The sequence below is a fragment of the Lytechinus variegatus genome, chromosome 2 (genome assembly GCF_018143015.1).
Source record: "Lytechinus variegatus isolate NC3 chromosome 2, Lvar_3.0, whole genome shotgun sequence".
Classification (NCBI taxonomy): domain Eukaryota; kingdom Metazoa; phylum Echinodermata; class Echinoidea; order Temnopleuroida; family Toxopneustidae; genus Lytechinus; species Lytechinus variegatus.
Genome location: NC_054741.1, coordinates 38,038,144 through 38,182,322, shown reverse-complemented (window position 1 = coordinate 38,182,322; position 144,179 = coordinate 38,038,144). Strand labels below are relative to the sequence as shown.

Below are 144,179 nucleotides of genomic sequence, written 5' to 3'. Positions count from 1 at the left end.
CATATTTTAATAAAGAGACTATACTGTAAAAAATATTGGGCAAAATTTCAACCAGCACGAGGGTAAGTATGTATCCAACCAATTTGGGGCAGTATTTTACCCAATGCGGGAAACATATTGTCCAGTAAGGTTAAAAAATAAGCAGAAATTACTTTAGAATGAGCAAATTTTCATCACACTGGATAAATAATAATGCCCAAAAGAAATGCCCAATGTTGGTTGGATACATAATTACCATCATGGAGCATTTTTACCCAATATTTTTAAGAGTGTATACATCAATTGTATCGAAGATTAGATATTAATGATGATAATGCTGCCCGATTTGCGACATAGTGATTATAAATGTAGAATTAAATATATTCATGAAAAGAGAAGCATTACACAATGGGGAAAGCATATATATTGACAAAATTTAAGTTACGCTTTAAGTTCCTCGATAGGTGAACGATTTTCAACATTCATTTGATGTATAATTATCCATTTGACATTAATGCCACTGAATATCCTTTATCAAATCAAGTATTTTAGCAATATATACAATAATCTAAATTCGCCCGGATCCGGCGCGGACTATAATAATTATTTGAATAAAGACAAAAACACAGTTTAAAAGGGACCTGTTGCATACAACTTTTGCCATAAAATAAAAGGCAAACAAATATATACCATTGACAATAACAAACTGAAAACCTTTGGCAAAAAAAAATTGCCAGGGCTTTTTTTATGCAACAGGCCGAAGGTTGTTCAAAATGCAATCATTACAAAATATAATTACAACTGCTGCTAGATAAACAACGTTAAATAAAATTACAACCTTGATCGAAGGCACTCAAAGGCCATTAAAAAGTTGCCTTCATGAAAAATAAGAATAATAATAACATCAACAACAAGAACAATAATAATAATGATAAATAAAAACAATAATAATAATGATACATTGCCATAATTAACGATTTTAAGAAGGCATTTTATGTACTAGAAAAACAATTTTAACATAATGATATGGTTCTATGAGATTTCACTCATCCAGTCTTTTCACATTTCAAAACAATTCTTTATACATCAGGCACATAATAATTATGTTTGTCATAAAATTGAAAATAGATCATGTGGATTAAAGTGAAAAAAAGGCACGAAACCCAATCATCGGCACAAAATTAATGCAGTGAGCGGTGTTTCAAAGATCAATCATCAAACAGGCAACTCTGTGCTATCATGGCTGAAATCCTTATCCATCATTTATGTTTGGCGTTTCGTTAAGCTATTCTTTGATTTATGACTGACTTTACGAATGATTGAAACAAGCCATTCCAAATCTGATTCTCATTTTTATTTCATTATATCAGATAAAGCTGAAATATCAGCCCTTTTCATATAATTTATCATAAAGAATTTGAAATAAACCGAATATATCCTCGAGACTTTCTTGCATAACATCGTAGACTCTGCATGTTTTAATAAGTGTAATGGCAATTATTTTTTGTTCACATGGATTTTGACTCCTAAATATTTCATAAATTTCGGATATGTTTAATCGTATGCACAGTTTAAAGGCGTACATTTTCAAATACTACATGTATAATAATGTATCGAAAGGATAGAGCCAGTATGTTGGTCTAATATGGACTCGTGTGTGTTCATGCCATATGTTCACACTGAATTACAAGGATTTATAACCAATCCAGGTGGACTGTATTTAGGAACCCATCGAATTTGGGATTCAATATTAATCCTAAAAATTCTTCAGAACTGATGAATTATTATCCATTTTATGGTGTTTTGTAAGCATAAGTATGCCCACGAACTTGGATCCCCTCCTAGGAATTGGCATTAACTTATCAAAACTTCATTATTATCATTATTATAAAAAAAATCTCAAAGGATTCAAATTAAAATCCCTTGAGATTTAAAAATAGATTTTAGATTTGAAAACTAAATCCCGAATGCTATTTTTCCTTAACTGCAATCAACCTGGATTGATTTAAAATCCCTGCAATAGCGTGTTGACATCGAATAAGCATCTGAGTCAGACCCCCCCCCCCCGGTACGATTAATTAGTGCCCTTACCATGCTTACTGCAAGTACCTAGATGAATTATCCATTTAAAAAGGTGTTTTTGCAAGCATGAGTATAGTTGGATCCCTCCTAGGTATAGCCATTAACTTTACAAAACTTCAAGATATAGAAACATATTTATATAATGGGAAACGTACAAATCTGCAGTGACGTTAGAGTCGATTAAGGTTGCCAAGACAACTAAAAATGTCAACACTTTAGCTTATTGAGAATAAAGTAAAACACAAGTTACAATTTATTATGGATGACAGCAAACTGTAATATGAAACTCTTCATCAAGTATTTAGCGTGATCTGCATGGCACGTTTTTTTAGAATAAAACCGTCATCAATACATTTTTATCCAACAGTCCCCTCGGGTATTTAGGTATTGTACTTACTTAATCAAAACCCGTATCAATAATTGTCGGTAATAATTCTTTGAAGCTGCTTTCGCTTCGGCGGCACACTGGACTCTCAAAGAACCACTTTACTTCGTAAGCTGAATAATAGATCAAGCTTTTCACATTCATAGGTCACATCAATCATTTCGGTAGAATCACAAGATGTGTCTGTAAGTTATTGAATACATGAACGATTAACTAAATAACGTTATTTCTATTTTCAAGTTTATGTTCTCGCTTAATATTTTTCAGCGTACTTTATATTTGACTGTCGTCAGTAACAAAGCCTTGCAGTAAACTTACTCTTTGTCTTGGAAGACTCATATTTTTCAGGTCGGTATATTGTACCTCAAAAATATCGCCATTTGACATGCTTCAGTGGTTTCGGAAGGGGGAGGGGGAGGCAAGGGGGCTTCAGCGCATAAACGTATCTTGTATGGTATTAATAATTGTATTCAGCTCCCCCACTTTTTTTTTTTTTACAAACGTATACAAAATTTTACGATGGCTTTCTATACGGGGAATTCTTTTGCATGGTCAGCTTACACCTCCCACCCCCCCCCCACACACACATACATACACTCTCCAAACAGTTTCGCGGTCATCGTGTTTGAATTAAATTTGGTTGAATTCAGGAAGTGGTGACGCGGAATTGTGCATAGTTCATTGCGATAGTTTCAAGTATCTAATAAAAGAAATTTTAAAAATGATTTTTTTTCAAATTAAAAAAAAAGTCAAATTCAGAGTCTGGAAAGAGAGAAAGAGTTGTACAGAGATATGTGCTCAATTAAACCAAAAAAAATAAGGGCCATGGGGCATGAACGGAATTCAGTAATTAACATTGATCGATGGAAACCAATAAAACCATTGTCTCTGCCAATTTCAATGAATGAAAAAAAAACAGGCGCTGGTTCCCATCTACCGTGTGTCTGTATAGGGAAATCTTTATGAATGTTGGAATTGAATTTATGAAGTGACATGCAAGAAATGGAATTAATTGTGATTGATTTTCGAGTTCAATTCACATTCCATGCCAGTGGCGTTACGAGCCGAAAATTGTGAGGGGGCAAATAGGACGAATGTAGCAATTCTTTTGACCAATTGGATACTAAAATATTTTTCATTTGATAGATTTTGACATTATATCCAGAAAATACTAATTTGTCACTTCACTCTTTCCTTTTCCTTTTCTTTTATTTTCTTGGTCGTGAAACTTTTGGGAGGAGAGACGTGCCCCAAAGCCCCCCCCCCCCCCTCTGTACACAGGTGGTTTAAGCAGAAGATGAACGAGGCACATGGAGAAAATAACGGCCTACAGATTGGTTGTTCATAATGGAGCCATTACACTAACATAACACCCTATGTGATGAAAATAAAAATCAATCACGGTCGTAAAATACATTGAAAATTATAACTTAAAAAAGTAAATAGATAGAGGATTGTGGTACTATATGCTCTAACGCTGGATAAATGTAAAAAAATGAAACCAAAATTATCTCGCTATTAGGTATATTATTCGGAATATTTTCATTTGTGAAAAAAATAATGATCATCATTGCTTAGAATCTTGTCCATACCAGGGCAAGCCTATTCCGCCAAACTGGCCTAGCTCGAAGACTTCACTGCCGAAACCCAAGGACAAGTTCAATATATGAAACCAAAACGGACGGCAAACCTGCGTTTACATATTATATATAGAGTGGCATGTATATCAATTTCATCGCTGATTAATGTTTGTGAGGATGATAACGCTGATGATTATGATAAAGGTATAATGATGATGATGATGACGAAGATGATGGAGATGACAAAAGTGATGATGATGACGATGATTACGATGATGATGATGATGATGATGATGATGATGATGATGATGACGAAAATGATGATTTTGATGGTGATACTGATGAATAATATCAATGGCAGTATTTATTATGGCTGAGTGTTAAAAACCAAGATAAGGTGCAAAAGGCTGGTAATCAATTTCAGCACTGACTGTGACACTCAATCATTGGAAGGTGCTTCGGTACATAAGATTACAGGGTTATACTTTAACACTCTACTTGGAGTGACTGGATTACTCGGTGTCTTGCGAGATTTCTTGGGTGTAACGGGATAGGATCTTGACTTCCCAAGGCTAGATGACAGTGGATGCGACGTTCCATCTTGTAGAGGAGAAGTGAGAGCATTTTTAATGATGATGGGTAAATCCGTGATGGGTGTTTCACAGGACCTACCTTGGGTGCTAGCTGGTTGGTGTATGGGTGTTGTTGGTGTACTTCGTCCAGATGGGGTAATAGAACGACCATTATAAGACGGTGAGGTGCCATGTTCCCATCCTACGTGTGCTCTACGTGGTGTGAATGGAGGGATGCGATCCACTAGCCAGAATGTCTTCATCGATCCTTTACCCTGGAAGAAGCAAATAAAAATACAAAGTAGTTTCTTCGGTCACTATTGACGCACTTCATCATTCTTGTATCAACATTCAAATCTGAAGGCAAAACTAACACAGATCAGCTAATCAATGCGTGTATCGATACGTATATAAACATCGAGGATTCACTCCTTAACATATATACTAACAGCTGCTCAGAGATGTTTACAAAGGGGAAATATAATACGTGTGTCACTGACACTCATCGATTGTTTGGTCAAGTCGTGTTGTAATCTGGAAACAAAATTCGTCATTCAAACACGCCGTACGAATATTAGATTAAGAAGATGGATTTACGTGATACACGCAAAAACGTACAGATAAAGGAATGAAAATACTCGGTGAAAACTCGGTATGGCAATAGTGACAAAATTTAGCCTACCCTGATTCTAATTAGAAATAAAAACATGATGCCACAAAAATAAAATAAAAAACTATATTAACCACCCGAGTGTGTGTGGGTGTGGGTGGGTGCGTGCGTGCGTATATATATGTAGAGGTGTCGTGGCCGAGTGGTCTAAGGCGCCTGGCTATACATGGAAAGTCCGGGGTTCGAGCCCCGGCCGCGGCACTTATGCCCGTGAGCAAAGCATGTAATCTACAATGCTCTTTTATCTTGCTTTCAAATAAATGGAAATGCTATATGCATTATTGGTAACTAGGTGTGCACTTGTTTAAAAAAAATACTCCGTTCATTTACATAAAACTGTTCCTTCTTGACTTGATTTGAATTGGATTTTGATTAATAATTTTTTTTTCCCAATCTTGTTTTCTTTATAATTCAGAATAAAGATATAATAATCATGATTAACAAAGAATGAATGAAAAATTGAAGATGTCAAGAAAACTGAAACAAAAAGGTACTCAAGTATAGCAGTAAGTCGGAAAAGGTTTTTGTGAAAACAAACGTGGTGGAACCTTAATTATTACGATACCAAACGCTACACTACGCTTACGCAGATGCAATGATCTGAAAGCCGAAACTGCCGAAATAGCGACGTTTCGCAGTTCGCGTATATGCTTCGACTGCTGTTCGAAGATCTTGGCAGGTTGGCTCCGCCTCCTGCTGTGTGAAATGACGTCAGCAGATGTAAATAGACATCATACATCAGTGCCCATTCGCGCTCGATAATAATAAAACATGTATAACTCATTAACAAAATATTATTAATCTCAAAAGTTAGATTTCATGAGTTGCAAAAGAACAGTATTCGGACAATGAGAATATGAGAACTTTGATAACCTCTCTGACAATGGTATAATCGAAAATCACTTTGACTCTTAAAAAAGAGGCATTGATTTATTCCTGAGATTAAACGGCGCTGTACAGTCAAAAAGGAGACAGTGGGTGATTTCAAGTTCGGTGTTCAGTGTAGGTGTTGGTGAAAGACCGCTGAACCGAGCTCCAACACCGAGCTGGGTTCAGAGGAACCGATACTGATTGCGTTGTTGATAGCACATGACGTCACGCCTCTGCGCTGCGCTGCCAAATCATCTCAAATTCACGAGAGAAGTCTCGACGACGAAAATGAAATCGGAGAGAAATGCATTAAATTCTCATCGTACAGAATACAAATGCTTTAATTAATTCAAGAATTCGAAAGATTGAACATTATTCTTCATGAAAATATGTAAAGCTCAAATGATTTTTACTAATCTTAACTGTAAAAGCTAATTCTACGAGGATGCTTCATCGTGTTCGCCGCCTGTTCACGAGCTTCAGATTGCCAACACCAACACCGAACTTAAAATCATGATTTTCCCAATCCCGGGGGATGGTGTTGGAGAATGGGGAAATTGCACGTAGATCGTCAACACCAGCCGCAGTGCTGGGTTCAGCAGACGACATTCAACACCATCCTTCAACACGAACTGCCGAAAATACGTCATATTTTCCGAGGTCAAGCCCAGCACCAGCCTGATTTCAAGTACGGTGTTGTGGCTGGTGTTGGTGTTGTCACAACACCAACACCAGATTTCAACACCGTACTTGAAATCACCCAGTAAGGATATTGTAGTTTTTGCGAATCTCTAAATGAATTCATCGAGATTCATACAAACTATTTGATTAAATCCTTACAGTAACGCGATTTTTCATGACAAACGCAATATAAGTCTAAAATTACGGTGTTTAAAAAAACATGTTTATTCAGACAACAACCTTCATCTAATAACAATTCCGTGGCCTCCTCCGATTCCCTATGAAATCTTAATTATCATTTTTTCTGGATGTATTTCATAATACATATATTTGGAATGTCGTATAATTATGATATTTTGCTCGTAATATGTCACTTCAAGACACATACCATGACTCAACATGCTCAATTAGTCAAGGCCTGTACTCAGAAGTCTCTCGAAAACGTCATTATGATAATTACTGCTTTGTATCATTTCATTGTGAACCAGAAGCGTGATTGGTATAATGTAAATTAAGTTGCTATATCTCCTTAAGAAATAAAGAGAGAGAGAGAAAGTAGAGAAGAATAATAGAACAACACATTTTATTACCTTTATTGATATGTTTCCTCTTTCATCAACCTTGAATGTCCCTTTAAAGTGTTCCTCAAGTTGTACAGCGGTCGATTCGCTGATATGTATCTTCAGTGCTGCGAAACAACGAAAACACAAGCGCATATAATAAGAGCTCGTTCATTAATCTATTTTAGTTCAGGTAAGATGGTCGATGATAACAAACTGTATAAATAATAGCACATAGATAGAAATTAATCACAGGCCAAAGCATGATTAGTGCATGAATAGAAAAATAAGAATTTCAAAATTTCAAACCTTAATTACAAGATTATATTAGAAGAAATCTTATACACATACACACTTTTTTGTTTTGAATAATGCTTTTTATTCTGATTTTATGAACAAAAAGTTACATAACATTTCAAATCACATATAATACTTTACATTTCATATTTTCACTTTTTTTCACTATCTTAATAGAATCATGAATCATATATATCTTATAGAAAACAATGAAATCAGTTATCATAAAAATGCTTAAAGACCAGACTTCCCCCTCCCCCTCCCTCACCCAACATACACACACACACACACACACAACACACCACTGTCCAGAAGATCTGCTCACACTCATCATAAATAAATCATGTTTGAAAGTACAAAACAATTCGATAAACAATTTTGAATATAACAAGCTCACGGGAGAAGCAGTACATACATTGAAAGTAAATAAAGACTTACAACTTAACCTTGTCATAATTTTACTGTTTCCCATTTTTGCAAGTGCCGCCCTAATTTCCCCATTTTTATAGCTATTTTCTTTCCCTCCAAAAATAAAATTAAATGATAATTTCTCGATTTCTATATACACCCATGAGGGGACAACAAGGATGGATGAAACCTAATTTAACTTTGTCAATGCATGTTTTCAATAAATGTATTCTTCCCATAACAGTCAAGTCTCGTTGTTTGCTCCAACCTAAAAGCTTTTTTATTTTACTTAATATTTCTTTATAGTTCAGATCATATTTTAATCTAAAATCAACTGAAAATATTACTCCTCAAATTTTAACTTCCCTAACATATTTGCCAAATACATATACAGGGTCATTTGTTTTTCCATTTTCCTCACCCATGTACATAAAATGTTTGTTGTCCATATTTACCTTTAAGCCACTGACTTTTTCAAATTCTTCAAAAATATAATGCAACTTTTTTACTGAATCCATGTCTTTAAAAAAAATTGTCATATCATCGGCATACAATACCTGTCTTATTTCATGCTCCCCCAAACTTATCCCTTTATTAATTTTGTCTCTTCTTATTTCATGCGCCAGTAATTCTATTGCAATAAAAAACAAATAGGGCGACAGTGGGTGACCTTGTCTGACCCCCCTTTCTTTAAATTAACCGGTGGAATACCCTCCATTCATAACACAACTACTTATATCCTTATATAGTATTTTCACCCAAGAACAGAATGACTCCCCAAAACCAAAAAAATTGAGTGCTTTCAATAAGTATTGATGAGAAACAGAGTCAAAAGCTTTTTCAAAATCTACCGCAATCAAAAATCCTTGTCCTTGCTCCAAGTAATGACTAGAGTAAAATAATATATCCTCTATTAGTCGAACTGCTTCCCCAATATTTCTGTCTGTTATGTATCCCACCTGATCATAATGAATTATTTCGTTTAAAACCTGTTTGATCCTTGCTGCCAAAACCTTAGATAATATTTTGTAATCTACATTTAATAACGCAATGGGTCTGTAATTTCTAATATATAAAGCATCTTTTCCTTCCTTCTCTATCAATGTGATAGTCCCTTGTTTTTGAGAAATTGTTAATTCCCCTCTTATATATGTTTCGTTTAATACTTCTACCAACAATAACACTGGCCAAAGTGTATCATAAAATTCTACGGTAAAACCGTCATTTCCAGGTGACTGATTCCATTTCATTTCTTTTAATACCTTCAAACATTCTTCTTTCGTTATTTTACCTTCACATAATTCTCTGTTCTGTTCGCTTATCTTTTAGACGTCGTTAAAAAGTAAACTGTTAAGGGACTGTAACAACTTTCATTTTTCAAAGAATATAATTTTTCATAGAAAATCTTTATTTCTTTTAAAATATTATTTTTTCCCTAATGATTTCTTCATTTTGATTGACTAATTCTTTAATAACACTTTTCCTCTTATTTATTTTTAACAGTGGTTCGAAGTACTTCATATTATTTTCCCCCTCCTCAAAACAATCTGCTCTATAGAGCGAACTTTAATGCCTTGTCTAGAACAATTATATAATTCATTTAACTTATCTTTTTTCAATTTAATTCTATCAATCACAGATCTCGATGAACCTTCGAGTATCTGCTTTTCTAAAGTCTTGATTTCAGCCTCTACTGTTTCTATTTCGCGTTTTCGTAATTTTGCTTTTTCCCTAGAGTATTTCATAGCAAATTCCCTCATTTTCATTTTTGAGAAATCCCAAAAGACGAATTTATTCGAAAACCTAGGTACCCATTCATTTTTCAATTCAGATATCATATCAGAGATGTCTTTAATAAAATCTGTATCCATACAAAGACTATTATTAAATTTCCAGTACAAATTTCCGTAAACATAATTTTCTTTCAAATTGTAGAATAATGCCCGAATGATCTGGTGTCACTGATACTAAGATTTCACACTTATTCACTAATTTTTCTAAACTGCATGATATAAACCAACAATCTAAACGACTTTGGACTAAAGGCGACCTTTGTCTAAAAGCAAATTGTCGAGCATTAGGATTCCCTTTTCTCCATATATCTTCTAAATCATACTTATTCAAACATTCTTTCAAAACTGCACTAAACCTATAGAGTTTGATATGTTTGGCCCTTCATAATCCATACTTCCGTCCATTAGTGTTAAAATCTCCTAATATTATCGAATAATCCGAATCAAGAACTTTATGAATAATTTTATCTAGCTTATTTAAAAGATCACCTTGCAGTGCTACTTTGTCTCTTGTAGGAAAATACACATTTCAAAAAAAAAATTCAAACAAAAATCTAACCCCTTGGATTTCTGCTTTAAGTACAATGTATCTTCCTTCTTTACCTGTAACAACAACATCCCTTTTAAAATTTAAGTTAGGGGAGAGCAATACAAGAAAGGAGACATAAAGGATATTAAAAACTATAGGCCAATTAGCTTACTTTCAAACACCTACAAATTATTTACAAAAGTTCCAACAAACAGAATCACTGGAACTCTAGATTTTAATCAACCGAGGGAACAAGCCGGATTCAGAAGTGGTTTCTCTACTACAGACCATCTCCACACACTAAACCAATTATTAGAGAAGACTTGCGAATACAGACAACCCTTGTGTGTGGCATTTGTAGACTTTGCACAAGCTTTTGATAGTGTAGAATTTCAGGCAGTAGTAACAGCTTTACAGGTACAAGGTGTGCACCATAGCTACATTAAACTAATTCAGGAAATGTATAGCCAAGCAACTGCAACCATTCACCTGCACAAAGACAGTGATGAATTCCCCATTAACAGAGGAGTGCGACAGGGAGATACCATTTCACCCAAACTGTTCAACGCTGCACTGGAGGAAATAATACGTAAAATAGACTGGGAAAGTACAGGGCTAAACATTGATGGCGAGTGTCTCCATCACCTAAGGTTTGCCGATGATATCATTCTAATCACTGATGATGGCCTCAAGCTAGAAAATATGCTTAACGATCTCAACACTGAAAGTAACAAAGTAGGGCTGAAGATCAACATGAAAAAGACAAAAGTAATGTTCAACAAATTTGCTACAGAGCAAAGAATCATAATGGATAATTCTGAAATCGAGAGAGTAGATCATTATATCTACCTTGGGCAACATGTCAGAATGGATCATGAACAACTGGAAGAAGTTAAAAGGAGGACAAGAGCTGGATGGATCGCTTTTGGGAATTTCAATGAAATTATGAAGAGCAATATGCCAATTTGCCTTAAAAGAAAAGTCTTTAATCAATGTGTTATACCGGCAATGACCTATGGTTCCGAAACCTGGTCTGTAACAAAGAAAATGGAACAGAAATTAAAAACCACTCAACACAGTATGGAACGTATAATGCTAGGGATATCAAAACGTGATAGGAAAACCATACAATGGATTAGGAACCAGACTAAAGTAATAGACATAATCAAAGCAATTAAATCAATGAAATGGAGATGGGCTGGTCACCTTGCAAGATCACATGATAATAGGTGGACCAAACGCATCACAGAATGGAGACCATGGCTAGGATCACGAAATCGGGGTAGACAGAAATTGAGATGGAGTGACGAGCTCACAAAATTCATTGGTATAAATTGGATTGCGTCAGCACAAGACAAGCACCTTTGGCACCAACTTGAGGAGGCCTTCGCCCTGCAGTGGGCTGAACATGGCTGATATGATGATGATGATGAATATAAGAACACCCCTACTGTGGTTTGACCCATGACAAAAGAACATTGGCCCACCCCCATTCTTTTGTCCACTGTTCTTCTACTTCTATAGTACTATATGATTCCTGTAAAAACGTTACATCACTCCCTTTTCTTTTACACCACTCCCAAATGCGTGTTCTTTTAACTTTATCCTTTAACCCTCTAACATTTAAAGTAATCCAGGAAGAATTGGCATTATAAACCCCTGTAAGTAACTAAACGTCTTATATTGTACTAAACAAAATTTAATGAAACCAAGTAATACATTCGTGTCTCCCGTGAGCTCGTGGGCTCACAGGCCTAATTCATTCCCCCATAGACTCGTGTGTTAAAGTGGCACTTAAAAAGAATTCATAAAAAATAAGGAGGAAATTCGAGGGTTGAATGTTAAGTGGATAGGATAAATGTCTGACATTCCATATCTGACCAGAAAGGGTACCCCGACCGGCTCATTTTAAAAATAAATCAGCATTTACGAAGACTACACCTGACGGGACCAAATTCATCAGTTGAGAGAGTAAAATGACCCTAATTCTTCCGCCAGTAAAAATATAGTTCCATAGTGGTGAAATATCTTTCCAATTTGGAAAAAGGTAAGTTCAGTAGGTACCCTCCCTAGAATCAGTGTTGGATTGTCAGTCATATTCATACATTTTTTGTCAATCAGCAATATCAAATTCAAAAATTGAGCAATGGGTTGACTCGAAAGAATATCTTTGGCCTGCCAGTTGTGATTAGGCCCATGCAGCCTCGTATACCATATATCCATTTTATCACCAACGATAAGACGACCTGAAATAAATACCTCTTCCAGACTGCGAGCAGACCCCCAACACACACATACTCACCCTCACACACACACACCCACACACACCCGTGTGAGTAAAAAAAAAAACAAAAAACCTTAACACCTGAAAAATCCCAAATTTAAAGAAAAAATATGTCATGAATGCATAATCATTATTATATGGCTGGAAAGAATACATTCCTCCAAATTATTGATACCATATTGATGTAGTATGTGTTAACGCTTGGGTAATCAGAAGGAATTCTTTGCAGTGATGTAAATTTGATTTGCGCCCAAAAATAAGGCATGATTGCAATAAATGAATCCAGATGCCAATGATGTCATAATCCTACATGAGTTATTAAACACATTTGCAAAATTCATTTTTTTTTTCTCAATGAAATTAACTTGAAAATTAATACTAAAAAAGAGTTTTACTTTGGCACAAATCAAAATTTACATCTGTGTAAAAAAAAATACCTCCTGATCATCCAAGCGTTAACACATACCGCAAAAATATGGTATCAAATTATTTGATAGGACACACTCTTTCATGTGTACATGACATATTTCTTCCTTACATTGGGGATTTGTGATGTGTTTATTTTTTGTCACTCACCCGGTATAGGATAAGATTTCCATCGTGATATGTAAGTATGTATAAATGTGTGAAGTTATACGTGTACTACAGCTTTGGCTACTCTTTTATTTAAATATTGTGTGAAAGAAATGGATGAAGAGAACAATGGTAGGCGTAGCTTAAATCAAGGTTCCCCAGAGCTATCTACCCTTTGGAAAAATTGGTGATGCCGAAAAATGTCTCTGCCTGGAATCGAACCCGGGCCCGCAGCTTTGAACGCTGGTGTCTTAACCACTAGACCACAGAGACGGGTTAGTGGTTAGGGCGACCCCGATCCGATTGACCGTCAGATAGACAGATTTTCGACACTGTACCAATTATAATTTTCTTTGTCGGGTGAAGGTGGGTTTTGAACAATGACAAGCCGCCATGCCTCAAAGCTATTGCTTTGATACACTGCACGTATGGGAGAAAGTATACAAATGCGTGAAGTTATTCATGTACAACAGCTTTGGCAACTCTTTTATTTAAATGTTGTGTGAAAGAAATGGATGAAGAGAACAATGATAGGCGTAGCTTAAATCAAGGTTCCCCAGAGCTATCTACCCTTTGGAAAAATTGGTGATGCCGAAAAATGTCTCTGCCTGGAATCGAACCCGGGCCCCCAGCTTTGAACGCTGGTGCCTTAACCACTTGACCACAGAGACGGGTTAGTTGCTAGGGCAACCCCGATCCGATTGACCGATACATATACATATATATATATATATATATATATATATATATATATATATATATATATATATATATATATATATATATATATATATATATACATATACATACATATTCAGGCTTCCCTATAGAAGCGTTCAAATTAAAGAACATCTGCACTTGCGTTGTTCTGTGTAATACTCTTATAAATCCACCGATCATCATGCTCTGATACCCAATTCATGTCAATCTACCGCTAATTATCTGAACTGTATACATTATCTTCGGTTCAATGACATTTACTTCAGCGACAATTACTCCGCTGTAAATTCATCACACTGAAGGCCCGGTCACACCGCCCGAGCGTTGTTGCTGGAGCGGTCGTGGAGCGGTATAGGGCGAGAGGGTCGAATTTCGCTCACAAAATTCGGGAAAAAATCGAAAACACAAAAAAAAACAATCGAAATCGAAAATGGTGAACGGTAGCGAGCGGTGATGATTTTTTTTCTTTCCGCGACTGCTCTAACAATGCTCGGGCGGTGTGACCAGGCCATAATGGAATGACCAACTTCAACCCTGCACTTAACACTAGACCCTGTTCTAAACCTCACTCTAAACATACACATAAAACCCCCATCATGCCCATTGCAACCCCTATAACATATGCCTAATCTAACCCTATAATATAATAATAATAATATAATACTCAATATTTATAACGTGCTTTTCCCAAATGGCCCAAAGCGCTCACAATTTCAATTAACATATAAAAGATACAAACAAAAATCAGAATGACATATTAAATGAAGGCAATTGCCTAGAACAAGAGAGTTTTAAGTGACTTCTTAAAAGACTTGATTATTGGGGATTGTCTTATTGCAAGAGGGAGCTTGTTCCATTCCATAGAGGATGCAACAGTGAATGTTCTATCTCCAGTCTGTTTTCTTTTTGTTGGATATGTATCTATAAAACCCGGAGAAATTGTCGCTGGAGCAAATGCCGGAGCAAATGTCGTGTCACCATTTCGGTTGCTGTCAATCGATGTCTCGACTGTTCAATTAGCTATGTTTTTCAATAACTTTCGAAGGCAAATATATTCATCAATTAGCTCTTTTAGCGCTTGTCAATATTTGGCGCTCTCGTGGTAATGCCTACATGTAAGCATTAATGTATGCCACACATTATGATTTGAGATCACTTTTTCATAATGACATGTGATAAGTATTATTCTTGCTTAGTTATTTCACAATCCCCCCTCTCCCTCTCCTTCTCTCGCTATCCTTTTCCGTCTCTTTATCTCTTCGGCTCTCTCCCTTCCTTTATCTCTCTTATTCTATGTTCCCCTCTCTCACTCCCTCTCCACCTTTGTCTTTATCTTCGCCTCTCTCTCACTCTCCATTTCCCCTACCCTGTAAGTCTAAATTTTGTATCCATTATCCCTCGATTGTCAAGGTCAAGAGAAAAGTCAAAGCCGTTTATCACGATGGAAATCTTTTCCTTATTCAATATACCAGTCAATACATGGGCACGTTACTGTCAGAATTGTTAAGTAAAAGGGGTTAAATTATCAACAACAACAAAAAACCTCACTGGCAATTTAGGTTAATGTAAGGTTGATTAGCGGTGATCTGACCATGAAAGTAGAATAAAAGCTAGATGGTTCTCAAAATTCGTATCACCAAGACGAAATCTAATAATATATTCTGAGATGATATGCCACAAGGCAGGAAATGAGGAAACCAAAATTGTTTTTGTTTCCTCTTTTTCAACTCTCGTATTAATCACGATTTGGTCAGATTCCCTCTGTTTTTTCTACAGGCGAATACAAGCCTTAACGTGAATTGTATTACAGGAAATGAAGATTGATGAGCTCTCGACATAATTTATTAATGTAAATTAATAATTGACTTTCAATATTTGACAGAAAAAAAGAACTCTCTGCGTTGAATTATGGATCAAACTTTAGTATAGGACAACATTAAAACATTCTACAATTCATAGAATGAAACATACAAAATGTTTGTTTTATTTCCACTCATGGGTGGAATACCCTTTTCAGCTAAAAATTGTTCTTCTAAGAGGTCCACAATACAAATACGTATTAAAAACCACAATTAAAATACATATAAATATTATAAACAAAGTTACATTCAAACTAAAAGCAGTGTAGGATGGGGAGGGGGTATATGATAATTGTGATATCTTATTGAGCTCACACACCGTCCAGAGACGCTCATGGTGCTAGCCCAGCAACAGTTCCTTTGTACATAATTTCAAAAAGAACAGTTTTCCATCATCCACCGAATTTCCTAGCTAGATCCTGGTGGGGGCTGCTGCCCTCCTACTTGCTGCTCCGTTCACCGACAATTACTGATCCAAAACCAGAAGTAATAGACTGGGGATAGTCCTGAGTTAAGCGTTTAAACGATTTGATACTTTTTGCAGACTGAAGAACAGTGATGATTTACCGTAATTTGTTGTGGGTTGATTAAGTTTACGTGAGCCAGATCTCGTATTGTATCTTGATTATGTTGATTGATAGAAAGAGAAAATATTACTGAGATAATTAGGGCATAGTTTATGTATGGATCTATACATGACACACGATAGGAGTTTCGACCAAAGAGTATTCAGACGATCTAGGTTCAGTGATTTGTAATCCATGTAATCATTAAATTTTGAAGGAGAACAAATGGTTCACATTCATTCAATACATTACGTAGTGCGCGGTTTTCTCAAACTTGCATTTTACCAAGATAATTTTTATAGGTATTCGTTCAATGTCAAAATAGCGACACCGTGACAGCATCAGTCTTTCATTTGCACAATATCATCTGTGTTGTGTGTGATATTTTTTTGTGTAAAAATAAGGCCCAACTTAAACTGTCCACGATCATCGTACGATGGATTAGTCTACGATTTTAAGGGCATCGGTATTTATGTTGATATTATTTACAGCAATCATGCAAATTAATAGGATAATCCGGGCTGAAAATTTTTATATCTAAATAAATAGAGTAAAATTTAAAAAGCAAAATGCTAAAAATTTCATTAAAATTGGATAAAAAATAACGAAGTTGTTGAATTTTCCGGGTGAATTCTAAAGTTTATCAATATTGTGATAACAGTTATATGCACATCGTCATGAATATTCAATAGGTGGGCCGATGATATCACATCCCTACTTTCCTTTTTCTTATGTTATTACATGAAATAATAAATGTTTAATTTTTTCATAAATGTGTAAATGGCATGTCTCCAATATGATGAAATAAGCTGGGGCAGTAGATAACTAATGCACTTAATCAGTTGTCCATTCAATTGTTTTAGTTCTTGGTAGAATTTTTTTGAATAAACCTAATTTCATATAATAAAATACAAAAGAACAAGTGGGGATATTACATTGGCCCACCTAATGAATGTTCCTAAGACATGCCCAGAACTGTTTTACCGGAATAATGCATATCTTATATTCAATATCTTCGTTTTTTATCCGATTTTGATCAAATTTTCAGCATTTTGCTTTATGAATTTACTCTATTTATGAATATTTCCATCCTGAACCATCCCTTTAAAGTGCTGGGCATTGCAAAGGGACAATAGAGATATCGTTCTAAGCCCCTAGTGCTAAATGATACGATTCCCCTACGCTGATCGTAAGACGAACCTGCGCTGATCGCACGATGTTCCTAAGATGTGCTTATGGGATACGTTCTTTGGTGTATAAATCTATGATTCTGGATGACTTTGTTTTATCGATCGGCCAATTTCCTTTGGGGGAGGGGTAAACTATTCGGTTATTAAAGACCATTTGAAAGTTAATTTCACAACAGCATATTCGGTGACAAAATATGGTAAAAGTTTAAGGCCACGGTATTTCATGAGTGTCTATTTCTGGTAGTTTCCTCTCGAGGATTAAGTGCAGAATAAGGTGTTTAAATAAAACTCAATCCAGAAAAAGAGATGTGCAGTACATTAGTGGGGAAGACTATTCATTAAGAGATCCACCAGGGAATTATACCGCAGAAGGCGATTTTTTCTCATGTTCACCGTACGACGTAACGTCAATGGTGTCGCAAACAAAACGAGCTTTTGAAAGAACACTTCTGGCTTGATGCACCGATATCAAGTAAAGAAGAAAAAATATCTTATATTTCGTTTGACTTCTCCAGAAAAGTCATGAACAATATCACTTACATTCAAAGCCTGACCTTTCCCTTTCATTTCCTGTGATTAATTTGTTCGAGAAGATGCATGGTTCTTTTTTTTTTAAATTTGGGAGTAATATAAGAAGAATCAAATATCCGTTGTCCCCTCGCATTTCTAAACCACTATTTCTGAGTAACGCGGTATTTTTATGGGGTTTTCATGCAGCCACTTCAGTTATACGTTTGGCATATTCACACAAAAATATATCACATCCATTGATCAAGTTCTCCTAGGCTCAAGATGAAATCGTCGTCTCATATCATCAACTTGAGCGACGCCACGGACGTGGGGAATGGGGGCAAGGGGCGACCGCTCCTTATGATTTTTTTTAAATTTATTTTCTAATATTTATACAGAGTAGCCTGATCAGCATACACACAATAAATAAAAACGAAAACAGATCACTGAAACAAATATCTGAAAACATAGTAACAGGACATAAAGGAAAAGATATATAATCATACTGAAGAAAAAAGAGGAGAGGGGGGAAAAAAGAAAAGAAAGAGGGAGGAAACGAAGAAAGAAAAAGGTAGACTATAAAACTTCGAGGTTAAATTGTAACTCTATCTATACTACCCTATACTTTAATTGAGATTTTAAATGGCACCACCCCTGATCGATAAAAGCCACAAGACACTGTCAGGTATTGATCTAGAAAGCTGTCAAATTGTCAGCGATTTATTGCGCAGTATACCGACAATGTTGAAATTATTGTAGCTATTTTCTAATCATCATTTAGAATTTTGCTTGTCCTCATATATTTTATTTAGGTGAATAGAAACTACGAAGTTTAAGATGTGAGACAGTTACAATCAGAAGCGTCTGCAGGATTTTTGAAAGGGGGGATTCATACTGAATGAAATGTTGACAAGGAAAAAAGGTCTTCACCACCAAATCTTAGGGGGGGTTGGTATAAACAAAAATTAAAAGGGCTGAACACCTGTACCCCCCCGCGCGTACGCCACGTGGTTACAATGTTTCCTCACTATATGACAACAATCGTGACATTGTTCAGAATTTCCGGGAAGATTCTAGTCCTTTGCAACCTTAATAATAATATAATGAAGATAATGTCTATTTTAACCACTAGACTAATGTCTGAGGTATCATGTGAATTGGTTAAAAGCTGATAAAATAGTTTGAACCGGAATATCTGTATCCAATTTCAGACATATATTTTGATGTTACCATGGCAATGCAATTTTCAACACGAATGTAAAATGTGTCATGTACATCTTTACCCCAAGACCAATGTGTGGTCAAAATTTCAAGAGAATTGGTTAAAAATCGAGAAAGTAGTTTGATGCGCTAGATTTGCACCTGATTTTTTTAAATTTAATTCCGCTACCATGGCAACGAAAATTTTTCAACATGAACAAAAAAATGTGTTTTGCACATGTTTGCCCCAAGACCAATGTGTGGTCCAATTTCATTTGGTAGAAAATTGAGAAAGAAGTTCGATGCAACTGACCGAACAACTGACCGTACGCTGATTCCTATGTACCCCCTTCAAACTTCGTTTGGCGGGGGTAATGATAATGATGATGATGATAATAATGATGATAATAAAAATAGTATATATTAATGATAATGATAATAACAATAATAATAATAATAATAATAATTTATTGATTGCTAACGAATTGTTTCATTTCAAAATTGTCAACAAAATTACAAAGTAAAGCCAATTATCATACAACAGCTAGTATTAATAATGTGCGTCCCAGAAAAAAAAAAGAGAACCGGGATTCTCACAGCTTTTTCCTTCAAAGGCAATTTAATTATGGTATCTTATTTACATCAACATACATTTCAATTATTCATCCACATTTCGAGACCTAATATGTGCCAAACTCTTCACGCATTAATGAGCAAAACGACTTTGAAATTTTAATGTCAAAAGCAGGCTACTCAGAAAAATTGGACAAGATTGGTTTGTGACTTATTTTGGTCTTTTATGATGAAGAAAAATACATCACTTCACAATCTAAATAATACATGTAGTGTGGACTAAACGATCTTACATTTTGGGTGAAAACCTTTTTTTTGGCTTGTCAAATTTTGTTTTGGTTAAAATTACCTTTCATTCTGGGTGATAACCTCTTTTTTTCTTTCTTTTTTTTTGCTTGTCAAATTTTCCAAGCCCTGGTTTGGGGACAGATCTCCGCCCACGGTTCGTGATACGGCGACCACGCTTTTTCGACAACAGGCTCATTAACATTTCTTTTGTATTCTTTGTGAGTATTCTCTCACTGATCCTTGAAATGAGAGTGGATTCAGTTTAACACATGAGTTTCTGTGCAAATCGTTTCTGATAATTATGCCTCAATATTTATTGTCTGTAATCTGCCATGCGTGAATGACTCGCTAAGCAGTTTGTCTCAAATTAAAGATGAGATCCCATTCTTACCAGACATGCCAGAAGTATCATATTCATATGATCTATCTTTGAAAACGGGGTCTTTTTGTTAGACCATGGACCTGTGTTGTAGGTCCATAGTTGGACGCGCGTAGTCATGCTCATCCCATATTGCATGATGTATGAGGCAGCTGCTCGTGTATGACGTCACAGAATTCTTCAATGGACTTCCCTCAAACCTTCACCATTTTTAAAAAACATTTTTGGGGGTATTTTTACAATAAAACTGTACTTCAGAATCAATTTCCCCTTTAAGGTGATGAGATGAATACTGAGAATATTATGACTCTCTTCTTTCTTTCGCTATTAATACATTCATGAAAAATGTATTCAGGCATGGCCTACTTGCAATGATAACCAATTCAGTTAAAATAGGAGTCATGAATTGCATTCTTGATGTTAAAATGCCGCGTATAATTTTTTGTGCACATGCCTATAGAAATCCTCTCAAGCCTAATAGATTCCCATCCAAGGCTGTGCCTGTTTCATGCATCTTTTCAGCTGATTCAGAAAGTCTCATTAAATGTCAGTGCAACTGCACTTATATGTTTCTTCTGTATCTTCATTTTAGTTCTTCTTGTATACAAGTTAAAGGAAAATGAAACATTTGAAGCAAGATAGCCAAACAGAAAAATAAAAGAAACAGATCAACAAAAGTTTGAGAAAAATTGAATAAATAATACTAAAGTTATGAGCATTTGAAGTTTAAATAATTATCATGATGTAGATCCTCCGGTTGGCAATGCGACAAAGATGTGTGATGTCACTTGTGAATATCTTTCCCATTAATTGTCTATATATTTCACTTTAACTGCTTCTTATCACATCTATCAGATCATGTAGTCCGGGATAGAAGAGGTTTAACCTTTTTTTTTACATATACAATATTTTTGGATGGTTTCTTGTCAATTCGAGGGTGCTGATTACGAATCTGAATGATGCCACTCGTGTAACCTTGAGCATTTTCCACAAATTGGCAAAATCCAATATGGCCGCCAAAATATGCAAATTAGCCATGAAAATCATAAAACTGTCCGCACATTGGCTGTGAAATGCATGAAAATTGTGTGGCAGGAGTGAAATTCTCTCTGAAAAAATAATTTTCAACAAAATATTTATTTTCCTGATATTCAAAATGGCCGCCATAGGTCATTGTATACCTTATTATGTACAATATGAATAGGGAAAACTAATTTTCACAAAATTGAGCACTAAACTGCAAAAAATCGCGATGTATGAACGACGTAGTATATGCAAATCATCATTACTAACGAGATATATCATTTATTATGTCATATACGGGAACATTGCTGTATTTTTATATCTAAAATAGCCGCCATTGGCACAAACAGTATTGAGTATATGGCTAAGGGGGGCAAAAAATTCACAAGTGTGATCACTAAAATGCTTATTATGAAGATTAAACAGGTGGTATACTGACTATAAACATAATTTTTAACGAAATCTGTTATTAATATGCCATGTATGTGGTGAATGTTGTATTTTGATATTCAAAATGGCTGCCAAAGGCCCTAAAAGTATTATGCACAATGAGAAATGCGATAAAGAAATCACACGAGTGAGCGCTAAAATGTATATATATATATGTGATGAATTAATTGGAAACTGTCTAAAAACGTATTTTCTAACGAAATGCATCATTCAGGTTTCAAGTTTGTGTTAAATACTGTATTTCGACTTTCAAAATGGCCGCCATCGACATTAACTGTATTATGTACAATGCAAAGTGGGAAACCAATATTTACAGGAAACACCATAAATGCACGTAATAGTGATCTATGAGTAAAACATTGTCTGAAAGCATAATTTCTATTAAGATATATCATTTATTCTGCCAGTTAGGTGATAAATAAGGTTATTTTAAAGTCAAAATGGCAGCCACAGTCCCTAACGATATTATGCACAATATGAATGGGAACAAATCATTTCAACAGAATTTGGCTTTGCTTGGTCAAATGGTGATGTATGAGTGGAATGTTGTCTGAAAACATGATTTATAACAAAATATATCATATCTTATGTAATTTAGGTGATAAATACTGTATTTCAACATTCAAAATGGCTGCCATATGCCCTTTTTGTGAACATTATTTGTCAACACTCAAATTGTATATTATACGATAAGGGCCTATGGTGGCCATTTTCAAATTAAAAATGCAGTGTTTATCACCTTAAATACACGACATTATGATATATCTTGTTAGAAACCATGGTTTTAGACAACATTTCACCCTTGAATAAGAATTCACAATTATGGGCAATATTTAGAGTCAAACAAAGCCAAATTATGTCAAAATTATATGTCCAATGTTACAATGTACACAACACTTTTAGGACCTAAGGTAGCCATTTTGGATTTCAAAGTACAGCATTTATTACCTCCACCATGCCCACGACCAATATGTGATGTATTTAGTTAGAAATAATGTTTAAGACAATATCTTTACTCGTACATCACAGTTATATGCATTTTATGATTCTCAATCTTGTGAAAATTAGTTTCCCTGTTCGCACGTTACATAATTTAGTTATGGCTTGTAGAGGTTATTTTGAATGTCAAAATACAATATTTATCACCTATATGGAAGAAGAAATGCGATGATTAAAAAAACTGTTTTCAATTAACGTTTTACTCATACAACAGGATTATATGGATGTCATAGTCAAGCAAATCCAAATTCTTACAAAATTATATGTCCCAGTTCACACTGTAAATAATACTGTTAGGGCCTACAGGGGCCATTTTGAATTTTATAATACAGTATTTATCTCATGCATGACAAAAGAAATGATATGTCTCGCTATGAAACATATTGTCAGACAATATTTTACTCATAGATCACAATTACATGAATTTTATGTTACTTACTCGTGTGACAATTAGTTACTCCATTCGCATTGTATACATGATGAATATAGGGGCTATGGCGGCAATTTTGAATTTCAGAATACAGAATTTATCACAAATGGCATATTTACAACTATGTTTTTAATCAGTATTCCACTTGTTTATCTTAATAATATGCATTTTAATGCTCAATCTTTTCTTTTTTTTGGCCCCGGCCATTGCCATTGTACATAATACACTTTGGGCCAGTGGCGGCTCTTTTAGATATCAAAATACGGCATTGTTTCCATATTTGACATAACAAATAATATATCTCATTAGTAATGATGATTTGCATATATTACTTCATTCATTTTTAATTAGTTTTACCTATTCGTATTTTACATGATAGTGTATACAATGGCTTATGGCGGCCATTTTGAATATCAGGAAAATAAATATTTTGTAAAAAAATTAATTTTTTAAGATTGTATTTCACTCTTGCCGTACAATTTCATGCATTTAACAGCCAATGTGCGGACAATTTTATGAGTTTCATGGGCAATTTGCATATTTTGGCGGCCATATTGGACTTTGCCAATTTGCGGAAAATGCTCAAGGTAACACGAGTGGCACTATCCAGATTCGTAATCAGCACCCTCGAATTGACAAGAAACCATAAAAAAATATTGTATATATAAAAAAAACAAGGTTTGGTCAATTATCCATATGGGGCCTATCCTGGACTAATGTATTCTTTCTATAGGAGGGCATGTAATACGGACTTTTAAAGAATATATTATGGATAAAGAGTTTGTATCACCATAAGAAAGAGCAAAAATGACATATTAGGGGTAATTTATAGTCCCTCACAGGGAAAGTTGTTCACGTGTGACATCACACATCTTTGTCGCATTGCCAATATGAGGATCTCCATAGCATTAGTGATCACAATATTCAAATGCTCATAACTCTCTCATTATTTGTCCGATTTTTCTCAAACTTTCTTTTATCTTATTCTTTGATTTTTCTCTTCCCACACAAGCCCACTTGTTTCAATGGTTTCATTCCCCTTTAAGAACAGTGGTGTAATGAGCTAAGATATGGCAGACAGAGCTAAATTTATTTTCAATTTTCAAAGCGAGCGAAACGAGCGAGCAAAATTTAGACATTTTTATTACAAAACCCAATTAGCTTTGGCAGATTTTGACATAATATTCAGAAAAAATAACATCGTATTTCACGCTTCTGTCTTTCCTTTTATTTCTGTTTCTCCCTTTTGGTCGTGAAAATTAGGGGGGAAGTGCCCAAAGCCCCTGCCAACTCTTTACGCCCCTGATAAAGAACCCACGATAGTATGCAACTTTTATCTAATCAGTTGAATTGTATTAGATAACTTCAATAATTGTGTTTAATTTCTCCTTTACTTTTGCCATAGCTGTTTATCATGCATGTCATTAGTCAATCGTTGATTTTTGCTGTTGCATTGATTTCTAAATTATATTTGAAATGTTATACTGTACCTTCACCCGTGGATTCCATTCTGGATGCAGTGTTGACTGTATCCCCAAACAGACAATACCTAGGCATCTTCAATCCCACAACACCAGCGACACAACTACCTGTTCATAACAAAAAAAAATTTAATACTTCAATATATGGCGTGTCATCACTAAAATCATACAAGACTATAATTCAGACATGTTTAAGAAAATAATTAGTCAGGTTATGGGTGCAAAAAGCGATTGGAAAATCCAGTCACATTTTGAGATAACACCAATAGGATAATGGCGTATTTCCCAGAAATTTGAGACCTAAAGAAATCAGCGTTCCGGGGAAAAACATGCATGATTTTGTTAATATCCAGTTCTATTTTAGTCTGATCAATTTAATGATTCGTTTCGCTTCTGATTAAAGATTAATTTTCCTTTACAGATTTTAAAAAGTCGAAAAAAATATATTTGTCAAAGAAGAAAATTATCCAACAGCTAAAAAAGTATTCTGATTACTCATCCGAATACCATGACAATAAAATTTAAAGGCACAATCTGATAATAGGATGTTCACAGGAAACACGGTTATATATTCATTAAAATAAAATGAAAATATATATATAACGAAAGTCATTAGGAATATTCCTTGCATTTTACGGAAAAACCGCTGTCATATAGCATTTTAAAGTAATTTCATCACTACCTCCGGAATTATTTGAACAAAATGCCTGTTTGAAAGAATGGTTCATTTGCATTTGAAGATATTTGATCACAATTAGGAAGGGATCAATATCCTTTGATGTCCTATATTGTATGAATTCATAAAAGACGATAACTTCGAGTTGTAAATTAGCGCACGCACAGCAATACAAGTGAGAACAGAAAAAGGATTGAAAGTTAATATCTTGACTGTCATGAACAACAAAATAAATTGAAGGCATCTTGATTTAAAAGAGAGCAGTGAACCAATGCTTACCCCTCGCATTTTTTCCCTAAATTTTTTTGGGGTACCGATTTCCCTTCTTCTGTTACAGACTATAGTTCAACGAATTACAAAATAACTTACAATGTCATACCAAAAAAAAAATGAACGTCGTTTACGTGAACAGAAAAAATATTTTTACGAGTAAATTTGCAAACAGCTTTTAGTGTCTGTCAATATCCTGACACTTTTCGAAGAAAGGAATATGCGAAGGACAACTGTTAATAAACATTGACTTATAAAATAAAATAACCAATGTCGAAAAGCCTAAGCAGAGATCTATTCCGTTCTTAAGTGCACGTGCATCTTTGAAAGAAAAGTTTTTCTCCATAACTTCACTTCGTCTCACTAATGGCAATGGAAAATGCATAACACCGCTCACATTATTGTTCGTAATGGTGAAGGTTGGATAAATATTACACACAACCTTTTGAGCTTATTTGTTTGAAATCGAAATATCTAAACGGATTTTGTGATGTAAAGATCAATATTGTGGTTGTAATATAAGCAATGAAAATTGATATATACTTATTAAATACAAAAGGTATTATTCATTTAACAAAATGATAATCTAGAGGAATGTACGAGACCCCGTCGTGAGTGTTCGAGCTTGATAATGATGGCGGCCTCGTAATTATCCATGTAGCCACCTTGTACATTCTGCGTTTAGGCTTGATAATGATGGCGGCCTCATATTTATCCCTGCATGTAGACACCCTGTACATTCTGCGTTTAGGCTTGATAATGATGGCGGCCTCGTAATTATCCATGTAGCCACCTTGTACATTCTGCGTTTAGGCTTGATAATGATGGCGGCCTCGTAATTATCCATGTAGCCACATTGTACATTCTGCGTTTAGGCTTGATAATGATGGCGGCCTCGTAATTATCCCTGTAGCAACCTTGTACACACTGCGTTAAGGCCTGAAGGTCCTATATCCAGGGTCGAAAAATTTCCATTGTTAATACTGGCTATATCCGGGGTTCGAAATTTTTCCATTGTTTGCATAATTGAAAAATACTCCGATTTCATGGCCAGGTATGCGTGTACGCTTCAGACGTTGCAAAAAAGGAGAGAAGCTTCCATCTTGGCCGATGCTCTAGAGATATCCCAGTACTTAGAGAACGTGAGCTACCGTGAAGATCCATGTAGGACCAAGTAACATCCATGCCCCACTGTGTATTCTGTGTTGGCTCCCGGGTGCCCATCCGCAGGATCCATATTGCTACCTTGTCTATCCTTAAAGAAACCGTACATTTCCGTGTAAGTCCGCATTATTTCACTCCGGTAACGCTAGGAAAATATTGATTTGGCAATCCGGATCATCACGGATTGACATATCTGCTGATCGATCCGCGTTGCATCCATGAAGGTGTAAAAGATCTGCTTTTTCTATTGATAATAATGTTTTATTTACTCAAGGTAGCCACCTCAGTTAGGAAACTGACCAGCGGGCCCTACATACACGTCATTATTACATTACATTCTAAACGCTGCGTGCCTATGTAGCAAGAAGGCAAAAGGTCGTATTTTATAAGTCTTGGTATTTCGGCCAAGGGCCCGGTATAAAACCCACGATCTCCCGTTAATGAGGCGGACGCTCTACCACTGAGCCACCACAATCCTTGGCCTGCTTTTCTATGTGATCATATCAATCGGATGATCAGTCTCAGTATTTTATAAAAACAGTCGTCATCCAGCTATTAGTTGTTGTTACATATTTGTTTCTTTTATGGGATTTCTTTTCGAAATGGCAAATAAAATATCTAAGATGTAACAAACACTTTAGACGTTTTAAAAGTAATTTTTCAGTATTATTGTCCTTCAGTTAAATATACTGGGTGGTATACTTTTGAGAATTATCGCAAAAAGAGACAGATAAATATAAATAGACAATTAGAAAAAAGGATAAATTGTGATATCACCGCCAATCCATGGTATCCTTTACGAAATATCTTCCATCAACCTAAAGTGTTCAGTTCGTTTATGACTGTGTTTGTATTTCACACATAGTCTGTTGAATTGAGCATATAAAGTGAAATTTCAATTCAATTTAGTTTGATTCAATCAATTTAAAACAACGAATGATCCCATAAATGTGGTCATAATATTGTGCAAGTATTAATTCACAGATTATGATACATCCTTATCAAACCCAGAATAAACTCCGCTATTTGTATTTACTATCTATCTACTAAGTGTAATTTTTCTATGCATATTTCTAAGTACATTCCTCGAATTATTTTTCCTTGCATTTTTCTCTTATCATTCAAGATGAAACGTAAAACGTGCGGAGATCATAAACTCTTAAGTTACTGAGTTTACCCTAGTATATAGCGGATAATCAAATTAAAGAGAATTGATATTCCCAATAACAACATGATCACGAAGAAATAGAAGTAACTATTGATAGTCACGAACTTCTCACAAATAAACCCTTATGATCAGCCACGGATCCAAGATGGAAATGTAGTGTATATATCTCCATTCTAAGGACTATCTGAACAAAACAGTACGGTCCAGAAACTGATGAGGCAAATGGCCTTCAATTGACAACCAAAGCGTACGTGTCTAATCATTGAAATTGACTATAATATACGAAAAATTGTTTGAGGAAGGGTGGGTTTTGGATCAAGTGAGACAAATAATATAGTGAAAATTGATAGTATCATTCATCCGCATGAAAACTTATCGAATTCACCAGATATTATTTAAAATTCGATGAAAGTTGCTATCTTGAAAACACAAACTCGAAGTAGTCTGCAGGCACAGACCTTGATTGTAACTTTGATCAACTGACAAGTGGGTCTCCACGCAAAGACTAGCATAAAATAACTTGCTGTTACACAAAGCATCTAGGCTCCACATTGAGACCCTTATCTCGAGTTAAGAGTTTGCACAGTAGACTTAACTCAATGTGTTCATAGCTACCATGGACGTCAACAAGATTGCACTTTTGAATGATATCTCTCGTACATGTTCGAAATAATATCAGAATGATTACTTGTAATTATGTAATCATAAGATCACAATTACAATAACAAATACTTTTCTTCAAGTGACATCTCAGAGTATACCCCAAGCAGAAAATAATATGATTTAAAAATCAGACAAAGAAAACACAGAAAATTTTGATCAGAATCGGACAAGGAATGACATTTTAAGGTATGACATTTTAAAGATTTGCATGATTTCAATGAAACAGTTCTATGCATGCCTTAATGAATATTCAATGAGTAAACTGATCATATCATGTCCCCACTTATCGTTTTGTGTTTTATGATATAATTTATGTTTATGAATGATAAAATTGATTGTAAAATATTTGACGCATTAGATATTCATTACTGCAACTTATTTTGTTACAAGGGAGACATATCATACACGCATGGATGAAAATATGAAATAATTTGATTTCATGTAAAATAACGTAATGACACAAGTACAGGGGAAGTGGGGGCATGACGTCATCAACCCTGCCTAATAAATATTCACGACGGCGTGCATACAACTATTTTTACAAATATTTGCTACCTTGAAAATTTAAATACTTATTCATTATCAGATTCATGCAGCGGTCTGGTCAATAAATTTTACTACATTTATTCATTTAATTTTATTTTTTCAGCCCGGATAACCTCTTTAAAAATATTTTGCGAGAGGACGTACAAAATACGTGCTACATACACACAAGGAGCTAGATCGTCGAATATAATTCAATTCCAGAAGATTAATTGATTTAGATCGTTATTTTAAATTAACTTCGGAAAATATTTCGATAGGAATAATAATATTAAATTACCACCTTAATAGAGCCTATAACAACAACTCACTCTCACACGTATTTGATTCAATGTTCCTTAAGAATCGTTCATTATTTATTTTCTTCAATACCCCCAAGAAACAATCCAACTAGTTTCATCTACCGCCTCTTAGAACATTGTTAGCTATAGAAAATTTATGTATGATGGCCCTAGATTCTGGAACTCCCTGAGTGAAGTAATCATTAATAGCCCATCCCTCAATCCTAAAAAAAGATAAAATCATTTTCTTAAATAATATAGTCATCAATAATTTGAATGATAACTTAATTAAATTCCCCACTTTATGCCTACTCAACTTAATTCACTTTTCAGCGTTGAAGTCCTGCTCGTATTATCTTTATTTTTCATTTTTGTTTTCATATCCTTCGTATACGTTTCCCTTGTCTTTTGTTCTTCCTCTTTGTTTTTGTGCTGTTCTATGTTATGTTACCTTTGTGTCCGTCTTTGTAGGCAATTTTACAATATTTTTTTAAGGGATTCACACACTACAGCAGGGATTGTCGAATAGCGGCGCGCGCGCCACTTGTGGCGCACCGAGCCTTGCGGAGTGGCGCGTGGGAGCCGGTATGAAAAAAAAAATGGGAAAATGTATGATGATAATTTTACACAAAGGGAAAAACAAGTCAGTTATATTTTAAACTTAACTCTTTATTGAATTTTCTTTTTATTTATTCTAACGTTATGGTTTTTATATGCTTGGTGTATGGAATCATGTGCGACTGTCAATAGTATGTGTATCACGATATATCGAGATATAGGCCCTACAAAATACCATAAATGATCACAAGTGATCTGATAGCCCCGCTCGTCGGATATCTATCACGTTTTTAACTATTTCTACGTCTAGAAATTTCCCATTCCCAGATTATACATTGAAAATTGATGGAATTGCTCAGATGCAGCATTTGAAATGATGACAATAAATCCATTAACACTCTTGTACTTGACAAACCATGCTTTTAATCAACAATTTGGACTCCTGGCAAAGCACATCAAATTCTCCATTCTTCTCATGATATATAATTATATTGATTTAGTTATATTTAATTATATTGATAATATTGATTTAAATTTGACATGCATGTTAATTTATATTTGAAGCACTTATTGAATAGGTTTATCATTTATCCAATGTTGAATTTTGTTCATGCTTTTATTTATCTTGTATATATTTGTATTATGTTGAAGAATGAAAAAATAAATTGAATTGAATGTCATATCGGAAAATATGGTGACATATATACAGATATAAAATGAAGTTCTCAATTGCATATTGGTGTGGCATGGAAAAGTAAGTCGGGTAAGTTTTAAACATCATATAATGTTTACATAAGTTTCAATAAGACATATTGAAAATCAGAAACTTTGTTTCCGAAGCCAATTATTTAAAATCAAAGGATGTGAAAGAGAAATGCTGCAATTAAGGTAATGCCTGCTGTGATGTGTGCATACCCTCGTGAACTAGCGGTATCACTGGTATGTTGTGAAAAGTCACTTATCGTTTTAAAAATAATATATTGTGTAGTTTGTTTGTATTTGTGTTTCTTGTATTGATATTAATTAGATCCCCTCTTGGCCATTTAAAAAGCCTCATATTCCAATGCTTCAAGGGGCTCCGCCCCTCGAGCCCACCAGTTGGCCCCTCAGCAATATTTCGCTCGTTAGCGCTTGTGGAGGAGTACAGATTCTCGACAAGAAATGTGGCGCTTCAACAAAAGTAATTGAGAATGACTGATCTAGACCTCTAAGAAGTGGAGCTACTGTAATCGGTTAACGTTGAATAATTATATAATCACATTTCAGATTAAGAAAGAAAAGTACAATTTTCATTCAACCGAAAAAGGGATATGGAACTTTAGTTGGGAAAATTGCCTTAATAAAGGTATGATTAGAAATGAAAAGAAAGGAGGAGAAAGAAAATGAATTGAGATGAAAAGGTTGAATTATGATACCATTTTGATTTGATTTAATTTGTTGTTTCACATTCCTTTCACAAAAAATATATACACCTTGAACAAATATTGATAGAAAATTATATTACAACTGCTTTTTAAAGAAATGTAGTAACGTGAAATATGAGGGACGTGTTAAAAATTATAGCTTGTAAAAAAAATTTGACATAATTTCTCGATATATTATAATCTGTGGCGCTATATATACAAATAAGAACGATATTAAGTCATAAACCAATTCTTTCACTAAATCGATACATTTTATTTGATATCAAAACTCTATACCAGTACTGTAGTTGGGTACAATTAAGCTTCTTCTGAGATTCGATCTCATTATCCTACTGAGTGCAAATGTTTTGTAATTTTTTTAATACAAGTCAAAGTAAAATTCGTGCTATGTGATAACTGTTATATTCGTGCTTTATATACTTCTGCAATATTCAATTAGTAAAAATACATATATCATTATGATTTTATATCAAAGTACCTTCAAACCTATTCACTCTTTTAGATTTAGAAGTAATGATTTTTTTCTTTTTGAAACTAATATCACATATGCAAGTGTTCTTATGTTTGAGTTTATACATTCAATTGTTTTTGCAATATCTTGATTCTTTTGTAATGTTGCTTATTTGTTGATATTCTGAATATGTTTAATTCTCTTTTGCCATTTGCCAATTCAGGTAGTTACAAGCTGCCATCACATGTTTCAATAAATTTGAATCTCGTGATTCCAATAATTGTTTTGTCATTCAGGTAATTACCAACTCGTACTATGGCAACCAGAGTGAGTGAGTTCTTAAAGAGAGGTTAAGGGCTCGGCTAATGATACTAAATTTGTTGTTTTGTACGTTAGTTTACATTTCAAGAGGTTTAAATAATCATGTTCCCTGTTGGCAGGATAAAAAGATCGAATAGTTTCGGCATTGGGGTGTGTTCTAAGTCTCGTCTATATCTTTATTTCATAGGAACTTTTTGAAGGACTATACATCGGAGAAAAAATAATATGTCAGGGCTTACTCTCATAGTTAAAACATAACACACAAATCAATTAGACATTACGGTGCGGATTTGAGGAATAATTTATCTTATGACATTAAGCCAGGGATTCTCAAAATATGGTGGCGCGCGCGCCACTTGTGGCCACAGAGATATAGTGGCGCGTGGGAGCCGGTATAGAAAAAGAAAAAAAATAGAAAATAAAAGGTTAATCTACTATTAATCTGGAATTGAGGTTTGATCATTTTATTACAAAGGTAAAATAAAGCTCTTTTTGAAATCTAAATGCTATTTGATTTCCTCTGATTTTGTGTAATCTAGCATTCGACAACCCCTACTTATGGAGGATCTATTGAATGTATTCATTTACGATTGGTACAAAGACTAAGTACAAAATAATGTGAAAATAGATTTGTGAACAGTGCTTTTAACAATAACAATTACGTTTTATTTACTCAGGGTAGCCATTTCGCCGTTAGGGAACTGCCCTGCATTTCCATACCCTTCTTCAATCTGAATGCAGAGCGCCAAGCAAGAAGGCAGATCGAGGTTCCATTCCTGTATATTTTTTGTATGACTCTGTTGGGGTTCGAACCCACGGCCTCCCGTCCATGAGGCTGACGCTCAAACATACCCGGTTTGCTTTTCCAACACGACCCTCATCAAGAACAAAATAATACAGAAACATAATAATTAATACTATTTGAGCAAGTCACTTATCATTTTTAAAAATAATTTGTGAAGTATGTTGGTATTTTGATATCTTCTGTTGATTGAGAACCCCTCTCGGCCATTTAAAATACTTTCTACTGAAGCCCTTCAGGTGGTCTTGCACCCCCCCCCCCATATCACAATATTTCGCTCTTCGCGTGTTGGATAGTGGAGCAGTCCAGATTCTCAACAAGAAATTTGGCGCTTCAACAAAATTAATTGAGAATGGCTGCTGTAAAGAGTTGTTTGACTCAATTTCTAGAACCACACAGATTATATCACCGATGCACAGTGGGCCGTGGCGACACCAAAGTGCGCCAAAAGTAATTTCGGGCAATTTGAGAATTTTCATTTTTGTCATGCCCAGGTGAAAGCTAACACTTTGAAGAATACCTCTGTAAAAAAATCGTATTCCGGAAGGTGCATTAAGGTTGTTAATTTCCTACTTCAAATAGCAATATGTGACATTTCGCGAGTTTTCGCGGATAATGATAATAATATAGTGTATTTATATTGCGCACATATCCACCTTGTTAGGTGCTCAAGGCGCTCCTATATTACCCGGCTAAGCTAGGCGTTCATAGCGCACACAGCTTTTTAAGGAATTACTTCCTACCGGTACCCATTAACCTCACCTGGGTTGAGTACGGCACACTGTGGATCAGTTTCTTGCTGAAGGAAAGTACGCCATGGGAGGGATTCGAACCCACGACCCTCTGTTTCAAAGTCCGAAGACTAATCCACTGGGCCACAACGCTCCACATGTCCTGTGAAGTAATTTTACTAAAAGTAAGATGTGCGGTACGGACACATCCACACATCCGTTTAGAGTAAACACCCACATGCACACCAACGGGGCTAAATTGAGTTTATGATCATCTGTATTAGATATGAACCACGTTTATTTCCCCACCTCTCTCCCCCCCCCCCCCCCTCCTTCTCAATCACACACATACACTCTTAAAACAAATCAGTCAAATTGACTAGACCAGTAGTCAGCTGGGAGCAACTGATACGGCAATCACTGATATTCACACTTCTGACATATATTCTAGTCAGAAATAACTCTGTTCTAGTAAAATATGACTAGAAAATAGTCAAATATGACTAGAATAACAGTTGCACCCAGCTGACCCTATTAACTAGTCATTTTTGACTGATTTGTTTTTAGACTGTACTCACCCTCCCATATTAATATTCCCTTCGTTCGGCATAACTATACATTGTGCACACAATTTGCACACATATTTTTTTTTTCTAACAAGTTCACACCTAGTTACCATACCTAGTTACCAATAATGCATATTATAGCATTTCCATTTATTTGATAGCAAGATGCCTCGCTCACGGGCATAGCTGCCGCGGCCGGGGATCGAACCCCGGACTTTTTCATGTATAGCCAGGCGCCTTAGACCACTCGGCCACGGCACCTCCACGGCACCACATACATGTGGAAATCAACACTACACACACACACACTACACACACCCACCATCCCTCACACTCCCTCTCCGAACACAAGTCATGATAATCATTTTGCATTTCTCCCAAATGCTCACACACCTACTTTCAGCCTACTTCTATGGACCTGCCTAGAGCTACACATTCCTAAAAATACATACACTTCTAACTTGATTTAAGCTATAAACGCGAGAAGGGCAACTGTGAATTTTGATCATCGTATCTGGGCTGGATAAATACTAACGCCCTTTATTGCTTCCTGGGGTGGTGGAACGGTTTTGCAAGTCGGGTGGGGTGAGGGCAAGGGACTAACCGTGAAATAGAAAAAAATCACAAACAGATGGTCATTTGTGAGTTTTTCACATTTACATAAATAAAAGAGGAGCCCCCACAAACCCACGGCTACACTGCCCATGCTTTCTTCCTTGTTCTCCTATCACTTCATTCATCTGTTGTTTTTCTTTCTCTTTACCTCTGTCTCACACATATACACACTTCTATCCACCCACACCACCTCGCGTACATAATTTGCAAGATCACTCATACACACGCACACACACTCTACCTCTATTAACAATTAAACAGAACGTTTACCAGAGTCCTATAGCGTACTAAATTATGTTAATTGAGGAATTCTCTCCGACAAGCATACACGAATATCTAAGTTAGATGTAGACTAATTACTCCTCCTCCTATCCGTTACCCTCTAGACACACAAATACCCTCACCACGAGCATGGAAAAAAAATCGATATGGACCTGGGGTGGATCCAGGAATTCTATTGGGTGCCAACAATTACTGACGAGCAAAAAAAAAGAGAGAGAGATCAAACCACGAGAGGCAATTTTCACTCAATGTTAGATTTTGAAGAGTGAATAAAAATTCTCAAACGGGAGTCCACATCCTTATTTAGACCCCCCCCCCCCCTCCCTTGCTCAACGACTGAAATGATTCATATGCTTATTTGTTTGGATTGGATTCTCTTACTCGTTAAAAAAACTCGTTAAAAAAACCTCATCCCGTTTCTGCTTTGAGGCTGTTGACAATGCGGTTGTACATAAATTTTAAAATCCTAAACTAAAATCATAGGAAATCAAGAACTAATTCTACCGAAATCAAGAAGTAGTTAACATAGTATGAAAATCGTCGGCCTTATGCCAAAAGGGCCTTAACCCGATTTTAGGGGTTCTGAATATTTTATAATAAATTTAACACATTTCATGTAAAACTTAATAACTTAACACATTTATCGAAATTGGCTTCAAAAGCAAAACAAGTGGAATGCCTCTGGCCGTCTCACCTGCATCACGCGGTTCAATATAGCAGCAGTGCTGACTTTGAATACTACTCTAACTCGCACAAGATGTTCAGTGACACATGGTTACTCTTATGTCCACTTTTTATGAACTAGACCAATAAACTTACAGAGATATGATGGTTATTCAACAAAAAACCCCAACATGGCCAAAGTTCATTGACCTTACATGACCTTCGACCTTGAACATGTGACCTGAAACTCGAACAGGATATTCAGTGATACTTGATTACTCTTATGTACAAGTTTCATGAATCAGATCCATAAACTTTCAAAGTTATGATGGTAATTCAACAGATACACCCAATTCGGCCAAAGTTCATTGACCTTTGAACTTGGTCATGTGACCTGAAACGCGCACAGGATGTTCAGTGATACTTGATTACTCTAATGTCCAAGTTTAATGAACTAGACCAATAAACTTTCAAAGTTATGATGGTAATTCAACAGATACCCCCGATTCGGCAAAAGTTCATTGACCCTAAATGACCTTTGACCTTAATCATGAGACCTGAAACTTGCACAAAATTTTCAGTGATGCTTGATTACTATTGTGTCCAAGTTTCATGAATCAGATCCATAAACTTTCAAAGTTATGATGGGAATTCAACAGATATCCCCAATTCGGCCAAAGTTCATTGACCCTAAATGACCTTTGACCTTGGTCATGTGACATGAAACTCTAATAGGATGTTCAGTAATACTTGATTAACCTTATGGCCAAGTTTTATTAACTAGGTCCATATACTTTCTAAGTTATGACGTCATTTCAAAAACTTAACCTCAGGTTAAGATTTGATGTTGACGCCGCCACCGCCGCCGCCGTCGCCGCCGCCGTCGGAAAAGCGGCGCCTATAGTCTCACTTTGCTTCGCAGGTGAGACAAAAAACGACCACAAACTTTTGATTATTAGAGAGGCCAAAACCTTTAAACGCCATTATCTCGGAATGGCCAAAATCAGTTAAGGCCCTTTTAGCATAAGGCCGACGAAATATGCCAAGCACATCTTTAGTAGGATCTTATTTGGTGGAAGATGGTCCTGAAAGATCTGCCACGGGTAACAAAATGCTACAAAAGAATTCATAAAGGGACAAACACTGGTAGTACCCATTATGCACTCAAATAATTAGTCATGCTTTCTGGAATCACTAAAGAAGAGTGTTCTCTTAAATAGGAAAACCATTGCCATAAATTAATTCCTCGCCATAGTAAACCTTAAAAGAACTGTATTATTCATGTTTTCAGGAGGTTTAGATAACACTTGACAACGGATTATTGTAAATTGTTGAATTATGCTAATTAAGTAAATTCCACTGCATTACAAGGAAAATCGTTGTCATAAATGAATTTCTCGTCATAGAAAACCTTAGAAGAGCTGTATCATCTATGCTTAAACGCTGTCTGTATATACATTTACAAAAGGGTCTATATGTTACACTTATGCTAATAAGCTCATTATGCTTATTTATAAGCTGATTACAATGACTGATAAAAAGCTTATGCCATGATTGATTTCCTCCTCGCAGGAACTCTTTAAGAAATGTTATCAATTATGCCTCCAGTCTTTCTGGTTTAAGATTCAGCAGCATATGACATGAAAGAAGTATGCTAATTACATGACTATGCTAATGAAAAATATTTCCTAGGTTCCCAAGGTGTCAACCAAGAAAAATTTACTTCAAAACCCATCTAAAAGACAAATCAACCAAAAAACCTTGTACTTAACAACTTTCCAGGTCATGTAAATGGGTTATGGGGCTGCACTGGACTACATTAATAAAAGTAAAACCCGAAAGGTTATGGCATTATATAGACATTTCAATATGACAAAAAAGAAAGGGATCAGACCAGATCGAACGGTGCATTAAACATGCAATTTTTAACAAATCATTTAACAAGCTAAGATTACAATATCAGCGTGTACAAAATGGTACCCATGCAAAAGCCCTCATGGAAACAAAAAAAAGGAGTAGTCTGAGTATTCATGTATACGAAAGCTAATAATGGATTTTAAAGTGTTCTTGACCTCGAAATGGATCACGGATGGCATGAAGAAACATAGAAAGATAATTTGCCCAATCATTCAAACAGCTTTTTGACCTTCCACAGATAGATCCCTTTAATACTAATAATTGAATGGTGAAAGTGCACTCTCTTTACAATCCATAACCTCTATCCCTCGTGAAATTGATGGGATAGCTCGACATGATTAATATGAATAGCATATACTAAAGATAAAAACTGATGTATTGACCAGGCTACTACCTACGTTGCATAGACTTCGCCAACTATTTATAAAGTATTAATAAACATTTTGATGAATGGAAATTTGGGCATAAAATCATCGTGTACCTTTGGTTGAAAAGGTAATGGAACCAACGACAGTGGTGGAGTCGGTTAAAATCTTATGAATCACCCACCGATTTCTCAATCGCGATGGGCAATTCCATTACCCGACATCCGTTAGGTCATTTTATAGAAAAAAATTGGGCCTCGAGTAATCATCAAATTTTGTGACACACAAAATATTTTAGACGTACCGAATACGAGTCGATCTGGTACTGGGTATGACTGCAGGTGAAATTAAGCTATATTTTCCTTTTTTGTTTGGCACTCTGGAATGACCTTCTCATGATTAAAAAACATTTCGTATCCTCTTTTAAGAGATATATACCTCTCATCAATCATGTTCTCGACCAACTAATTCTGTTTGCATAGCATTCATATCCTTCATTTCGAATTAAGCCTTTAATGTATTTGTCTTCCCATGATCACATCAATTAAAACTCAAAATGATGCATCGGAAATTGCATATTGAACATATTATAAAGTATATGTCATTGCTAGATTATGATACAAAATAACTTACTACATAGCTTTAAAAAGAAACGAATGTCTAGAACAGATTACTTCCTGGATAATAATATAGACCAGGCGAAACAAAAATTGATAATTTTTTTTATATTAAAATAATTGGAAATGCCATGATTTGAAGGAACTACTGTTTTAAAGGAAGTAACCCCTCGGTGTTTTTATACGCGAGTACATACACATCCCTTAATGTTTATCATTTTCGGATCAAAATTCCCCGAGGGTATCAAAATCAATGTAATAAAATACAAATCACCCTTATTAAAAACGCGCTAATTGAAAAGAACAGGAAGGATGATTATAATTTGAAACTTGAAGGCCCGTTCTCATGAACGTTTTGATGTCAAGGCCTGGTCCAACTGGCCGACGGACACAAAACGTATTCATAACGGATACAGCGGACAAGCAGAATTTCGGGGCGGCTCCATCAGTTTTCATCCGCTCCAGATAATGGACAAAATGGCCGAACAATGAAATCGCAGTGGATGGATGCCCGATGGATATACATGATATAGAGCGTACGAAATGCGTATGCAAAGAGTACACAACGGATACATAACGTTTTCCAACGTATGTCAAGATTTTTTTTCCCGTTTTACATCCTCTCTGCATCGGTAAATGCAGAGGCATCAAGCCTTTAATTTCGATAGGAATAAGTTAGGAAACATTCAGATGGTGTTATCAACATCAAGCCATGAGCCATGTAACATAGCAAAATAGGAATGTTATTACTGAAGGGGTTGTTAGGAAGGTGCTTAAAGCATGGTCACACCGCCCGAGCGTTATTGGAGCGGTCGTGGAAAGGAGAGAAAAAAAATCATCACCGCTCGCTACCGTTCACCATTTTCGGTTTCGGTTTTTTTTTCGATTCATGTTTTCGATTTTTTCCCCAATTTTGTGAGCGAAATTCGGCCCCCTTTCCATACCGCTCCACGACCGCTCCGACAACGCTCGGGCGGTGTGACCATGCCTAAAGGGATGGTCACACCGTGGTTAAATATGCAGATGACGCATGTATAATTGAACTAGTTTAATTAATAATGAAGCCATGTACAGGAATAGGGTATCTTATTTTGTTGCAAGTTGCAAACAGATGTCATTGTTGTTAAAAACTTAAAAAACAAAATAAATAATAGTGAATTTCAACAACAAACAAGAATGATGACACTTGTCCACTTGTCATTGATCAAGATGAAATTGATGTGGTGTCAGGCGCATACATTCGTAATTCCGAAGCTTCGTTATTCCGAAGGTTCGGATATTCCGGAGGTTCGTCATTCCGAAGGTTTGTATTTCCGAAGGTTCTTTAGTCCGAAAACGAAATGAGGTTCGTAATTCCGAAGGTTCGATAATCCGAAAACGAAATGAGGTTCGTAATTCGGAAGGTTCGTTAGTCCTAAAACTAAATGATTAACGAACCTTATTTCGTTTTCGGACTAACAAACCTTCGGAACAACGAACCTTATTTCGTTTTCGGATTAACAAACCTTCGGAACAACGAACCTTATTTCGTTTTCGGATTAACGAACCTTCGGAACATCGAACCTTATTTCGTTTTCGGATTATCAAACCTTCGGAAAAACGGACCTTCAAAATAACGCCACAAATGTTCGGATTAACGAACCCTATTACGTTTCCGGATTAACGAACATCGAGGTATAGGCAATTTACGTGTTTCGGAATTACGAAGTGTAACCGGTGTCAGAGTACACAAATATATTGGCACCCACATGGATAAAAAAACATTGTCTCACTCAAAGGCGAACCAAAGAATATGCTTTCTGAGGAAGCTGAATTCAGCAACAAAAGTGAGACTCTTCTGTTCTGTTATCAAAGTTTGATTAAACCTACAATTTCTTTCTCCTGTGCTGATTGGTTTGGGTTAAACAAGGTAATGCACACTGCCAGTAAAGTGATAGGTTTGCCAGTAAACACTGTTGGAAGATATAGCGTACAAAGCAGTCTTGGACAAGCTGTATAGTGTCATTAGAGACGATACCCAACCCCTACACGAATTTGTAGTTTTTTTGTTAGGTCTGGGTGGATCCGGTTACCAAGAATAGGGTCTAGCAGGTTCAGATTTTCTTAATGAAATTATTCTGCAAAATGTAGAGTTTAAACGATTAGTGGACAATACCCTTCAAGTGGGGCCGACAAGTTCTCACTCTCATGTATTGCATTTTCGATGATTTTTTTTTTTGTATTGTATCATGTTGGTATGATTGTCCTGCACATGTATATTGCTTTTACACATTGCAAGAGCGGCTGTCCTGAGGCTTAGGCCCGAATTCACAAAGGTGGTTTCGTTTGAAAGCACAGTTTTTAGAAAACTTGGGTTTTAGAAACCATGGTTTTTCAAAAATCATGGTTTTTCTAAAACCCCCAGTTTGAAACCACCTAAAACAGCTTACTCAAAATCATGCCGAAAACCCACGGTTGAAACCATGGTTTCATTTTAAACCACCTTTGTGAATCGCAAAATCAGCAAAACCCACGGTTGAAACCATGGTTTCTGCAAAAACCACATTTGTGAATTCGGGCCTCAGTGTTGTGAAGACCGCGCCGAGCGCGGTGGTGGTTTCAGCACTGGATGGGCGTTGTTTCGACGATGATCAGTGTCGTTGATGACATTGAGTGGTGCGTTGTGGTGATGTGTTTTTCTGATGTGTGGTGTGGGAGTGTGTATTGGTGTGGGTTGGTCTGTTATAGTGTGTGGTGTGATTTGTTGTGGCGTGGTACGTGGTGTTGGTGACTGTTCGAATCACTCAATGTCGAACCAGGGCCCAATGGGTGTTGAGTCGGCACCGTGCCAGGGGCGTTCCTCCCTTAACACCGGGTTACATGCCCGTTACATGCAAGTTCAGCACAGCTGTTCTTGCAGCGCACTTTAGGTTTGTTTTGGGTTGATATTCTTGTGTGTAATTTTGTATTATATGTTATTTAATGCCGTAATTTTTGTAAGTAGTATTATGTTATATATTGTATTCTATGTACCAACAGCCAGAATATGATTCTTATGCCAATGTAATTTATTGTATATGAGAATGAGAATAATTTTTCAATATCTGAAGATTCTTGCGATATCCGTGATGTTACTTTCATAAACGTGTAATAGTTATATCGCGTTGTTAAAGCTTATCGTGTGTGTATTTGAGTTTTGTCAGACGTGTATCAATCAGATATTATTATTTACGTCTGGACCGACCTTTTACGTCACCATCCGAAAGGCGTGACCAGGGCTCGAACCTCGAACCTCTGCATCAATTTTGTAACTTCCCCACAGCGTGGATTACAGGCGCACGCCACAACGCCCAGTTATCATAATCTTCTTCATCAAATATAGTCTGCGATTGATATTTTAAGTTGTCGTGCTGATCTGTTGATATCAATTTTCCACAAGAATCAAATTACTTTTGGCCTCGCACTGGCATATATAATGGTGAGATTCTCTCCTCTACACTTGTTTTTGGAGGAATAAACCTGTTTCTTAGTAATGAGTTTTAAGAAAATTGGAATTTGGAAGTATAATAATGCAACCCATAATAACTTGGGGTTGAATTTTCATGAAATATTAAAACGTTTTCTTGATATACCTCGCATCACATCACTTGACATCTGAGAGTTGATTATTCCATTCATCATAATATATGAAGGAAGACGTATGTCACAAAGACGTCGATTCTTAAATTTGATAGAAGTCTCTGGGCAGGATCAAGACTTAATTTGATTTTTCATCAATTTTAAAAGATCAAAGTGGAATGGATCTCCTCTGATTTAATCCTATAATATTTCTTATTCTACCTTGTATACCATACTCGGGACAGGAAACAAATTATGATTTTGTCTGCTCAATTATATTCTTTTTAATGTCTTTATTATAAGTGAAGGTCTTTATGCCATTGTTCTGGAAGCGGAGTTTAATTCTCTCTCTCAGTCACTTAAAGGAAACCAAAACTCAAGACAAGAAACAATCTTATTGGAAAGAGTAAAATGAGAGGAACAATTTAAAAAAAAGTTTCACCAAAATCGGTTATGAAATAAGCAAGTTATGGGAGTTTGAAAACTCTTGTTGTACTTTCTATGGGGATCCTCAAATTGGCAAACGTGCTTCAAAATGGCTGATTTTGTGGACAACTCTCCATTTGTTTTGTACACAAATTTTTAGGTTTTCCTCATTTTCTTTAAAACTGCATCTTGCCTCCTTCTGAGCACAACATATGTCACGGGGACATATAATTCACACCACATATGTCAAGGTCAGGAGGAGATAATGTGAAATATGAAAAATAATACATACCCAAGCGTGAAGAAATGCTACATAAATATGGAATCAAATTATTTAGGAAAAAATACACTTTCCAGCCATATTACAATAATCATGTGTTCATGGCATATTTTTTTTCTCGAATTTTAGATTTATGAAGTATCAAGGTTTTTTTACGCACATGGTATAAATAGAAACACACATCCCACACACACACATATATATATATTATATGTGTGTGGGGGGTATGTGAGGGTGAGCGAGGATGTGGGTATGTGTGCGTGTGTATGTAATAATGCAATAATAATAATGAAAAAATAAAAATAGATACTAATACCATGGGCATCCCTTATGATATGAAAATAACTAAAAATGGAAATTGTATAAATAAACAAATAAAGCAATAAATAAATGGATGAATAGATAACCGAAATATCTGAACATATGAATGAACGAATATTGATTTGTTATTAAATATCTTAGTAATCAATAAATCAATTCATTACTTGATAAATCAACTAATTAAAAGAAAACTCACCTGAATGTATACCGATTCTGAGACATAGCTTTTCACCGTTCAAATGAGGCACCTTATATCCCATTACAAGACTTCGTAACTCGAGAGCCATTGTACTTATCTCCCATGCATGGTGATCCGTTGCATCAGGTAAGCCCGACACGACCATATAAGCATCACCTATCGTCTCGACCTTATACACGTTGTATTTGTCGATGCAGCCATCAAACATGCTGGAGGACAATTTTGAGAGGGAGAGTGTGAGAGAGTGACAAATAAAAGAAAGGAGAGGAGGAAGAAGGAGAACAAAAATGTGAAGAAGAAGATTAAGAAGAAGGAGGGGAAGGAAAAGGAGCAGAAGAAGAAAAAGAAGACGAAGGAGGAGGGGAGTAAGAGGAGAAGAAGAAGAAAAATAAGGAGGAGGAAGGAGGAAAAGGAGAAAAAAATGACGAAAAAGGAAAGAAAAATAAGATGGAAAGGAGAAAAATGTGTTAAGTATCGTAATTCATATCAAAATTTTGACACCTTTTTTATTATAGTACTCGGTAACTAAGAAACCATTGATGGTGGAAAAAAACACGAAATACATATTTTTTCATAGTGTTGAAGTGTTTCATGACAGGAAACGATTACCTGTCATTGCTATCTACAATATGGAATTTAGTATGCATGCATGTTTTGATGACAAACAGTGTGAAGTGTATTCAACCGTATAACCCCCATCCATCATACTCTCGATAAACATCATTAATAAAAAAATATACGGGGTTTTGGATACTGATGATTTTATCGTGGCCTCCTCTTTATTTGCAACTTTTTTAATTTATTAAGTTCATATGGCGTGTATGGGATACAGAATAGGATGATTCTTAGGAATAAAACATTTTTAAGAAAACGACCATAATATATATACCCCACACCCTTCATCTGTTGTAAGCTCCACATGTTTGGTCATTCCTAACTGATAATTTCTCTTTCTTATATGATTTCCTTTGCACATTTACGATCGACATCAATTTAAGGACTTCGTAAAGTGGTTAATGTCTCTCATTCGTATCATTAACAATGGACAATATGATATACGAGATAATACGTTCAATATTAATTCAGAATAGCGATACCCATTTATAGCTACGGTCGTTATACTTGCAGAGTATAATAGTTATCCCCTTAATAAAGCTCAATTTATGGGCCTTAGATGCTTTAAATATACTATTGCCAAGTCTTTCGTCAAAAATATACTATTGCCAAGTCTTTCGTCAAAAATATACTATTGCCAAATATACTATTGCCAAGTTCATATAGCAAGGTTGACAAATACCTGTTAAGTATGGGCTTGAAAAATAATGATATCATACTATTTTTTTTACTATTGTAGTCTTCCTGTAGAATACATCAAGGCAACAACGCACTGAATGGGTTAAAGATGATCAGTGAGATAAAACGTAGATGGAGAAATTTAAAGTCATGAAAATGGTTTCATCATACCTTAAAGGACAAGTCCACCCCAACAAAAGTTGTTTTCAATGAAAAGATAAAAATCACACAAACATAACACCGAAAATTTCATCAAAATCGGATGTAAAATAAGAAAGTTATGACATTTTAAAGATTCGCTTAATGTCACAAAACAGTGAAAAATAATCAGATCATACTGTTTATGCACATCCTGTTCTGTATGCAAATGAGGGGACTGATGACGTCATCCATTCACTATTTCTTTTGTATTTCATCTCATGAAATCTGAAATACTTCAATTTCCTCCTCATTGTCATGAGAAGAAAAAAATTATTCCTCCCTGAACATGTTGATTACAATTGTCTTAACATAATGTGGTTAAGCCAAGTTGGTCATTATGGCCAAATCTGAAATAGAATAAAATATTGTATAATTCAAACATAAAAAAACAACTAAAGATATAGTGAGTGGAACACATCATCGATTCTCTCATGCATTTGCCTATCACCATGGGCGGAAATCCCAGGGGGACAGGGGGACGTGTCCCCCACTCAAAATAGTAAGGGAGACACAATATCAAATGTCCCCCTACTATTTGCACATACATAACATAGGCGGATCCAGGGGGATCTATTGGCAGAGCAAAAAAAGGAAAGTGAGAAAAAAAGGGAAAAAAGAGGAGAAAAAAAGAAAAGGAGGAAGACGTGTGACCAATAAGAAAATAAAATGAGGGGAATACTTGGAAAATAAAAAGAATCTTTCATGCCACTATATAAAATTTTCGATCGCCCTTCGCGCTGGCACTGTTAGGTGATTTACATAACTCGTTCAATATTGAGCTTAAAATATCAAGTTTAGAAGTCAATATTCAAAACACATTTCACCTCGGAAATCAAGCTTTCATTAATTTGTGTGATTTACAAATAGATTTTTATAAAGACCTCTGTACAAATGTCAGTTTTATGGTCTGAATATTAACATTATCTGCTCGCGCTACCGCTCGCAAAATTTTGATTTATCAGGTACTTATTATTTCTCGGGGGGGGGGGCACTTACATTGACGAGTGGATACCATGCGCGACCAAAAAAACACGTAAAAAGGATGTCTTTTCGCGATAGGGCACGTTACGTACGTAACGTGATAAGGGTGTCAAAAACACGAAAATAATGAAAAAGGGTATCTATTTCGCTAGGAAAATTACGTGTTTAGGGTCGAATTTGCGGGGATGATAAAACAAAATTTAAATGTTTTTTAAAGGATGTCCTTTTTGCCCCAACACTTCCGATTTGCGCGAGGTGTAGAAGCTGGGGTCGTACTAAACCAAATAAGTTGAAGCCGACGACCGAAGGACCCGTAACAATAAAACATTCCTGTACTTGTTTAGGGGTTCATTTCAGGGAATATTTGCCAAGAGTATCGTTTTGTTTCCAATACTTGTACTGGTAGGGTTTCATACGCCTATACTTGTTAAGGGGTGCATTTTCAGAATATGGAAATTACGTGTTTAGGGTGCTTTTCGGGACCCATTGGTCGCGCATGGTATCCACTCGTGAATGGAAGTGCCCCCCCCCCCGGGTATTATTTCCGTGTATGCCATTAAGTTTTCAAAATATCCCTTTTTAGGCCTAATTGTCAAAACGTATCAGCTAGCGCTGCACGCTCGCATTTGATTTTCGAGTTATGTATGTGGTATGTGTCAATATTGATAACGCAACAAACTACTTAAAATCCTTTGTTCATGACTGTTTATCACAAATTTTCGGCTCGCAATTTGCACTCACGTTAATTCCACTCCCTCATACATTAATAAATAAGATATCAATTCAATAATTAAATTCTCCCTTTTGTTTCATCTCGCGCATAGAAAGAGGAATAGAAAGATAGTCATCATGTTCATAATTATGATGACTGTCCTAAGGATGTCCCGGTCCTATGTCAAAACTCAAAGTAATAATGACGAAAAATATCAGCTCTTTATTAAGTGCAATCCATATCCACCTCAACATTTTCCTACAAAGTGCTTGAAATTTATTGAGCTGAATTTGATTCTCTTTAGTTCGAAATATCATTTTTTATGATTTCCATGATAAAAGATGTATTTAGAATGCCTAGATTCTTGGATTAAATCTGAAACACGCACGTGCATCTGCTCGCGCTTTGTGCTCGCATTATGAAAGGGATGGTCTGGGCTTAAAGTATGTATAGCTTGATAAATAGAGGGGAATTCACTGAGCAAATGGCGGAAATTTCATCAAAATCGAATAACAAATAACATAGATATTGAATTTTAAAGCTTAGCAATATTTTGTGAAAACGGTCGTCATGAATATTCATTAGGTGGGCTGATGACGTCACATCTACACTTATTCTTTTGTATTTTATTACATGAAATTAGGTTTATTCATTTTTTTTCTTCCAAGAACTAAAAAAATTGGATTGACAACTGATTTAGTGCATTAGATATTTATTGCTGCAACTTATTTCATTATAAGGGAGACATATCATTCACACAAAATATATATGAAATAATGAAAATTATGATTTCGTGTAATAATATAAGAAAACGGAACATGGTGATGTGACATCATCAGCCCACCTAATGATTATTCATGACAACTGTTTTTAAAAAATATTGCTGAATTTAAACTTCAATAACTTTGTTATTTTTTATCCGATTTTGATGAAATTTTCGGCATTTTGCTCAGTGAATTCTACTACTACTAATAATAATATGCATTTATATAGCTCAAAAACTATATCTATATATTCTATTGCGCTGCAAGAGCTTCCTGGGTGCTATACATACTATCGGAATAGATAGTATGTATAGCACCCAGCAATAGGTTTTTAATTTTATTTTGAAATTATGTAAATTTGTTGAATTCCTAATGTTGAGGGGAAGTTTGTTCCATAGTCGTGGGGCTGACATCAGAAATGACCTATCTCCTAGTGTTGCTTTAGTCTTGTGTGGGGGTACTTGTAGTGTGAGTGTATCTTGTGAGCTACGTAGATGATGGTCATGAGATCGGGATTTCAATTTCAAGAGATCTGAGATGTAACTTGGGGCCTGACCATTAAGACCTTTAAAAACTATCATTAGGATCTTAAATGTGATTCTTTGCCGGACAGGTAGCCAGTGTAATTCTCTCAATAATGGGGTGACAGGAGAGAATTTGGGAAGACGACATATCAAACGTGCACATGTGTTTTGCACTCTCTGCAGTTTGCTTATTTGAGAATCGGGTAATCCATAGAGAACACTATTGCAATAATCCAATTTACTTGTGATACAAGCATGAACAATAGTTTTCATGGTGTCTTGATCAAAAAATTGCGGATACGTCTCAAGTTATAGATCATAAAATAAGAGGATTTACAAACATTGTTGATTTGTGATTCCATGCTTAAGTGGGTATCAAAGACTACACCAAGGTTTCTGGCTTTATCTGATGGAGTTATAACCGAATCGCCAACAGTTAAGCTATAGCCCCCAAATTTTGAAACCTGACGTGGGGTACCAATGACTAACAATTCAGTTTTTCTATCATTCAACATTAACTTATTTTGAAGCATCCATGTTCTAATATATGCCACACAATCTTCTAATGATTTATCATCTCGTGATGCATTTGGAGAGAAAGATAAGTATAGTTGTGAGTCGTCTGCCTAGCAGTGGAAAGTAATACTGGAAAACTCTCTTTTTATACCGTAAAGAAGTCTACTTGTGTACAAAGTAAACAGTAAGGGGCCGAGACGTGACCCCTGCGGTACACCGGAAGGCACCTTGAAAACATCGGACATAGTATTATCCATTTCGATTGACTGCCTTTTCTCTGAAAGATAGGATTTAATCCATTCAAGTACATTGCCATTGATTGCAAAATGATTTTTCAGTGTTTCAACTAAGCATGATTATGTATTAAGATATAAATATTTTCAGTCCGGATCATCCCTTTAATGTAGATGGATCCCCTTATTACTCATCATTTTCATGATTTACAAAACATGAACAGAGTGTCTAAATCTGGATTTTTTTGCTCGCGCTTTGGGCTCGCATCAGTAATTGTTTAGTTTTCACGATTACAAATATTGATTAGAATTTTCCATTTTTTATGTACTAGAAATGTCAAAAATTTTCAGCTCGCGGTTCGCGCTCGCATTAATTGATTGTTGAAATATTTAACGTCTTCATGGCTAAGTGCAAGTAGTCCTTAACAGGTAGGGCCTAACTTTTCAATCAGTTCAAAACGTATGTAAAAATTTTCTGCTCACGCTTTGTGCTCGCATTATTAATGTAAGGAAGATCCCCAATTACTCATCCTTTTCATTATTTACAAAACATGAATAGAGTGTCTCGTTTTTAGTTCTAAAACTCGAAATTTTCGGCTCGCGCTTCGCACTCGCATCAATTGTTATATACCTATTCGCATCAAGTTATATACCTATTCTGGTTAAGTCACACAAAGTGCGTAGAATTTCCAATCCTTAGGTAAAAGTGTAACAATTTTCAGCTCGCGCATGACGCTCGCATTATTTGATTGTTGAAATATGTATTGTCTTCATGGCTAACTGCAAGCAGTAAGTAGGCCTACATTTTCGATCAATTCAAAACATGTATAAAAAAATTCCGCTCGCGCTTCGCGTTCATAGTATACTTGCATAGACATCTTTTTCAGGATAGCAAGCATTGCCTAAAATGTCCTAATTTTAGGGAAACTGTACATAACATTTCCAAAAAAAGTTTGCTCGCGCTTCGCGCTCGCATTATATAAATAATGATTATGATATTATATGTTTATGTTGATTTATAAGAGTAAAGCTAAGAAGTAATTATAAGAACTACCACTTCAAAGAAACAAAAGAAAATCATGTTCGAGCGGCCGATCGGGGAAAATATGGCTGAAAAGAATTCCACCCCCCCCCCACTATTGGCGAAGGCTGGATCCACCCCTGTATAAAACATGTATTTTAGAACGAGATGGCTTTAATTTTGGGATGATAACCCCCCCTCCCTTTTTTTATTTTGCTTGTCAAATTCATTTTTGTCGAAATGACCTTAAATTTGGGGTGATCACCTTATACAACTAAAATTTTCCAGTCCCATGTCCCCCCTACCTTTTGGGAAAGATTTCCGCCCCTGCCTATCACTGAGTTGTGCATAGAACTGTTTTGTGAAAAATAAGCGAAATTTTAAAGTTTCATAACTTTCTTATTTTACATCCGATTTTGATGAAATTTTCAGCATTAAGCTAGTTCGACATTTCTCTATTTATTTAAGTGAATTAGACAATGCCAATTTTAAACTACTTTGACGTACTGCATCATCACAACCTTTTTGGTTTGTATTATCATCTAAAAATGAATTCCGAAACGCATGGCGAATAAACGTGATCAATTAAGAACAGAGTAGCAGATTGCCTTTGAAATAGCATCTGAAAAAATGCCCGACAAGATATTGTACAAGTCTTTAATTTTCATCTTGATTAATTTGGTGTTTCAATGTTTACCAAATATCCCAAGATGTGAAATATATCAGGATGTTTTACTAATTGTGAATTACACAATCTTCGTTCAGTTAAGTGACTTACCTGCCACTGTTATGTGGGGCTTGTTACGAACGTATGCGTTCGCGGAGCGGGGGTGGCCGCACACATTCGAGAAAACCGGGGGAGCTTTTCTCAAAAAGGTGAGCTGAGGGATCGAGGAGAGTCAAACTTATAAAGCCCTTTTCACAATTGACGTACAACCATTTGCGACCTTCTGGTCTTGCGACAGGCGGCAACAGGCATCAGTCGCTAGTCATCTCATAAGATCGCACAGAGGTTTTCACAAATGCAACAGCTGTCGTACAACAAAAACGACCAGTAAAGCCCTTTGCACGAGTAAGTCGCATATGCTCTTATTGTGCTCGTGCGATCACATGCAAGTGTTGCACGATGGATTGCGAGTGGAACGGTCGCATACATGCGAATGAAACGGCAGTGCAATGTTGTAAGCCGTTGCGATCGGTCTTGCAACAGTCTTATGGCCCATATATTATCGCACCCAGTCGCAAGACAGGTCTCTGTACATAGTAGGTCGCTAGCACATGTGCAAGTGTTGTTCGACCTCCAGTCGAGTAAATGCGACTACTTTCACCAAGTCGTACAACGTTGAACAACACGCGAACGATGATCGCCGAACCGATGGTACGACCTGGTGCGAGTGAATCAAACGTACTTGATCGCGTTTGGATTTGAACATGTTCAAATTCAGATGCAACCAGTCACGACCACATCCGACCACCTCGAAATCGTGCGATCGTCTACAACGACTGCGAGTGCTCAAAGACCCCCAAGAGATCGATCGTGCAACAACAAGAAAAAAATGTTGCAGGCGGTCGTAAACAGGTCGTACGTCAATTGTGAAGGGGGCTTAAGCACCTTTTCGGGGCAACAAGGCTGTGTTTAGTAGTTTTTTGAACCAGTCGTTTCTATGAAAATTATTCATCAAATAATAACAACAATATAGTATTAACAGACTATTGGTATAGGTGCACATATGGGGGGGGGCTTGGGGCGCTTGCCCAAGCCCCCCCCCCCCAAAAAAAAAATGACTTTAGAAAGGGAAAGAAAAGAAATGCGAGAAAGGTGAAATATGATATCATTTTCTGAGTATTTTCATGTCAAAATCTGGTACAAAATTTGATATTTTAAATAAAAATGTTTAAAAATTCTGGCTCCTCACAACTTTTAAAACATTTTGCTTGATGACACATATCTAGCCCCTCAAAGGTTTGGGCTCATTATGCCACTGATAGTTAGAAGAAAAAGGAGTGAACTTGCATTTTTGGATGATTTGGAATAAAATTGCATATTAATGGAGTAATTCTAGACCCCACCAATTCCTAAAAGCCATATAAAGTAATGGAATTATGAGGAGAAATAGCGTATTCTATTCTGAATAACTAAGTTAGCATTTGCATAAAATGGCAATGAAACATATGGCGTAATGAGCCAAACATTTTGAGGAGGCTCGATATTGCGAATTGGGAAAAATTGTATTGAAAAAAAGATGTGAGCGAGCAAAACTTTATCTTTTAAAATATCAAATTATATATGTCATAATATTCTTATTAAAAAAAATCTATTTAACCCTATTCTCTCTTTCACTTTTTTTTCTTGGTCGTGATTTTTTTTGTCAGGGAGGGGCAAGCTGCCGAAGCCCCCCTTATCTGTACACCACTGAATCAATTACTTTGAAACTGGTTTCCCTTCGCAAGCTGCTAGCTAGTACTATAACAGTTACCATGTCGGGTAGAACCTGGTCGACGCGTGCGCCGCCGCGCCGAGACTATAGAAAATAAATAAGCCTATATGAAAATGCACAAAATTTGTGTTTTTGGGCCTTCTTTCCTTCCCTTTTTAATACAAATGTCCGTCGAAGTGTTCGAAAGATGACACACATACACCTCCACACACAACCTCACTTCATATGCAGCCTCCTTAAAGGGGAATGAAACCTTTGGAACAAATAGGCTTGTGCAGAAACAGAAAAATCAAAGAATAAGAATAAAGAAAGTTTGAAAAAAATCGGACAAATAATGAGAAAGTTATGAGCATTTGAATATTGCAATCACTAATGCTATGGAGATCCTCCCATTGGCAATGCAACAAGATGTGTGATGTCACTGATGAATAACTCTCCCTTTGGTGGACTATAAAATACCCTCAAAATGTCTTTTTTGCTTTTTCGTACGATGATACAAACACTTTATCCATTATGTATTCTTAAAAAAATATGTTTTACATGCCCTCATGTAGAAAGAACACAATGATCTATGGATAGATGTGATAAAAGAGGCAATTCAAGTGAAATATATACTAATTGTAATGGGGAGAGTTGTTCATCAGTGACATCACACATCTTTGTCGCATTGCCAATTTGCTATCTCCATAGCAACAGTGATCGCAATATTCAAATGCTCATAACTTTCTCATTATTTGTCCGATTTTTCTCAAACTTTTGTTCATCTGTTTCTTTGATTTTTTTGTTTTCACACAAGCTATCTTGTTCCAATGGTTTCATTCTCCTTTAACCTTACACAAATTTACACAGACACACAAATAAACAACTGGTACAAAAGACTACTCAGCATTGCCTTTCGTAAAAAGCTCCCCCCCCCCCCGGTTTTCTCGAAAGGGTCCGGTTATCTCAGATCTGCGGACGCAGACGATCGTAACAAGCCCCACATAATTATCGTTAATAGTGGCAGGTAAGTCACTTAACTGAACGAAGATTGTGTAATTCACAATTAGTAAAACATCCTGATATATTTCACATCTTGGGATATTTCGTAAACATTGAAACACCAAATTAATCAAGATGAAAATTGAATAATAATAAAATAAAATAATAATAATAATAATAATAATAATCATAAAAAGCCCACACTTTCATCAATATCTTTACCCGTTTGTTTAAATAGATATTCATTTTTTCCCGAAGAACAAAGGATAAGCATGGCTATAGGTTAACATGTACACTCCTTTGCTAGATTATTAGACTAATTAATGTTTATATTAATGTTTATATTTTACTACCATTTTCAGGGTTCTATTCATCAAAGACCCAACAAAATGGCCAACGATGTCATGATAAATAATTAAGTAAAATTGAGAACTATGGTTTTAAATTCAAACCCCAGGGGTTGGTACAACAACAACAGCACCACTGGGGGTTCCAATTTAATTGTGGTCATTATTTTGTGCACCTTTAAGGGTATCACAGGCCTAATTCATTTCCCATAGACTCGTGTGTTAAAGTGGAACTTGAAAATAATTCATGAAAAATAAAGAGGAAATTCGAGGGTTGAATGTTTACTACCAGTGGATAAAATAAATGTCTGACATCCCATATCTGACCTGGAAAGGGTACCTCGACCGGCTCATTTTAAAAATAAATAAGCATTTATGAAGACCTCACCTGACAGCTCATTCATCATTCATTTCATTTCATTTTTTCATCATTAATTTATTTCATTTCATCATTCATTTCATTTTTTTTGCACTTTCATCCCATAGTTTAGTTTTCGGTGTCCCGACGCCTGAAGATTTATCGGGCCACAAATCCAGTGTACTTTTGTTTTCTCCGTTGCAGCTTACTGTAGCAGAAGAGAATCAAACGTGCTGCAAGAAACAGAACGCATAAAGAAAAAAAATAGAAAAGGAAAAAAAAAAGAGAAAAAATTAGAGGAAAAAAAGAAAAATAACAAGTAAAGAAAAGGAAAAAAATAAGAAAAAGAAAAGAAAAGAAAAAAATAATGAAAATAAGCTATTGAAAATGAACAAAAGCTGTGGAAAAAAGCTGTGGCAACCAAGGAAAGAAAAAGAAGAATTCATCACTTAAGATAGTATTGCCCTAATTCTTCAGCCAGTAAAAAAGTAGTCCTAAAGTAGTGATATATCTTTCCAATTTGGAAAAAGGAAGTTCAGTTTATTGGTACCCTCCCTTGAATCAGTGTTAGATTGTCCGTCATATTCATTCATTTTTGTCAATCAGCAATATCAAATTAAAAAATCGAATGAATATCTTTTGCCTGCCAGTTGAAGTTAGACAGATTGTGCAAATACAAAGTTGGACAAAAGTTGTTTTTTGGTGAATTTTATGGTGGTATACTGTTTTACTATCCATCATTTAACCACTCCAATTTTGATATCGTATGTTCATGGTTTGAGTAAGCACATTGTATTGCAGGGGCCGCGGAAGCGGGGGGGGTTCAGCGCCCACTTTTTTTTCAAAAAGCATGTACAAAAATGTAAAAATGACCATACGATTGTGATATTTTGCATGGTCAGCCCCCACCCTCCCACTTTTGGCTCAGCCCCCCCCCCCCACACACACACTTTGAATCCGTTCCGCGGCCCCTGTATTGTGACGTATCATCATAGGGTTTATGGTAGTATCATCTAAAACTTGTTAGATCATGTTAAAATTTGAAAATTTTGGTGGCTCCCCCGATTATAGGCCCCTCCCCCTTTTTAAAATTCTCGATCCACCACTGATTTGCCCATAAATTAACCTGGTCATGAGAAACTTACGAAAAGAATACATTTACGCCGCATAAAGAGTATTCATTCCCAAGTTTTCGAATGTGCTAGCTCAACCATGAAAATGTTTAAAGTTCGGAAAGTGTGTGGTGATAGAAATGGATGATAAAAAAAACATTTGAAATTGAATTTGCCCTCAATATTCAATTTATTACCCTTTAAAATGAGTCTGTGACATTGAAAATACCATTTTTCCGACTTTGATGCGTGCTCACTCATATATGTATAAACATATCGATTTTATTTTTGCACAGAATTGTGCCCATAGGTTGATACACATTACTGCCAAATAACATTGCTAAAGACAGCCTTGAAAAAAAGTTCCACCAAATTGAATAAGGGGTTACTTACTCTTAAACATAAGCCCCCATAATGTACACAAGTCTATGAGAGAAAAAGTAAAAATTTTCACAAATATGAAATGAGGGTTTATTTCATGGACGGTTTTTGTTACTTCTGCCAACAGTTTTTACATGAAACTTGGCACATGGCTTCAGGGTAACACTATCCAAAAGGTGCGCACACCAAAATAGCCTTTCAACACGGCGCAGAGTGGGGCCAAGCAATGAACTTTCTTCTCATTTGCATAATTCTCGAATATTGTTTGCTCACTGATGCATTAAACATCGGGATTTTCATAAAAATCCAATCAAATGAACTATGCAAGGAGGTTTGTGACAGATATCCATAGTTAAAAATTGCATTTTTTCCAATAACGTAAAAAATAGCTTATCACATGCCACATGTTCATTCAAGCGTGAATGTTTAATCAAACGTCTTTGAATCATTGAAGCATGTTAAGTGGTCGTGAACATAACGAAAAAATTGAGAAAAGATCATTTTCAGTTACCAAAATGAAACAATACTAGCCCATGATATTTGAAAATCGTATTTTTTGTTTTCAATAAATTTTCATTGAACCGTGAAACGATGAAAATTGTTGAAGATACTCTTCCCAAAAATAACTGTCATCATATTCTTTCATTCTTATTGATATAAATGTGCAAAAAATCAAATTATAGCAAATATGGACTTGTGTTTATTCAACCGTGAAATTTAGCCAAAAAAGTTGTATCGTCTTTTAAAAAGTACCTTTTACAAGCCTTCTGGCTATTTTTCATGATGAGAATGTGGAATTAGTTCCAATAACATGGAATCAAAGTCATGATATTTGGCTTGTGACTTTTGAAAAGTGGCATCTTTGCCTTCTGACGGTGATCACTGATATGAAGCATGACGCAAAATACGTCTACAATATTTACTCAGAGGGTAGCTTATAAAATTACCTACAAACTCATATAAAAATATATTAAAAACTCGGATTGGTTCGGAAATTATTGATGTTTGTTTTAGGTGGGACTTATACTTTCTTTGTTGTGTATATATTGCTCCGGCTAAATCCAAAAAACGCTAAAACGCTCGATGCTATGTGTGCATTTGTTTAAAGAATAAATAAAATCACTAGCGTGACTAAGGCACGGAGGTTTATTTATGGTTTCATTTTATCGCAATATCGAGTAATACATTTGGAAGTATTCGTCCTTTATCTAAGCAAATCGAGACATTATTACTGTCACGAAGCATATCAATAATCTTGGTAATATATCCTCTTTCGTGTCGAATGCTGTTATAATGCATAAGTTGTTGATATTTATGATAAAACAGAAAAATATCAATGCAATTTTTTTTTACCAAAAACATAAACATTTTGGCATAAATTCTCCTTTTTTCAAGAAATATAACCGGACAGTCTATAGAAAACGATTGCCATCGATTTCTTTTATCTAAACCATAGTGAAACGCGCATTCATTTAAAATTTTCCATTCGTTTGTGGAAAAAAAATTATTTTCACGAAAAATCCAAGGTGGCCTCCAAAATTCCCAATTTTCAACCCCATGAGGGAACATCAAGATTCATTAATTATACACTTCAGGAAATACAAGAAAGTTGGTCTTAAAAATATGTTATGATGGTGCATGAGAACCCCCATTTCCGACTAAACTATAACTCCTCGTGTGTTAATCTGAGGGGATTGTTTTGTACCCTGAATCCGATCTCGATAATGATATAGTTAACTTATGAGAAATTTGTATTATGTACGCACACATATACAGATAAAGAGATAATACAGAACTGTGCCACCATAATGTATGTGGTGGATATGGATACTTAGATTTTGGTTATGATTTAATTTGATTTGTGAAGATCGTAATGGCACTTGTTCGTTATCCCTTTTTTATTGTGCCATGTGACAGTCTGTCCAAATAACGTTATTTTTAGCCTGGAGTGACCCTTTAACAAATTTATTTTCTAATGAGAGTGGCGATGCTCTGATTACATTTTTGGTCGCCGCAAGGACAAAGTAAAGTAAAATGAAATTTGGTGTAAAATAGCAAAATACGACCCACAAAATCCTTAACAGATGCATTTCATATCACTATGCATAATAGTTTTAGGACAGCTCTATAAATAGTGATTAGACACTAGGCAGTATATCAAAGTTTAAGCAAATGATTCATCAGTTTCAGATATAATGGGTTGATATTTCCATGCTTCCATTAAACATAAATCAGATTTTGACCGTCATAGCAGTGGCTATCCCTACTGGAAAGAACACAGTGTTCCTCTGTGTGTATCACAGTGTGTTCACAGTGTGGAACACTGTTCAATTTGGGCATTTCAACAGTGTGAATCACATTCACATAGTTGACCATGTAAACACGTTGGGAACAGAGTGAATAATATTGTCACATAGTCCGCATAGTCACACTATGTGACACTGTAGAGGTGTCCACAGTGTGAAAATATCTTCACAGTGTTGAATTTGAGTATTCTAACAGTGTGAATGATATTTTCGCATAGTCCACTATGTAAAGCACTGTGATCACACTGACTGTGTGACACTGTCGAGGTGTCCACAGTGTGAAAATATCTCCACAGTGTTGAATTTGAGCATTCCAACAGTGTGAATAATATGTTCGCATAGTCCAATATGTGAAAGCACTGTGTTCACACTGTGTGACACAGTTGATGTGTCCACAGTATGAACATATCTTCACAGTGTTGGATTTGAGGATTCCAACAGTGTGAATAATATTTTCGCACAGTCCACTATGTGATCACACTGTGTGACACTATCGAGGTGTCCACAGTGTGAGAATATCTTCAGACTGTTGAATTTGATTATTTTAATAGTGTGAATGATATTTTCACATAATCCACTATGTGAAAGCACTGTGATCACACTGTGTGACACTTTCGAGGTGTCCACAGGGTTAAAATATATTCACAGTATTGAGTTTGAGCATTTTAATAGTGTGAATATGTGAAAGCACTGTGATCACACTGTGACACTATCGAGGTGTCCACATTGTGAAAATATATTCACACTGTTGAATGTGAGTGTATTCACATAATCCACCATGTGAACGCACTGTGATCACACTGTGTGACACTTGTGTTATTTCGAGCAGGGATAGAGCATCAGTGCCAACAACTTTTCTGCGACGGAAAGCACATGAGTGTGGGGGACCGGATGTTTTAATGTGTTCCAGTGGTGAATATAGGTGTGTTGGATATTATTAGGAGTTTTTTTCATCGCGAACCAGAACGGATTCTAAGAACTTACAAAATGTATTGTCAAATTTCCTCCATCCGTGACGTGTGTGTGTGTGTGTGTATTTTAGTTTTGTCAGACGTGTATCAATCAAATATGATTAACTACGTCTGGGACCGTCCTTCAATGTCACCATCGAAAAGACGTGATCAGGGCTCGAACCTCGAATTACCCCTGCATCAATTTGTAGCTTTCCCCCACATAGCTTGGATTACAGGCACACGCCACAACGCCCAGTGCGGGCTAAGACGTGCTATGACATAAAGAAGCAACGTAGTCTTTGTCAAGAATTATGCTGAATCAAAACAGAAGTTCCGTCTTGGACTCTGGACGGAAGACAATTTATTTCCAGTTTTTTGGTCAGCTATGAAACTTAAGACGAACTGATGTTCCAGTTCGCCAATTTTCGGTAAAGAGCTTCCAGCTGGTCATTGCCAATTGATGGGAATTTTCAATACATTTATTGTGTTCTTATTCTGTTCTGCATCGCAGTGCGAAAACTCGTTACTACCATTTCAAGGACCGTATTTGTCAAACCCACCTCATGCTTCTAAACGTTATTGTGTCTAATCTGGCAAGATCCGTTCTTGATATGTTAAAGGTTTCTTTCTATTCTTGTTTCGCGTTTTAGTCGTTGACCTTGTGGAGGCCTATTAGTCTGGTCTGTTAGCGTCAAAAATGCCCTACTTGTGGACACGGTGGACAAAAGCATGATTTTTTCTCCAGACCTTTGTTTATGTATAAGAATTAAGAATGGGGTATGCTCCAAAAAATCTGGCTGCAGGAACAGTAAAAAAATGGGTGAAAATGTCAGAATTTATGAGTTCAGATTTGTATGATATATAGACTAGCGCTAGTGCAAAACTCAATAGCAGTGCATTATTTTGCTTTGGATTAGTTCTTGAATTCAGACCCTTTTTGAACAGCTCTTCTGTTTGTCCTCGCATCTCAATGCACCAAATATCTGAATGAAGATGCTAACCAAGCCGAAGGGTGACGGTGGAGGGGGTTGAATGTTGGTGTGTGTGTACATATTTTGGTCTTGGGGTAAAGGTGTGCAAGACACATTTTTTGCATGTGTTGGAAATTGTGTTGCCATGGTAACAGTGTATTATTGCAAAAATAAGGTAAAAATCTTGCAGTTAGAACCACTTCCTCTGTTTGTAACCGATTCTCATGAAATTTGGCACACACATTGGTCTTGAGGTGAAGATGTCTAAGACACACTTTTGTGTGTCTTTCAGAAATCTTGTTGCCATGGTAACAACATATCTGGTGAAAATTGGGGGGAAAAACCTTACAATTCAAACTGTTTCATCAGTTTTCAATCAATTTTCATGAAATTTGGCACACACATTGGTATTGAAGTAAAGATGTACAAGGCATTTTTTGTGTGTTTCCAAAATTGTGTTGCCATGGGAACAACATATTATATGGCAAAATTTAGGTAAAAACCTTGCAATTTGAACTACTTCATCAGTTTTTTGTTGTTGTTGTTTTGAACCAATTCTCATGAAATAATTATGGCTCACACATTGGCCTTGGGGTAAAGATGTGCAAGAACCTTTTGTCAGAGAGTGCAATGCCTTGGTAACCACATTTAGCCAGAAATATGGGGGAAAACTCATTGTGGATCAGTCTACTTCTCAGTTTTCAGCCTGTGCTCATAAAAGTTGACACAAATATTCATTTTGGGTAAAGATTCATATTCAGTATTAAAAGGGAATCAAGCCTTGGTCATAATGTTGTGTGCATGGAAAAAGGAGAAAAATAAGAATGGTGAAAGTTTTAAAGAAATCGGACAAGCAAAATAAAGTTATGACTGCTTTTAAATTAAGATCCCTAATGCTACTCGTATGTAGAATTCAAATTGGCAACTGGGTAAGTAAATTATGACAAGGGGTGAGGCCGCAAGGACAACTTTCCCATAAGACTAGTAGTTATCAGGATTTTTGGTTTTCTCCTAAATCCCTATTCCATTGAGGCCGTAATATAAACCTGGTAGTATGTTTTATGTCCTCATGAAAGAAAGATATCATTTGAAGTAAAACTTTTGAAAAAAGAAATTTTAGCTAATTAATTATTCCAGTACATGGAAGAGTGGTCCTTGCCTTCTTAAATCACTATGACATCACATATGCGGTCAATTTGAAGTCTTCATTGGTATAGTGATTACCAATGTTTATAACTTTATGTTCACAACTTTGTTATGGTTTGTCCGATATTGTTCAAACTTTGACCTATAAACTTGTCTGATTTTTCATTTTCCTCTAAAAACAAGTGTTTATTTGGGTTTGATTCCCCTTTATAACGTCATATAATAGCGCAGGGTATTAATCACCTTCAATAATATTTATAGGCTTTTTTGGGGGGAGGGGCGGAGAAGGTCCTTAAAAACTGACAACATAAAAATATAGAAGGTTAAAGGCCATGACCATGAGGAACTTAAACACTCTTAAAAAAACACCCCTTACATTTTTTTTTTTGGGGGGGGGGCTTTAGAAAATTGCCACATAAAGATCAAAATGAAATTATAACAACTAGGAACTTAACCCCCCCCCCAAAAAAAAAAAAAGGGGGAAATCCTTTACACTTCAGCATATTAATTTAAAGCCTCAAACATTCTGCTTTGAAAAAAAAAAATTTCCGGTGTCCAATTAATCAATGTTTTATTTGAAGCATGAAGCAGGGGCTGTCACAGAAATATACTGAAAAAATTAAATGAAAGAAAATATAAGGCTAAAATCTATTGTGCACATAGGTATATTTTTGATATGGTATGTTACTGAGTCATGGATTTGCAAGTGAATTTCTAAAACAAGTGCAGATATTTTTGTATATATTTATATTTCTATAATAATTAGTTGCACGATTAAAGGTACACTTTAAAATATGTCAGAAAAAATATACTTAGAGAGAGACAGGAAACAGAAGGAGATGGCATGGTGAAGCTCAAAATCAAGAGTGATGTGAAAGTTAAAAAGAAAGAGTAGGAACGGAATATGAATAAAAGACTGAGTAGGAGAATATAAATAAACAATGGTTAATTGGGTACTGTAAACAATTTTTTTTTATCAAATCAGAATGCATTAAGCTTCAAATGAATGGTCTGAAATGCAAAGGATTCTTCCTACCTTTGAAGGGGGGGGGGGCATTTTCTGCTAAAAAGTATATCAGCCCCCTTTTTTTTCGGGGGGGGGGGTTAAGTTCCTAGTCATAATCCTTTAACTGTAATTTTAATGAGGTCATTTTCTAAAGACCCCACCCCCCAAAAAAAGAGTAATGTCTAGCTTTAAAAATGCATTGACCCCTGAGGGACAAAGATGCAGACTGGTTTGAGCATGGGGAAATAGAACTAAAAGTGGTATGGGAAGGGGTGCACATCTTGGGGAGGTGGAACTAAGGTTTAGAAAATCAGCTGTTGAAAGTACAAGGGGTACACATTTTGTTTTGCTTGCCAGTGTTGGAACTCCTCTGCTTCAGCGGAAGGTTTCATATTCACCCAGTGTACCTCCAGCCTATATGCCCTTAAGGGGATGCGTTTTTTTAAGAGTGTTTATCATTTTTATGTTTCTAATGGCCACTGCCTTTACCTTCTTTGATGTCAGATTTAAAGGACTAATCCTGCCCCTTCCCCCCAAACCCAGAAATACTAATGAAGGTGATTAATACCCCACATTTCAATGCAGAGAAGATATTTAGAATTTAATATGAATCTTTACCCTAAGATGAATATTTCTTCCAATTTTTATGAGCACTGACTAAAAACAGGGGAAGAAGTTTGATCCACAATAAGTTTTCCTACATTTCTGGCTATCATATGTGGCTACCCTGGTAATGCACTCTCTGACAAATGCAAAAAAAAGGTTCTTGCACATCTTTACCCCAAGGCCAATGTGTGAGCCAAATTTCACGAGAATTGGTTAAAAACTGATGAAGTAGTTCAAATTGCAAGTGTTTTACCTAAATTTCGCCATATAATATGTTGTTCCCATGGCAACACAATTTTGGAAACACACACAAAAAATGCCTTGTACATCTTTACTTCAATACCAATGTGTGTGCCAAATTTCATGAAAATTGATTGAAAACTGATGAAACAGTTTGAATTGTAAGGTTTTTCCCCCCAATTTTCACCAGATATGTTGTTACCATGGCAACAAGATTTCTGAAAGACACACAAAAGTGTGTCTTAGACATCTTCACCTCAAGACCAATGTGTGTGCCAAATTTCATGAGAATCGGTTAAAAACAGAGGAAGTGGTTCTAACTGCAAGATTTTTACCTTATTTTTGCAATAATACACTGTTACCATGGCAACACAATTTCCAACACATGCAAAAAATGTGTCTTGCACACCTTTACCCCAAGACCAAAATATGTACACACACAAACCAACATTCAACCCCCTCCACCGTCACCCTTCGGCTTGGTTAGCATCTTCATTCAGATATTTGGTGCATTGAGATGCGAGGACAAACAGAAGAGCTGTTCAAAAAGGGTCTGAATTCAAGAACTAATCCAATGCAAAATAATGCACTGCTATTGAGTTTTGCACTAGCGCTAGTCTATATATCATACAAATCTGAACTCATAAATTCTGACATTTTCACCCATTTTTTCACTGTTCCTGCAGCCAGATTTTTTGGAGCATACCCCATTCTTAATTCTTATACATAAACAAAGGTCTGGAGAAAAAATCATGCTTTTGTCCACCGTGTCCACATAATTCCGCTAACTGACCAGACTATATTGTTCAAAAGGAATGAAACTAATAAGGTTTTTCGTATTGTGTGGATAGAACTCGTATTATGGTATGGTCATTGTATGATCATGCTATTAGATTATTTTACGTTATATAGTACGCATCACCAGGGGAGCGCTTCATCGACATTTTTGTCCGACAAGTCGTCAGATCTGACAACTTTCGTTGATTCTGATTGGCTGAGAAGCACTGTTGCTATGGTAACTGTCGGATAAATCAGTACTTGTCGGATAAAACGTCTGACAAGTGCTTTCATGAAACGCTCCCCTGGGGCCCGTTCCAAGAGGATTTGCTATCAAGCTCAGCTCTAAGAATCATGCGTAATTTTATTTTCAACCAGTCAACATTTGGGACTTGCGTTGGATATTGTTATACTTGCGTTTGAACGCCACAAAAAGGTTTCTGCCACAGGTTCTGGCAAATAAAATTATGTCATTGACACTTCAAGATTTTTTTTTAAAACTCTGTCAAACAAATTTACCAGAGTTTTTGTTTTATGTAACAGGCCCCTGGTCTATGTTATGAGGATTGTAAGTCTTACCTATAGAGACCATTCAGCATGTTTACCACTTGTATTGGAGAAGAGACAGCAGCAAGTGAGGTGAAACCAACAATGTCACTGAAGCATATAGTAACACATTCAAAATGTTCTGCTGGCACTGAAAGCCCCATCTTCAACTGATCAGCAACAGACATTGGCAGCATCTGATAAAGTAATCGGTCCGCACGCTTTCTCTCAGCTTCCAGTTCTCTAGTTTTTTCTGAAAGTTCTTTAGCATACGAACCAACAACGCTGAGCAGGTTGTTGGTTTGGAATACAAACCACGTACCCAGTGATAGACACACAATAACAATCATAGAAACTACTACTGAGTACACAATTACTGTAAGCTGAGATTCCTTGCGGATTCTTCGATTGGTGATTAGGATCTGATCAGTGGTATTTTCAACAATATCAGCCAGCTGCTCAATGAACAACGTCATGTTGTCAAACCAGTAGAGAGCGTATGCAGATACATTGTCGTCGCCATATTTTGCACAAGCATCTTCATTTGCATAAATTTCGTTCCGCAGTTCATCCAGGAATGCACTTTTGGGAATGAGGATGTCGGTATCCCCGAAGTACGATCTGCTGTAGCTAATAAGGACATCCGCCTGTGAATGAACAGCGCGGAACCATGCATTATCATCATCAGATAACTGGCAAGATGCGTAATAGGCTCCACCTAAAGCCCGTTCAATACCATATAGGTCTACAGAAAAGAGAAGGGTGTCTTTCGCCACCAGGAGTGACGATAACTCCCGGTTGGTGGATCTCACGGTGGTCTTGATCCCGCTCAATAATAAACCAATGTTGATGTTAGTATAATATTCTATATTTCCTGATACTGTCAAATCATTCCCACCACCATCACCATCGCTAACTCTTGTTCGATGAATATCCAGATCCGCCAAAAACTCCTGCTTCGATACATATAACCTTCCACTCGCGTTCAATCCAACAGTGGGCCAAGGTTCCATCACATTAAGGGTTTGGTCTGTTCGTTCTTTGTTCTTTTCAAGAGCATCTGAGACTAGATTGCTACTTCTGTTTCCACTGAGAAAGGTAGAAGACAATCCACGTTCTACTTGAAGTCTTATCACAGTGTCGCTTATCAACTTGTTGTATTGAAGCGCCATGCCCACCTGTTCAGTGCTCCGCCATTGTTTTACATTATCATCCAGACTAAGACCTGAGAGGACGATCAGGACCACCAAAGGCACTACCAAGACACTGAGTAGTTTACTCATCTCTATAACTTTGTTTCTGGATACAACGCTACGGAGTACCTGTCTCATCCTTCTCCTTTCATTCCAAAGAGATGTGGATGCCTGTGATAGCGTGGCTTCACTGCCGTTCGTCCCTTTTTCAGAAGAGTACACATCGTGAACTTTATTGAATGAAAGCATTTTAACTGCCAGATCTTCCGTTTCTGAAACACAACCAAAAATACACGATCGATAATATATGAATATATATATATATATATATCAGATATTGCGGAACAAAATCGAGTAATGCAAGTTTGCAATACCAACAAGTTCCTGGTGGTATTGCAATATATATCAATATATATATATATATATATACAGTGCGTATCAAAAAAAGTTTACACTTTGAAAAAATCCTGTAAAATTATAAATTTGTAATATTCTGAAGATTTTTCCACATTTCAACATTACTACAGATCCATGAAAGCAAATGACGATATAACTGTCGAAAAATATTTCCGCTTGAGTGAGCACTACTTACTTTTGAAAAGTTAGTGAAAAATGATTTGCGCAGAACTTTGAAATAGTTATGCGAATAAAAGTAGAACTTAAACATGAAGAGAAAGTGGAATATAACTATTAAAATTGATTTAAAGATATCTTTTAACCTTTTTGACTTGTTTCCTTGCCCACAAACACTTCGAAATGTGCGTTGCGCTCCATCCCACTCCCCACACACCGAGGCCATCGTGACGATAGTTGCTTTACACTGAGCTGTGATTTACATGGAATGGCTTAGGCTTTATTTTCATTTTGTAATCAGTATCGAGCTTGGAAAATGTGTGGAGAAATAAGTATCAAATGAAAAATGAAACGTAAACCCACTTTCAATGATAAAAACTTCTTGAAAAAATGATGGAGATGTTTGATATAAACTTTTGTTCAGATTCAGTTATGTCCTCAGATCCAGCTGGCACAAAAATGGTAAAGGTTGTGCTTACTAAGTGTTGAAATTTCAATTTGGGTGACAAAATTGTTACAGAATGCTTGAATGTGTCCGTTTTATTTCAATTGACTAAAAGTGCAAGGGAAATGTTTGAGAAATGTTTCGCAGGGCAAGTTTGATTTCGCCCTTCCCCCTTGACACAGCGTGAAAATGAGCATTTCTGCGCAAACAGATTTCTGCGAGCTTTACAAAAATGGACAGCGCTCACTCAAGTGTAACATTCTGACAAAACTTTTACTTTCATTGGATAGATGAGACCCAAACCCAAAATTATATGTGAAAAAATTACCCACATGTATATTTTTTCATTCCCAGGGCTTTTTCAAAGTGTAAACTTTTTTTTTGATACGCACTGTATATATATATATAATATATATATATATATATATATCTTATTTGTTAAAGTCGTTTTTAAGCGCGGTTTTTACGTGGCACGTTAACATCTTGCGGACGACTCGAATGAAGAAAGAAAATCGCTTAGTCGAACAGGCTAAAGCTTTGCCAATCGCTTGTGGGTCTTTTTTTTTCGGGGGAGAGCTGGCGTTTCCTCCCAATCACCCGGGACGCGCGTTTCCGTTTTACACCCTGGCGAAGGCATTTTCCGGAAAAGTAGCCAAAAAGCGACTAGTGAAGAGTCTACGTCTACGTTTGTTTACATTATCAGCTGGGCGCGCGATCCAAAGTCGAAGTTATCCGCAGAACATGCCGTACTCGGCAGCTGAGCTTATACTTTCCAGGTTCAATACGAATGTTTGCCTTGATCATTTGCCTTGCCGATTTGCTGATGTCTGTCTTTCTCTCTATCTGTCTATATATCTATCTCTCAAATTCTATCTATCTATGTAACTGCAGTATCTATATCTCTAATAATCTTCTCTGTCTCTCTCATTCATTAATTATCTATTTAATCTCTCCCTCTCTCTATCTATCTATCCATCTGTCTGTCTTTCTCTTATTCTCTCTCTCTATTTATCTATCTATTTTTTAAACTTATCTATCTGTTAATTTGTTAATATTCTTTGTCTCTCTCCCTCTTTATCTATCTAACATCTATCTATCTCTATCTATCCATCTGTCTGTCTTTCTCTATTTCTCTCTATCTATATATCTATGTATCTATCTATCTGTTAATTTGTCTATCTTCTCTGTCTCTCTCATTCTTTATCTTTCTATCTATCTAACATCTGTCTCTCAAATTCTCTATCTCTCCTTCTCTAGCACCTGTCTGTCTTTTTTCTCTCTTTCTCTTTGTCCGTATTTCTATCTCTATCTATCCTTCTCTCTCTCTTTCTCTCTCTCCCCCTCTCCCTCTATATATCGACCTCTCTGTCTCTCACCCTCTCTCTATTTATCTATCTCTCCCTCTTTCTCTCTCTATCTATCTATCCACCTCTCTCTCCCTCTCTCTATTTCTATCTATCTGTCTATATCTATTTATCAGTCTTCTATATCTATCTTTCGGCAGCTTCTAAGTGTTTATCCATCAAACTTCAATTTGTCTTTCCATTATAAGTATCTGTTTATTTTGATTTTGTCTGTCATTCTATTCATTTAGTTAATAATTTATTTTTAGAAAAAAAATATCATAAACAACGCGACTGCAAAAGCATGTTCGGATTTCACTCCTGACTGCCGCTCTCTCTGTACATGAAGTGCCGAGGAACTCTGTGCTCTGATCAGTAACTGTGCAAATTGCATGCGGTGGTGGACTCGCCTGTGTCGCAAGCACTGATCAGTGGTCGCAAGCTGCATGCAACCGGTAACCAGCGACGTGTGTAGACTCTTCACTAGTCGCTTTTTGGCTACTTTTCCGGAAAATGCCTTCGCCAGGGTGTAAAACGGAAACGCGCACCCGGGACGCCTTTTCTTTGCATTTTTTTTTTCAAACTTTAAGATTTCGTCACATTCGCAGGAACTTCTATCCGAGTCCGCAAAGTCTTCATAATTATAATTCCCTTGCGACATCACAAATGTTTGATAATGTTTGATAACATTATTTCTCGGGGTAAATCATTATGATCATAATTATCTAAAGGCATACTTCTATGGTAACGGAAACTGTGTAACGTTGAATTCCCTACCGAAATGATCTACATCCGGCTTATAATATCAATATGAATTAAGTATACTCAAAACTTTATTCTAAAAAGCGTTACAAACTTTGATCTGTTACGTATACGGCTTAAGCTTGATCTATGTAATCAGCCTTCCAAAAAATACCTCTTTAATAATAATAATACCACCATGCTTATATAGCGCATATCACTGCCAAATGCGTCCCTATGCGCTCCATTGGATATTATTACCCTGGCTTTAGCCCCGCAGCCTTTTACAGCGCGGTGGCATTTCAAGGAATAAATTCCTGCCAGGTACCCACTTACCTCACCTGGGTCGAGTGCAGCACAACGTGGACGAATTTCTTGCTGAAGGAAATTACGCCATGGCTGGGATTCGAACCCACGACCATCTGTTTCAAAGTCCGAAGACTAATCCACTGGGCCACAACGCTCCACGTATTTAACTCTAATAGATTATTTCCCCCATGAGAAACTAGAGTAAATGAAAAGACGTCGGCGGGCAAAAGCAAATTGGAGTTTGATATGTTAATTAAATGTATTTTGGTGAAGAAAGTGAATTCTATTAACAGTACAGAAAAACATACCTTGATATGAAGTTTATCATCCCTTCATGTCCTTTAAATTCACCGTAGCAAATCAACACATCATAATTTCACATTCGACGGCAAGAAGTCTTAAAATCATTTAAAGTGTTGATTTCATTCGAAATAGTAACCAGAGATTGCAGATTGCAGGGCATCTGGGGCTTTACGTATGCATGATGTTCCAACATCCTCACGGGAATGATAAGAAATATCCATAAATCACAACTGCACGCAAAAATGCTAAGAAAACTGCAAACTACAAAAATATTACATATTGAAACAGAGAATGAAGAGGCCCGTCGCACACAAGCATGCATTTCCTGAAACTGACTTTGTTGTAATTCCACAGGGACCTTAAAAGTCTTCAGGGTTATAATCAACGCGTGAAAAACGCGCGCGTTATTTTGTGAATATGCTGTCGCAGTAAATACCGTCTTAGCTTGGCTTTGAGCAGCTTGATTCACATGAGAGATCAAAAACTACCTAATTATGACACGCTAGCTACAATTTGCAGCAGCTTTAATGCTATCGCCTGACTTTTTGTGCAATTTCTGATGATGAAGAAGCCTTGAATGTGCACAACGTAAAGAAGTGGTTTTAATTGATCAATTATGAACTATCAGTTCGATCATCATGCATTAATAGGTTTGGTTTGTGCCACGGAATTATGTTTTTGTTGGTATTTCACACATTTCATCTCATATATAACAGAAAGGAAATATGCTTTTCTGAAATTTGAGAAGGAAATTATTATCACCTTTTAAGTGGTAACCTTTTTTTTCTCCTTGATTTGATATTTCTTTCATTATTGACTGTTCGTTGTTAAGCTTGTTAAATACTTAAGGAAAGAAACTGAACTGAAATTTTGGGGAGAGAGAAAGTATAACCGGTTATAATAGGAGTGTTAACTTTATTTATTCGTTCTTGTCACTACTACCCCCCTCCTATAAAAAATTATTCCGGATGCGTGGCGGCGCCAGGGTTTTCAAGCATGGAGGGGAGGTGTTCTAAACTGGGGGCATTGTCCACCCCTCCCCTTGGTACCACGAAATTAGTCGAGAAATTTAAAGGGGCACAGCCTAACAGACGGAAGGGGTCCCATAAAGTTGCGTAGAAAGGGGTAAAACGATGGGGGATTATCCATATTATTATCAAACCATTTTTCAAGATTGTACGTGAAAAAAAAAGGTAATTGACGCCCCACCCCTTCCATTACACCTATCAAAATACAAGGTCTCGATTAAAATACGAAAATGGTTGGGTTAAGTACGTACAGTTTCAGCCATTGGCTGCCGTATGTGTATTTTTTTTTTAATAAACTGTGCATATATCTGAAATTGCAGCAATCACAGGTGATGGTATTTGAACTATCTTATTGTATCGATCTAATTAACCGCTCTTTCACACGTTAAATAATTGTAATTTGAATGATGATTTCTGTGAAAAATAAGGCTAATGACGAATAGTTAGCACGTGAAACCAAACTAGAACATGATTAGAATCATGCTAATCTCAATTACGAATTCAATTTCCACTCCGGATGTGAATTCCAGTTAAGATTCACTTAAATTTTGGTACAAATTTTGCGTGTGAAATGCTTAACTTCGAAAAACATCTTTTGGGGGCGGAGCTCACTTGACCGTTCTTTTCAAGCACGTCCGTAGATAATACAATTGTCATGCACTCATCGTAGTTTGTATTTGCGATGCAGTGCTTTGATTGACAAGTCACTAAGAACATGAAGGACACATACTGCCTTCGCTCGGTAATTCGAATTCAAATCACAGTTTTCGATTGAGCGTAGGATAGCTCCGATGTTTCTAAAGACGAATTGCAGCCATTATTACAATGATGATTAAAGATTCACGTGTGAAAAGGCCCGAGTCATAGCCGGTGATTTAAGCAATCCGTTGTTATCTTATAATTCCTCTTAAATGCATTCTTTATTCATATCAATCTTAGCTCCGGCGCTGATTCTTATCTGCTCAATGATTTCATGACTAAATAAACTGCTCGGAATGTTGAATTTTTATGTCTTATTACATAAAATGTCAAATTTTTTAAGCTCGCGATTTGCGCTTGCAACATCTCGAAAGGATGCCCTTATAACAGTAATTATCGCCATAACCAAAAAGCCTAAATATATATCATCAGATAGAAATCACTATTAAAAGGCTTTACCCGATTTAATTACTACAGAACACACAACTCATTCACGCAGATGATAATCCCATGGTGAAAATATCCGTTTGCACCAAAATACCCACTGCCCTTTTTTGGCTCCCCCCCCCCCCCACAACGAAGATACTTTCCGCCTCCCCTACACACCAAACATAGTTAGAGAGAATTTCATTATTATGAAATAAAGATTTATATCATCATTAGTGCCCCTAAACCATACAAATCATCTTTCCTTCGAACATAAATCCATGGACGAAAACTAAAAACCAAAATCAATTGCTTTCTTAAAAACCTAACTACCTTGGTGATACCCCCCCCCCCCACAAAATAATTATTAACTGCATTTTCTTATTTCAAAGAACTCGTTACCACTGACAAGGTATTCTCTCAACATTTTTCTCTTTCTCGCAATTTAAATGATATTTCGCACTCAGCTAATTTATGCTGCTTGTGCATTGATTTCCTTCAGCGTTGCAGTCCATGTGTACACCATTTCTCTATTTCTCTCATCTCTATGATTTGTTATTTTCAGTCTTAACTCATTATTTTAGTCCATTGTGCAATAGATGTTTTGTGTTATTTGTTATTTGGAGGAGCCATGGTGTAGTGGTTCTGACTCTCGCCTTGTAAACAGACAGTGGCGTAGCTAGGATTTTTTTCCCAGGGGGGCACTGGGGGGTCCTTGCTTTTTCAGGGGGGGGGGGCACCGGCCATTTTTCCGGTGTGTATGTGTCCACAAGGGCGGATCCGACTTTCGCCAATAGGGGACGGGGCCCGAAATTATCTTCACCTATATCAGTCACCTGTTAGTTTTATTCTTATAAAACAACATAAACATAAAATAATCTCATAAGCCTTATAAAAAGTGCGAGCGCGAAGCGAGAGCGATTTTTTTTAAACTTGAATGTATTTTTTCCTGAAGTTTAATTTTCTGGGCAATGTTATGTGTGATCCTGAAGGAGATTCGTATGTACCCCCAAGCGCGAACAGAAATTTTTAACAACTGTTCTAGCATTATCGAAAAGGGACCTGTTAAGGACTGCTTACAGTCACCCACGAAGACGGTATATATTTCAATAATGCGAGCGCGAAGCGCGAGCAAATTTTTTGACATTCCGACCTAAAAAAATGGTCATTCTAAGCACTTCTTGTATTAATTTATGGGATAGGTATGTAACTTAACAATTGATGCGAGCGCGAAGCGCGAGAGGAAGAAAATTGAGATTTTAGACCTTAAAGCTGGAAACTCTATTCATATTTTGTAAGTCATAAATAGGATATAGTCAATTGGGTATCATTAATAATGTGATCGTGAAGCGTGAGCAGGCAATTATTGATATTCTGATGTAAAACTGGATAATTTAAGTACACTTTAAATAAAGAACATGCACGCTATCGCGCATGTTTTATATTTAGACCTAAAATCTGGGCATTCTGAATACATTTGTTAAATGGAACATTATGGAATACACGTAGACAATATGAACTTGGCAAATCAACCAATGTGACCACGCAGCGTGAGCTTAAAATGCTGATATGTAGACCATAAAACGGACATTTTACAGAGCACTTAAATTTGTAAAGGAAAAAAAATAATGAAAGCTCGATGTCCGATCTTAAATGTGTTTTGCATATTGACTTCAAAACTTGCTCCACATCAGCATATTGAGCAAGATATGAATCCCATCGAACAGGCAATTATGGCGCGAAGCGCCAGCAAAAATTTTATATAGTAACATGAAAAGATTTTTTTTTAATTGCAAGTCTTCCCCTCACATTATTTCATTCATTCGTCTTCCTCCTCTTATTTTTCTTCTGTCTTTCTTCTTCTTTTTCTTTCTTCTTTCTCCCTTTTCTCTTTTCTTTTTTTTTGCTCTGCCAATTTTTTCTGGGGGGGGGGGGCACCTGGGGGGGCACACCAAATCTCAGGGGGGGCACGTGCCCCCCCCCCCAGGCCCCCCCGTAGCTACGCTACTGTAAACAGAGGGTCGTGTGTTCGAATCCCACCGCGGCCTCGCGTTCTTTGGCAAGGCGTTAATCCACACTTTGCCACTCTCGACCCAGGTGCTAAATGGGTACCCGGTAGGATGTAAAAGTGATTGTAGCTTGTCCAGTACTGTGTGCGCCTCACCGGCGACTGACTGGAATACTCCCCAGGGAGTGGAGGATGTGCACACATTGTGTGCGGGAATGACTGATTGAATCCGATGACCGGGGTAATAATATATCTGTGAAGCGCTTAGACACGTCGTTCCGATGTATTAAGCGCTATATAAAAGCGGATTATTATTATTATTATCTCTCTGTTGGCCACTACCCTTCTTAAAGGTCAAGTCCACTCCAGAAAAAATATTGATTTGAATCCATAAAGAAAAATCAAATAAGCATAACGCTGAAATTTTCATCAAAATTTGATTTATTTTAATTGTTTGAATTACTGTATATGATATTTCGATTTTTACAGATTTGACGTTAAGGACCAACTTGACTGAACCAGCAGGCGCAGTTCTAGACTATTTTATTTTTATTTATTTATCTTTTTTTTTTTGGGGGGGGGCTTCTGGGGGCTTGGGAAATGTTGGTCTATTCTAATACAATGAAAATGGCCTGGGTAGCCTTATACTGACCAAGAAGCTACCCCCCCCCCTATAAGATACTTCTAATATCAGGGAATATGCGAGGGAACGTAGCGCCCGAGCGAAAAAAATCATATTTTAAAATGCTTGAGAATCTGTCACTTGCTTCGGGGCCTGATGGGTGTGTAGATGAGGGCATTGAGGGGTAGGACTGGTTATCAGGAAATGGGTTTGTGCTGTTACTCTCTATAGGCGTTTATTCTAAAAATTTAGAGACTTTGAACATAAAGGGTATAATATAACATGACAAGAGATGGGTTTTCAATGCCAGTGACACCCCTTATAAATATTACCCGGGCCAGGGAACGTGTTGACGAGGGAGAAAATTTTTGAAGTGAAACTTTGCATGTGGGGCACTTTATGAACTTAATGTTTGAAAAACATCTGAAAGCGCTATAAAATCAAACTTGACATAAAAATATCATTAAAGATATAAATTGTAAATTTTTTGGTATGCTAAATTTCATGTGCAAAATTCTCTATTAGGGCAATTCCATAAAATAACCTTTTTGTACTTCCGACCCCCATTTTTCTTGAGTCTTTCTTCACTTCATAAACTGACCAAGTCATGGTCCTTTGAGAACATTACAGACTGTCAAAAGAACAAGAAATCAGAGACAGAAAAATTGCTGAAGGTCACATATATAGGGGGTCGGACGTACATATTTTATGGAATTGCCCATTATAATTTTGCGCGCATAGCGCGCCGAAAATTTGGAGTATTGTGTTTACCTCCTCTCGCCACCTAAGACCCGGAGAGACATTCCTGACTCTAAACTATATGTTTTATTTGTTTAGCCTCAATCGCGGAGTATATAGCGACAGAGCCATTTCCAAGAAAATATATATATCCTAAGAATGACCAAAAATTGTAGCGCTTTTGACGGATATGTTTAGAGTTAAAACTTCATTTTATGGCATTAGTATTGTTGGGTATGCAGGGAGGTTAATCTGCAAAAAAAAATGCAAGGCAGTCTACTGTATTGAAGGAGATAATAGACCTCTTATACTCGCACTTTAAAAGAGCGTTAATGTATTATTGAATAAATTATTATATTTTCGTTTTGTTTAATTTGTGACTCTTTTTATCGTTAAAAATGTTAACTTGTCATTGTTACTTTTGTTCGATAGTTTGTAAGACAAATTGTTCATTTCATTTTGATTGTAATCCTTTATGTTTGGATTCAAAACCAATAAAATATACTTAAAATTTGTATTCTGCATATAGATGCTATTTTGCGAGGGGGCGTTTAGCGACCGAGCGAGAAAAAATTTCGAATTCGAGTAGTAAAATCTTGCATGTAGAGCACTTGACAATATGAATAGAATACTGCATTAATCAATACATATATGCGCATATAGGACCTAGAAATATGTATATATATATATTTCTTTGTGACCGATTTTTTTTTTGGTAATTCCACATATTCAGAGAGGAAGAAAACTTTCTTACACAGGACAAATTTAGAATATTTTATATTTCACGTAATGAAATACAAAAGAAACAGTGAGTGAGTGACATCATCAGTCTCCTCATTTGCATACTAACCAGGATGTGATAATTGTTTTATGAAATTAAACGAAACTTAAAAATTTCATAACTTTCTTATATTACTTCCGATTTTTTGTGAAATTTGCAGTGTTATTGATTTTTGGCTTTTTATTCAAATATACTTTTTGTTAGGGTGGGCTTGTCTACATTTGTTATGATAAATAGATTTTATCTTATCGGGTCCATGGCTTGCAAGCTTCGCTATTAATCCATGTACCTTTGATTTTGTTCAGAATATTGATTTATTTTATAAATTATATTCTGTTTTCAAAATTCTGTTTATTCTATAACATGTACTTTTTTATGTTTTCTGTACTCTGTACTTCTAGTAAATTTGTATTTATTTGTTGGAAATGAGAAAAAATAAAACTGAAACTGAAATCTGCCTATGAAAACAGAGGAATAATTACAAACTAAATTATCATATTATTTTTCACATTGTATAAGCTACCATACTACATACCTATGTTAACCTCTTGAGTAGATTGTTATTTCACAGAAAAGGCATTGCGAGCGCGAAGCTCTGGCCCGCTTGAGAGCAATTATAATATGACCTCAATTGAAAATACCTTGACTCAAATGTATACTCACGCGATGTTGTAGATAAATCAAAATCTTCATTTTTTATCAATCCGCTTGGTTTAACTGGAAACCTGTATTTGTCTCTTTGGCTCTTCATCTCTTTCTTATGTGGAAATGTTGGAAATTGCGTCCAAAGTAGTAATCCAACGCCAAACTGGACACATATATAACATAACACTATATTTTTTAGATTCTTAATTGGAATGTCTTGATCCGAGCAGGGATGTGTATAGGAAGGATAAGAATGTTCCCGCTTATTAACCCCATGTGACGAGCCGACGATAAGATAATAAGCTCCGTTCATACGTGGGGTTTTTAGTCGGAGTAAAAAGTATGTTATGCATGGATTAAAATTCCTAAGATATTTGGACAAACTTGACTGAAACATAAAAATAATTATGTTAAAACAATTCCACAGGTACAGGGAGGAATAAAGCTTTGTTTCACAGGATCATTGAGAAGAAAAATAGAATTCATTTTCCATGTGATATAATACAAAAGTAATAGTGATTGAATTACTGTACGTCTTCAGTCACCCCATTTGCATGCTGATCAGGATGTGCAACTTTCTTAATTTACATCCGATTTTGATGAAATATATTTAGTGTTGTACTTGTTGAATTTTCTCTTTTATTCAAATCAACTTTTGTTAGGGTGGCATCTCCGAAGAAAAATAATTATAATTCGAGTAATATCAAAAATTAATTTTCTCAGATTCACACAAGAGCACGCATACATTTTTTTTAAAATAAGTTCATAAATATGCATCTTTCATATTTAGTGAGCACTAAAACCGATTTCTGAAAATGCTGAAATCAGTCAATTGTGTAAGTATTAATGATAAAATTGTATATGTTGGCATGAAAATATCACAAGGGCTTCCCTTTTGTTGTCCTAACTAATTTGAAATGTGCAAGAAAAATGATTGAAAACAATTATTCGAGAAAGAAAAATAGTAAATAATGATAATTCGCCCTTGCAAAAGCCAGTCGGCTCCGAATACTATGACATCGGCACCCCCACATGACATGGAAACCGTGGGATGCTTTGTCAGTGATTGTGCTTTTTCAAATGTGTTGTTGTAGTTGAGTTTCCTATCCTTTTTCCTAACTTGTCCCTGATCCGAGAAAACTATCACTTGTACGCTTGTCATGATTGTTGCCTATTTTACTCCCCTCATTAGCAATTGACCATGAAAAATAGTTGCAAATTACAGATGAGTTAATGAAGCTGAGATTTTGCGTCGTCATGGAAATTTTTGTTTGGAACAATCAACATGACGTAATCAGTTATCATCAGATATCAAAATGTCTTGATGGTCATGATGGTGTAAAAGCCGTGACAGAAATTTGCAAACAAGACAGTCCAGCATATACATCATATAATTGTTGGATGTGTTTACTTTATGAAATTATGATTCTTAAAACCGATTAATGTCATTATAGAAAAAAAAACTATAAGGCCTTCAAGTGAAACTAGTACAGTGCGTATCAAAAAAAATTTACACTTTGAAAAAATCCTGTAAAATTATACATTTGTAGTTTCCTGAAGATTTTTCCACATTTTTACATTTTAAGCAAATGACGATAACTGTCAAAAAATATTTCAGCTTGAGTGAGCACCACTTGCTTTTGAAAATTTAATGAAAAATGATTTGCGCAGAACTTTGAAATAGTTATGCAAATAAAAGCAGATCTTAATCATGAAGAAAACGTGGAATTTAGCTCGTAAAATTGATTTGAAGATATCTTTTACCTTTTTAAACTTGTTTCCTTGCCCAAAATACTTCGAAGAGTGCATTGTGCCCAACCCCACTCCCCCATACACCGAGGCTATCGAGACGTTATTTGCTTTACACTGAGATGTGATTTACATGAAATGGCTTAGGCTTGATTTTAATTTAGTTAATCATTGTCAAGATTGGGAAAAGTATTAGATGAAACATGAGCATTAGATGAAAAATGAAATGTAAACCCACTTCAAATTATAAAAACTCATTGAAAAAAAATCCTGGAGATGTCTGATATAAACTTTTGTTCAGATTCAGTTATGTCCTCAGATCCAGCTGGCACAAAAAGGGTAAAAGTTGTGCTTACTAAATGTTGAAATTTCAATTTGGGTGGCAAAATTGTTACAAAATGCTTTAATGTATCCGTTTTATTTCAATTTCTGGGCAAACAGATTTCTGCGAGCTTTACAGAAATGGACAGTGCTCACTCAGTTGTAACATTCTGTCAAAACTTTTACTCCCATTAAATAGATGAGACCCAAACCAATATTATATGTGAAAAAATTGCCCACATGTTGTATATTTTTGAATTCCCAGCTCTTTTTCAAAGTGTAAACTTTTTTTTGATACGCACTGTAGAAACTACAGTCCTAACTTATAAAGAATATTCATTGTTATCAAATGGGCAGAATGTTTTTTTTTCGGGGACATGTATTTAGAACTTTTTATTTGATAATAACTTCAATTCTTAACATATATAAACTAAGCAAATAATAATCATATCTTTACAAATTAATATTTACATGTACAACTCATCAATTTTCTTCAACTGATAATAATATCATCATAGTACTACCAGCAGCTCTCCCTCATTTTTTTTCTTTTCCTATTATGTACATATGTACATCTCTAATCGGTATGCAAGTGAGGAGACAATAAGGACCAAAGTGAGTGAAAACATCATCCATTCACTGTTTCTGTTGTATTTTATTATAAAAAATATGAAATATTCTAATTTTCTCCTCATTGTCGAGTGGACAAAGATAAATTCCTCTCTGAACTTTTGGAATTAGCATTCTTTAATACAATATGGTTCAGTCATTTTGGTCCATATTGTCAAATCTGTAAAGATGAAATGTATAATTAAAAAAGCAATAGTGCGTGAGGGGCATCATCGACTGTCTCATTTTCATATCACTGAGTTGTGCATATCACTGTTTTGTGGAATAAGCAAAACTTTTAAATATCATAACTTTTCTTATCTTACATCCGATTTTAATTAATTTTTTCAGCGTTATGCTAGTTTGATTTTCCTCTATTTATTCAAATCAACATTGCTCTGGGTTGGACTTGGCCTTTAGTGAGATACAAATCTTTTTTTAACGAATTCTATAAGTAGTCTTAACAAATTGTCCCCTTTTTGATATCAAGAGTTTTCAGATCGCGCTTCACTCTGACATTCTTGTTTAGAAAGATACCCATCCTTTTCATGATGACAAAATATACTTAGAATGCCCCTTTTCTCTTTTACCTATCCTGTTCATGACTTTTAAAAGTGCTTATAATGTCCAGTTTTCAGGTCGAAATATATATATTGAAAAAAAAAATCCGCTTTCGCTTCGCGTTCTCCTTATTTGATTGTTGAAATGTTTAGTCGTCATGAGCTCACTGCACAACACCGGCGTAGATTCCGGACGGATATATATATCTAGAAACGATTTTTGGCTGGGGGTGCATGCTGAAGTAGGCCTAAAAATTCAGGGGCGGATCCAGCTTTCGCCAATAAGGGAAGGGGGCGCAAAAAAAATCACCCATATTTTCCCCGATCGGCCAGTCAAAGATGATTTTTTTGCTATTTTCTTTATAGCAGTTACTTCTTTGCTTTATTCTTATTAAACATAGTAATCTCATAAGCCATATAAAAAATAGTGCGAGCGCAGAAGCGCGAGCTAATTCTCTTCGAACTTTCATGTATCTTGTCCTGAAAATCAAACATTCTTGGCAATGTTTGCGATCGTGAACAAAACACGTAAACTCATCAAAAAGAGACCTGTTGAGGACTCTTTATAGTTGGCCATAAAGCGATACATATTCAATAATCAAAGAAAGCGATCGCGAAGCGCGAGCTGAAAATTGTTCACATTCCAACCTAAAAAATTGAACTAAGCATTTTTTGTAATCATTGCAGGGATAGGCATATAACTAAACAATGCGAGAGCGAAGCGTGAGCGAAAAAAGAAAGGTTTAGACCTAAAAGCGGGCCAGATGCGTCGATCCGGGGGGCAGGGGGGCGATCGCCCCACCAATGAAAATATTGGGGGGCCAAAAAAATGGTGGTGATTCATGTGTATATTCACAATCAATGCTACTATCATGAGTCATCTATCAATTTATTTCGATTCATTCAATTCAATTTGGTTTATTATGCGAAAAACCTTGTAAAAGCAGTTAGGAGACTAATGTAGACAAAGTTAACAAAAATCGAAAATACATTAAACGATTGTAATACTTACGAATTAACAAAAGATAAACAAATAAAAACATAAAAGTAAGATAAAATATTGCACTTAGGGTTCATTCATCTTCTAGAAACATCATTAAGAGAATTGCAAAAAAAAGGTGAAAATACAATGACCGAAAAAATACAAAGGTATATTGATTGCTTTCATTGTAGATTGAAACACCAATTGTAAAATAGCAAAGTAGATTTGTAAGCCTAACTAAAAAAAAATACAGACAAGAAAACGTTCAAAATTAAACGAAGTATGATTGGAAATTACATACTAGACTCCCTAGCTCCTTATACTTGCCATAATAATGACTCATTGTTATGTATGACCGTATTGGCGGATTACAATAGGTAGGTAATCACCCGACCCAAAATATTGGGGGTATAACCCCTTCTCAGGGGCGCTGGAGCGAAGTAAACATGGGAAAAAGGGCACTGTCTTAAAAAAATACTTCTTTACCCTTCTGACATGAATGAATGAATTGAATAACAATCTGTTTCATGTTTGGCATGCATCGGGGCATGCATGCCTCATCTTGTAAGGGAATTGTTACCCCCCCCCCCCCCTCCTACACATAAAGGCACACCCCACACCCCACCCCTCCAACATTCCCTTGTCGGCAAATGGGGGCGTGGCCCCCACCCGACAGCATGTGAACTGAAGCGAGGCTTATGCTCCAGCAGCTAGCTAGCTGGCTACTGTCCCAGGGCGCGGGCGCGGCGCGGCGCGGCCGGGACCCAGAGCAGCAAGCGCTGATCTGAGAACGAGAGAGACATAATCTTGGTCGCGTGGAAATGCTGTTGAAATAAATCTCAAGCTCGTCTATTATCATCAGCTTTTTCAAGATAATTGCTGAACAGATAACAACCAATACACCCTATAGTTTCCGAGTTGTTGCCGTGAAGGTAAGCCGCTGAAATATTGACATGATTGTTCAATGTTGTTTTGAATTTGATAAGAACTGAACTTGAAGTTCTGAATCTGAACATGAATCATGAAGCCATCTTGCTAGTCTTTATATAGCCATACTAGCCAGGCGGCTTCTAGACCAATAACCCAGGGAGCCCAGAGGCTTACCGTGTATTTGGCCATACTCACGGGACTAGCGTGATTTATGGTCTAGATCTAAATATTTCTCCAAATGAATTGTGAAAAGAAAAATTATGCATTACTTATTAGGCTACAATGATTGTATGGATGTAGACAGCTGGCAGCCGTCTGTTCGAGGAGTTTTTTAAATTTTTAAAATTAAAACTTCATTTCCGACATTTCTACGCTCTCGTTATTTTTGAACAAGAATTCATCAAAAAAATGAGAAAAATATTGTGAAAAGTGGGAAGAGACTTGCCCTATGTTAACGCCGCCATCTTGTTTCCTATTGTTCTTCGCCAACGTTACAGACGCGTGCGTCGGGCGGCGTAAACATCGGGCAAGTCTCTTCCGTCTTTTCACAATATTTTTCTCATTTTTTTAATGAATTCTTGTTCAAAAATAACAACGAGAGCGTAGAAATGTCGGAAATGAAGTTTTATCCCATGTACATGATTTAGGGCTAGATCTTTTAGAAGGAAATAGAAATCTCGGGGGTGAAAGTTTCAGGTTTTGACTTCCTATGTGTGGGTCAATGAGAAGGAAGACCTTCATGTGGCTTCTATGAGAGTAACCTTACATCAGTAAATGATTTTTACTCTCTAGAAGCCGCCTGGCTAATCTTGCTTGCTGGCTGCTGAGCTTAGACAAAAAAAAACCTTTGGTTTCTGTTATGTTGGTTGTTCAGCTTAACATTGTTGGTTTTCACTAGACCAAAAGCTTCGGTCTCTGTTGGCTTCACTCACCAAATATACAGTAGACAGGAATAACCGTTTTTTCTGTGGATTTTTTCAACAATTTCTGACATTTTACTATCATCCCCATTCACCGACAGTAGAGTGTTAGTGTGAGCTTGCAAGTCTCATGTGTTATCACGCCCTCCCTTTTGTTGATTGACTGTCCAGATTTCGATGTGCTTTTTTCATCGAATTTACACTCTAAGGATTTATTAACTACAAGATATCAATTTATAATTTCTAATCAATGAATAAATGACAGAAATATATTAAAAAGATATGAAAATGGTACTTTACCGATGTTTTCTTGCGACTTTAACGCCAGAATCATTCCCAAAAGAGCAGCCAAAATTACAAACGAACGGAGAGTGCATCAACAATTTACGAAGGTGATATCGATTAATTATAATGCGATCTGCACCACATGCGAGCTAAACCGCTACGATCACAGGTAGCAGACAACATTCGATGTATCGAGATATTCATTCGATATATCAAGATATTTTTTAACGATAATGACGTCATTCAATTCCAAGCTCTTCAGTCTAAGTATTGGTGAGTGGAGCCAAAGTAGTTCAGCGGAACAACCAAAATACAGAGACTGAAGCTTTTGGTCTACAAATACAACTCTCTATGCTGAGCTTTGAGACCTCAATGTCTCGATCGGCCATTTTTGTTATGAATCATAACAAATGGCCAATCGAGACTGGGGTAGAAGGAGAGAACTTTTCGTATTTGAACTTCCAGTCTGTGCCTGGATGTCAGGAAACTGCCACTCGTTAGACCTTCATCCATATAATCGGGAGGGGAGCTCCCTGGGTTAATCTTGTTCATTGAATGAGTGCCCAAATGTAAGTTAGTGCATATAGTATTGGGGTAGACAGCAGGCAGCCGTCTGTTTTGAGGAGTTTCTAAACATTTTAAATTTTGTTTGATTTCTCCTCGACCTCGTACACAGTCACAGATGGGTTGCTACCGTGCTGCAGCTCGCTATCTAGACCAAAAGCTTCAGTCTCTGTATTTTGTTTGTTCCGCTGAACTACGTTGGCTCCACTCACCAATACATTGACTGAAGAGCTTGGAGGTCCGTATGTACAGCCAACGTATAAGTGAACTAACATACTTTTATAGGTCGCGATTTAAAATTGTTTTTTAAGCAAAATTTACAGTTTCATGGTTTCCATTATCAGGGAAATATAAGTAATTGCGTACCTTGGACTGGAGTTATTGATAAAAACCCCCTGGATGATCGAGAAATCTTTCATCTAAGGCATTTTCACCTGAGCTGATGGTTTTCTTGCAAGTTGCCATCTTGAATGACGTCATTATCGTTAATATCTCGATATATCAAATGAATATCTCGATATATCGAATGTTGTCTGCTACCTGTGATCGTAGCGATTTAGCTCGCATGTGGAGCAGATCGCATAATAATTAATATCGAAACCAATATCGATATCACATTCGTAAATTGTCGATGCACTCTCCGTTCATTTGTTATTTTGGCTGCTATTTTGGGAGTGATTCTGGTGTCCAAGTCGCAAGAAAACATCGGTAAAGTACCATTTTCATACCTTTTGATATATTTCTTTGAAATTTATTCATTGATTAGAAATCATAAATTGATATCTTGTAATTGATAAATTTTTTCGATGTAAAAAAGCACATCGAAGTCTGGACAGTTAATCGACAAAAGGGAGGATGTGATAACACATGCGAGCTCACACTAACACAGTACCGTCGGTGAATGGGATGATAATAAAGTGTCAGAAATTGTTGAATAAATCCCCAGAAACGACAGTTATTCCTGTCTACTCGCTATCGTGCCGCCACCAGATCCAGGGGTTAACAATGCGAAATCCCCCCAAAGGGCTCATTGATTTTCGTCTTTATTTCATTACAAATATTTATAAAGAACTGGACCAAAATAAGGATTTTATTCTGTTTTGGCCTGAAATGCACCAAAACAAGGAAAAATAACAAATTTAAAAGCGGAAAAAACAGTGACTTACTTCGGCTGCCGTGCAACTTCACTGTTTTATCCGAACTTAATGCATAAACATATGGCCATTGACTGAGTCCCTGGGTAGAGTTCCATATGCACCCTCACTAAAACTGAAAATAAAAACATGGAGAAGGTTCAGAATATATCTAGCCTTATAATAGAACATATATGATGGGGGAGTGGAAATACATACCAAAATATATGGCTTTATTCTGTCAAATTTTGAGCAGGATCTAGTGCGTGTAATTGTCCATAGACATCAGTTTATTTAGTCAGTAAAGGGTTTGCGAGTCAAAACTAGTCGAAGTATCGGCTAATAATCGTTAAAATACCCCTTTCGGTATCAGCACTTCTCGTTAGCATAGCGGGAAAGGTCTTGACTGCAGATAAATCGAGGTGAGTTATAGTCCCAACTAAGGTAAGCAATAGTAAAAAAAAAGAAAAATCTGAAGTGAACGAACCGGAAGTCACAACAATCTTTTGTTATTTTTGGTGGGGGGTGCATATGGAACTCTTTCCAGTCCCTGTGCAGATCGCGCTAGAACTTCGGTCTCTGTGTTAGGGTGAGTGGAGCCAATGGAGTTCAGCGGAACAACCAACAAAACAGAGACCAAAGTTTTTGGTCTAGGCAAGATGTACATGTACATCTAGTAACGTTAGATACATGTATATGGAATATACTTCGGTTGGTTTATGGAGGGAGAGGATCCTGCAAGCCAGACAAAGTCTCAGCGGAGCGTATCCTGACCGAAATAGATCTAGACTTATTTTTCAGTCTAGGTTCATGTACGGTCCATTTCACTACCGCTACACTACACTGTAGTGTTGTGTGGTGGTAGTGAAGTGTACTTGGAGTTGGAGCATGTATACAAACCATCAATGAGAGGTACATGTAGAGCCAAAGGAACTCTTCTCCAAGAATCTAGGGAAAAAGCACCCAGTATTCGGTCACTTAAAGGGCAAATCACTTTATACATAGACCAAATGTCCAATCAATTTGTTAATCCACTTATCAAATGTGGAGCGTTGTGGGCCAGTGGATTAGTCTTCGGACTTTGAAACAGAGGGTCGTGGGTTCGAATCCCAGCCATGGCGTAATTTCCTTCAGCAAGAAACTGATCCACAGTGTGCTGCACTCAACCCAGGTGAGGTAAATGGGTACCGGTAGGAAGTAATTCCTTAAAGAGCTGTGTGCGCTATGAACGCCCAGCTTAGCTGGGTAATATAGGAGCGCCTTGAGCACCTAACAAGGTGGATATGTGCGCAATATAAATACCCTATATTATTATTATTATCAACAGAATGTTCCTCTAACAGATTTTCAAAGTTGCAGAAAATATAAATTGATGCTGAAAGAAATATTCCAGAAAAAAGGCAGGGTACTTTTCAGCCCAATATTCAGTCACCGTGCCCAGAATTCGGTCACCCTCTCCAGAATTCAATCGTATTAGATTTTGTGGTATTTGTGTCCAATGTATCCTGAAATTATTTCATAATTCACCAGTGAAAATGGAAAGACTACAAAAATAAACTTTAAAAGTTTGAGGAAAACATCGCTTAAAAAACAATTTTACATTGAAGAGATGTCACTAGACAAGGGGCAACATATAAATGCCAATAATATTCAATCACTTAACTGCACACAAAATACCCATAAGACAGAATACTGGATGATTATCACCATGTGGCATGAATATTGTAGTATTGTATCTCTTTGCTGACGGTACCATTGCATTTTAGCTGCTTTAAAGGTCAAGTCCACCCCAGGAAAATGCTGACTTGAATAAATAGAAAAAATCAAAGTAGCATGGTGCTGAAAACTTCATCAAAATTGGATGTAAAATAAGAAAGTTATGACATTTTAAAGTTACGCTTATTTTTCACAAAATAGTGATGCACAAATAGGTGAGTCAGTCGATGATGTCCATCACTGACTATTTCTTTTGTTTTTTATTGTTTGAATTATACAATATTTCATTTTTGTCTCACCTGCATAGCAGAGTGAAACTATAGGCGCCGCTTTTCCGACGGCGACGGTGGCGTCAACATCATATCTTAACCTGAGATTAAGTTTTTGAAATTACATCATAACTTAGAAAGTATATGGACCTAGTTCATGAAACTTGACCATAAGATTAATCAAGTATTACTGAACATCCTATCAGAGTTTCATGTCACATGACCAAGGTCAAAGATCATTTAGGGTCAATGTACTTAGACCATGTTGGAGGAATCAACATCAAAATCTTAACCTGAGGTTAAGTTTTTGAAATGTCTTCATAACTTAGAAAATATATGGATCTAGTTCATGAAACTTGGACATAATAGTAATCAAGCATCACTGAACATTTTGTGCAAGTTTCAGGTCTCATGATTAAGGTCAAAGGTCATTTAGGGTCAATGAACTTTGGCCGAATTGGGGGTATCTGTTGAATTACCATCATAACTTTGAGAGTTTATTGGTCTAGTTCGTTAAACTTAGACATTAGGATAATCAAGTATCACTGAACATCCTGTGCGCATTTCAGGTCACATGACCAAGGTCAAAGGTCAATGAACTTTGGCCGAATTGGGTGTATCTGTTGAATTACTATCATAACTTTGAAAGTTTATGGATCTGATTCATGAAACTTGGACATAAGAGTAATCAAGAATCACTGAGCATCCTGTACGAGTTTCAGGTCACATGATCAAGGTCAAAGGTCATTTAAGGTCAATGAACTTTGGCCTAGTTGGGGTTTTTTGTTGAATAACCATCATATTTCTGTAAGTTTATTGGTCTACATGTAGTTCATAAAAAGTGGACATACATGTAAGAGTAACCATGTACCACTAAACATCTTGTGCGAGTTAGAGTAGTTTTCAAAGTCAGCACTGCTGCTATATTGAACTGCGTGATGCAGGTGAGATGGCCAGAGGCATTCCACATGTTTATAGATTTGATAGTATGGACCAACTTGACTGAACCATATTGTATTAAACAATGCTAATTCCACATGTTCAGGGAGGAATTAATCGTCGTATCACTTGACAATGAGGAGAAAATTAGAATATTTCATATTTCCTATGATAAAATACAAAAGAAATAGTGAGTGGATGACATCATCAGTCTCCTCATTTGCATACAGACCTGGATGTGCATATAACTGTTTTGTGAAATTAAGCGAAACTTTAAAATGTCATAACTTTCTTATTTTATATCCGATTTTAATGAAATTTTCAGTCAAATTCTGCTTGTTTGACTTTTCTCTTTTTATTCAAATCAACTTATTGTTGGTGTGGACTTGTCCTTTAAAGTGAAAATCTATGAAGTACCCATTACACTGAAGTCATTCTACCAGAATTTTTCAAATGCCTTAACCATGTCCGTATTTCTTAGCTCAAATGCTAAGAACACCAAGAAGTGAAAACGGTGATAGCATGCACTGACCACTTGATAGGTCAGTTTGACTACTTTCAATACCTGTGTCATTGAAAAAGTAATAACTTCAAGCCTAGATCTGTATCTTAGCTAAAATTGAGATGGGATGTGCTGAGTTCAGTAGGACTGAGTATGGGATGGGGCAGACTATTATTGGTTTCTAATTGGATTGAAATCTAGGTTTATTTCTCAACTACTTGTCTTAACTTAATATATTCAGTGGAGCGTTGTGGCCCAGTGGATTAGTCTCCGGACTTTGAAACAGAGGGTCGTGGGTTCGAATCCCAGCCATGGCGTAATTTCCTTCAGCAAGAAATTTATCCACATTGTGCTGCACTCGACCCAGGTGAGGTGAATGGGTACCCGGTAGGATTTTTCCTTGAACGCTTTAGCGCCTATTAATATGGCGGCTCAGCTACAGCCGGGGTAATAATATGATACCAAGTATCAAAGCGCAGTTGAGTATATGCACATAGTAACTGCGCTATATAAATGGACATATTATTATTATTATTATTATTATTCACTGTTTTTGCAGCCCCTTTCGATTCTTGCTGAGAATTTCAAATGGCTGATACTAAATGGACTGCAATAGTGATCACATGTCAAAAGAAAGAAAGTGCAAGGGCCTTTCAAGAGGGTAAGTTCCAAGAAAAGAATGCTACAGAAGCTTGATAAAGTATTAATCCTTGTCAAATGTATTTTTTAATCTTTTGTATAAACTCTGCATCTAGTACTGGTGTTTTGTCATTGTTGGATTCTTTTAAGATACCGTATCCCATGCAGGGTGACCAGACGTTCTGGATTTCAAGGGACAGTTCGGTATTTCACCGATTTGTCCTGCGTCCTGTACAACCCTGCCCGGAGCGCCGTTTGTCCCACATTTCACTATTTTGAACACATTCCAGTGAATAATTTGTTTGACAATTTTGAAAAGCATTTTTGGTCACAAGAGAAAAACTCTCAACTAATAGATGTAAAAATGTGCTATACAAAAGACTTCACACAGCTCAGTCTTTTAAAAATGTGGAGCTAATTGCGATGCAATACTAGGAAATTTGTTCCTTGCATTCATGTGAGCATAATCAACTTTACACTAATTCTTCTATGCGTAGGCCTACATAGTAAATTGAAAATGGAAAATCATGGTGAAGATTTCGGTAAAATTTTATGCATTTTTTATGATTTTTTTGGGGGGAAACCGAAACCTGTGTAGAGAATAGGTTCATAATCAGCAGTAGTTATGAACACAGAGTGTATGTTTATGCCCCTCATTAAAGTATTTAAAAAAAATGAAAGCCTTGATTAATTGGTGCATGTACATAAATTCTATCACCTGACTTCAGCATTAAGTTTCTAAAACATGGCAGGACTTGAACACTTTGAATATTTTCATTTTCCGATGAGATTCACTAACTTTTTAGCACCACTTTTTACCATGTGACACTCAAAATAAAATTGACACCTCACAAACCCCCATCTTTTTAAGAAAAAATATATGACATGAGCACATATAACCAGAAAGAGTATCTTCTCCCAAATAATTTGATAAAATATTTATGTGGTACAGTATGTGTGCACGCTTGGATACTTAGTAGGTAGCTGTATTCTTTGCAGTATTGAATAAGGGTTTGCAAATATGTTTACTCACTCATGTAGGATTATGACATTAGCATCTGCATTCATCCATGGCAGCCAAGCCAGCCATGGCTTACTTTGGCACAAATCAAACTTTAAATTAAATCAAAGTAAAAAAAAGTACCTCCTGATTATCCAAGCGTGAACACATATCACATATTGGTTACTTGGTATCAAAATATTTTGGAGAAGATAGTCTTTCAGGCCATATATAATAATTATGTGTTCATGAAATATTTTTTTCTTATATTGGGGATTTGAGAGTTGTCAATTTTTTTTCTCACATGGTCATGGTAGTGGCTGAGTGGTCTAAGGCGCCTGGCTATACATGGAAAGTCTGGGGTTCGATCCCTAGCCGTGGCACCTATGCCCATGAGCAAGGCATTTAATCTACAATGTTCTTTTATCCTGCTCTCAAATATATGGAAATGCTTTATGCATTATTTGTATTAAAAAACAAAACAAAAGTATATTATTAACCGTATCAGACATCTGAGCAGGGCAACTTTGAAACATTGTTGCCTGCTTAAGACTGGGATCAAATTGCCGGTCAATAAAATTCCAATTGTTTATCCACGGGCCCAATTTATTGCCCGCTCAGGAAAGTCAATGAGAAAATGCGTGGAAATGTAGCGGGCAATAAAAAGCAGCGCTAATATCCGGGTATTCTACGCGTTTTTGCACGCGTCCTTGAACCGCGCCCTGCTATACGTCATAATGGTAATCAAGTTAAGACAACGCTGGATACCGGCTGGATACTGCGTCCCCAGGCCAGGGACGCTTCATTTCAATTACGTCACAATGGTAAAGTTCAGAGGCCCAGTCTGCTCAACATGATAAACTAGATTCTCATTCTAAAAATTTAAAATATCTAGATTTTAACGATTTTTGCTCTAGATGCCTGATTTGGTTAATAATAGCAATATTGACTGGCCTGGGGGCGAAAGGACGTATATCGCCCTCACTAAATTGATATCACCCTCGTCTGCGACTCGGGCGATATAAATCTAGTTTGGGCAATATATGTTGTATCGCCCCGAGGCCAGTCAATATTGCTTTATTATATAATCCTACATATGTAAACTCAGGATTAGCTTCATTAGTCCTTTGCTGATGCGGAATCCAAAAATTAACTTGATTTACATCATTTTATTGATGATATATTTTATTGATGTATATATACATTTTTATTTTCTCATCTCCTGTTCCTTTTTATTGATTTGTTTGTTAGAGTTGGAGAATAGACAGAGGAAAGGTCACGTTGATCCCCAAACCCTTCTTCTAACGGTGGAGGATCCGCTCTCGAAGGTCGGCAGTGGGGGCGCTACACTCAATGCTCTTCTTGTGGTTGCTGAACATCTGAGTCAACAACAGGGCTACACAGTAAGTACATCTTTGGTTTTTAACTTCATGAATAGCTTCAATGCCTATGCCTCAATCTCCTTCAGCAGATGATGCATGTAGGAACTTGACATGGTGGCTCAGTGGTAGAGCATCCGCCTCATGGACGGGAGGTCGTGGGTTCGATCCCCGGCCGAGTCATACCAAAGACTTTAAAAATGGGACCTTCTGCTTTCTTGTTAGAGGCTCGACGTATGAGAACGGAGTAGGGTAGTAATAACATATTATGTTATGCAGGGCCCGCTGGAAGAACAGCTTACAGCTGAGAGTGGCTACCCTGGGTAAATAAGTGTTATTATTATTATATGTATATTATATATACGTAAAAGTAAAACCTTGGTTTCGTAATATACGTAAAAGTAAGACCTTGGTTGCGTAATATACGTAAATGTAAGACCTTGGTTGCGTAATAATTGCGGCCTGGGGTGTTATTCTGGGACCCATCTGGGACTTGTGACAGTCTTATCAATGATTATCAGTGTGGTGTTCTCTACCGGCTGCTACTTTTTTTAGAAGCTGGACCTTGTATGGGGGGGGGGCGAATTATAACATGATACCTATGTGCCACGCCAAAGTCGGGGGATCGAGTTCGCCGCTCCGTCTGGCTGAGTAGTTCATGATGGGCATGTACTGGAACGGGAAATCACAAATTCGAGGGTCTCCGGAACGGGGGAAAATAGGAATTTCTATGGCTTTCTGAATTGGTGATGTTCTGGAATAGAAATTTAGGCTGAAAATGGGCAGCACATACCCGGTACATATCATGCATTCCCCCCCCCCCCGGCCTTGTATTTTACCCAACATATATGTATATCACATGCTTTATGTATAACATAATATTATTTTTTTGTCAGTATTATCTATCTCTTCAATTGTCATATGCAAAATGTATTCATCTATATATTTGCTATTATTTGAAAATGTTCATTTAGTATTGATTTATGAATAAAATGCAGAAAGTCATACAAAAAAATACATTTTGAATTGCACAAAAAAAAGGTCAAAAGACTGTCCAAAAACAATCGCCCATAAAATTCTTTTAATGAAGTAGGCCTACTAGAAGGAAATTAGGAGGAATGGTTTGAAAAATCAGTAAAGTTCATCCATGAAATTTAACACTAAAATAAAATTGTTATTATGAACCAACAAATTAAAAAAAAAAGAAGATAAAATGAGGGTCTCAGTATCTCCAGTAGTTTTCATTGTTGTTACGGACGAATAAAATATTATGATTGGTTGAAAAGATAAAAACATTGTCAATTAAATGAATATGAACATGTTTTTCATCTAGCTCCAACTATTCCCTAAATCTATGAGTAGTTTGTAATCATGAATTTAATACTGATACACATAATCAAAGGTAGAGGGGCATAAATTCATGATCATAAGGAGATTGAAAATGCTTAGAAAACTGGTAATGAGAATGTGGAAGATGTGACCTGCTAGAACTGAACGCGAACGGAAATCTACAAGAAAAAAATAAAGAATTGATTGCAATGAACATACAGTATGAAGGACAATTAGGAAATATTGGCATGAATGTTGAAAGTAAGCCTTGGGTGCATAATACATGTAATTGCAGCCTTAGGGTGTAATTTTGTGGCTTGTGACAGACTTGTTAGCGGTAATCAGCATGCCGTGGCATCCTCACTTGATTTCACTTCTCTGCCTAGACTGGCTGAAAGGGGCAATAAAATCTGATTTTTCAGGTTGCATTTTCTATTCATTAACAAATTGAGTAGGAAAAAGTTATCTTCTTCTTAATACAATTATGTAGTGCATCAAGAGTGATCCCCAAGAAAATCTGTCATTAATGTGGATATCACTAATTGTCAAAAGTTTCTTATTTTGCATTGTCTTTTTAAATTGTCTTTGAAGTATTTATAGCCCATTTTATTTATAAGAAACCACTCTTCAATCTTGGGCATTTCTAGATTCAGAATAGCATCTAACTCATTTTAATATTTCCCCTGCCGGAAGAAAAACTTGGTGACTAACGATGAAAACACAAAGGGTGGAGGATGATCCTTGTAGTACACCTGTGTTTAAGGGAGAATTTTTACCTTCGATGGATGTCAACTGTTATACCATACATGATTAAAGGACAAGTCCACCTCAACAAACAGTTGAATTGAATGGAAAGAGAAAAAATCCAGAAGCATATTACTGAAAGTTTCATAAAAAAATCAGATGTAAAATAAGAAAGGGTTATGACATTTGTAAGTTTCACTTACTTTGACCTGGTCGGTATGCAAGTGAGGGGATAGATAACGTCACATGAAATTTTCAGTATTATACTTGTTTGATTTTCTGGGATGGACTTGACTTATGAATATAATATAATTTTGTAATTCATTAAAGTATAAAGCATTTGACAGATCCAGAAATATACCCATCTCAGTGTTTTTTGTTTTCTAATACTGTTGTAACATGACCGTTTGTACACTCCAAAATCATAAACTCTTGCACTTCAGTCTCCTATGCTCTCTTCTGGATTCAATCTCCAAAGCTCTCCTTACTTTAATTAAACTAAAATTATTAAACTGAAGATAGGGTGAACACAGAATAAATTAGAACTTAACACGGTGAAGTCCAGATCAATCTAATCTTCTGGGAAGTTCTGCCAATGTACCCACATTGGATAATCATAGAAATCAACCAATCAAATTCAAGGAAAATTGTACGAACTATAAACTGAACTAACCCTATTTAAAAATAAGAACCAATCAGAGAATAGAGAAGGGTGATCATGAGTTAAACTGAATCCTAATGAGAATTAAACAATAAGACCATGTGGGGTGGAAAGCTAATGGAATACCAGGAAGCATGACTGAGGGGAAACTGAATGAAAGAATGAAATGCAATGAACCTGTGTTGCTATGTGAGATGTATTGTGGAGATGGAATGAAAGATGAGATCATGACAATATATTGGATTATGAGTATGGAAAGGAGGATGAGATGAGTTGGAATGGAAATAAACAAGTTGAATGGAAACAAAGTATGTAAAGCCAAATGTAAGAGTACAGATTAAGTAAATAAACCCAGCATAATTTACTGTTACACTGTATTAAATTTTTTGATAAATTCCAACAGAGCCATGCATACACAGTTGAGTGCTAATGAAGGACATTAGTTAGGCATCCTCCAGTTTTTCAAATTACTTTTGAGAAAATAGATTAAAATGTAAACATTAACAATTTGAAAAAGTATTAGTTTCAATGTAGGCTAATCTTTAAAAAAGTAATGACTGAGATGAGGGACTACCGGGGGGGGGGGGGGGGGCACTTCCATTCACGAGTGGATACGATGGGGTCTTGAAAAGCACCCTAAACACGTAATTTCCATATTCTGAAAATGCACCCCTTAACAAGTATTGGCATGTGAAACCCTACCCTTAACAAGTATTGGAAACAAAACGATACTCTTGGCAAATATTCCCTAAAATGAACCCCTTAACAAGTACAGGAATGCTTTATTGTTACAGGTCCTTCGGTCGTCGTCTTTACCTTCTATACCTCACGCAAATCGGACTCTAAACACGAAGTGTTGGGGCAAAAAGGAAATCCTTTATAAAACATTTTAATTTTGTTTTATCTACCACGCAAATTCAACCCTAAGCACGTAATCTTCCTAGCAAATTAGATACCCTTTTTTCATTATTTTTGTGTTTTTGACACCCTTATCACGTTACATACGTAATGTGCCCTGTCGTGAAAAAGACATCCCTTTTACTTGTTTTTTTGGTTGCGCGTGGTATCCACTCGTCAATGTAAGTGCCCCCCCCCCCCCCCCCCCCGGGGGGACTACATGACCAACACTACAGTAAACTGATCAGTTTAATTACCAGGGGTACTAATGTTTCAACATTTTTTTACAAATAATTGTAGGTCAGTAAATAAATGAAAAATCCAACACCATATCTAAATGGATCCTTTCTTTGTTTGCTCACAAAATTATAACAGTTTTAACTATAACATTGGTGTAATAAGCTACACTATCCTTCAACCAAATATCGCTTAGGCCTATAACAGAGAATTGTGTATATTACGCATGACTGAAATTTATATTATCCAAAGACTTCTCATATTACAATGCATCAGTGACAAAGGAAAATTGTAGCACAGAGCTGATTCTTTATGTTGATAATACAGATGCATCAAAACATGTCATTAATGTCCTTCAGGAATGTGCATAAAGCTCTGCCTTTCCTTACATAAAAAACCCAAGCCCCCCCCCCCCCCTCTCTCTTGAAACCCCAAGAGAGGTATTTTTTCTGATACTAAGAAGGGAAACCCTAGTCACTTAGCACAGGCACCTTTTGTTGTGATTTGTGAGTGATCCCATAGATTTGTGATTCTAATGCTTACTACAGTACAGTTGCCTGTACTGTTTCCAGAAGAAGAAGTATGGGAAGCCCTTGAAGTATACAGGTTTTGCTTTTAACCAGTAAGCCCAGGCTGGGTTTATTTTTGTGGGGGAAGTAGCCAATGGCAGAAGTGTATATATAAATCAATGTCAAATCGTTCTTCCCCCACCCCCCCCCCCCTTGCAAAAATGGCTAATAATTTGCATTTGGGAATTTTAATGCAAAAAGCAAGAACTGGAGAGGAGTGAAATGTTGTTGAAAAGGGTTGTTTTTTTTTTTGGCCTCACCTGCATAGCAGAGCAAGAATATAGGTGCCGCATATCCGACGGCAGCATCGTCGTCAATATTGAAATTTCAACCTAAGGTTAAGTTTTTGAAATGTCATCATAACTTAGAAAGTATATGAATACCCTCTAGCGATTATTTCAATCCGCAATAATGAACCTATTTAGTATATGAATCTAGTTCATGAAACATGGATTTAATGGTAATCAAGTAGAGGAGAGTGGAGTGGAGGTAATTTAGGCCCTGGGGTAAATAAGGCCTCCAGCTAGTTTTTAGCTCACTGCTCAAATTAGAGTCGAGGGGATTGCTGTTTTTATGTGGTATTTGGAACAGTTCCTTAGCATACATATCTTGAGCTTAAAGAATGTTTCATAGCCAATGCACATGGCTAGAAGAAGCGCAACCCAGCAGAATCTCAAAATCAAAATTGAAAGTAGCATTGCCACTTTAGAGAGGCGAGTATTTTCCCCAGCAGTAATGTACATCAAGTTTAATCTTAGTTTACTTTTGTAATGCATTATTGTACATGCCAGTACTGTAGTAAAATTCAGCAATTTCACTATTTTTTCCCGCCTGGAAGCCTATGAACCTAAAATGCCCTATGCCTGTGGGGGAAATGAGTCCCCACATATTAAAACATAATTAGCACTGTATGGTTATATCTACACAGTAAAGTGTCAATTTTCAATAGAACATGTAGAAACATAATAATATAACTATGACAGGTGAAAATGCAATTCAACAACTATTCTTTCATGATAATGGATAGGATTAATTGATAATTCCATAAATGGGGACCTTTGGGAAAATAATGAAATATTAATCCTGTGATTGTTACAAGTAAGTGTTTGGTGATTGTATCAAACGAACTGAACAAGTTTCACTATTTTGAGGGGGCAAATGAGGATCCCTGACAACAATGTCATGCCCATTAAATATGCTTAATTTATGTGTATTTTTATAAATTCACATAAAATGTTCTTCTTAATTGTCGACTGATTTTGATTTTTTTTTCTTCAATCTGGTAGAACTTCATGAGGTTCACCAAACTTCTTCACAGAATTTTGACATTTTCAGTAGAAAATTATTTATGCGAAATTTATTCGTAAATCACAGAAAATGCCTCTTCTTCTTTATTTGTTGACCGATTTTTTTTTTTTCAATCGGGTAGAGCTGCATGAGGTTCACCAAACTTGTACACAAAATTTTGAAATTTTGTCTAGAAAATTATTTATGCTAATTTATGCAACATTTATTCATAAATCACAAAAATGTTTTTTCTTCATTTGTTGATCAATTTCAATTTTGTTTGCTTTATATGATAGCTCGAGGTGGTGATACAAAATTTCAACACAGAATTTTGAAACACATGAAATATGCAAATTTATTCATTTTCAAAACTCACAATTTTTTTTTATTTATTTGTTGATTGGTTTTGATTATTTTCGTTCCATCTGAGAGCTACATGAGGTTCACCAAGGTTCTACACAGAGTTAAGAAATTTTGACAAGAAAATTATTTATGCTTAATTTATATGAAATTTATTCATAGATCACAAAAAATGCTTCTATGTCATTTCTTCATCAATTTCAATTCTATATCCTTAATTTATGTCACCAATATAATTCACTGCAGTGTCAACTGGGCTGAAATGAAAATTGTGTTAAATTTCGTTGCGAGATGCCGGATGAGCTCCACATCATTGATGTGCTAATTGAAGATTTTCTTAAGGAATTCAGATCAAGCTATTATTTTAAGTCATATGATCAGTTCTTTTCAACAGTTAAAAACAAGAAAAGTATTTGCAACTCATACCACGGTCACATTTGATCTACAGCGGCCGTACAGCGAGTCAAAAACAGCCGTTTTATTCATCTTTATTCAAGCCACCTGTGTCATGTATGTATAGCTAGTACCAAAAAAGTGTTAAAACGGCTCTTTTCAACTTTTAGAGTAAATGTGACCAAGGTACTGGTCATTGCACATGGTGGAATGCCTAATACATGTACATGTATATGATAAAGGATGAACACATATCTTTATATAGACCTATGTTTCACAATCACCATTCGACTGCACAATGGGTAATTTGATGTTCTATGTTGACTGTTTGGTGTTAGGGTTGGCCTGATCACCCCAGCACCAAATTCAATTTATGAATACCAGTGATGTCATTTTAACAATTTTTTTTTACAAACTGATATGATGTTTGATAAAGATGAAACATTTTTGTCATTCTCTTTATGTCTAGGTTGTAAATAGTGATGTTTTGGCTGAGGCTAAGATCTTGATTCTTCATGTGGTAAGATAATTCATTCATTTATTTTATTTTTCAGTTATATTAGCAGTGCTATTATTTTTATTGAGTTTGAAATGAAATCTTATTTGTTCTTGTGTGAAATAGTTGCCCATCAAATTTGGATAATTCATGTCTGAAGTTTTTTTTTGTAAAAAGCATATTTAATGTCGGAAGGAAATATCAATTCAGACAAGAAAAATTAGAGAATGATCCTCTTTATAACTGTGGAGCATTTCTTTCTTATAGCTTTATTATATGAAAATAACAGTAGCAAAAATTGAATGTATTCTTAGAGCAGATTTTTCTTTTGATGTCTGCACACATGTGTTTTATATAATTTGAAGGATCAATAGCGCCTTGTTTTATTATTATTGTTGTTTATATAATTTATCGTTCATTATTTTCTACCTGCACTGAAACATTTTATTTCAAATATTGATGATAAGCAACATCTATAGAGCGCTTAATACAAAGTTCCTTCACGCTTCACGTTGTATACTATTACCCCTGCTACCATGACTAATCTGATTGGGTCCTCAAGCATTCAAGGAATTTCTTCCTACTGGATACCCATTTACTACACCTGGATAGAGAGTGGCCAATGTAAAAAAAAATCAGAACCCGCCCCCCCCCCCCCTCCTCCCGTATTTGTTTGTTTGTCAATTTTATATATTAATCTGGTAATGTTTACCTCTTTGTCTTGTAGGGTGAAGCCTTCCCGTTTGATCCGTGTGGTCGAGGGTTTGTAACCCTTCCCTGCAAGTATAGTAGCAGTGAGACAATAGGCTATGATGGACTCGTTACGAACATTGATTCAATCATCCATACAATCTCAACCAAGGTAGATACTTCTGGCATTCTGTTCATATAGAATTATTGATTATTTGACATCATGTTGATTACCATGGTAACATCACGGACATGGTTCAGCAGTCAATCAAATCAAGGATTCGATGGTAGTTAATCGCAATGGCAAAGTTAATAATTGTGGATCTTTATAAACCAGGCCTCAGTTTTGGCTCCATTTGTGGGATGTCAATTGTCAAACTGTATCACCATATTCAATTAAGAATCATATTGAATATGTTAAGAGTGAATGATCACTGGGTTAAGTGATTAAGAATCTTATTTGACTTTGCATATCTGAGCTGCTCAAACTGTCATGTTTAGCTTTGAGGTCAGATTCATGGCTCAGAAAGCCCAGTGAGTTATCCCTACATGTATTTGTTACAGAAGCGTTTCCTTTTAACAGAATAAAGTGAAATGTTTTATATTGAGTTATAGAAATTTCATTATGAATTTGTTTTAATTGTCACATTTCCGACATCTCAACATAGATGAAGCCTTGAATTCTCATTTTCTGTATCTCCTTCATTCAGCTGAGCGTGGAGAGTCCAGCTGGAGTATGGGTGTCCAGTACTGATATGCTACTGACCATACCATCAAGTGGTCAGAAGATAGACTGGTCATCCAGTGAGGACAGTGCTTATATCTTTGCAGTTCCTGCCAGTGATACCTATGCTAAGAACCATGGTGTTATCAAGTTAAATCAAGAGGTTGGATGTCTATATATTTTATTTTTGTTATTGGGTGTACTTTGGTACAACAATTACATCCCCAGTAATAATTGTATTTGTGAAGTGATGATGAATAGGTCAATCCTACCAGCAAATTTCAAGTAATTTTTTGGAATTTTGTGATTTGTATTTTTTCCTTTCCACTTCAATTGAAAAATTTAGTAATGGGAATGCCATTCAACCGACATGACACAATCAAAATGAATGATTAAATAATGGATTGAACTAAATTATAATAAACAGAAATAAAATTAATTTGATTCTATTGATTCCTGAACTAAATGAATAAAAATGATAGAATGAAGTGCAAATGTGAAATTAATAATAATAATAATAATATGGAATAATATAGAGTATTTCTAAATTGCCAAATCCACATTGATTATGTGCTCAAGGTGCTGCATAAAGGAAATAAGAAAATGACATGGAGCGGGAAGAGACAAGGATAAAAGAAACAGTCATGACAATGAGGGGAAGTACTGGAAGGCAATTTAAAAAAAAAACGACGATACAAGGATGGTCCATTACATGGAATGCTTGACTGTTTTTTTTTTATTTTTTATTGCAGGGTTTTGTTGATGATATATTCTACAAGCCTGTACCAACCCACATGAAGCAATGTACACTACCCGATGGCAAAGTTTCTCTGGTCTGTGGTGTTGTTTTCTTTCCCTCAAGGTAAAACCAAACTGTTTTGATATTCATCTCCACATGTAGTAAACACAAGATTCCTTTGAAATCACAAGCATTTGCTCAAGAGGGTGGTAGTAACTTTGTGCAAGCTTTAATGTGTAGATGAGAGTCACCACCTTTGCATGTTAAGAACCCACTGCACTATTCGTATAAGAGCAGGGGGAAACCCCGGTGTAGTGGTCCACCTGCACTCCCCCCAATCAGTTATAACGGGAGAAGAGACTGGCGGGTCATAGTGAAATGATAATAATGAATAATTTGCTAGATCTGCATATTACTACAGAAAGATAGTGACCCATGAATACAGTGGTTTGAAATCAATTTTATTATCAAGGTGAGTGTGACTAAACTGACCCATTTATGAAATGGTTTTGGTGGGTGTTTGAAAAAGCTGTTCGTTAAGTTTATGCATGGCTGAAATTGGTATTTAAGTGCTTAGCAGCATATGGATATATCATTTCATTTTCATGATTTATGAACCACTTTTATATGGAACACCCACAAGATGAGTGTTTTTTGAAGAACTTGCAGGGAATAATTTTCCTGGTATCGCATCGCAATATGCTCCACATTTTTGAAAGACTACTATGCATGAAGTCTTTTGTATAGCATATTTTTTTACATAGGACTATACATTACTTTATAGTTGAGAGCTTTTCTCCTATGACCAAAAATGCTATTCAAATTAGTATGCAAAATTATTCCCTGACTTGTCAGTTGTTTGATAACGCAAGTCTCATTTTACGTGACAGTAACCATAGTAACAGTGCTTCTCTGCAAATAAAATCAAGAAAGGTTTTCAGATGACAAATGTTGATGAAACAGTCCCTAGGTTCATTTCTTAGAATGATCTGGATTCTCTCTTGGGAAAATGACAATATCATTCACTTATATATTTTTCTACTTTGGGGAGAACTTTTTTTAAGGATACAATGATGGGCTTCAAAGAAGCTTGACCAAAAAAGGTTGAGCTAGTATTCCCAACTTCTATAATTCATACACTCTCTGATGTATGCAATTTTTAATTCCTTCTCCCACCCCAGGTGGTTCCTGGAGGCATCATGTTTTCTGTCTGCTTACTTCAATGAGTAAATTTTTCTGTTCCTGAAGCTTTGAATTGGTCTGGCAAGCATTATCTTTGTAAATATCTTTTGATTAATTGGAATTATTATTCCAATGATAAATATGGGACAGCTTTGGTGAGAATTTTGAATAACAAATAAATTATAATAATAAATAGCAAAAAATGGTTCCCAACTTGACTGTATTAGGTGAATCTAAGCACATACCAGTATACTGCACTTTTGTTCTGAAGCATGCCAATAATTTTGAATCTTTATAATTTTGAAACTTGAGGATGTTATTAACGATTGATTTGTGTTTTGGTTTATTCTTCCCAGAATTGCTGAGAAGCTTCTGTCATGTCATGTGTGTCCCCCTCTCGATGCCTGCACCTACATGGGATTAGACAGTGGTGTCAAACCTATACAGGTATCACTCACCTTGGCAGCATTTTTTTTTTTTTTTCAATTTTATTTTATTTACATTTTCAAATAATAAATCTAACAAATATATACATTCATAATATACAAAGCAGAATAAATGTCTTAATAGATACTTCAGTTACAATTATAGGAAAGTGATCAGTAAATGAATAAGTTGTACTTTGAATACACATTTCGATGATTAGTAATTACAGGTCATAATTAATATGTCAAAATGAAAATGAGAGACTTGTTAAAAAGCAGAGCTTGTGTTGGTAAGCTTGCCCCTCTGGAAATAAATTGTAATCTTAACCATGGGTGATTAAAAGTAGGGTAGGGTGAATATGATCATATACTGTATAACGAAGAGCAAAATAGGTCTCATGGAAGGACTTGTCGGATATTTTATCTGACAGTTACCATAGTAACATTGCTTCTTAATATCTAGGAAAGATTTCAGATAAAAGTTGATGAAATTGTCCCTTGGTAAAAGTAGTATTTTCCAAGGAGCCAATTCCACATGAATGATGCTCAAAGCACTGAGGAGAAGGTGAATTATATATATAAAGATATAGGAAGTGACAGCGAATGGAAATGACTGGAAGACAAAGAGTTTTGAGAACAATATTTGGGATCATCAGCATTTGAGATGTTACTCATGTGATGTTTAACTTGATTCCACAAGGGAAGATCCAGCATGTGCAAATGAACGATACCCAGTGATTTCTTAGATTTTGGATCAGCAAGCAATTTGGAGTCTGAAGATCTTAAACCTCAAGGAGGATTGTGTGATTTCAACAGATAAGCATTTTAATATAGGGCAGATTCATTCATACAGTTAAAAACACACTAGCGTTACACAGATAAAGATGAATGAAGATCACTCAACACAATAATAAAATCCCATTGTTATCAAAGAAAGCTAAAGGATTTTTTATTTGATTATGATTTTTAAGGGGATGGTCTGGGCAGAAAAATATATCTAAATAGAGTAAAATTCAGAAAGCAAAATGCCGAAAATGTCATCAAAATCGGATAACAAATAATGAAGTTATCGAGTTTTAAACTTAATCAATATTTTGTGAAAACAGTTATATGCACATTGTAATGACTATTCATTAGTTAGGCTGATGATGTCATATCCCCACTTTCCTTTTTCTTATGTTATCACATGATATTATAATTGTTTGATTTTTTTTCTGTCTTAGTAGAACAATTTTGAATAAACCTGATTTCATATAATAATATACAAAAGAACAAGTGGGGATATGACATCAGTAGCCCACCTAATGAATATAAAGATATGCCTATAACTGTTTCACTGGAATAATGCAAATCTTGAAAATTCAATTATTTTGTATTTTGTTATCCAATTTGTATCATATTTTCTATGAATTTTACTCTATTTATTGAGATTTCGATATTTTGCAACCTGGACCACCCCTTTAATGAATATCCTAGTTTGAGACTTGATCATGTGCTGTCTCTTACTGTGATATCATCATTATGATCATAAAAATCTTTACTTTGGACCTTATTTTTATTTCAGATGTCACTGTTCTTTGATTTCATCCTACCGATTGCTAGCAGTAAAGACAAAGAGGATTATATTTCTGGGGAAAGATGTAAAGCATATGATAACTCGTTGCGCCCTCAATGGTCCGAAGCAGAACTCCAAGTTAGGAGAACAGCCAGGTCTGTCCTGTGGAATCAGTTCAGAGGACTCAGATTGAAAGGAGGTAAGACCTAAAATAAAATGTTTATTTGTCGTTCCAATTTAAACAAAAAATGGTTCTGTCAGTCAGGTTTTTTCTTCCCACATCATGGATACACCATTTGGTAGGTTTGACAAGGGTCATTTGGGTTACTGCAAACGAACTATTCTTGCCTAAGAGGACAGCTCCCATTACACACTCTCAGACAAATTAGAGATATGCACAGAATAAGGAATTCTCCCCGCCTAGTTACACCTGCTTTTAGCAAGAAGCATTACACAAATGACAGGCAGCAATGTGGCAACACATGGCAACCTGTTTTCTGTTGTTATTGCTTTATAGCACCGAACAGAATGGTTGGGGTGTTGTCATTGTTCTACAATGGACATGATTGTTCCAAATTTTGTGCCTTAGACATTTTGGTAGTATTCTCAGGAGTTAGGCTAGGACTTAAGTCTAAACTCTAAATCAAGAATGTAAGTCCACACTTTTATGGAATAGTGGTTGATGGGTGGAAGATGTAGATGGCTTGAAATATTGGAAGTTCCAACCTACCAGTCATGGCAGTTTATTTGAATGTTGCCAATGCACTATGATATGTCATATTTTCACCTTATTTCTGATTTTTTATATTGACATTTCCCATTTTTCTATTTTCATCTTCTTAGTCTAAATTTTCGATTTTGTCACAAGTAGTTTGGCTCCTGAAGCAGTATATTTGTCTTTGACTTGTCTTTGTCTTTGACAGTGGTGTTAGAGGATGGTCGCCATGACTACCAAACTGTGAATGCTGCCATGCATCTCCGTCATCTTGTAAACTGTCCAATGAGAGTAGAAGATGATAATTTTTCCTGGTCCAACACAACTCACTGCTTTATTGAGGTAAGTTTTACTCGTCTATGATCATTCAAATTCAAGTTTATTCGACTAAAAAAGAGTTACAACATGAAATTCACAAAGAATATAATAAGGTAAAATGTAAAAATAAAGTGAACTATCTGTTAAAAATGATTGGGTAATTCATATGAAGATTCTGTATATTTCCTTATAGACAAAGACAATATCATGAAACCATTGATGAGTGACTTTTTGGCCTGAACTTTTGTTACAGTGTGCCAAATTGATGCTTGTTGCCATGGTTAAGTACGCTATTTTACTCATGAGTCCACTGTTTGAAGAGTAGGCTCATTCATTCAAAACAGTGGACTCATGAATAAAATAGCATGGATAACCATGGCAACAGGCATCAATTTGGTGCACTGTGACAAAAGCGCGCATCAGCATTTGACATTTTTTTAATATACGCAGTAAATAAGCATAATTTATACAGGAAATCTGCATAAACCATGGGTTTAAACGATGGTTTTAATAACAACCTTTGTGAATTCAGGCTCCTCTGTCTCCACACTGAGGCATTATGTGTTGTCTGTCCAAATTGAAAATTGGCTCATGTATGCATATGTGAGTGAAGATGATCTCAGTAGACTTTGGGGTTATAAGGTCAAAGGTATGGAGGTCCTGGTCTGGCAGTGGTTGAGGAATAAATTTGGACTGCTTGAGGTTGAGATTCCATGTAGTTTAATCATAATTTTCTCCTGACGTGTTGCATTTTTATTTGTTTTGTTTTTTTAGGAAGGATGTCTTTTACTGGATGATAGTCATGTGATCAACTCTATCGTGGGGTCAGGGGTCAATGTTACCGGCAAGTCAACCATCATACTACACAGTCATCTCCAGGTAATTTATTTTTAACCAACTTTATGAAAACAAATAAAAAGAATATGATTGTATAATTTAAACAGGATATGTAGAAGAGCAATTTATCAGACATGTTCCATAAGAAGTGTTGTAAGAATTAAGCATATGTGAAACTCGAGAATGAATTCCAGTCTGTGTCAACAGTGCAAGAAGAAAAGCAAAATGAATTGCTTTTTTTTTGTCTAAAAAAAACATGTGACTGTAATATTGAGAAGATGTTCCTCAAAATAGTTAAGGTTTGCCTGTTCTGAATGACAATCTGATAGATATTACATTAAAAGAAAATGAATCATGTGATTGTTTGTTCAAAAGTTCCTCAAGGGCAGAGTATTCAGGCTTGTTTTGTAACCTATTTCTTGTTAGTGCTTTAAAATTATAATACTTTTGAATCTTCAGGGTTGATATTTTTGTTCATTTTCTATTCATATTCTGGCATTACTCAGTTCAGGAATTACGACTTTTCCTTACCTTTATTAAACAACATTTTTTTCCTGAAATGCATGAACATATTCTATCTGGGAGGTTTTTTTAGTTGCCTATGAATTTCTTTGATTTTTATTTTCTTTCTCTGTCTCTCTCTACATGATACTTGAGTCAATATGTCCTCTTACATAGGGAAAAGCAGAAGAAGGAACGAAGAGGAACAGAGCTACAAGAATAATTTCAGATGAAGAAGGAGAAATTAAAGGAGGACTAGAGAAAGGGGAACAGGGGGTCAGAAAAACTGAACACATTGTATCATTTGAAATTCCACTAGGGAATATTTCATATAATTCCAAGCCTCTTAATTATTTGTTTCAATGATTTCCTTAATACTTTTTCAGTGCAAGATGAACATAGCTAAGGATTCCTACCTCATGAATATTGATAAAGAGGCCTCAGAGGTATGTGATTTACATAGTCAAAAATTGTCATGCTTTCATTAAAGCCAGTAGGTAGTTACCTCAATAAAAAGTTTGTTCAAATGAACTTTCCTTTGTTTTATTAGGTTAAGCAAATTTCAAAGCAAGATTTTACGTAAGCATTCTTGGTATAGCAGGATATAGAAATTGCATCGACCAGGTTCAGGTTCCTTGTCAGTTAACTGAGCAAAATGCAAATGAAGTGATGATTTGATAGGCTATTTCATTCAGCGATTGATCACTAACCATTGTTTTACGAGCCCAGGGGCCCGTTGCAGAAAGAGTTGCGTTTAAACGCAAGCCAAAAAATCAATCGCAAGTCTAAAATGCGTGCTGTTGATTAGTCAAAAATCAAGTTGCGCATGATTTTTAGAGTTGCGATTGATTGCAACTCTTTCTGCAACGGACCCCAGATGGCTCGAATAACACATCAATGAACAATTTGTTCAATTTCAACTTTGAATGCTTAGCATGCTGCTATTACAATGTACTTGGCCAACCGCTAAATACCAGTTGCTAATTGACGCCTTGTTTTTTAGCGGATCTAATTAAAAAACACGATTCAAGAATTTATGAATATTCAAGACATGGAAGTTGGTGCTTATCTCATTAAATATTGAACCACCATGCCTGATCATACGCAGAATGGAACTCCAAACTGGTCAATATAAACATGATGACATTGCTTTTTGATTGCTCAATAATAAAGAATGACACTCAAGCACAACCAGAATGATATCTTGTCACAAATTTTAAGTTTTGAGTTTGTCATGGTCAAAGGTCCAAAATTACAGAAACATTTCAATAAGTATACATTGAAATAAATTTTTCTCATGATAACTGAAGGGATATTTAAAGAATATATGTTAAATATGTTCATGCATGCATGAACATATAAGAGTGGAGATGATCTAATCACATGTGGGATTGATAAAGGTCAATGGTTAAAGATACAATGTAGAAGAGGACATCAAATAAATGAAAATTACACATTCTAACCTAAACTAAAGCACCATTTGACAAATTAAAGTGAAACTTGTCTCATTGGTTCATTTGAGAATGGCACTAATTGACCCAATCTTTCATAAATTTTGTTGGCTTGGTGTATTAATTCTTTTTTGGATAGCAGGATATTTATATATATATAAATTTCAATCTAAAGAAGATGAAATCATTCTGATATGTTATATTTGTATATTACTTGTTTCTTTACAAGGAGCTTGAGAATGTTAGTCTACCAGACAGCATATTCCTTCAAGGATTCAACCTATGCTTAGGTCATTATCCTAGAATCAAGACCAGGGTCTATACAGTCATGGGAAAATTTGACTCTGTTATGGTAGGTAATTTCCTTGCACATATAAAGGATCACCTTGTTATTTTTTGGTACTTTTTAATGCCTTTGCCCAGTGTAGCTGGTTGCTGTAGGCATTTCGTTCTTGAGTTGTCTGTCTCTCCGCCCATCTGTTCAACCTTATTTTGATATAATTTCAGGACTTTCCACAGTTACGCTTGTGTGCATCATGATCTGCTCAGATTTTATGCTCTGGGCATGGACCAATGTTTCTTAAATGTCACCAACATTTTTGAATAGTTTACTCTGAAGTGCAGCAACGTATGAGGAATATGACTTCGAGTTCGAATAGATGGTAGAGTGGTTTGGAATTTTTCCTCAATAGATACAAATTCTTTGGCGCAGAGGAGGGTTAAATCTTGACTGAATGCAGTTGAGATTCTATTAAAGACCCAGACCTGACCCGAAAATGATATTGACAAATTACCTATCAACGTGAAGAATAGGAATCAAGGATCACAAACATACCCTCAAAATGCGATTTACTTGGATATAAAAAGAGTAATTATGTCCGCAATCTGTGAATCGCGAGCTTGCTAAACGGCCGCCAGAGACTCTTCATCGTTTCGTTTTCTCCGGTGATGTTGATGACGTCACGTTGTGTAAGGCACGAGCAGCACTCTGTTAATTTGCATGTGAGTAAGGTAAGTTTTCCAAGTATTTGTGTGTTTTCAAATAGTGATTTCGTGTAGTTCTAGTATGTTTATTAATAAGATTTCGTAGCATAAGTATTAATTTAGCAATTCACTTTGACATGAATAATAAAATCTTGAAATTAATGATGAATTTGGCCGGAAAGATATCAAAATCGGTGGCGTTTCCTTGCTCTGGCCCCTCTGCTGCTGGCTGCTGCACCATGATGAGTGGCCGGGGTTGCACCGACTATGAATCGGGGAAAGGGCGGGCCGCTGGAGGTGAAGACGTCGTACCTTGGCTGTTGCTCCTTGCTGAAGCTAGCCTAATGTTTTTACTACTCTACTAGTACCTAGTTCGATCCTTCCGATGAATATTTTATTTTGCCTTTGATTCTTGATATAATTGAGCTGTAATTCCATCATATTGGGAGTTGAAGATATTTTTCATTTGATCTAGGGCAAATTCGTTTGCCCACCTTTTCCAAAATCAGAACTTGAAGTTCAGTGAAAACAATTTTTTGTGAAGTTGTGACAGTGACAGTGCATGGTGTATGAGATTCATATTTTCCAAACAAAGTGTGTAGTATGAGTGAAAAATTTTTCTTGTCAAATCTTTCAAACCAGCACACCCTATAAAAAAATTGTTGCTAGTTATTGCCTAGCATGCCTAGGCTATATATCTAGGCCTATTATGATATAAAAAATTGGTAACATTCTCAATTCCATTTCTGTTATTTTAAAATTCTGATTGCCGTTTTTTTTTTTTACTTTTGACTTTGGAGGAAACTTGTCCTGAGTCTGAGATTAGGCCTTTGTTTGACCTTGATCCATGATCAGGCACGATGAAAGGGGGTTTTTCAGCTGAATTTTTAAAAATCTACCTGGCATAGGCAGTGCGCAGCGGGGGGGGGGGACATGTCCCCCCTAAATTTGAGATGTGGGGGACGTACCCCCCTAATTTTTGTGTTTACAACCTTTTTTTTTTATGCTTGTCAATTTAGTTTCTGTTCTGGGTACCCCCTTAAAATGTCTCTGGTCCCCCCCCCCTAGAATTTACATTGATGACCATTTTTTTTTCTTTCTTTTTTTGCTTGTCAAATTTTTTCACCTGTAGTGTCCATCACAAAATTTAAGGTGGACCCCTCCTAATTTTTTTGGCTTCTGCCGCCAATGCCACCTGGTCTTTAAAAAGTGATGGGGGGGGCTGATCCACCCTCTTATTTCATTATATTTACAATTTTGCGTCATACAATATTAGGATAGGGGTACTGTTCGTTCCCTCTGCATATATGCCTGTCTACACTAGGATATACTGTCTGTCATATTTTATTTTCATGCATTCATATTCTATAATACATGTATAAGCTCATGGAATGTTGTCTCAGACCTCCAAAAAATGGGGTTTGCAAGTTTTTATGCGTGCTTGAGCAGGAAATCAGTAATCTCATCCCACATTTGATCTTGGCTGTTGAGCACGTGATTGCAACCAAAATATGTCCATGTATTAACCCTAAAAAGACTGGGGGGGCTGATTCAGCCCCCCCCCCTCGTCAATTTTCGCGATAAATCCGCCGCGCAAAATTCTTTGACCGCGTCGCTCGCTGACTTTTTGCTTTCAAGTCACGTGCAACTTTTGAGACCGAAATTGTGATCCCCGCATACCTGGTTCCGAAATTACGTAACATTTCGTAAGTGCATGCAGACCCAAAATTACTCAAAAACGTGAATTTGTGTACAAATCCAATGCAAATAGTGTTTTAAGCCAAAATTCATAATTGTATCATTTTTCCTTTTACTGCTTAAAATAAATTAATTTTATCTTTTTTATGGTCATAATAAAGTCCCTAACAATTTCCCTTGAGAAAACAATAAAAAACAAAAAGTTGAAAAACAAAAAGTTGAAAAACAAAGAAATACATAAGAAATTTAGAAAACAATAGAATACATAAGAAAATAAATGTGATGTTGAAATTTTAAAAAATAAATTTGATCAGATGCCTATCTAGAGTATGTGAAACAAAAATTAGCATTTCAGGGGCATTATTTTATTAATTAGAGCAAACTAATGATTTTACGCATAAATTAGCATAATTAATGAGACATGAGTTTTTTGCACAATTTGACGTTATAATTTTGTAGATAATGTCATGGGTAACGCGTGTGCCAATTTTCGTCACGATCGACGGCCGAGATCATAAGGGGGGGGCTAAATCAGGCCCCCCCCCCCGTCTTCTTGGCGTCGAAATAGCCCAGTCTATTTAGGGTTAATCATGGCATGTTTTACAATACTGTAAGGTCAAATTCTATGAAAAATCACATTGCTTATTTTGCTAATTATGCAATTTTTGATTTATGCGTGAAATCAAAAGTTTGCTAATTATTAGATTGTGCCTTTAAAGTGCATTTTTGCTTCACACATCTCTAATATTTTATTGTTTTCTGAATTTCATGTTCTTATTTATTGTTTGGGATTTTATTTTGACCATAAACAAGATTAAATAAATTGATTTGATCAATAAAAAGACAAATTATAAAAAATAGTTATACATTTACGAATTTTTGCTAAAAACACTTATTGCATTCGATTTGTACACATATTCATGTTTTTGAAGAATTTTTTGTCTGCATCCACTTACCAAATGTTGCACAATTTTGGAACCACATACCTGGGGATTGAAGTTTTGGTCTCAAAGTTGTATAAAGTGAATGAGCGCCACGCTCAATTTTTTTTTTCTAAAAATTTCCAAGGGACTGAATCAGCCCCCCTCGTCTTTTAAGAGTTAACCTCCTACTCTCCTGTAGTTAGTAAAATCCATGTTATTTTTTTTTCTCATAGACTACAACTATCGAATTCATCATCATGTCAAAGCGTGACAAAGGAGGAGAGGATCCTGGAGGGTCAGGAGATGTACCAACCAAGAAGATAAAGCATGTAGGAGGGAATAGATGTGTTCTTTATGGATGCAGCAACACAATGTACAATGGATTTGCTATCCATGAAATGCCAAAGCAGGGATCAATCAGACGAGCATGGATCAATTTTATCCAGCTGAGGCTAAAAGGATTTCATGCAAACGAGAGGGCCCGTGTTCATGTATGCAGTGGGCACTTTCAGAGGGAACAATACGACCAGTCACAAGTGATGCAATATCAGTATGGCTACAGAAAGCTTCCGCCCCGTCTGCTCCCAAATGCTGTCCCCAGACTTCACCAAGCTGTACAGCCATTCCCTGCGGACTGGTTCATCAAGGAGTCTATTCCTCCGGCAGAGCCAACACCGACCACATCTACTCTCACAGTGGCATCATGTAGAAGTTCCGACACCAGTACCGTGCATTCTAGTTCTACCAACATGACAGTTGCGTTTCTACGCAGTGAGAAGTCAAATACAAGTACTAGGAAGGAAAATGAAATCAAAGACCCTCGGCCAGTCACATTAGCTGATGCAAGTACTTGTATGTCTCCTACGCTGCCCAGTACTGGTGGAAGCAAGCGGAGAACATCTTTGTTCAGTAGGAAGAAGGTATGTTTAAGGCAAAACATTTATGCCTTTTGAATAATGTGTTAGACCAAAAAACCTAGAAAATTTATTGATTTTACAATCAGGATTTTTTATTGCTGTTACATGGAAATCAAGTTGTGAATACTCTAACATTGAAATGTTTACAGTGTGTAGCATGATTCTTCTATGTCATCAAATGTGAGACATTGTTGAATTACATTTTACATGTTCATTCATATCCCTCATCAGACGTGATTGCATGCAACTTTATATTCTCAGATATATGAAAATAAGTTACGATATTGAGCTTTAATTGGAACTCAGAGTATATTGTACTTTGGACTCATGCTAGAAATACTTTTTAATATACCAGTTCGCAATTACGTTAGAATGTCTGTCAGTAAAATGTCATATAATTACAGTTTTATTCAAAATATTGTCATTGCTATTTCATTTCAGGAGGTCTGTAGAATAGCAGAAGAATATGCAAGGAAGGAGGAGGAAGAAGCAGCACGAGAAGCAGCAGCACAACAAGCTAGGAGGGAGCAAGAGAACACTAAGGCTGTTCAGGTTCAGTTGTTTCCCGATGTAAGTAAATGAAATAAAGATGTTTTGTGGCAAACCAAAGTGTCATATTTGCAGTGACACTGAAGTTTGGAATTCAGTCATTGCCTTTTACTCAGATTTGTTTAAATTTGTGTGTTTTATATATAGATATATATATCTAGGTGTTTTCATTGTCTGCCTAGATTACCCGTAAGGATTTAATCGGAAAGGGGGTGGGGTGGCATTTGTGAGTTTTACATCAATCTGTCTACCTCTATTTTTTTCTCTCCCCCCCCTCATTTTAAATTATCTGTTATTTAATATTGTTTTACATTTACACATATTAACCTGTCCCCTCAGATGGTTGATAAGCAGTTTCAAAAGAAACCAAAGACGAGGACTTGTGCTGTGCAGGTAAAGCCTGCCAAACCTCCAAAACCTATCAAGCCTGTTACGAAAGAGAAAGGTGAGTAGTCATACACTTATTATTTATTTGTGTTGTATGATATATTTATGGGTTGCATGTACCATGTAAGGATATGGAACTCATACTCTTTATTACTTTGCCAAATTTGAAAAATAGATAAGAATGCAATTATACCTTGGGGGTCATATCATAATGCTGGTCCTAATTTACGAGTGATTTAAAGAACAACTGGTGATCCATTCTGGTGGTACAAGTATGTAAATGAGGTTCATCCTTAATATGCTCATTGGTGATTATTTAGCACATAATAAAGGCTTGTCTGTCAACTTCAGAACAGTTTTATGAAACACCCACCTGGGTACATAATTGGCCCAAAATTTCTCTATATTTATAGTTGTCAAAATGTATTCCAAGCACTAACAAATTTGGAATTAAATAAAAATCAAAGTAGAGCCCCTATTATGTAATGCATTACAGTCCAGTTTCACCATGTTCTTGATATAGGAATCCAGGTTTGCCTTTCCTCTGGAAAGGTGGTCCCTACAGTCACATCCTCAACCCAAACAGACCATCTTGAAGCAGAGTCAGAGGATAATAAATATGATGACAAGGACGATGAATGTGATGACGAGGATGTTGAATATGACAACAAGGATCCAGACTATATACCAGAGCAGGAACTTGAAGAAAAGGATGCAGAAGAATTTGAGAAAGTGTAAGTGGTTTTCAATTATTATGATGTTAATGCTTGTCAAAATGCTATCATAAATAACTTTGAAAGCTTTATGGATCTAATTGAAAACGAGAAGGCAAAAGGGTGTACAAGCATCACTGATGGTCTTGCAGAAGTCTTAGGTGGTATGATGAAGGTCACAGGTAATTTAAGGTCAATTAACTTTGTATTTTATTATCATAATTATAATGATGTGTTTTTTAGATAATTATTAACATAATGTTTATATATATCAATAAAATTGTTTTTAAATTCGTCACTGGTTATATATTGAATCAAATAATGCAAGAAAGACTGCCAGGTGTTCTTGTTTTATTTACAATTTGACTGATCGATATGTTTTGTAATACAGATTACGCATGATTGCAGTTCATTTGCTATCAGTAATCTACCTAGAAGAGCCATAATACAGGTGGTAACTGGTAATAATTTGATTAATTTGGAGTTGCTTCTTCCGTTATGACTCTTAATTAAGCATTACTTCACACGGTAGGTTTTCATTTCCTGTCTCTATTATTTGATAATATTGGTTACACTTTATGGAATGTTTGTTTGTTTTTTACAGGAACATGCCTGCTGATATCATCAGTCAGCAGAAATACATTGTTTTCGAGGAACAGCTGATTGAGCTATTTAGGCAATGCAGGAGCTGCCACTTGCCCTGCTCAGTGGAAATCCAGCAGCCAGCAAACTTTGGGAGTCGGATTAAAGTGGTATCAACATGTGAGGAATGCGGCTCCAGACACGAATGGTCTTCACAGCCAACAGTGGGCAACTTATCAGCTGGAAACATATTGTTATCGTCAGCGATTCTGTTTGCTGGGGCAAGTGCCACCAAGATATTTAAGATCTTCAAGATAATGAATCTACGTGGTATATCAACATCAACATTCAACGAACACCAGACCAAGTACCTCCAGCCAGCAGTCATCTTGGAATGGAGGAAAGCTCAATCAGCTATTTTAACCAACATCAAGGCCAGTGAGCATGACCTGATTGTGGGAGGGGATGGCAGGAGTGATTCCCCGGGACATTCTGCCAAATTTGGATCATATACCTTAATGGACTTGAGGACAGACAAGGTCATTGATGTCCAGCTGGTGCAAGTGAGTGATGTGTGTCATCTATTTTCAGTTTTTATGGTTCAAAGCTTTTTTTTATGTAATTGGAAATTATCAAGAAAATCAAGATTATTTACTTCCTTGACTCAGAAAGATCATTTTCTGATGTTCCACTTGGTAAATACTATAGTCCCACATGTAGACTTTCATGATGTTGCAACATTTACTCCAAATGATCATGGACCGTGTGATTGCTCTGATTGTTTTTCATAGTTTACATTCAGTCAACACCATGAAAATGTACATGTGGGACTACAATATTTACCCGGTGTAACATAAATAATCTGTAAGAGTCAAGAAAGTGAATATTCTGCACTTTTTTCAGGAATGTTTAAATCAAAACAATTCCAAGGAAATATAGAAAATAGGTGGCAATTTCTTTTTGATCAGGTTTCTTTTTTCCTCCTATATTGGTCCTAGATCTGAACTGTAAGTATGGTTAAACAGTTGTCAAAATATATAAAAGGAATTACTTTTAACAGTTGTTTGAATGGCGTTAAAATGTTTTGAGTCTGCCCCAATTTTTTTTTCTTTCCCTCCCATAATTAGTGTACAGAGGTGAAGAATTCCAATGCAATGGAATTGGAAGGTCTGAAACGGGCATTGGAGAAGATGGATGCGGAAGCTGTAGAGATAAAAACAATAGTGACTGATCGGCATCTTCAGATAGCGAAGTTCCTGCGGGAGAATTACCCCCATATAGATCATCGTTACGATGTATGGCATATTGCGAAAGGTAATTATCAGAATGTGTGCTTAATTTTATGTCAGAAAAAATCAATAGTACTGTTTGTGTTGAAATTTTATTGTGTCTTTTTTAGATGTCTTATATTTTAACGTTTCTACATATTACTAGATGCATATTAAAGAAAAATGCCAGTAGTTGCAGTAAACACTGATTTTATGAGAAAGTCTGTAAAACCAGGCTTAATTATCAGTATATCATCGAGGATCTAGATCTGGTACAGTTACATAAACTGAACACTTAAAATCTTGAAAATCTATGCTGAAAAATGTTCACACTGAAGATCACCAACACAGATAGGCACACGTGGGACAGTGTAATATTATTGCTGGGATAAAGACCAGACGGAAGTGACAGAATCCGCGCTTTTTTTGCTTATTTCTCAGTTATTACACAATTTCTTCCAAAATCCTTTGGCACATATTTTTTCATTCATTAAAACAGACACTTAATTGGGTGGCCAGTATATTAGATTCTGTAAAAAGTCATTTTGAGATCGTTACCAGAACTGGAATTTATCGTTAAAACAACCAAATTATCAATGCAATGTAGCACCTTATGTCTACTTGGCTTTGAATATAGAATCGCACTTTACGCTGTTTTTTTTCTTAGTTTCACAATCAATTAATAATAATAATAATTGGCATTTATATAGCGCTTTATCAATCTATGACTGTTCAAAGCACTTCACGCTTTTGACAATTCTATGTTTTTATTGGATCTTGCCTAGTTGCCTTTCTTGTGCCATTGTATGACATGTTCTTATTTTGTATACTACAATTGATACTTTGATTTTTGTTTTTATGCTGTCTTTGTATGATGTAGGATTGAAAAAGAAACTGAAGGCATTGGGCCGAGTTAAGGACTGTGAACTCGTGCAAGCATGGTTGAGGACACTCATCAACCATGTGTACTGGACAGCACTCTCCAGTCCAGGTGGCGACAAGGATGTCATGAAATCCAAATATAAGAGGTCAATGAACCACATCCGAAACATCCACACTGACCAAGACCCAGAACAGGCATGCGAACATGGGGACGATTATCCAGCACGGGAATGGATGAAGTCAAGTAAGCTTTATGATCATTGATTGCATTGGTTTACTTTGACTGTTTGTTTTTTAAATCACCAAGTAAAGATATACATTTGCTTTTCAATTAAATTGTGCTTGAAAATATGCGTTTGTTCAAATATTCAATTAAGTAAAATTGATGACATGTTTGATATGAATATTGGAGACATTTTATAAATCTGAAGTCATTACTGATGTACCTGTTTTCGAATGAGAAATGTTTTGATATTTTTAAAAGTATTTGGGACATGATTCCAAAGTGATTAAGTTTTACACCAATATATAGTGTGTATTGTTCATATCCTCATTACAGGTACAAAAGTGTACGAGAAGTTGCGGGAGATAATGTTGAATACTAGAATTCTTAATGACATTGGGAAGATGTCTTCCCATGCACAGACAAGCAAGGTGGAGGCTTTCCACAATGTTCTTCTACATTGGTGCCCCAAGTTGCTGGTATATTCATACCAAGGGATGAAGTGCAGGTAAAGTAGGCCATTAGAACGAGTTAGATTTATATTTTTATAAACTGAAATCATTCTTTTTCATTCATTTATTATACTGCTAGCAAACAAAGTTTGAAGGGGGTATATAGGAATCAGGGAACCTTAGGTCGGTTTGGAGGATAGTCAAGGAGATGGTACTTCAATTACTAATTTACAGATTATTTCTCAATTTTGGACCAATTTTGAAATTAACCGCATACATTGGTTTTGGGATAAAGACATCTTCCATATGGGTTGTAAATTGCATTAATGTGGAGTGGGTAGCAGACATCTTTATCTAATATGTGGTTTTACTTTTTATTCACTTCTTGTTATATTGGGGGGGGGTGCTATGTTTGGTTATTATGTCATACTGATCACATTGTCCCAAGTATGCCAATCCTGTATAAAATGAATCTTTCAGATTATACTTGGCTGCTTTGCATTGGAACGAGAACTGTGGTAGATCGCAGGCTCAAGATGTGGATGGCAATCCAGTGTACAAGTTGAAGTATCCACGTTCCAAGGAAGGAGGTCACACAGTTGAAAAAGTTCTGACTGCTTGTACTTATGGTAAGTACTACTTATGAGAAGGGACTTTCCACTAAGCTATTTTAGTCTTATAATTTTCTTTTCTATAGAGATAGTAAAAAGTCATCAGAAGTCAGCTTATTTTGATTTGACTGATGATTCTTGATGGAAATGTCTTTTACATCGAGCACCAGATGGACTGGCAAAATTTTTCATCAATGGTTATACCTACTTGATTGCTTGAAATTTAAAATACACTATCTTGGGTTCTTGTTCATGTCCTTGCGCTACTAAAAATTCATAGTGCAGTTTTTCTGTTGAAATGAGATAAGAATCCGATTGTGCTTTTTACGTTATCTTGCAGCTTTTAATTACACCCCATCACTTGTTTAAAATCTATAAAGAATCAGACATGCTGGAATGTAGTTAGTAGGACGGCAATAATGTGTATGGACATTTTTTTTTTAAAGTCTTTATACACTGAGTTTATGTGGAGACTTGAAAATATATTGCCTTTTTTTTCTTGTAGTTGTTTTTTTCTAAAGGTTGACATCTAAAAAGCTCATACCACATCGTTCTCTCCAAGCCTGGCAGATGAGATGCAGGCAATTACCTGCAACAAAGTTCTGAGTTCAAAACTTTTTTCCTTGCAAATAAGATGTGTGCATTTCTGCAATCATTTGTGTGTGAGATGCATGTGAGATTCTGTCAATGCAGGCGATTGACACATGCAAGGCTTGCACAGAACGATGTGAGAGGGCCTTGAAGTATTTTTTTAACCTGTAGTTTGGGATTTTATCTTGCAGATTATGTGAAAGCTCTACTGAGAGTAGTTCTGGATCTGGTGGAAAACAAACTGCAAATCAGAGGCGAAATGGACGAGTTGCAGCCAAAGCCAGCCCGAAGTGCCTCATACCAGAAACCCAACAAGAGCGAAGCTGTTCAGGCTTTCGAGGAGCACCATCGCTTTGCTGATAGAACCTAGTTTGATTTTGAACAAATTCATCAGTGAATTTTAGAAGTAAAACCATGATTAATGAACCAGACTTTGTTACTATATATGCCTTTTCATGAAACATGGTGAATACATTTTCTATCAGTACACAGAAGATTATCGGTATGATTTATGCACGTGAGTAGTGTATAATAAATATGCATAATAGAAAAAGCAGAGATGCCAAGTTCAAAGACCAGCTATGCGTGAGATTTTCTGTGAATCTGAGTGAGATCACAGACATTGTGTACAATGTATATGGAGATAGGCTTTGATAGTTGCATGAAACAGAGATTTGAGGGGATGAACCAGAGTCCAAAATGCTTGAGTCTCACGCATAATGTGTGAGACTTGGTTGCTCTGAAAAAGGTGAAATACATGGTATACCACAATATATGTGGATCTTGGAAAATACCTGTAAACTTATGTATCCTGTCCTAGCATTAGCCTAGGGAATAAATTATTGCTGCTTTTAATGTAGGACAGCAGCCAGTGTCAACATCAAAATCTTGACTGAGGTTAACTTTTTAAATGTCCTAACTTTCATTGCCCATGACATTATTTTTAGGATAATACTTCAGGTGAATGTAATTACAGTTAAATGAACTGTGATTATGCTCAGATTTAACAACGAAACTTGAATTTTCAAGTCAAGTATGAAAGATTGATGCTGCTTTTTGGATAGTAGTCAGTTCGACATCAAAATCTTGAGTGAGTCCTAAATTTGTATTGTATATGGCTTTAAGATCAGGAAAAATTATCCAGCTTGGACGTTATCAGGCTATAATGAACTTTGATCATGTGTAGATGTAAATATGAAAAAAATCCTAGATCAGTTTTCCTTGCAAATTAGATATAAAGGGAATGCTAGATAAATATACAAACTGACTCCTTTCTACCTATCCCATGCACACAAATATTAACATTAGACCATCTCATTTTGATGTTTAATGAAGCTTGTACACAAAGGGTAGGAGTACAAAGTAAACTTTTTATGGAAGTTTTAAGGGGGTGATGGATTAACATCATTTTAGGTAAAAAAAAACTCCCCAAAACATGGTTAATGGTAATAGCGTTATATGTACCATTTTCATAAGTTCATTAACACATCTATTTTATTTCGAATACTGCAACATTTTGTCGGTCTATGAGACAAGTGTATGCCCAGGTTTTCCATTGCAATGAGATCAGGGTATAGGGTACTTCTTTCTATGTACAGCAAAAATGAGCTAGTACTGAGTATAAAGGGAATACTAATGGGTATTAGAGCCACTTAATTTGCATCTGCATCCTAAATTTATGGCCTAGAGTTGTTTAATTGCACAAAGTGTGTTGGGGGGTATTTTAATGTCGCATAGTCAATTTTCTATTTGTATATTATAGGCAACACTACCAGGCATGTCCCACCTTCCACCTGTTCATTTGAATATTTACCAAACGACAGATTTATTGCACTATGTCATATAAATGACTTATGTACACCTTGTTATAGATAGTGAATGATACAGGTTATGCGACTTCTCCTAAATTGATATTCAGTAAATTTGACAGAAAAGAAAATTTCTATTGGGAGTTTGAAAAGAATGTGTACAATATAGAACAAGGTGATTTGTTAAAATATAAGTAAAGAAATACCAAGAAAAGGAAAAAAGAACAGTTTGTTTTACTTTTATTATTGTATTTATGTTTTCTAGTATGCTGAGACTTGGGATAATGAAGTGATAGAGAATCAAGTATATAAAGATGTAAAGGGAAGAGAGAAAGATATGGAGAGTGACAAAGGGGAAGGGTGAGAGAAGATATAAGAAACACAGAAACGGAGTAAAGAGGGAGAAAGATAAATGAGAGAGGGGGCAAGGGCAGAATGACAGCGAGAGAAAGTGAAATAGGGGGGAAGGATGATGGATGGGAGAGAGAAGAGGGGGTGAACTGAAGTCGTATGGATGTATGTCAGGAAGAATGGGTTATTTCGGACGTTTTTAGGGGCATCCATTGTGTAGGAGAAATAATAAAGTATTTTTTCCCCTCTGTAATCACATCTTATCTGCAGAAAACCATTAAAACATGCAAATCAAATGATCAACAAATTATTTTCCAACCATTTCTTTTGCTGAATTGTCGAATCAGCCAGATTTCTGTGGTCAGAAGAGTTTGACATGAAGATTCAACTAGTTGATACCATAACTTTTTTCTCTATTTTTGAGAGGGAACTGGTGAAAATGGATCAATCACAGTGATTACTTTCTGACCAGTAGCATATATCAGACAAATAAAATTCCATCATAAGAAATTGACTTCCTCGCTAATTTCTGTTCTGTGTCTACCATCGTTTTCACACTTTCTCTTTCCATGTCTCTCCTATTTCTCTTCTTATTTCTCTATACGATTTTGCACTTGTTTCTCAATGTAGATCTTTGCATTTCTCGAACTCCTTCCCCTTTCATTCCTCTCACAATATTAAATTTATAAATGAAATATAAAAAAAATGTTTTCACTTCTTATTTCTCTATACGACTTTGCACTTGTTTCTCAATGTAGATCTTTGCATTTCTCGAACTCCTTCCCCTTTCATTCCTCTCACAATATTAAATTTATAAATGAAATATAAAAAAAATGTTTTCACTTCTTATTTCTCTATACGACTTTGCACTTGTTTTCTCAATGTAGATCTTTGCATTTCTCGAACTCCTTCCCCTTTCATTCCTCTCACAATATTAAATTTATAAATGAAATATAAAAAAAATGTTTTCACTTCTTATTTCTCTATACGACTTTGCACTTGTTTCTCAATGTAGATCTTTGCATTTCTCGAACTCCTTCCCCTTTCATTCCTCTCACAATATAAATTATAAATGAAATATAAAAAAAACGCAACAAATGCATCATGTTCAAGTTCAATTCATTTCATATATTTTAAAAAAGACAAGGTTACAATACAAAGTGAATGTTAACAAGATTGGTTGACATGACTTCCTACTCATCTGCCAGTGAAATGAATGCTCAATGTAATAGATGGAAATGAGGTGTATAATTATTCAGTTCTCCAAAATTTTCAATCCAAATTCAATGACAAGAAATATATTTCCTTGATGAAATAGTTACATAATGGGTGGATACATCTCAACAATTTTGCATAATTATGTCAAGTGAGAAGCTTGTCATGCTTTTGAGACGATACTTCCTACATTGTACTACCAGTAGTTCTGAAATGAAGCAACACACTCCAAACATATGTCACAGAGAAAAAATCCTCAAAATGTGATCATGTAAATAATAATAATAGCAGGGCCTGCTGGGAGAACATCTTTCAGAACTGAAGTGGGTTCCCTGGGTAAATTTTCTATATTATTATTATTCTTGTTACAACAAAAAAAATACACTATAACTGTTATAAAATGATTTCCAACTTAAACAGTAGGGAACCAATTTATTTCTATAAAAAATATAAGCAAAAAAGTAAAAGACAAATAACTGCATCAGAAAATTTTTAAATGAAATTGATTCACAAAGAAAATTAATGATTCCAATGATTTATATTTTTCTAATGAAAAGTCTTCACACAACAAAAAATGGATGTTAAAAGGGTTATAGATTTGCAGCAAAATCCTAATATCATGTCTAGATATTTAAAGTATATTTAATGAACGTGAAATAAGTGGATGCAGAAAAATTAATGCTAACGTGTCATTAAATGTCTTTTATTTTCCTATTATCAGTCAAATTACTGTTGTGATCACGATATCTGCAGACAAGATCATAATACCTTCAAGGGCTGAGGGAAATGGAAAAAAATTAAAAAATTCCCTGGCTATTGTAGAGTTAAATCCTTTATTTTTTTAATACTAGTAAATGCTAAGGACTGAAATTTTTGTACTATTAAATAATATGCCACTCATGGAATTTGATACATATGTAACTTTAGGACCAAATATGGAGTCTGAATTACTGAATCACGTATGAAAAAGAGTAAGGACACAATTTAAGATATGACTACAGATTATGAGATTGGTACTAGTAATTTATCTCAACCATGCAAACCATGAAGGTTTAAGGACAAAATGCTCACTTACAAATGGTAGTCTACACTGACACACTAAATCTTTATTGATGAACTAAAAATAAATACATATATAGAACATTCTTACATCCACATAACTTGTGTGTATTGCTATGTATATAAAATGAGAGTGTAATAGATGATTGGGCAACAATGCAATTATGTGATCACATGCACATGCTTGTACATGTAGATGAACAAATTAAAACAAATATATAGATGATAGTACACATCTTGTTTTTTCTGACATTTTTCAGGAAAAATATACAATGTATGTCACAATTAAATAATAATGATGATTCATGATTTCATAGACATAATGAACCAGACCTTCAGCTACAGTGCTATAGCAATTATTGTTGGTTGGAATGTACATACAGGTAATTGACTTTAAGCTCATCTTAGGCGACGTAGGATGGTGCCCTTGTACTGATCCCCTCCATCTGGATAGGCTTCCATGATAGCAGCATGGATGCATGCAGGCAGTTGTACCCTGATGTCTTTTCCAAGCCAGCCCCAACACCATCTCACCACTTTCCGATATGCCACATATCTGTATTTCCTTAATGATATTAAATGAAAAAAGAGAAGAAAATGATAAATATGGCTTTAATGCAAGACTCGTAATTCCTATAATTAAATGATACATTGGGAATTTGATTAGCAGTTTTGGTCAAACAATGTGTGAAAGTGTCATATTGTTTCTTATATTTTTCACATTTTTCGTCATACTACATTACTGGGTGAGTAACTGTGAGGGGGGGGGGGGCAAAAACAAGGTTAAATACATTGCACTGCAGTTGAGTGCTCTAGACAAAAAGGGTAAAGAAGAACTTAAATTTTGTCAAGTCAATAATGGTACATATTTGTAGATGTAACAAAAATTATTCACTAGACTTTGAATCTTACAAAAAATAAAACATCAGAGTAACACTGTATGATGAATCTGACCAATTATCCCCCCCCCCATGCATAGATAATCTGTCTTCTTTATGAGCTGCTTTTTGGGGAAAAATAGTCAAGTCCATATGTAATTTTCCCCTTCCCAAAAGGTATGAAGATAATTGAAGACATTTTTACATCAGAGCAAAGTACGTTATTTTCTTCTGATACAACTTCCAATGTAATAAAAGAGCAATATATGACTTACTCGTTATTGCGATCACCGAAACCTCTCGCTGCTCGACGCCACCGATCTGTATATTCCAACCAACCAATATAGAGCGATGTGGCATTAAGTATGGCAGGTTCGAATTCATCTGATTCCACCAGACAGCGTGCTCCCTGTCGCTCAGCCTCTCCAAGTACCTCTGGTGCTTCCCTGCAGCACAAACAATCTCCTTCGTTGAAAGAAGGGTGCACACGACACCTTCCACATGTACACCCGGATACAAGAAAGATTTTTTTTTTTAAATATGACCTTCCATATTTTCCATTTAACAAGGAACACAAATAATAATTAAACACAAAAGCAGATGCAAATCCTCCTTCTAAACTCAAAGTTCAATTTGGTCTATGACTCGACTCAAAAGGCTGAGCCGCCCATGGTCCATTTCATCATGAACGAGCACAGCTGAGCTGAGAGTCGGTGAGAGTGCGCTGATTAAAAATACCGTATGCCAAATGAAATTTTGGTTTAAATACAGAGGTAGGCCCATCCCTCACTATACAGTATTAGTTTTACTTTGTGTGTTAATTACTGTTAGCCCCCCGAAAAAAATAAAAAATGAAATACTAAATGGATTGACATGATTGACCGAGTCAGAATCTTGCATTGCATCTTGTCTTGCATTGATCGGACTTAGCAAGCATGCCCTGCCTTGGCTTAGACAAAAAGCTTCAATCTCTGTCATATGGGTTGTTCCACTGAACTCCATTGGCTCCACTCACCAAATAATTTTTTTTCAAAAAAGTTGGATTAAACTCCTCAAACAGATGGCTGCCAGCCGTTAGCTCTGCCTGTGCATGCTGGCCCTTGTTTGCCGAATGCATGCATTTATATTAATTATGACATGCATCAGAAAGTTGTTAAGACTACTATAAGGTACCCGGTATCGTATCTATACTGTTCGGTAAAAAATATATTTGAAAATTTACCAATTATCGACGTTTTCCAGAAGTCGATTAGCATTAGCTGGCCCAGCATCCCCGACATTCTGCCCCGGCTCACCACGGGGTAAGGGCTCGTAATCCCATTCGACGAGCTGCCGGTTCTCCCCGTCATCAGCTTCGCCTCCATCGCTATCACTACTGCTGCTCGTCTCATCACTCTCAGTCTCACTATCGGTGCCATCAACATTTTCAGATTCAAAATCCATAATCAAGTCTTGTTGATCGAGCGCATCTTCTCTCTGAGCCGGGGCCGTCATTCCTCTCCTTATAATATCAATAACAGAGTATGACGGAAGCAAACAAACTTTACAATCACTGCCAACAAAGTCAAAATCGATAGGTACGGAGTATGCAAACAGCGAACACTATGCACACCCACGGCCGGCCACAGTCTCGATATCTCCGCCGGGCTCGCGGGTGCAATCGCAAATACAGCGTTGATATCAGCTCAGCTGTGCTGCTCAGCTCAGCCCAGGCCAGCTCAAGCTAGCTCCGGATCCGCGCTCTACACAACTTGACGTCATCATTTTCGGGCGACGTGGGGGGTCGCTCAATCGAAGGGAATTTGGAAGGGGTGGTTTATTAATTTTTCTTTCATTGTTTTTGAGCAATGGAAGGAGATACACGTAATATGTTTGGTATATTTGTATTCTATGAATCATTAGCTTTCTTTTGATGTATGGTTGTTTTCACATCGGTCAGGATCTTTAAGTTTTTAAAGAACTTTTTAGCAATCTAATTTGAAACTAAGTGTTTCCCCCCCCCCCATGTAATCCAGCCACTGTAATTTGCTATTGGGTTCATCATCATCATTTGGAATGAAGAGAAGGAGGTAATAGCTACTATTATGCTGGTTTTCTTTCTGTTTTTTCTTCCTATCTTATTGCATTATTGTGAATATTATTATGTTCACCTTTGCTGATGTTATGATTATATTTTATAAGCAAGTCTACAAAACTAAGCGTGGAATCGGTGGGGAAGACGAACGATTTTAAGATCAGCAAATTCATTTGTATATGCCATCATCATGAGTATTGTCCTGTCCCTTTTAAAGTCTGAGTACCTCTATGGATTATTTTTCTTTCAGACACCATTTGTGAAAGGAACGAGTACATTCTGTAACTCACCTTGGGCCGTCTTCTTCACAAGAACTGGAGTGGATAGGGAGGATCTATGGGCTGCAAACTTGGTGAGTTATTACAAAATCAGAATGAAATAGGAGATGAGGTATTTGAAATTAATATTTGATTTGATTTATCGTGACAGCCCAATAAATGGAAATTTGATGCTTGCCAGAGATTAGCAGACGTACAAGTTCAAAAATCAAAACAATAAATATGATGACAATCTATACATCCAGTCATATTAGGAAAATTTGTTTCAAGTTTATCATCACTGTATCATCGACCAGTACTGACCTGCTGTAAAGCCTTGCGCACACTAAACGATCTGTTGAAATTATGTTAGCATTTGATTTAAACATTTTAACCTATAAAATCTGAATAATCAAAGTTCTGAAAAGTGGAATGAATAGCAATTTTGAGCCTCCCTGTTGGAATAAAAGCAAATTCAATTCCGAATCGTAATGGCTTCATCATTGGCTGCATCAAAGCCGATTTGGATGTTACTCCAACACTGAGGCTTGTGAATTTAGATTCAATAATAGGATTCAGAAGAAAAATCAGCTTGTGCTTAATTTTGTGCTTTGGAAATTTAGGACCTATATGAATGATAGTACGCCCTGCTCTTAATCTTTAGATCTATCTAATTTCTCTTTGGTTTTGCCAGTCTGATTATGAGCGTACATTGTACAATGCTAAGCTCTTTCCGGTGATGGCTTGTCAGAACTCCATCGGTATGAAGGAGGCCCTCTGGCTGCTGAACGGAGAGAAGGACGAAGACATGCTTGAAAGATGGCGGTCAGCATGGAGGTTATCCCTAGAAGAAATCATGACCAATATTGACCTTTCATCAGAGTTCCAGTGGAGGAGGTTTGTCCTCGACACATAGATTGATTTCTATTATGTTTGTTCTCAAAGCACAGTGTGGAATTTTTTTGCTTTATCATAAGATAAAAATTGGAGTATAGGTTCTGTGTATGGATTTTTTTAATCTATCTTTGTATGACTGAAAGAATTAAGACAATAATAATCATGTCAAATTATTTTATCAATGGTGTGATGTCATAAATCAGAAGAGAAATTATGGGTTATAGTTATTGTAATGTCATGTTTTTAAAACTTGTTTGAGAAAATTGTACTCTCACTCGTCTTCCTCTTAGTAATTGCCCAATGCCTCAGTGCAAGAGTTAATTGGGTATGGGGTGATGTTCATAACAATGAGAAAGAATTTATAACTTACTCTTGTTGTTTTATTCGTTTTGTAAGTCTGCATTATCCACTGACATCTTGATTAGTTATTTTTAATTCAATTTCACTATTTTCATCTTACTGGATAAGAAGTGCATGCTTTCAGCAGATACAGTAATGACCTCTGGTCATAGAGCAAATTTATGATTACATCCTTTTTCCACATAGCCACAGACAAAGTTCAAACATGGAGAATTGAAACCAGTTCTAACCATCCTGCTTTTATTTTGTTTATGGATGTCATTCTCAATCAGTCTCATTTAGAGGTTATTCTATTTTTATGTAGGGAGATGTTCACAGATGTTGGACTGATCAGAGTAGAAGATATCTTGATGAACAGTAGGAACCAAGGTGTTCTACCATTCCTCAAATGTGCTGTCATTGAAGGATGTGCGCAACAGATGCTTGATACGCTCGATGCTAGTAAGTTGGTGTTCAATTCTTATGTTCTTCGGTTTCATATTTTTTCTCACGTGAACAAAGTTTGGCAGAGACCCAGTGATCACTTTTCCTGTTGGCCTGTTAGTGCGTTGATCTGTTATAAAAATGTTAAAGTTTTTGTTCAACTTGCATCTGCATCAATTGTGTTTGTACTTGGTACAAATAATCATTGGGTAATACCACATGTGTGTTCTTGAGGATGATAACGTCATCTAGGGGTCAAAAGATCATATTGAATATTATATTGAATATTATACCTGTCCTGACTCAGTCCGTACTAGCAGAGAGAAGTTCTGGATGAGACGACTTCGCACCATCTAACCTCATGGCCTGAACATCCAAGAGGGCAACGACTGATCTTTCATTCTTTTCCACTTTCCATTTGTACACACATATTCCCCCCCCCTCAGCTCTTTTAGATTAGTTACATCATAGTTTTTGCCTCTACTTTCCTCCCATATCTCATATAAGCTCAGCTCCAATTTTTCCTCTCTTATTCAGGTGATATAATTATTATATATATATATATTTTCTCTCCCTTCATCTCTTAGATTTACCACTTATTTATTTTGCTTATTTTCATGTTTACTATGTTTTTTTTTCTTAATACACCCCCTTTCTCATACAGCATCAGTTTCTTGATTTGCTTTTACCCTTTTAGGCTATTTGATTCCCTTCCATATATACACCTTTTTTTCTGTATAGTCTTCTGTTTTTTCCCCTCACACCCAGCGGATTACAATATAAGTTACACCATTTGTATTTATATATTTTCCTTTTTGGATATATTTATATTATTTTACACTTACAGATTTAATTTTACACTTACTTTCTTCTCTTAGTTTGTTTAATGCTCTAACATACATACTTTTGTCTTTTGCACATTATCAGTTGTTCTCCATTCTTTCCCTTTTCCCCCCACTCTTATGCACCAGTTAACCAGTTTATTATGCCTTTCTGTGTTACCTGTTTGACCCACCTCTCACTAATTCTCTTGTTATTCATCTCTTCCTCACACCCTCTATCACTGTTTTGTTCCAGATCCTGTTTGATGTTGCCTGCCTCATATCTTAATCCCTCTCGGCTTGAGGTCTTTCTTTGGCCTTACTTACACTAACTTTCCTTTGTGTCTGCATACTCCTTTTCTTTCATCCCCTTCATTAACCTGATTGGTCATCTCTTCTCACTAATGCCCCTTTTGTCTCCTTGTTTCTAGTGTTGCTGTTGAATGTCTGTGGTCTATATTATGGTTGTTCCACTTTATATGTTTGTCATTTTGCCTCCGAAGAAGATTCTGCTAGGATCGAAAGCTTAGGCCCCTTTTGACTCTCTGAATATTAAATTGACTGCAAAATTAGACGGGACTTGTGGTTCGTGAACCACCTTGTTTTTCTTGGAGTCTAGATGGATGGAAGAAATAGTATACGGATACTCTAAAAGTCCATCAAAATTATTTGAAAGATCAAATTCATATGACAATGTAAAGTTAGTAAAGTTAGATTGTCACTCAATTCAAGTTTATTACATATGCAGTATCAGAATGTGTGATTTCAAGTACAGTGTAAGTGTTGGTGTTGAGATCGTGAAAAGGCTGCTGGACCGAGCTCCAAAATCGAGATGGGTTCAGAGGAACGATACCGATCACATTATCGATAGCCTCTGACGTCACGCCTCTGCGCTGGTACATCATCTCAACTTCACCCGAAAACTTCTTGATGACGAAAGTGAAATCGGGGAGAAATTAAAATCTCATCGTACAGAATGCAAAGGCTAAAATTACTTCAAGAATCTGAAAGAGTAAACATTGTCCATTAATTTGTTGAATGCTTTATTGATTTGCATTCATTTTATTTTTAAAAGTCAGATTTTAAGGTCATGTTTCATTCTGTTTGCCGCCTGTTCATGGGCTTCAAATCACCAACACTCAACTTGAAATCACGATTTTCCTGATTCCTTGGTGTTGGTGTTGGTGAATGGGTAAATTACATGCAGGTTGTCAACACCAGCTGTAATGCTCAGTTCAACAGACTACATTCAACACCAGCAATCAATACAAACTACCGGAAATATGTCATAGTTTCCGAGGTCAAACCCAACACTAGCACCATTTCAAGTACAGTCTTGTAGCTGGTGTTGGTGTTGTCACAACACCAACACCAAATTTCAACACCCTACTTGAAATCACCCTTTTAAACACTCAGTGTTATAGGTTTTATCTGTCAGCCTCTATGTCTCAACATCTCTCTTGTCATCTTTCTCCTCCCTCTCCCACCCTATGTTCCTCCTCCCCTCCCCCGTCCTCTTTCTCTTTCATTAATGTAATATTAATTTTTTGTTAAGTCACATGATCAAGGTCATAGGTCATTTAAGGTCAATGAACTTTGACAATGTGTGGGGTATTTGTTGATTTACCATCATAACTCTGAAAGTGTATTGGTCTAGTTCATAAAACTTGGACATAGAGTAATCAAGTATCACTGAACATCTCATTCGAGTTTCAGGTCACATGACCAAAGTCAATGGTCATTTAAGGTCATGATCTTTGGCCATGTTAGAGGTAATAATTAAATTGCTGTCATAACTTTCAATGTTTAAGGATATAGTGTGTGAAATGTGGACATTTCAAGTATTTCAATCAAGTATCACTGACAAGTCTTAGGTCTCATGATCAAGGTCAAATGTCATTTATGGTCAATGAACGTAGTATTGTATCATTATATTAATGATACTTTTGTTAATGATTACATTGTAATTTACAGTAGTTTTCAAAGTCAGCACTGCTGCTATATTGAATCACGTAATGCAGGAGAGTGCCAGAGGCGCTCCACTTGCTAACCATATCCAACCCTTTTTTTTAACCTTTTGTTGCATCCTTGTCTATCCTAGTTGCCTGTAAGTGTAATTCAGCTGGCATAGCAGCGCGTTGCCTGGCCTGTATAGCTGACGTCCTTGGTACGATGGCTGGAGGAAAGGGTGGATTAAGGAGTGGACCCGGTGGGAATAAGACATGGACGGATGCTTTCCAGTTACTAGAGGTTGGCATTTCTCATCCATGCATTACAGAATTTTTGTTTTGGGTGACAGATACTCCAACAAAAATTGTTACAGGTGTTTCCATTATAATGCATATAAATCCTTTACATTTGGTAGAAAGAAAACATTCTCACGTTGACATACTGAAAAGTATCACATGACCAATTCGATCAGTTTCATGCTGTTTTGGACAAAATGTTGATTCACCTGAAAAAAGTCATAGAAACTACCTCGGTTGACGCATGCGCAGATGGTTCAATTGTCAACTTCATTATTGTAGCAGCATCTGTCATCCAACATAAAAGCTCCTAATATAACTTGTAACAATCCTGCTATTATTGCTGTGTAGATAGAACGGTATATGCCACGTATTATTATAATCCAGGGTGCATTTTATGGAAGGACTTGTCAGACATTTTATCCGACATGTCCCTTTGTATCTGACAATTACCATGGTAACACTGCTTCTCAGCCAATAAAAAGCAAGGATATTTGTCAGATCTGACAACTTGCTGGACAAGAAATGTTGATGAAATGCTCCCCTTGGACAGCATTGACAAGTCTGAAAATTTCTTTCATGAAATGCTCCCCAGATCTTACATGTACGTGAATGAATTGATTTCTATATATTTCCTTTCACCAAGTGATGGTTGAGTGTTGGCATTTGCTCTCCAATTTTTAGTATGTTATATATGAGTGTGTTTCTAATTTTTCTTTGTGTGTACATGCGTGTGAGAAAACGAATTGAGCCTTCTAAAGTCTATCAAAATATTTTACCCCACAAGCGCTTTAGCCTTTCTTTTGGTCCTTACCATATTTTCAATGAGTCTGTGACTTTTTTATTCTGTATACATGATTATGGCCAAATTAATGAATCTTGAATCTAGACAGGCAGTTGTCAGCTCACATTTTAGCAAGTGGTAATGAAAACTAAGAAATTTTCAAATTTCAAACTTATGATAAATCTTTACAGTATTTTGTTACATGTTTTGTTAAGGTTCCTTCTTTACCTAATATGAGATTTTAAATGTACATACAAATATAAATCTAGAAATTCAAAATCATTACTGCATCTGAAATACACTGTAAATCGATCATTGCATTAAAAAAGTTTTTGCTCTTTAACTTTTTTTTCCTACTAGGCAGGAAAGATGCAAGATGGTATTCGTTCCCTCGCAAACCATCGCTCTCAGTGGTTAGACCGTCCTGATCGGCTTATGAGAGCAGCTCGGCACTATGAGGGCGCAACACAGATACTCATCAGACATGCTATTATGCTGGCCAGACAGGTACAACAAACCTCCAGATTTGGTTTCAAAAGTTTTGGGGCAAAAGTTCAAATGTAGACCAGTAATTTGGAAAATTTATCTTATTAGAATTTCAAGTACATGAAGCAATTTAAATAGTAAAGCCAATAATTGCTTTGAAAACCCTGATGTAATAATTTTCCCTATTGAAAGAGAGAATGGCAATAGATATAACTATATTCTATTCCTACATGAATATGTGTTGATTTGCAATAATAATGACCCATCGGAAATCCATTATATGTGTATGTATGTCCGGTATCTAATTCAATACATAGCTTTTTCTAACGGATGGCAAGAGATTTTTTTGTATTACATAAGTGCAGTAGAACCAGGCCTTCCGTCAATCATTACTTTGAATGGAATACCTGCCCAGGGGCCCTACTTGCAGAAGAATTTATGCACATAAAAATTAATCTATTCATCTGGACTTACTTTGATTGAAACAGAGGACAGTTTCACGTCCAATCCGGGACGCTTCTTCAGCTCTTCTGAATTTGCGGGAAATCTTCGTTGCCGATTTGCGCCGAAGCACCGTCGATGTTTTTGTCTTGGGGACGTCTAGGAATTTTTCGGATTACAGGATTGTAAATCTGAGAGAGGTCTCCAAGACAATAACATCGACGGTGCTTCAGCGCCAATCGGCATTGACGATTTCCCGCCAATTCAGAAGAGCTGAAGAAGCGTCCCGGATCGGACGTGGAACTGTCCTCTGTTTCAATCAAAGTAAGTCCAGATGAATAGATTTATTTTTTCCTTTGTAATTTGACTTTTCCTGGATGAATCAAACCATACATCAGTTTGATATATGCAAATTTTTACAAATCAATCTTTCAACTATTGTTGTTTTCCAGTTTATCAAGACGAGTCCCTGCGATCTTCCTCCAATGGGTAAATGGGTAACAGCTTTGTGTCCTTCACGTATTGACCTATCGGGAGGTTGGACCGATACTCCACCGGTCACATATGAGTATGGAGGGGCTGTTGTCGATGCAGCTATCCTGTTAGATGGGGAAAAGAAAATAGGAGCAAAGGTCAAAAGAATACCTGAGTAAGTCTTGACCACACATTCAAAACACAGTTGTTGTTGATGTGGAGGGGGGGGAAGGAATTGGGGTAGGTCACTTTGAGGAATTCAAAATGCAGCGATTTGTCATTCTACTGTGTCGCTCTAAAAAAATCTCTCGAATTTAGATTTAGAACTTTGTAGAATTACAGTTTCACCTATCCAAGTTGTTGCTTGATATAGGACAATCCCAATGCAGAAATACCAAGAGATGGTTAATTAGGATGGAGTTTCTTTGATGTACCCCTGACTGAGCGAATTTGAGTATCCCTCTCCCTTTGTGCGTCTGTTCGATTATTATTTGATATTATTGATATATGATTATAATTGATGGCCGTCAGATGGTAAAACGGTCTAACTCAAAAATTTGATGTTTTGAGGTAAATTCACTTTCCTTGTAATGTTAGGGCGCTCTTTCCAATGATGCTCTCAAGAATTTTCCATCATATCTTGATTTAGAGATAATTACCGCTATCTTGGTACTTTATTGTATTTTTCCTTCAGATTTGATGGTAAAATGGTCTATCTTTGAGTTAGCCCATTGTCGGTAATATCATTTGGAGGTAAAACAATCTTTTACATAAACATTTTAACCTTCTTAATTGAGATTTTTTAATCATCACTGTCAAATGGTAAAATGGTCTATCTTCGAGTTAGACCAGTTTACCACCACGTCACAGGGCCGTCAGGTGGTAAAACCTCGAAAGTCACTGAAGAATATTGTGCATCGGGGTAAGATGGTATATTGGTCTATCTAGAAGATAGACCATTTTACCATCTTATGATGTGTTGAATGAGTTTATACATGTGCTGTGGTTAAACAGTCTATCTACACAAGAATCTCATTCATTTCATAATTAAAACCCCAAATATGCAAAAAATTCTTCAGTTATTTGTGTTTATTGTGCTTCTTCTTTCACATTGCTAAAAATGCTTTATTTCCGTCTCATAAAAAAGCTCAAACCTCTAAACTGTATAGTCATTTTTCTCAGAACAGCGATTTTTGAGATAGACCGTTTTACCATCTGACGGCCATGGAGTTTTCTTTACTTCTTTTGCCTTGTTCTGAATATTACTTAATGAATTTGTTCTAGTAACCTTATAGAATTTCCTCCCTCGTAATTTAGGTTCATGTATGTAGGGACCCAGTGATAACATTATTTTTGTCCTGAAAACTGAAGACCCTGGGATGTCCATTCTGTTCTCTTGCAAACCAAACCAAGGAAATAACATTTTATTTCAGAGGACATTGGCAGAGTTTGCATTCGCAGTTTCTCAAATTAATGCCTGTGCGTTTCTTTGATTGCTCTTTAGACCCAAGCTAGTCCTGGTCCTCGGTAAAGAGTCGGGTGGAACTGAGATTGTCTGTGAAGAGCTCAAAGACCTTGCCAACTACACCAACCCACAGGCACCGGGTAAGAAATTCATCTAGTCTCATGACCTTTCTAGAGATATCTTACTAGATGTTGATTAAAAGATTAATGGGTAATAGAAGATGATGCACAGCATTTGTATAGTGCCATATTTCTGTCAAAGACATTCAAAGGCGCATTTTTGGAGGAGCCAGCCAATTTGGGTCGCTTAGATGGGTGCGCACACAGAACTGTGACCCGCAGGTCTCTCCTCTCGATGTAACTTGTTGGGGGTATGCAGGTGGACCACTACACCGGGGTTTCCCCCTTCTCTTATTCGAATAGTGCAGTGGGTTCTTAAGTTGCAAAGGTGGTGACTCCCGTCTAAACGGGGCCTCCATTTAACATCCTATCCAAGGGACGGAGTGTTTTCCACTGTAACATAGCCTTCGCTCTCTAAGAAGAAAGATTAGATAAAAGAAGACTTCTTACTTTGAAATCCAAAGAACCATGCATGTGACATCCTCGTCTATCAAACAAGATAAATCAATTTTTACTGCCATATTTTCCTTCCAAAATGAAGCTTTGTACTATTATATGATTAATTTAAAAATATGATATAAGTTTCACAAGATAAAAAGTGAAATACCAATTCATTTGAATTCAATTTTCAAGAATTTTGGGATAATGAATTCCTGGCGATGGAAATATCTTTGGCGTGCCATGTACTAGTATTTGCTACAGTCTGCTCACGTGTAATCAACACACAAAGATGCTTACTATGAAATCTTTAAAAACTTGTCATCATTCAGATTCTTCCATTCATCTTAATAAAGTATGCTATTTATTTATTATTTTTTCTATTTTTAGGGGCATTATTGAAAGCAGCATTCTGTTGTGCAGAGGTTGTTACCTTTCCAAGTAGTCAAAGTCTGAAAGATCAGCTAGAGCAGAGGTATGGAGGAGGCTTTGAACTACACACATGGGCTGATCTACCTCGCGGATCAGGTCTGTATCAATAATGATTGGTTCTAGGTAACGATTGCAGGGGCACTGCATTGTTTGTGAACGATGCTGTGCCCCTCCAATACTTTGTCTCCTCCAGGTCATGAGTCCATTGTCTTAACAATGGACTCAGAATAAAATAGCATACTTAACCATGGCATCAGGCATCAATTTGGCTCACTATGACAAAAGCTTGCATCATCATTGGTCATTGTTCATTATACGTGGTAAATAAGCGTAATATATACATGGAATCTGCATAAGCAGTGGGTTCAACCCAGAGCTGCCAAGTAGTACGATTTTCCCGTATTTCATACGGAAATCAATTTAAAATACGGTAGTTCGCTTCTTCATGATAAAATACAGGGGAAAAACAAATTAGAGAAGAAGAGGTATTGTTCGCCCCACCAAGCATCCGGGAGCTTTCGGGCAGAGATGAAAAAATGGCAGCTGTGTGTTGCTGCCCTCTACGTTGAATGAGTTGGGCAGAGCTGCCAAGTAGTACGATTTTCCCGTATTTCATACGGAAATCAATTTTAAATACGGCAGTACGCTTTTTCATGATAAAATACGGGAAAAAACAAATAAGAGAAGAAAAGGTATTCCATGTGTTGCTGCCCTCTACGTTCAATGAGTTATGCTTTCATCAAGGCTTTCCGATTAGAATTTTCGATATCCTGGCGAATCATTGCGGGTGACAAGTTCCGAGCGCACGCACGTATTCTACAAGCGCAAAGCAGCGGCTCAAATCGCGATATTTTGCGACTGGTAAATACGTCTGTAAGGACGATGACGTCATCCAAGATGGCAACTTACGTTGACCGACGGAAGGATCGAAGATGACGATGTTTCGATCATAATTTGAAACGAATTAGCCGTAACTGCGGTCTAAGGTACGATATTTCTGAATTTCATACATTTTTCCGTAAATATGGATGCAATTTCTTTTTCATAATGTGATATTTTATGATTTTATGTGCAAAAAATGATCGGAAAAAAAACAGGTTTCCGTCGAATGTTAGATCTAACGTTACTGCTAATACGTTGTCTGTACGTTCGGGCCTCCAAATTCTTCAGTCTATGTATTGGTGAGTCAGCCAACGCAGTTCAGCGGAACACCCAAAATCTAGACCGAAGCTTTCGGTCTCGTGTGCGACGGTGTGGGGCGCAAAATAATGTAAGAAGTGATCGAACTTTGCCATTATGCATGCATATTTATCTCATGGTAAAAATACGGATTTTTTTGTCAAAATACTGATTTTGGGGGATAAGAATACTGAAAATGCAAAATACAACGTGGCAGCTCTGATTGTGCTTTCATCAAGGCTTTCCGATTAGAATTTTCGATATCCTGGCGAATCAATGCGGGCGACAAATTCCGAGTACAAGCGCAAAGCAGCGGCTCAAATCACGATATATAGCGACTGGTAAATACGTCTGTAAGGATGATGACATCCAAGATGACAACTTACGTTGACCAACGAAAGGATTGAAGATGACGATGTTTCGATCATCATTTAGCGGTAACTACGGTCTAAGGTACGAATTTCGTATGTTTTTCCGTAAATATGGATGCAATTTCTTTTTCATAATGTGACATTTTATGTACAAAAAACGATAGGAAAATGTTAGATATAACGTTACTTTTTATTTAATACGTTGTCTATACGTATGTGGAGCGTTGTGGTCCAGTGGATTAGTCTTCGGACTTTGAAACAGAGGGTCGTGGGTTCGAATCCCAGTCATAGCGTAATTTCCTTCAGCAAGAAATTTATCCACATTGTGCTGCACTCGACCCAGGTGAGGTGAACGGGTACCGGTAGGAAGTAATTCCTTAAAAAGCTGTGTGCGCTATGAACGCCTAGCTTAGCCGGGTAATATAGGAGCACCTTGAGCACCTAACAAGGTGGATATGTGCGCAATATAAATCCTATATCATTATTATTATTATTATACCTCCAAGCTCTTCAGTCTATGTATTGGTGCGTGAGCCAACGTAGTTCAGCAGAACAACCAAAATACAGAAACTGAAGCTTTTGGTCTCATGTGGGGACAAATGTAAGAAGTGATCGAACTTTGCCATTATGCATGCATATTTATCTCACACGGTAAAAATAAAGATTTTTTTGTCAAAATACTGATTTTGGCGGATAAGAATACTGAAAATGCAAAATACAACTTGGCAGCTCTGTCAATCGATGGCTTTCACAATCACCTTTGTGAATTCTGGCAATGGTGTTCCACAATTATTAATCTGTTTAGAGCACCTTGCTCGACAAGGGTAAGCTTCTTGAGATGCTACCTGTTTTTTAACCTTTGTACATTCTATATCGTAACATCTGAAAATAAATGAATTAAAAATTTGATTAAGCATACATGTAGCTGACAAAATACTGGCATTTCAAGATATGAATTCCTGCCAGGTTTCCATTCACTTTAACCTGGTTGAGTGTAGCAAATGTAGATCAAAGCCTTGCTAAAGCATGTTGGTGCTGCGGCAGGGTTTGAACACAGATCCTTGCAATCTATAGTCTGAAGACACTATATTCCTGTGTGTCAGAAACTGTGTTGCCATGGTAACAGCTTGTGATCATGATATTAGCATTTCTTAGTGCTGTCTTTCTTCTTTCCTATTCAAAGGCACACTGTATATTACCCTGGGGCGGTATTCTGAACATTGTCTTATCTCTGTATTTTATCTTATCTCAGAGATATGACAAAATCGGTATTCTGGTGGATGTCATAACTTTTGTCACAAAAACTGTCATAAATTTCGTTTCTTCTCTTTAGCGCGCACCAAAATTACGCTTCTTTCAATGCGCGTAATCATTTAATTCAAGCAAAAGATATGACAAAAGTTATGACAGGGGGTAGCAGTCATAAATTTTGTCATATCTTTTAGTACCAAATATTCCGATACCCTGCCGACTGAATGTCAAGCAATTAATGATATTATTTAGATTAGATTGTGGTAGTAGTTTCACTCATCATCCATGACAATTTTCAAAATTATTTTTTCATGCTACAATTAGTTAGGCCCTACATATTAATTCCTCCTCTTTTTCTCTGTTTTTCTTTCTTTTTCTACTTCTCCTCTAAAATCCTTCACAGCTCCCTGTCTCTCTTTGTAATTAAGCGCATCAATATTCGCGTAGTTGCGCGATGCCAGCAACTGCAGTGGGGATACGCCCTACCTGTAACGGGGCCTTCCTATTGGCTAGAAGGGCTCCCACTGGGAACTAACAATGATTTTGATTGGATTGCTTCCGAAAAGATGGGCGGGAACTTTGAGAGATATGACAGGGAAAAGACAATGTTCAGAATACCGATTTGTGACAATCATAGCGATGTCACATCTCGGAGAGATATGACAAAATTTATGACAAAAGTTATGACAGTGTTCCAGAATACCACCCCTAGCTTTAGCTCCAGCTATGATATTCTTTTTCTCATATAAGGCCTTTGTTTGTGATAGGGGAGAGATAGTAAATAAACATTTATCTCTAGATTCCAATTCAATATTGGATTAAGATTTGTCATGCGTATCAATTAAGTTTTATTGTAATATCTTCTTTACAATCTTTTACCAGGTCTTGGTACTAGCAGTATCTTAGCTGGTGGGGTAATGGCTGCTCTCTGGAGGGCATCTGGAAAGACCTATGATCATGATTCTCTCATACATGCTGTAAGTTATTGATTGTATCTTTGTAGAAAATGAAGAGAGGTGATAATGATGTCAAGGATATAAGGAGTTTTGTATTTTATTTTTTTAATAGGCCTATATATCAAGTGCACATTATGGTATCAATAATACCTATTAAAAAAGCATTTTCATTTATTTGTGACCAGCCACCCCTAACCAACAATGAGTCACCCAAAATTAATTTTGACATTTTTATTTAGGATGAAAAAAAAAATCACATTTCTAAGCTTGAAAATGATATACTAGCATAACTTGACAAAATTGATCAACAAATCCTACATAAATATTTGATTTAGTGCAGAAGAAACTAAGAGAGAGCTTAAGAAAAATAAATAGAAAACAATGTTTGATGTTCTGGGTTCCCACGAGCATGAGATGTGCACACTGTGAAACCTAAGTAAAACTTCCAAGAAATCTGGAAAATACTTCAAAAAAGATAAGTTTGTTATCTTGTTTTCTTTACAACTTCAAATTTTGGCAGTTTGAGGAAGAAGAATTGATATAAGCTAATTTTCTCATTTCTGCTTTTTGAAGACCAAGTTACTTTTATTTGTTGGCTGTTTACAGAGAACCTTCCCAGGGGGAAACTACTACTCACAAGTTTTTATAAAATTTTCTGTAGTTTCCAATTTTCTTTGATACTAATTGTCATTGAAACACCAGTATAAAGTGCCCTACAAATGTTATTATTAGTCCTATACATATTGTATACATATATCTTTTTTTTTATGCTGAGAAAATAAATAAATTGAACAGAACTGAAAAAAATTACTTAAATGCCGACGCATACATGATATGCAACGCGCAATCTTATTGATCAATACGCAGTAGTGCGTGTCCTCTTGGCATGATCTGACCAATGCTGCCATGCCTTTTATACAGCGTGCAACTAGACATTTACGGTATGTGTGACTCTTTAGTCATATTTCGATATTTGTGAAACACCCCCCTGGTGACTAATTGTTGGTTTGGGGGTGGCTGGTCACATTTCATGTATGATGAAAGAGCAATGTAGATAAAATACTCAGCTCAAGGGTTGTGCCAGGGGCCCATCTTACAAAGAATTGCGATTGATATCCAATCAATCACAACTATGGATGGCCAGCAACATCAACATTTGTTATGCATGTTTGTTCAAAATATTTTCTAACTATGATTTATATCATGCTTTCATTGTTTTCTTGAAAATTCACTGCGCTTTGCTTACCAAGGACATTGTGCAAATTTCCTGTAGAAAAAATAATGACACCGATGGATTTCCATAGAGTTTCGATTGATTGGATCACTTGTAACACTTTGTTAGACAGGGACCTGGGGACCGTTTCATCAATATTTCTGTCCGACAAGTCAGATCTGACATCTTTCCTTGATTCTGATTGGCTGAGAGGCACTGTTAGTATAGTAACTGTCGGATAAAATGGGACTTGTCGACAAGTCCTTGTTTAATCGACAGTTACTATAGTAACAGTGCTTCTCAACCAATCAGAATCCAGGAAAGTTGTCAGATCTGACGACTTGTCGGACGAAAATATTGATGAAACGCCCCCCTGGTCTCAAACTTTGTAGTTTTGATTGTGATGATGAGCAAGAAAATTGCAATTATTGCTAATTCTAATGACACCTCAGATTACATTTAAGTGATTTTATGATTTTTTTAGATTCTTCATCTAGAGCAGATGCTGACAACTGGAGGTGGCTGGCAAGATCAAGTAGGAGGTATTAAATTAAATCAAGATCGTACAAAATGTGAAATACTGGGGATAATAGATTCCCTTGTATACTCCATTTAGATTTTTTTCCTGAACAGTACGATTATATTGTAATTAAATCTACTTCATTTTTTATCTTTTTTTTTATTCATGCACTTTTTGATATGTATTTCTTATCTAAATCTTTAAATCGGAAATTCAATGAAATATGTAAATCCATTTCTCTTCTGCGCCTTAGTAGTTTGTATATTTTCATATAATGTGTCGCTACTTTATATATTACGTTATTTATTTGATATTTTCTATTGAAGTACAAGTATTTAAATTTTAACATCTATCAATACTTCACATGGAAAAAGATTTCGCTTCTTATCAATATTTATTTTAATAGGCCTCATATTAACACATCTACTTTGTATATTTTTTGTATCAGTTCTGAATGTTTTAAGAAAGGAATTTTCTTCAATAAACCCAAGTGAATTTATGTATGGAAAAAAGAGCACCATACTCAAAAGCACTTTGAAAGCACGTCAAGATGTTGCCTGATAATGTGATATGTAATGATTGTATTCAGTATTATCATTAAAGTCCTATTTTCATGCTATTCATTTTCTTCTTAGGTCTGACTCCTAGGATCAACATAGGACGCACCACTCCCGGTCTTCCATGTAAAGTTGAGATCTCTCCTGTACCCATCAGTGATGAGGATCATGAATACTTCAACCAGCATTTCATCCTGGTCTACACAGGCAAGACTCGACTAGCCAGGTAAGGACATCCTACTTGATAAGAAAAAGAAACTAGTCTTTAGGGCATGTTGCAAGAAAATATTTAATCGATTGCAAATTTTAGATGCAAATGTAAAAGTGATGGAATAATTGGAACTAAACCAAATGAATTCATAGTTGTTGATGCACAGAGCAGACCGTTCCAACCAGGTTAAGTAAATGGGTACCTAGTAGGAAGAATGTCCTTGTATGCTCTAGCTACGGATAAGATTAGCATGCTAAAGCTGGGGTAATAGTATGCAGTGCTTAGAAACATTGTATTATGCACTTTATAAATGTTGCACACTATTATTTTATTACTGAATAAATAGATAAATAGATATTTAAATTAAAATATATTAAATTGAATAAGAAATAATAGATTTATGTGGGCTTGCCGCTCTCAGGTGTTTTTTGTCAAATAACCTTTTCTCAATCAGGAATCTCTTACAGGATGTGATCCGTAATTGGTATGCCAGGCAACCTCTCATTGTACACAATTGCCAACAGCTCATAGACAATGCTGAAGAATGTGTGAGGGCTTTAAAAAAAGGTAGATATCTAAAGTACGAAAATAAGGAAAAGAACATAACATTTTATTAAACGAAACATGTTTCGAATCATAGAACAGAGTAACTGGTGTTTATAAATTTGGTATATCAAGGTAATTTCAAGAATGTAGGTACAAAATACAACGGTATGTGGAACAGGGTGAATTTAAAAAGGAAGAGCCCTTTATTTTTAGCTTAAAATCTGTTTGGGCAGTTGGCAGGTTTGGGCTCTTCATCAAATAGTTGGCTGTACAATCATCAAATAATGCTTTCTTTTTAATCAATCCACCCAAACTGACCTATCACTGACATAATTTTTACTTTCACTCCTTTTTAATTTCACCCTATTCCACATACCATTGTATTTTGTAGCTACATTCTTTAAATTACCTTGATATCCCAAATATATAAATACCATTTACTCTGTTCTATGATTTTAGGCTGATGATGAGGTGTGAACCTCGAAACACGTTCCGTTTTCATAAAATGTTATGTTCTTATCCTTATTTTTGTCTTTAAGTTGATATCGTGTCATTCTTTTGGAAATATTTAAAGTAGTATTGCAAATGAACTGTATCATTCAATTCTTAGCATGTGATGAGCATTTATGTCTTACTCAACAAGCAGCTTCTCATACACTTAGGTGACCCTTTACTCCCACCTCATGGTGTGTGAGACTTTAGAAAATGAATGGATGGTTTGTTTAAGAGAGATTGATATTAAGCATTACATACTAGTAATTGACATTTCCTGCTGGCTGATATTATAAATCGCCATTTAGTTAATATATAGTGTATTTAATATTGTGCTACTAATGTAGATTTGTACCTTATTTTAATCACATATTTTATCCTATTTATGTGTATATTCATATTTTTTACAAGTGGCAATATACATTAAAAAAATTATGATGTTTCACGAGCAAAACCATCAAATCTTAGTGCGTCATAGAATTTTCATTTAATCCAATATAATAATTTTGATTTATGTATTTTTGACAATTAGATATTCAGATATTCAAAATTTATTGTCATGCTCAAATAAAATAAAATTACTTTGGCATAAAAATCATATTCTGGCTGTTGGTGTTCAAAGAACAATTTATAACATATAATAAATGTATACAACAATAATGGCATTAGATAGTATACAACACAAAATTACACAATGACAATACATAACAATACTAACCCAAAACTAAGTAAGTGTACGCTGCAAGGGCAGCTGCACTGAAACTCAACAATTATGTGGAAAAGTGACTTGTTTCTGCAAAAAGACTACTCTTTTGTGTTTTTAAAATATTTTTTTCTGAAGCGGGGAATTATTTGTCTCATTGCATTGATTGTGATGTTTTCAGGTGACTTTGAAAAGGTTGGGGAATGTATGAATAAATACTGGTCACAGAAGAAGATCATGGCACCGGGAAGTGAACCTCGTGTCGTCTCTAAGATGATGGCAGCTCTCAAACCAATCGTTCATGGTCAGGTCTTGGGTGGGGCTGGTGGAGGAGGGTTCATGTATGTCTTAACCAAGGATCCAAACCAGGCAACCAAGGTCAGAGAGATCATCGCTGGCATTGAGGTAAGATTCCATTCAGTGGTGACGAGCCACACCAAAACCGACAGCAAGTCCCCCAAAATTGATTTTGAGATATTCATCGAGCTTGAATATGTCAATCTGAAGCTTTGAAATGATAAATAACTTGATCAACAATAACCCACACAAATACTTGATTGAATAAAGAAGAAATTCAGCGAGAGCTTCAAAAAAATGAGGCGAAAACAAGGTTTAAAATTTCAGAGTTCACTCAGGGATGGGAAGTGCACATTTTTGCAATCTCGGTGAAGCAGCCTACGAAAAATGGTGTCAAAGAATTTCTAGTATCTTGTATTTTATTCAATTTTACAACTTTTTTTTTTACAGTGTGAAGAAGAAGAATTACTCTTTCAAATATGCTACTTTTTAAGATCAAATTACTATTTTGGCTGTTTACAGAGAACCTTCCCTGGTGACTTATCGTTGGTTTGGGGAGGCTGGTCTCAATTCAGATCATTACGTACATTATAATGAGGTTGATAGCGGTGGAAGTTTTGATGACACTGTTTGTGCTGATGGTGGTGGTGGTGGTGATGATGATGATGATGATGATGATGATGATGATGAGGATGATGATGACGACTGTGGTGATGATGATGATGATGGTGATGAAGAATATTGATCATGATGGTAATAATGATGCTGGTTATGATGATGGTGATGATGATGATGATGATGATGATGGTGGTGGTGGTGGTAGTGGTGGTGATAATGAACGATGATTATGACAGTGATGATGATGCTGCTGGTTATGATGATGGTGGTGATGATGATGTTGATGAAAGTGATGATGATGATAAATGTTAAATGTTGATTATGATGATGCTGGTGGTGATGATGATGATAAATGTTGATGTTGACGAAGATGAAGATGATAATGATTCATTGATCTATCTTTGTCAACACAGGGCACCCAAGATGTTACTGTTCATGAAGTAAAACTGGATACGCAGGGTCTATTGGTAGAGATAGAGGAATAACACTTCACATGAAAGACTATCATGATGTAATAATAAAGGACAATTAACTGATATGCATGGGTGTAGTATGGAGGAACACACTAACATGACATGTATTTCGGGTACTGATATTTTCTGCTATATAATACTTGGTGGGGAAGATGTTGATGGTCTTATATCAAGGTATTAATGATACTTGCACTACTATAAACTACACTGTATTGGAGATTTGATTTTTGTGAAGTATGGTAGTGGATCGTATTACCGAACACTTTTCATGAATTTGAT

At 36.1% G+C, this 144,179-nt stretch overlaps 4 protein-coding genes across 4 annotated transcripts; 2 read left to right on the top strand and 2 right to left on the bottom strand.

Annotated features, from left to right (window-relative positions):
- Positions 1–4,303: 4,303 nt before the first annotated feature.
- LOC121408047 lies at positions 4,304–69,582 on the bottom strand. Its single transcript, XM_041599361.1, has 6 exons — positions 69,157–69,582; positions 64,278–65,709; positions 43,829–44,040; positions 24,941–25,039; positions 7,410–7,507; positions 4,304–4,873 (listed from the first exon to the last, which is right to left on the bottom strand). Exons 2-6 carry the CDS (start codon positions 65,684–65,686, stop codon positions 4,466–4,468), a joined length of 2,226 nt encoding a protein of 741 aa, XP_041455295.1. The 5' UTR covers positions 65,687–65,709; positions 69,157–69,582; the 3' UTR covers positions 4,304–4,465.
- An 11,496-nt stretch (positions 69,583–81,078) lies between these two features.
- On the top strand, positions 81,079–143,917 carry LOC121408044 (L-fucose kinase-like). Its single transcript, XM_041599358.1, has 27 exons — positions 81,079–81,251; positions 88,137–88,238; positions 90,468–90,619; positions 97,542–97,592; positions 98,296–98,430; positions 98,969–99,145; positions 99,735–99,844; positions 101,260–101,350; positions 102,893–103,082; positions 103,807–103,940; positions 104,691–104,795; positions 105,641–105,700; positions 106,935–107,057; positions 125,121–125,222; positions 125,822–126,024; positions 126,689–126,825; positions 129,730–129,878; positions 131,019–131,165; positions 132,038–132,234; positions 133,564–133,664; positions 134,472–134,609; positions 138,197–138,291; positions 139,968–140,025; positions 140,639–140,786; positions 141,226–141,338; positions 142,694–142,917; positions 143,841–143,917. Exons 2-27 carry the CDS (start codon positions 88,166–88,168, stop codon positions 143,910–143,912), a joined length of 3,285 nt encoding a protein of 1,094 aa, XP_041455292.1. The 5' UTR covers positions 81,079–81,251; positions 88,137–88,165; the 3' UTR covers positions 143,913–143,917.
- On the top strand, positions 107,639–112,229 carry LOC121408045. The gene is made up of 4 exons (XM_041599359.1): positions 107,639–107,716; positions 110,544–111,230; positions 111,669–111,797; positions 112,116–112,229. Exons 1-4 carry the CDS (start codon positions 107,654–107,656, stop codon positions 112,227–112,229), a joined length of 993 nt encoding a protein of 330 aa, XP_041455293.1. The 5' UTR covers positions 107,639–107,653.
- Positions 121,792–124,429, bottom strand: LOC121408046. The gene is made up of 3 exons (XM_041599360.1): positions 124,019–124,429; positions 123,072–123,305; positions 121,792–122,483 (listed from the first exon to the last, which is right to left on the bottom strand). The coding sequence occupies exons 1-3, from the start codon at positions 124,288–124,290 to the stop codon at positions 122,318–122,320; spliced, it is 672 nt and encodes a 223-aa protein (XP_041455294.1). The 5' UTR covers positions 124,291–124,429; the 3' UTR covers positions 121,792–122,317.
- Positions 143,918–144,179: the final 262 nt, after the last annotated feature.

Excerpts from the sequence above, each read along its gene's own strand:
- LOC121408046 (XM_041599360.1), bottom strand. The coding sequence starts at position 124,290 with ATGACGGCCCCGGCTCAGAGAGAAGATGCGCTCGATCAACAAGACTTG. Across the intron at positions 123,306-124,018 it reads CTGGAAAACGTCGATAATTG|GTGTACATGTGGAAGGTGTC; the intron begins GTAAATTTTCAA and ends TCTTGTATCCGG. Across the intron at positions 122,484-123,071 it reads TTCGGTGATCGCAATAACGA|GAAATACAGATATGTGGCAT; the intron begins GTAAGTCATATA and ends AATATCATTAAG.
- LOC121408047 (XM_041599361.1), bottom strand. The coding sequence starts at position 65,686 with ATGCTTTCATTCAATAAAGTTCACGATGTGTACTCTTCTGAAAAAGGG. Across the intron at positions 25,040-43,828 it reads CAGAATCGGTATACATTCAG|GTAGTTGTGTCGCTGGTGTT; the intron begins GTGAGTTTTCTT and ends TGTTATGAACAG. Across the intron at positions 7,508-24,940 it reads AATGGAATCCACGGGTGAAG|CACTGAAGATACATATCAGC; the intron begins GTACAGTATAAC and ends GTTGTTTCGCAG.
- LOC121408045 (XM_041599359.1), top strand. The coding sequence starts at position 107,654 with ATGTTGATGACGTCACGTTGTGTAAGGCACGAGCAGCACTCTGTTAAT. Across the intron at positions 107,717-110,543 it reads TTAATTTGCATGTGAGTAAG|ACTACAACTATCGAATTCAT; the intron begins GTAAGTTTTCCA and ends TTTTTCTCATAG. Across the intron at positions 111,231-111,668 it reads CTTTGTTCAGTAGGAAGAAG|GAGGTCTGTAGAATAGCAGA; the intron begins GTATGTTTAAGG and ends ATTTCATTTCAG.
- LOC121408044 (XM_041599358.1), top strand. The coding sequence starts at position 88,166 with ATGGCTGATACTAAATGGACTGCAATAGTGATCACATGTCAAAAGAAA. Across the intron at positions 88,239-90,467 it reads TGCAAGGGCCTTTCAAGAGG|AGTTGGAGAATAGACAGAGG; the intron begins GTAAGTTCCAAG and ends TTTGTTTGTTAG. Across the intron at positions 142,918-143,840 it reads AGATCATCGCTGGCATTGAG|GGCACCCAAGATGTTACTGT; the intron begins GTAAGATTCCAT and ends TTGTCAACACAG.